The sequence below is a fragment of the Elephas maximus genome, chromosome 13 (assembly GCF_024166365.1).
Source record: "Elephas maximus indicus isolate mEleMax1 chromosome 13, mEleMax1 primary haplotype, whole genome shotgun sequence".
Lineage (NCBI taxonomy): Eukaryota > Metazoa > Chordata > Mammalia > Proboscidea > Elephantidae > Elephas > Elephas maximus.
In genome coordinates, this window is record NC_064831.1 from 25,795,099 (window position 1) to 25,939,277 (window position 144,179).

Genomic DNA, 144,179 nt, shown 5'->3' on the forward strand with positions numbered 1-144,179 from the left:
GTACAAACGAATGAATTCTAGGTGAGAACAGCGGTCTAACTCAAATTGCTAGAATAGACAGTCATAGTCCCTCATTCAATTCCCAAACTTGAGCGAGTTTACAGACCTACAACCCCTTGATTGAAGCGGAGGCCAGGTCCCCCTGAGGAAAGTCTCCAGTACACGGCCAAGAACTTATACTGTAAGTCTTCCCCAAAGGAATCTACAGCCTTTTATGAGAGTGACTGTTCACTGGGGAAAAGGAAATAATCAGACATTTTGGGAATTACTGGATACTGGCTCCAGACATTAATTACAGGAAACTCAAAATGACATTATGGCCCATCAGTCACAGTGGGGGCATATGGAGGTCGGCTTATTAATGGAGTCTTAGCTCATGTCTGTCTCACAGTAGGTCCAGCGGGTCCCGAACACATCCTGTAGTGATTTCCCCAGTTCCAGAATGCATAACAGATAGACTCAGCAACTGGCAGAACACCCACATTGGGTCCCTGACAAATGGAGTAAGGACTATTATGGTAGGAAAAGCCAAGTGGAAGCCATCAGAACTGCCCCTACCTAGAAAAATATTAAACCAAAAGCAATACCACATTCCTGGAGTGATTGCAGAGATTACTGCCACCTTGAAGGACTTGAAGGATGCAGGAGTGGTGATTCCCACAACATCCCAGTCAACTCACCTATTTGATGAAAAGAGGGCTAGTGCATTTTCGGTTGTATGTGTGTTCATTCTACCATTTTAGGTGCGAGTATGCAATTGTCTTTATTCAGAGATTATGTATAGTTTAAGGAGATGTGTACAGGTGCCAAGCTGACAAGGTTGGGGGGACGGGGTAAGACCGTGATGCTTAGGTTGTTTGTCAACTTGGCTGGGCCATGATTCTCAGTGGTTTGGCAGTCGTATGATGTTGGGATCACCTCTATCTTAGTCAACTAGTGCTGCTGTAACAGAAATACCACAAGTGGATGGCTTTAACAAACGGAAGTTTATTCTCTCACAGCTGAGTAGGCTACCAAGTCAAAATTCAGGGTGTCAGCTCCACAGGAAGGCTTTCTCTGTCACCTCTGGATGAAGGTCCTTGTCATGCATTAGTCTTCCTTGGTCTGGGAGCATCTCAGTGCAGGAACCTCAGGTCCAAAGGATGCGCTCTGCTCCCAGCACTGCTTTCTTGGTGGTATGAGGCTCCTATGTCTCTCTGCTCACTTCTCTCTTTTATATCTCAAAAGAGATTGGCTTAAGACATAATCTAATTTTGTAAACCTCATCAATATAACTGCCACTAATCCCTCTTATTACATCGTAGCAACAGGATTTACAATACATAGGAAAATCACACCAGAAGATAAAATGGTAGGCAATCATACAATTATATAAGGGAGCCATGACCCAGCCAAGTTGGCAGATATTTTGGGGGGACACAATTCAATCCACGACAACCTCCATGATGTGGGTAGCTAATCAGCTGAAAGAGAGTTTCCTTGGGTGTGTGGCCCACATCAAATGAACATTCTGGCAAAGCTCGTGGGCTTTTTGATTGCACTGGATCCTGCAGCTGTCTCCTGTTTGTCTGACCTCCAGTTCTCTGTTTGTCTGACCTCCAGTTCTCGGGACTTGAGCTAGCAGCTTTACCTATGGTCTTGCCTGATCTTGGGATTCACTGATCTTTGCAGACTGTGAGCAAGTACCCTGCTCTTTGACCTGCTAACTTTGGGTTTGCTAGCCCCTGTGGCTACATGAATCAAGAGAAGCCTCTATACTGATCCATAGACTTGGGCCGTGTAGCCTCTACAACCGCATGAGCCATTTCCTTGATATAAATCTCTCTATATACATATTTATAAGCTTTACTGGTTTTGCTTCTCTAGAGAACCCAGACTAAGACACCACCCATGTCTTCTAGTGCTTGCATGTTTTCATTTTTTGCACCATGTATATTTCTTTTATTGTGGTAAACATATATGTAACATAACATTTGCCATTACAACATTCTTCATAGGTACAATGCAATGACATTAATTCTGCTCACCATGATGTGTAACAATCACCAGGATCCATTTATACCTTTTTCCATCACTCTTAACAGAAGCTCAGTGTTCTCTGAGCAATAAGTTCCCCTTTCCAGCTTTCTTCTGCCATCCCTGGTAAACACTAATAAATTTAGGTGGGCATATACTTTTGTTTGACCTTTATCTTGCTACTGTACATAAAGAGAAACTCATTTTAAAATATTTTATAAGAATATTCATCCCCCAACCCCCAATTAATGATTCTTCCCAGTGTAGTTTTTATCGAATATCAAATTTCCTTATAAATTTTGGTATACCTCTCATTTTTCTATCCCCCTAGTCTTTGGATTTATTCATGCATCACTACCACACTGCTTTAATGACAGGAAATGCCAGATGGCACCCCAACAAATTAACTGCAACAGTCACACAGAATTCACAGAAACACTGTACCTGCAATAACAGCTTTTAATATAAACAGAAAAGGATATAACAGAGAAAGACATAAATGAAGAAACGCACAGGACAAGGTCCGGGAGGGGTCCAAGTATGAAGTGCACTCACCCTCCTGAAACAGATGTTCACTCTCACCAATCAGCAGTATTCTAACGCGGTACAACTCAGGTTAAATGTCAGGGACGTCAGGAACAGGAGACACCTCAGCATCAACACCGGGATAAATATCAGGATACGTGTTTGGGCATAACTGCTCTGGAGGTGAGCGTCGTCACTTGGGCTCATGGGGTGGTCTGCCACTCTTGGGGTGTGGTCCTCTGCTCTAGGGGCATGGCCCACTGCATGAAACATGCTCCCCTGCTCCAGGCATGGCCCCTGCTCCAACTGCAGCTTTCTGTTCCCGGTGTATGGCCTTCTGCTCTAGGAGCATGGTCCCCAGCTTTTCTTGGACCTGCTTATTGTCTCGGACATTTCTGGCACCATCACAAGCATGGCTTCCATCTCAGCCCAAAGAGTGTCACAACTAAGCTCCACTCCTTCCCTGTTGCTTCCTGGTATAGCTCTCAAAGCACAGCCTTGGGGCAGCTCTGCTCTAGAATAGCTCCCCTTCTCTGACAGCTCTTCTCTACAGCTCAAAATTCAACAATAAGGAAAAAAAAATTATAAAATGGGCAAAAGTTCTGAACAGACATCTCACAAATGAAGGTATATAAACGACAAGCCTATAAAAAGACCCTAAACATCTCATGTCATAAGGGAACTGCAAATTAAAAAAGCACTGAGATACCACTACACACCTATTAGAATGGCTAACATCTAAAACACTGACAACACCAAATGCTGGTGAGGGTGTGGGGCTACAGGCACTCTCAGGCACTGCTGGTGGGAATACTACCAGTTCCTTACAAAGCTACACACAGGCTACCCATATGACCAGCAACCATGCTCTTTGGTACTTATCCAATAATCTGAAAATGTCTGTCCATATCAAAACCTGCATAAATACCGACAACAGCTTTATCCACAGTTCCCAAAGGTTGGATGCAACCAAGGTGCCCTTCAATAGGTGATGGGAAAAACAAACTGTGGTAACATCTATACAACGGAATATTATTCAATAAAAAAGAAATGAGCTATCAAGCCATGGACTGAGAGGAACGAATCTTAAATGCATATTGTGAAGTGAATGAAGACAATCTGGAAAAGACAAAGCTAAAGAGACAATAAAAAGATCAGTCAGTGCCACGTGCTCGGGGGCAAAGGAGGGAACGTCCCCACCGCTGCACACCCCCATGCTGGGCTGCCCTTCTCCACTACAGCTGGGAGTATGAGAAATGCTGGAGTAGATGGATGTCTGAGGCATAGGTTCCTGGGACAGAGGGAGAGGAAGAGGCTATGAGCATCGAAGGTGCCCCTAGGAGGCCCTCCTCCCAGGCGTGCAGCCAATAGAGGGGTCCCCAGCTACACAGGAGTGCGTGTGCAGTCCCTATAGGTAATATTTAAAGTGACACCAATATAAATGTACAAAGCACACGCGTGCACATAAAACACCTGGTCACAAACAGCCCAAGCTAAGTGCAGAATTTACTGCTAGGGAGTTGGGGAGGGAGGAGACGCTCACTTTCTGTTCGACACATTTGTAAGCCATTTGATGAGTTTTTCAAGCAGCATGTGCATTTTGTCATATTTTTAAAATAACGATTCTTTTCGTGCTAGAGGCTGGCTTTTGAAACCAGTATTTTTGATAAAGGAACGTTAATGAGGGCCATTTCCCCAGATGAAAGGTTGGGCTGACTGAGGAGGCATGAGTGATGGGCCTGGACCTGAGTGACCTAGGTGGTGCAAGGACTTTAATGTCTGCAGTGATCCCATGCCTGGGTGTTACCTGGCCCATGTGTGGAGGACAGGGTGGAGGAAATTGCTGGAAAGGATGCAAAGCACAGGTCTGAACTGGAAAGATGGAAACTCACTCACTCAGAGCAGTGGGCTTCCTGGTCAGCAGGAAACTGTGCCAGTGAGACACGGGGTAGGGCAGTGAAGGGTGGGATGTGGATAGAGACTAGGTCAGGGCAGGAAGCCTGTTTGAATTGGGTGGGGCCCATGCAGGGTGGGGCCTGGATGGGAGGCAGGGTCAGTATGGGGCGGGACATAATCTTTCTCCTGTCCCCCAACGGTGCAGCACCTTGTGACTTTCCGAGTCTGCAGGTCCTTAATCCCAACAGAACTTGATTTTCATCCTTCTCATCCATAGGAATCTTTGGTGTCCTGTAGATCAGGAATGATGCCTGCCTATTTTAAGTTAATGTCTCAGACAATTTAGGGTCAAAGACTAACACTGTATGGGCCACATATACTAGAAGCTTAGATATTTTCCTTAAAAGAGGGGAAAAAAGGTTAAAACAAAGGCCTTTTTGAGGGCAGTAGAGACTTGCTCTTGGTGTGGGAGTGAGTTAGGTGTGACTGACATCAGGCACTGGTATTTCAATGCAGGCCCAATAAGAGGTGGCGCTGGGAATCCAGGCAATCCTTAGAGAAACTGCATCACTATGGAACTAGTCTTATTTTCAGGAGAAACTACAGTCCTAGATCAGCACAGTGGTTGTAGAATGGCGTTTTCATGAGTAGGGTCCCCCACAAACGTCTTCCTCGGGCAATAACTGCCCCCCCCCAGGCTGCTTCACAGGCCCCAGTACAGGTGAACAGCCAGCATCCTGAGTGTCCTAGTATTATAGGGTCGCTATGAGTTGGAATCCACTCAAGGGCAACGGGTATACAGGCTAAGAGCACAAATGTGGTGAGATCTCAGGGCTAGCAACTGGCTAGGGGATCCACGGGTATGATTGAGAGGTGTTGTACAGCTGGAGCAATCTATGTTCAGAAAAGACATACTTTATTCATTTTTAAAAACGAGGAAATAGAGGTACTGCAAGCCCAGTAAATTGCTCGTGGTTGCATAGCTAAGTAAAGGGGTGGGCAGGAACTTGACTCATAAAGTCTCCTTCAGGGGAAAAAGCAGGGGTCGCCGAGCAAAAACGGGACTGAGCAGCTGTTGTAATTTAGTTGTGTCCCCCCTAGAACGTGTCAACTTGGATAGGGCACGATTCCCAGTATTGTGTAATTGTCCACCATTTTGTCATCTGAAGTGATTTTCCTGTATATTGTGAACCCCACCTCTATGATGTTAATGAGGCTGGATTAGAGGCACTTATGCCAATGATACAGGACTCAGTCTAGAAGATTAGGTTTTGTCTTAAATCAACCTGTTTTGAGATATAAAAGAAAGAACCCAGCAGAGAGACATGGTGACCTCATACCATCAAGAAACAAGAGACAGAAGAATAGTGCATCCTACAGACCCGGGGTCCCTGCGCTGAGAAGCTCCCTGACCTGGGAAGGTTGATGATTAAGGACCTTCTCTCAGAGCCAACAGAGAGAGAAAGCTTTCCCCTGGAGCTGGCACCCTGAATCTGGACTTCTAGCATCCCAGACTGTGAAAGAATAAATTCCTGTTTGTTAAAGGCATCCAATAGGGGCATTTGTTACAGCAGCACTAGAAAACTAAGTCAGCAGCCATGAGGGAAAAGGAGTCTGAGACTCAATCCCAGCCCACTGTGGACTCTCCTGTGGGGCACCTGTTCCCTTCTCTCTCCATGATCAAAGACAAGAGGACCAGCAGAGGTCAGGGATGCTTTTGTCCAGAATTAAAACAATCAAATCCAAGTATTTAAAAAGCTAAGTCTCTCCAACACTACTTTAAATCACCCACAAAGAAATGAGATCCTATCAGGACCAAGAGGGATTTGATTCTACATCAGCACAATCAGAACCCTGGATTTAAAAGTGAAAACTGCACTCTGGTAGCAGAGAAAAGACTCCCTTTCAAGTGCTTTGGGGTTGTTGCAGTATGCCGTCGAAGTCAGTTCCAACTCACAGTGACCCTATGTACAACAGAACAAAAGACTGCCTGATCCTGGGCCATCCTCACAACTGTTGCTATGCTTGAGCTCATTGTTCTGGCCACTGTGGCAATCCATCTCACCCAGGGTCTTGCTCTATTTCGCTGGTCCTCTACTTTACCAAGCATGATGTCCTCCTCCAGGGACTGATCACTCCTGGTAACACGTCCAAAGTATGTGAGACACAGTCTGCCGTCCTTGCTTCAAAGGAGCATTCTGTTTGTGCTTCTTCCAAGACAGATTTGTTTGTTCTTTTGGCAGTTCATGGTATGTTCAATATCCTTCACCAACACCACAATTCAATTGCGTCAATTCTTTAGTCTTTCTTATTCATTGTCCAGCTTTCACATGAGTATGAGGAGGCTGAAAACACCCTTGGGTGAGGCACACCTTAGTCCTCAGGTGACATCTTTGCTTTTCAACAATTTAAAGAGGTCTTTTGCAGCTGATTTGCCTAAGGCAATGCATCTTTTGATTTTTTTTTGTGTGTGCTTTAAGTGAAAGTTTACAAATCACGTCAGTCTCTCATACAAAAACTTATATACACCTTGCTATATACTCCCCGGTACTCTCCCCTTTAGGAGACAGCACACTCCTCTCCACTCTCTATTTCCACATCCATTCAATCAGCTTCTGTCCACCCCTGCCTTCTCATCTCCCCTCCAGACAGGAGCTGCCCACATAATCTCATGTGTCTACGTCACTCCTCACCAGTATCGTTTTCTATTTTATAGTCCAGTCCAATCCCCATCTGAAGACTTGGCTTTGGGAATGGTTCCTGACTTGTGCTAACAGAAGGTCTAGGGCTCATGAACTCCAGAGTCCTTCTAGTCTCAGTCAGACCATTTTTAAGTCTGGTCTTTTTACGAGAATTTGAGGTCTGCAACCCACTGTTCTCCTGCTCCTTCAGGGATTCTCTGTTGTGTTCCGTGTCATGGCAGATATGGGTTATAGCCAGGCACCATCTAGTTCTTCTGGTCTCAGGCTGCTGTAGTCTCTGGTTTACGTGGCTCTTTCTGTCTCTTAGGCCCATAATTACCTTGTGTCTTTGGTGTTCTCCATTCTCCTTTGATCCAGGTGGGTTGAGACCAATTGATGCATCTTAGATGGCCGCTTCCTAGTGTTTAAGTCCCCTGACACCACTCTCTGAAGTGGGATGCAAAATGTTTTCTTAAAAGATTTTATTATGCCAATTGACCTAGATGTCCCCTGAAACCACAGTTCCCAAAGCCCCGCCTCTACTATGCTGGCATTCAAAGCGTTCGGTTTCTTCAGGAAACTTCTTTGCTTTTGATTTAGTCCAGTTGTGCTAATCTCTCCTGTACTGTGTGATGTCTATCCCTTCACATAAATTAGTTCTTGTCTACTATCTAATTAGTGAATCTCCCTCTCCCTTCCTCCCCCGCCGTAACCATCAAAGAATATTTTCTTCTCTGTTTAAACTATTTCATGAATTCTTATAATAGTCTCATACAATATTGGTCCTTTTGCAAATGACTAATTTCAGTCAGCATAATGCCTTCCAGAGTCCTCCATTTTATGAAATGTTTCATAGATTCATCATAGCTCTTTATCGATATGTAGTATTCCATTGTGTGAACATACCATAGCTTGTTTATCATTGTTGATGGGCACCTTGGTTGCTTCCATCTTTTTGCTATTGAAAACAGTGCTGCAATGAACATGGGTGTGCATGCATCTGTTTTTGTAAAGGCTCTTATTTCTCTAGGATACATTCCAAGGAGGGGGATTGCTGGATCGTACGGTACTTCTATTTATAGCTTTTTAAAAAAAGTACCAAATCGATTTCCAAAGTGGTTCTACCATTTTACATTGCCACCAGCAGTGCAGAAGTGTTCCAGTCTCTTCATAACCTCTCCAACGTTTATTATTTTGTGTTTTTTGGATTAATGCTGGCCTTGTTGGAGTGAGATAGAATCTCATTGTAGTTTTGATTTGCATTTTTTTTAATGGCTTAGGATCCTGAGCACTTCCTAATAAATCTGTTAGCTACCTGAATGTCTTCTTTAGTGAAGTGCCTGTTCATGTTCTTTGCCCATTTTTAATTGGGTTGTCTTTTTGTTGTTTAGTTTTTGCAGTAAGATATGGATTTCAGAGATCAGATGCTGATCGGAAATGTCATACCTAAAAACTTTTTACAAAACTGTAGGTAATCATTTTCCTCTTTTGGTGAAGTCTTTGGATGGGCATAGGTGTTTGAGTTTTAGGAGCTCCCAGTTATCTAATTTCTTTTCTGGTGTGCATACATTTTTAGTAACCTTTTGTATACTGTTTATGCCATGTATTAGGGCTCCTAGTGTTGTCCGTATTTTTTCTCCCATGATCTTCATCATTTTAGATTTTATATTTAAGTCTTTGATCCATTTGAGGTGGTTTCTGTGCATAGTGAGGTATGGGAATTGTTTCATTTTTTTTTTTTGCAGATGGATATCCAGTTACGCCAGCACCATTTGTTAAATAGACTGTTTTCTCCCCATTTAGCAGACTTTGGGCCTCTGTCAAATATCAGTTGCTGATATGTGGATGGATTTATGTCTAGATTCTCAACTCCGTTCCACTGGTCTATGTATCTGTTGTTGTACCAGTACCAGGCTGTTTTGACTACTGTGGCAGTATAATAGGTTCTAATATCAGGTAGAGTGAGGCCTCCCTCTTTGTTCTTCTTTTTCAGTAAGGCTTTACTTATCCAGGGCCTCTTACCTTTCCATATGAAGTTGGTGATTTGTTTCTCCATCTTATTAAAAAATGTCACTGGTATTTTGGATTGGGATTGCATTTTATCTATAGATTGCTTTGGGCAGAACAGATATTTTTACAATGTTGAGTCTTCCAATCTACGAGCAAGGTATGTTTTTCCACTAACATAGGTCTCTTTTGGTTACTTGCAGTAGCATCTTACAGGTTTCTTTGTATAGGTCTTGTACGTTTCTGGTTAGATTTATTCCTATGTATTTTATCTTCTTAGGGGCTACTGCAAATGGTACTGATTTGGTGATTTCCTCTTCAACACTCTCTTTGTTGGCGTAGAGGAATCCGACTCTTATATGTATGTTTATCCCGTATCCTGATACAGCGCTAAACTCTTCTTTAGTTTCAGTAGTTTTATTGAGGATTCTTTTGGTTTTTCTGAGTATAAGATCATGTCATCTGCAAACAGAGATACTTTTACTTCTTTGCCAATTTTGATGCCCTTTATTTATTTCTTTATCTAGTCTAATAGCTCTAGCAAGGACCTCCAGCACAATGTTGATTAAGAGTGGTGATAAAGGGCAACCTTGTCTGGTTCCTGTTCTCAAGGAGAATGCTTTCGGACTCTCTCCATTTAGGTTGATGTTGGCTGTTGGCTTTGTATAAATTCTCTTTATGTTGAGGAATTTTCCTTCTATTCCTATTTTGCTGAGAGTTTTTATCATGAATGGGTGTTGGACCTTGTCAAATGCCTTTTCCCCATCAATTGACAAGATCATGTGGTTCTTGTCTTTTGTTTTATATATGTGATGGACTACATTGTTTTTCTAATGATGAGCCATCCGTTCATACCTGGTATGAAATCCACTTGGTTGTGGTGATTTTTTTGATATATTGTTGAATTCTGCAGGCCAGAATTTTTTTGAGGATTTTTCCATCTAAGTTCATGAGGGATATTGGTTTGTAATTTTCTTTTTTTGTGGAGTCTTTACCTGGTTTTGGTACCAAGGTTACGCTGCCTTCATAGAATGAGTTTGGAAGTATTCCTTCCTTTTCTATGCTCTGAAATACCTTAAGTAGTAGTGGTGTTAACTCTTCTCTGAAAGTTTGGTAGAATTCTCCAGTAAAGCCATCAGGGCCAGGGCTTTTCTTTGTTGGGAGTTTTTTAATTACTTTTTCAATCTATTCTTTTGTTATGGATTCAGTTGTTCTGCCACTGTTTGTGTTAGTTTAGGTAGGTAGTGTGTTTCTAGAAATTTGTCCATTTCCTCCAGGTTTTCAAATTTGTTAGAGTACAACTTTTCATAGCACTCTGTTATGAATCTTTTAATTTTAGTTGGGTCTGTTATAATATCCCCCAACTCATTTCTTATACAGGTTATTTGCTTCGTCTCCTGTTTTTCTTTTGTGAGTCTGGCCAATGGTTTATGGATTTTCTTAATCTTTTCAAATAGCCAAATTTTAGTCTTGTTAACATTTTCAATTGTTTTTCTGTTCTCTATTTAATTCTGCTCTAATTTTATTATTTGCTTTCTTCTATTGCCTGAAGATTTTTTTATTGTTCTCTATTCATTCAAGCTGTAGGGATAATTCTTTGATTTTGGCCCTTTCTTCTTTTTGTATGTGTCCATTTACTGATATAAACTGACCTCTGAGCACTGCTTTCACTGTGTCCCAAAGGTTCTGATAGGAAGTGTTTTCATTCTCAATGGATTTCATGAATTTCTTTATTCCATCCTTAATTTGTTCTATAAGCTAGTCATTTTTGAGCAAAGTGTTGTTCAGTTTCCATGTGTTTGATTTCTTTTCCCTGACTTTTGTTAGTGTCTTCTAGTTTTACAGCTTTACGGTCAGAGAAGATGCTTTGTAATATTTCTATGTTTTGGATTCTGTTAAGGCTTGCTTTATGGCATAACGTGTTCCATTCTAAAAAATGCTCCATGTGCATTGGAAAAGAAAGTATACTTGGATGCTGTTGGGTGGGGTGTTCTGTACATGTCTGTGAGGTCAAGTTGGTTAATTGTGGCATTTAGGTCTTCCGTGTCTTTACTGGGCTTCTTTCTGGATGTTCTGTCCCTCACTGAAAGTGGTGCGCTGACATCTCCTACTATTATTGTGGAGCTATCTCACTTTTCAATGATGGTAGAGTTTGTTTTACGTATCCTGAAGCGCTGTTGTTGGGTGCATAAAAACTTAATAGGGTAATATCCTCCTGGCATGCAGTCTCTTTAACCATTATATAGTGTCCTTCCTTATCCTTTGTGGTAGTTTTAAGTTTGAACACTGTTTTGTCAGAAATTTGTATAGTCACTCCTCCTCTTTTTTGATTGTTGTTTGATATATTTTTTCCATCCTTTGAGTTTTAGTTTGTTTGTGTCTCTAAGTCTAAGATGCATCGCTTGTAGGCAGCATACAGACGCATCGTGTTGTTTTTATCCATTCTGCAACTCTCTGCCTTGTTTTTGGTGCACTTAGTCATTCACATTCAGTGTGATTATAGATACGTATAAGTTTAGTGCTGTAATTTTGATGTGTGTTGTTGACAGTTTCATTTTTTCACTTATTTTTTGTGCTGAGTAGTTTTTCTTCGTAAATGGTGTTTTGCTCTTTTTCATTGTATTTGATTTTGTTTTTCCTGAGTCTTTATGTTTTTCTTATTTTTTACTTTGATGTATAGGATTGTTAAGTCCCCTTTGTGATTACCTTAATATTTACCCCTATTTTTCTAAGTTTAAACCTGACTCGTATCTCCCTGTATCACCTTGATTTCCTCTCCATATGGAAGATCTATGCCTACTTTATTTAGTCCTTCTTTACTGATTTAATGTTGTCATCTTTTACATAATATCACTGATTCCCTTTTGATTATCTTTTTAATCTTGATTTATTTTTGTGATTTCCCTATCTGGGTTGATATGTGGTTCCTCTGTCCTGTGTTCTAGTGTTGAGTTGATACCCAACCTTGATTTTCTAGCCAGAGAATTCCCTTTAGTACTTCTTGTAGTTTTGGTTTGGCTTTTGGAAATTCCCTAAGCTTCTATTTATCTGGAAATGTCTTAATTTCACCTTCAAATTTGAGAAACAGTTTTGCTGGATATATAATTCTTGGCTGGCAATTTTTCTCCTTCAATGCTTTATATATGTCATTCCATTGCCTTCTTGCCTGCATGGTTTCTGCCAAGTAGTCCGAACTTATTGAATTTCCTTTGCAGGCGACTTTTCAATTATCCCTGGCCGCTCTTAAAATTTTCTCTTTATGTTTGGCTTTGGCAAGTTTGATAATAATACATCTTAGTGACCTTCTTTTGGCATCTACCTTGTATGGGTTTTGATGAGAATCTTGGATAGATATCCTTTCATCTTTCACGATGTCAAGGATGTTTTCTGCCAGGAAATCTTCAACAATTCTCTCTGTATTTTCTGTTATCCCTCCTTGTTCTGGTACTCCAATCACTCGTAGGTTATCCTTCTTAATAAGTCCCACATGATTCTCAGGGTTTCTTCATCTTTTTAAATTCTTTTATCAGATTTTTCTTCAAATATATTGTTTCCAAGTGTTTTATCTTCAATCTCCCTGATTCTGCTTTCCAATTCCTCAATTCTGCTCCTCTTTCTATTGTCCAATTTTGTAATTTATTGTTAATCTTCTGAATTTCTGATTGCTGTCTCTCTATGGATTCTTGCAGCTAATTTTTCATTATGTTCTTGAATAATCTTTTTAATGTATTCAACTGTTTTATCTCTTTGTTCTTTGACTTATTCTGTGTTTTGCCTGATCTTGTTTCTGATGTCTTTGAAAAGTTCTGCATATTAACCTTTTGTATTCTACATCTGGTAATTCCAGGAATACATCTTCATCTGGGAGAGTCCCTGATTCTTTGTTTTGGGAGTTTATTGAAGCAATCATGGTCTGCTTCTTTATGTGATTTTATATAGACTGTTGTCTCTGAGCCATCTAAAAGTTAGTGAATTTATTTTGTTTGCTCACTGTGTCCTAGTTTCTTGCTTTGTTTTGCTTTGATATACCCAAATAGGCTACTAGAGTAAGCTAACTTGATTATTGGAGCCTTTGAAGCACTAATGTCCTATGGCCAGATAGCTAGAGCTGTAACCAGGTATATGAGCCTAGGAGTCCATTCACTATTCTTGTATAGATTCAGCTTAGGTGTCCTGATAGTTGGTCACCTAGTGTGTGGTGTAGGCTGTCACCTACTATCTTAGAGAAGCAGTGGTGAGTGGTGTAGGCACAGGTTTCTGGTAGCAGGGGACCACATTCTGAGGAAGGCAGGGGGCTGACAACCTCCCCCCAAGTGTCTGTGAGGAAGGCACGACGCTGTTCTCTACAGCACTCTGGCGGCGGGGGGGGAGCTCTGCAGCCATACCAGAGGTACCAAATGGTTTTACCTGTAAGGACTGGTAGGCACAACTTCTCCATGGAGCCCTTTTGTGGGTGGCTAGGTGGCGTGGTTGGAACCTCCAGTCCTCAGGCCCCTCCTGTGGGTAGGTGAAGGCCTTGATAGGCAGAGCCGTATCAAACTGCTCAAAATCTGCCTCTCCATTGCACAGCTGAAACAGTTACATTCTGGCTTTAAACAGATTCACCCGTGCGATATAATAGCCAGGTCCTATCTGATGCAGTCGAGCTATCTAGATCCATACAGGGGTGAAAGAGAAACTCTGTGGATCACTTGTGCCAGGACTGGTGCCTCTTCTGCTTCTGCTGAATTTCCTGATTAGGGGAGTCGGCAGAATAGTTTTCCCCTGTTTGTTAATCTGTTCCTTCTCCAAGGCCAGGAGAAGGGTTCAGGGAGTGCAGTAGGACCTAACTCAGGCCCAGTGAAAGCAAGTGTTAATGGAGCCAGCTAGGGCAGAGGAAGCATGGATCAGATAGATAGGATAGAGCTCTTAAAAAAGTACAAGCTATTGGATCCAAGCACTAAATTAGACAAAATCACTTATCTTGCATCGAAAGCGCTGTTTTATCTCAGATTCCAGAGGCGTGAGTAGCCTGTGTGCGCTGGCTGGGTCCTCACCAAGATCGCCCCATGCTTGCCTTGTTTCGCTGAAGCTGCTGCATCTTAAACGCCATGGCCTGCCCTGCTACAGACACACCATAGGGTCAGGGGTGCTCCACTTTGCTTGCCTTCTTTTGCTGAAGCAGCCGTGTCCCCAAAAACTACCATCAGCCCCACCGCAGCAGTGCCAAGGAATTAGGGCTGAGGCGTTGCCACAGGCTTTGCAACTCCTTGCTGCTTCTGCATCATCTGTCCCTCCCCTGTCACTCAGTCCAATTTCTTACCTTTGCCTTTGATGCTCAGGATTCCTAGTTTGTCATATATACAATTGACTCACTTGCTTTTTTTCGGGTCTTTGTTGGAAGAGGGATCATAGAAAGCATCAGACTACTCTGCCACCTTGGCCCCGCCTCTTTTGATTTCTGGACTGATGCTTCCATGGCTGTTGATTGTGGATCCAAATAAAATGAAATCCTTGACAACTTCAATCTTGTCTCTGTTTACCATGAAGTTGCTTATTGGTCCAGTTGTGCAGTTTTCTGTTTGCTTTATGTTGAGGTGTAATCTTTACTGAGGCTGTCGTCTTTGATCTTCATTAGTAAGTGCTTCAAGTCCTCTTCACTTTCAGCAAGCAAGATTGTGTCATTTGCATAACACAGATTGTTAATGAATCTTCCTCCAATCTTGATGCCCCATTCTTCTTCAAGTAGTCCACCTTCTCAGATTATTTGCTCAGCACACAGATTGAATAGGTATGGTGAAAGGATACAATCCTGATGCACACCTTTCTTGACTTTAAACCATGCAGTATCCCCTTCTTCTGTTCATATGATTGCCTCTTGATCCATGTACAGATTCCTCATGTGCACAATTAAGTGTTCGGGAATTCCCATTCCACGCAATGTTATCCATAATTTGTCATGATCCACACAGTTCAATGCATTTGCACAGTCAATAAAACACAGGTAAACATCTTTCTGGTAGTCTCTGCTTTGAACCAGCACCCATTTTACACCAGCAATGATACCCCTGGTTCCATACCCTCTTCTAAATCTGGCTTGAATTTCTGGCAGTTCCTGGTAGATGTACTGCTGCAGGCACTTTTGAATGACCTTCAGTAAAACTGTGCTTGCATTTGATATTAATGATAAAAAAAATAATAATGATAGCATTCTATAATTGCTGCATTCGGTTGGATCACCTTTCTTGGGAAGAGGCATAAATACGGATCTCTTCCAGTTGAATGGCCAGGTAGCTGTCTTCCAAATTTCTTGGCACAGATGAGTGAGCTCTTTCAGCACTGCATCTGTTTCTTGAAACACCTCAACTGGTATTCCGTCAAATCCTGGAGCCTTATTTTTCGAAAATGCCTCCAGTGCAGCTCGGACTTCTTCCTCCAGTACCACTGGTTCCTGCTCAGATGGTACCTCCTGAAATGAATGAACATAGACCAGTTCTTTTTGATACAGTGACTGCGTATTCCTTCCATCTTCTTTTGATGCTTCCTGAGTTGTTTAATATTTTCCGTATAGAATCCTTCAATAACGCAATTCAAGGCTTGAATTTTTTCTTCAGTTCTTTCAGCTTGAGAAATGCAGAGTGTGTTCTTCCCTTTTGGTTTTCAATCTCCAAGTCTTTGTTTTCTTGAGCTTCCTTTTGAAATCTCCCGTACAACTCTTTTACTTCATCATTTCTTCCTTTCACTTTAGCTACTGGATGTCCAAGAGCAAGTTTCAGAGTCCCTTCTAGTATCCGTTTTGGTCTTATATTTCTTTCCTATCTTTTTAATGGCCTCTTGCTTTTTTCATGTATGATGTCCTTGATGTCATTCCACAACTCATCTGGTCTTCAGTCATTAGTGTTCAATGCATCAAATCTATTCTTCAGATGGTATCTAAATTCAGGTGGTATATACTCAAGGTTGTACTTTGGCTCTCATGGATTCGTACTAATTTTCTCCAGTTTCAATCTGAACTTGCATATGAGCAATTGATGGTCTGTTTCACAGTCAGCCTCTTGTTTTGTTCTGACTGATGATATTGAGATTTGCATTATCTCTTTCCACAGATGCAGTCGATTTGATTCCTGTGTATTCCATCTCGTGAGGTTCACGTGTATAGTAGCCATTTATGTTGGTGAAAAAGGTATTTGTAATGAAGAAGTCATCGGTCTTGCAAAATTCTACCATGTGATCTCTGGCATCATTTCTACCACCAAAGCCCTATTTTCGAACTACCGATCCTTCTTCATTTCCAACTTTCACGTTCCAATTTCCAGTGATTACCAATGCATCCTGATTACACATTCAATCAATTTCAGACTGCAAAAGCTGGTAAAAATCTTCAATTTCCTTATCTTTGGCCTTAGTGGTTGGTGTGTAAATTTGAATAATATTTGTATTAACTGGTCTTCCTTGTAAGCGTATGGATATTATCCTATCACTGACAGCATTGTACTTTACGATAGACCTTGAAATGTTCTTTTTGACGATGAATGCAACATCATTGTTCTTCAATTTGTCATTTCTGGCACAGGAGACTGTATGATTGTCCAATTCATAATGGTCAATACCAGTCCATTTCAGCTCCCCAATCCCTAAGATATCAATGTTTACGAGCTCCATTTCATTTTGACGACTTCCAATTTTCCTACATTCCAGGTTCCGATTATTCAATGGATATTTGCAGCTGTTTCTTCTCATTTTGAGTCATGCCACATCAGCAAATGAAGGTCCCAAACGCTTGACTCCATCCACATCATTAAGGTCAACTATACTTTGAGGAGGCAGCTCTTCCCCAGTCGTCTTTTGAGTGCCTTCCAACCTGAGGGGCTCATCTTCCGGCACTATATCAAACAATGTTCTGCTGCTATTCATAAGGTTTTCGCTGGCTAAATCTTTTTAGAAGTAGACTGCCACGTCCTTCTTTGTAGTTTGTCTTAGTGTGCAAGCTCAGCTGAAACCTATTCGCCATGGATGACCCTGCTGGTATTTGAATTCTGATGGCCTAGCTTCCGGTATCAAAACAACACGAAAGCCCCAGCTGTTGGACAAACTGAAAGACACATGAGGGACTAATGCCTAGGATATCAGTGTTCATGGGTTCTATTTCATTTTTGATGATTTCCAATTTTTCTAGATTCAGACTTTGTACATTCCAGGTTCCAATTATTAATGGATGCTTGCAGTTGTTTCATCTCATTTTGAGTCATGCCACATCAGCAGATAAAGGTCCCAAAAGCTTGATTCCATCCACGTCATTAAGGTTGACTCCACTTGGAGGAGGCACCTCTTCCCTAGTCATATCTTGAGTGCCTTCCAATCTGAGGGGCTCATCTTCAGCCAGTATATCATACAGTGTCCGGCTGCTGTTTATAAGGTTTTCACCGTCTTATTCTTTTCAGACATACACCACCAGGTCCTTCTTACTAGTCTGTCTTAATCGGGAAGCTCGGCTGAAACCTGTCCAGCATGGGTGACCCTGCTGGCATTTCAATACTGGCAGCATAGTTTCTAGCATCACAGCAACACAGAAGCGCCCACAGTGGAACAAACTGAGAGGCGCATGGGGATTACAGCATTTAGGTATCCAAAAACAAGAATTTAAAATATTTCAATAGCCCCCTCTTTGTGCTCTCTCTATACGCCACCATGAATAAAACACCTTTGTAGAAATAGAAGGACTTAAGAATGGTTACGAGGATCATCAACATCATTTATCGGAGCTGCTGAGAACTGCAGATCTGATGCTATGAAAATTCTCAACCCCTTCTGTCTGCCTGTGCCTCTCAGAGACTTTGCTGTTAACTGCTCACGTGGTTCCAAGTCATGGCGACCCTGTATATAACAGAATGAAAAGTTGTCCGGTCCCATGCCACCTTCACAATCCTTGGCATTTTTGATTCTGGTCGGACGATATTATTTTCTGATCCAGAGGGTTTTTATTGGCTAATTTTCAGAAGCAGATTACCAGGCCTTTCCTCCTAGTCTATCTTAGTCTGGAGGCTCCACTGAAACCTCCACTGGGTGACCCTGTGGGTACTTGAAATACTGGTGGCTTACCTTTCAGCATCATAGCAACATGCAGACCACTAAAGTACAAAAAAGTGATAAACAGGTGGTTACTCACAGAGACAAACCAAAAAGCCAAACCCGCTGAAATCAAGTCAATTCAGACTCAAAGCGACCCTATAAGACAGGGTAGAACTTCCCCACAAAGTTTCCAAGGCTGTAAATCTTTATGAAAGCAGACAGCTACATCTTTCTCCCACTTAGCAGGCTGGTGGGTTCCAATCGCCGACCTTCCATTTAACAGCCAAGCACTTTACCACTGCACCACCAGGGCTCCCCTCACAGAGACTAGGCTCCATGAAATACCTGTCCATAAATAAATGCACCTTCAAGTGCTAGGGACTGTATCCCTGATAATGAAATTAAACACTAGAGCCATATGTTTAAAACCTAAACTTCTTAATCTACCTGCAAAAAGAAAAAACATAGATTTTAAGAGATTTGGTTTATCACAACATGATAAGCAGAACCTAAAAAGGTACCTACTGGATATGTTATTAGGAAGGACCAGCCCCTGGCGAAGGACATCATACTTGGTAAAGTGGAGGGTGAATGAAAAAAAGAACATTGATGAGATGGATTGACAACGATGGGCTCAAATATAGCAATGATAGTGAGGATGGCACCGTGTTTCATTCTGTTGTACACAGGGTTGCTATGAGTTGGAACAGACTCAACAGCACCTAACAACAAGAAGGTACTATTAGGTGAAGTGTCAGGAGATTTACACATGATGGTTGGCCAAAGACTCATGACATTTTGAGGCAGAAGTAAAATGCCCACCAGCTCTCCTAAGCGCCAGTGCACACATGCACATCCATTCCCCAAACTCTGCTTTGGCCTCCTCTGTTCATACACATGCTAGCACCACAGAGCCTCCTGTTTCCAGAGGAAGTGATGAGACTGCACACACATGGATGCAGAGGGAAAGCTGCTTGCTCACTGGAGCAGAACATACAGAAGAGTGTTCACTGATGAAATGGTTCTCATTATTTAATTTTGGGGGGTTGGGGGCATGGGCGGGCAGTACATCCAGAGGGTTAGAGTCAAAGGGCCCAGAAATTCAGAAATGGAATGCCTCTTCTCTTCCCCACAACCTGCTCTGTTCCTGGCTGGTGACAATTAACCCTGGTGACGTAGTGGTTAAATGCTATGGCTGCTGACCAAGAGGTCGGCAGTTCGAATCCACCAGGTGTTCCTTGGAAACTCTAGGGGTCAGTTCTACTCTGTCCTATAGGGTCGCTGTGAGTCAGAATTGACTCGATGGCAGTGGGTTTGGTTTTTTTGGGGGGCCCTACCTCAAGGCTCTACGCCTCACAGGGCACCAAGGGCTGCTCCTACACCGCACGGATGCACACATATTTGGGTTGCAACAATTTTACTTTTATGAGGCTGATTCCAGGGCTGATGCAGAAGTCCAAGATAAACCTGGGACACTGCCAAAAAATAATTCAAAAAAAAAGAAAAAGTACAGGAACCTGCTTAAGGCAGCTTCTAATAAACAAATCTGTGACAATTTGAGCAAGAAACTAAAAAAATACTAATATCCATTAGCCTATTTTTTTTTATGCTGATAGAAACAATTTAGTAAGTAAATACAGTAGGGAGAAAGGAAAGCTATTCCAACGAATATAAAATGAATGCTAGGAACAGAAAATCGCCATTTGGTAAACACCACAGTAATAATAGTTGCAAGTAATAATTATCAAAGGATCTAAAATTCATAGACAAAAAGTAAGACAAAAACAGAATATTTGTACAGTCTCAAAGCATCTCGCTATGCAAAACTTATTAATTACAAATAGTAAAATACTTAACTTTACACTGTGGATGATTGGAAGAAAACATCTTATACACGAAAACAAAACAAAACAAAAACCCTTAATCCAAACACAAGATCAGTACACTTTATTGCATGCCAATTATATCAATAAAAACGTTAAAAAACATGAAACCACATATCCTCAAGGGTATGCACTGAAGCCTTATTTGTAATACCAAAAGATTCTAAGAAGGTAAAATTTAGTGTGGACTGAGAAAGTAAACATCCGATCAGCTGTTCATGTAACTGGAGAAATGATAATAAAGACAGCTGAACAGTTACCATGAAACTGTTCTTTCTTCCAGAGGCACAAAGTAACTTTAATGACCCTTTGAGTTTCTGTTGCTTTCTCAGTCACTGAGAACCTTTGTTCTCTAATCAGAGGCTTTTTTAGAAACTGGCTGTTTGAAATTACAGCACTACGAATGAAATAATTCTTGCTTAAGGCCTCTCTCCACTGTGAATTATCATATGTTTAGTCAGGTATGAGGACCGATGAAAGGCTTTTCCACATGCCTTACATTCATAAGGCCTCTCTCCACTGTGAATTCTCACATGTTTAGTGAGGTGTGAGGAACGACGAAAGGCTTTCCCACATTCCTTACATTTATAAGGTCTTTCTCCACTGTGAATTCTCATATGTTTAGTGAGGTCTGAGGAATGATAAAAGGCTTTGCCACATTCTATACATTCATAAGACCTCTCTCCACTGTGAATTTTCATATGTTTAGTGAGGTATGAGGAACGATGAAAGGTTTTGCCACATTGCTTACATTCATAAGGCCTCTCTCCACTGTGAGTTCTTATATGTGCGGTGAGGTTTGATGGACAACTAAAGGCTTTGCCACATGTCTTACATTCATAAGGCCTCTCTCCACTGTGAGTTCTTACATGTGCTGTGAGGTGTGATGACCACCTAAAGGCTTTCCCACATTCCTTACATTCATAAGGCCTCTCTCCACTGTGAGTTCTTATATGTAGAGTGAGGTTTGATTGCCAACTAAATGCTTTGCCACATGTCTTACATTCGTAAGGCCTTTCTCCAGTGTGAATTCTTATATGTGCAGTGAGGTGTGATGGCCAACTAAAGGCTTTGCCACATTCCTTACATTTATAAGGTCTCTCTCCACTGTGAGTTCTCATATGTGTCTTGAGGGCTGAGAAGTGCCGAAAGGCTTTGCCACATTCCTTACATTCATAAGGCCTCTCTCCACTGTGATTCCTCATATGTGCCATGAGGACTGAGAAGTGACGAAAAGCTTTTCCATATTCCTTACATTCATAGGGTTTCTCTCCAGTAAGAATTCTCACAGGAGTGCTGAGGTGAGAGGGACAACTGCAGGCTTCTCCACATTCCTTATACTGAGAGGCATTGTATCCAGAGCGAGATGTGATAGGATGCTTAAACGATGCATGATCCATCAAGGATTGTCCACACTCAAGGAATTCAGAAGGATATGCTTCCATAGGAGTTCTTTTGAGCACAGAAAGATTTAGAATCCAGCTGAAGGTCTGTCCACACTGATTGTCTTCATTACTTTCACAGAGGTTTTCTACCATATGCCTTCTGTTAAAAATAGGCAGTACGCTGTTGGATATAAATTTGTTACCACTTTGCCATTACCAGACACAGTGAACATGTATGTTTTTGCCCTGAATTGCCTCATGTTTCACAGATTAAATCATCTGGTAGAGATGTTACCATTATTTTCATAATGTGTTTCTAAAATATGGGGATTTCTGATACTTGTACATAAGTGGAATATGTTTCAAATATCCAACATCTAACCCATATTTATGAAAATATTGTACAGTTAAAGTTCTGTGAATACATAATATTAGAGCTGGTTTTATATACATATATAAGATTCCTGGATGACACAAAAAGTCTGTGCTCGCCTAGAACCTAAAGGTTGGTGGTTCAAACCCACCCAGCTGCACTGCCATGAGTTGGAACAGACTTGATGGCAGGAGGGTTGAGACGTGTGTGTGTGTGTGTGTGTGTATTTATGAGTCATGGTGGTGCAGTGGTTAAGTGCTCAGCTGCTAACTGCAAGTTGGGTGGTTAAAACCCACCACGGGAGACAGATGTGACAGTCTGTTTCCATAAAGATTACAGCCTTGGAAACCCTATAGGGCAGTTCTACTCTGTCCTACAGGGTTGCTAGGAGTCAGAATCGACAGCAATTAGTACACACACACACACATATATATATATATATAGTTGTTAGGTGCTGTTGAGTCAATTCCTGCTCATAGTGACCCCCTGTGACAGAGGAGAACTGCCCCACAGGGTTCTCTTGGCTGTAACTATTATAGAAGCAGACTGCAGGTACTTCTCCCACAGAGCCACTGGGTAGGTTCGAACTGCCAATCTTTTGCTTAGCAGTCAAGTGCTAAATCATTTGTGCCACCTTGGCTCCTTATATATATAGTAAATATTTTAATACCATGATGCCTTAAGACTCTCTCCTGAAGCACTGCTGTCTCTCGAGTGAATGACACTCACCTTACATGTGTTTTCTGGTTATCTTGATCTTCAACACCATGCAGTTTGCAGATTTCTCCAACCACAGAGGACCAGGTGTCACTCTTCATGAACTGTACTATCATATTTTCACTGGATTGCTTTGCTCCATCATTTATGTTTTGAGAAACTGACCCAGCGATTTAAGTTGAGGTTCACAATATGAAACAAAAAGGAATGAAATTATTCAGAGGGAAAAGGTACCTGTGAGAAAAGAAAGACTTTGACACACTTTGCTGTTTCAGTACTTTGACAGCGTTTCAAAACCAATTTTTAGGAAATACTTCCATGGAGATGGAGAGTGACAGTGACGTAACTGCGGTGTAATTAGACGAGCAAAGTAAAGAGGCACTGGACATGCACATGGAACATAAGAAGAGGGAAACGGACAGTCTTTCTCCATGAACACAGGTGTGTTACGATTGAGGAAAGTCAGAAAAGGAAGCTCAGCTATATGTGAAGTACATACTCTTCAACCCCAAGGAGAGTTTTTCTAATTGATTTATTCAAATCTCATTCCCTCCACGCAGGCCAAGTCCTTCAAAGGATTCTTGCCTCCTGGTGCCCCGACACAGTGGCCCTGGATGAGTGCGCTCTCACTCTCCTCAGGTCTTCCTCTTGCTACTCTGGGAGAAACATGGGTGCAGCTACCATGGTGCTCATGGAAAAAGGCATATCATGAGGGATGACAGGGCAGAGCACATGGGTGCAGCTGACATGGTGTTCATGGAGAAAGGCATATTATAAGGAAAGATAGGGCAGAGCAATGAGCACTTAGGTCTTCCTCTAGCTTCTCTGAGAAGGCACATGGGTGCAGCTGACGTGGCACTTATGGAGAAAGGCATATCATGAGGGATGACAGGGAAGAGCAATGAACACTTAGGTCTTCCTCTAGCTACTCTGGGAGAACACATGGATGCAGCTGCCATGGTGCTCATGGAGAAGGGCATATCATGAGGGACGGCAGGGCAGAGCACATGGGTGCAGCTGCCATGGCGCTCATGGAGAAAGGCATATCATGTGGGAAGACGGGGAAGAGCAGATGGGTGCAGCTGACATGGTGCTCATGGAGAAAGGCATATCATGTGGGATGACAGGGCAGAGCAATCAACACTTCCCTGACACTGACCCAACACTTTGGTCTTCAGGATCTCTGGAGATGGGTGGGTATGAATTTACTTGTACCAAAATAATTATGCCAAATGTAATTAACACAGTAAGACTGTTTACAGGGTTCCAGGCCACAAATATTCTCTTCTGTGAACCAAAGAAACCCTGAAGTCAACATTCACACTTACGACATTTAAAGGGCTTTAAGACTTTCAACCAAAATTGAAATGAGAATTCAGTTTAATACACAGAGCTTTGTATTTGTGAGGAAGCCAGAATATGCATGCTCCACAGAGCAAATGATCATACTTGTCTTATTTAACATCATATTCCCATTCCTCAGCCCACATACTGGTGTAATATCAATGATATGACATATTTGGTCACTAAAGAATAAATTTAAAGGAAAATGAAGCCATCCATACCTACTGAGGACAGGTTTCTGAAGGTTTCCATCATCACATCTCTATAGAGTTTCCTCTGAGAAAGATCCAGCAATGCCCACTCTTCCTGGGTAAAGTCTACAGCCACATCCTCAACAGCCACTGAGTCCTAAAACATCCCATATATTCTGGTTCAGCAAGGTATCATGTACTACAAAGTGCATGAAACGAATGGTGAGGATGACAGTCCTGGGGAACTGAGATTTCATGGGGATTTGACACAAGGCTCTGTGTTCTACCAAGGCCTACTCTAAGGTTTAGCCATCAGCCGCATCCCTTCACTGTCCACATTCACTCACTTCCTCACTGACTGCATGCTGTCTCAGAGACTTAACAATACTTCCAACACAATAGACTTATCTCTCCAGTTTGACTGTGGCCAATTCCAGTCTCATTCCTCTCTCTCTTTGTGGGCTAGAACAGTCAGAACACATAGCATAAATTAGAGAAAAGCTCTACAATGAAGCCTTATTCCCACCTTCAGATCACCTCTTTCTTCTGGGGGAAAAAAATGTTCGCTTCTTTGCACAGGACCCACCAGAATATTTAACAACACATGAAGCACAGGGTGAAAGCAGGATGAGATATTAACAACTGGGAAACACTGCGGGACTGGCGGTTTTTCCTCTGGCCCCTCACTAGCCACAGGAGGCTCAGTGACCTGCACAAACTGGCAACCCATGTCCCTGAGTTTTTCTTAAAAAACTCCAAGTGAGTAAGAGCTGACAGAACCATCTGCTAAAAAGAGATTGTTTGGGGGAATTATGAATTTTTACATGTCTGTTCCCCCTTAGGCCTGTCAATTTGTCACACTGTTGGGGCTTGAGTGTTGCTGTGATACTGGAAGCTATGTCACTCGTACTTAAATACCAGCAGGGTCACCCATGGCAGATGGGTTTCAGTTGAGCTTCCAGACTAAGACAGACTAGGAAGAAAGATGTGGCATTAAAAAGACAGGAAAGAAAGAAAAGACCAAAATGGATGTCAGAAGAGACTTTGCAACTTGCTCTGGAATGTTGAGTAGCTAAAGCGAAAGGAAAAAATGATGAAGTAAAAGGGTTGAACAGAAGATTCCAAAGGCGGCTCAAGAAAACAAAGTAAAGTATTACAATGACATGTGTCAAGACCTGGAGATGGAAAACCAAAAGGGAAGAACACGCTCTGCATTTATCAAGCTGAAAGAACTGAAGAAAAAATTCAAGCCAATTCAAACAGAATCGGTCAACACTCAACCATTTTAGGAGGCACCATGTGAGGAGCAACCAATGATACTGAAGGAAGAGGTCCAAGCTATGCTGAAGGCATTGGCAAAAAGCAAGGCTCCAGGAATTGACGGAATACTAATTGAGATGTTTCAACAAACAGATGCAGCTCTGGACGTACTCACTCATCTCTGCCAAGAAATTTGGAAGACAGCTATCTGGCCAACTGACTGGAAGAGAACCATATTTATGCCTATTCCCAAGAAAAGTGATTCCACTGAATGTGGAAATTATTGAACAATATTATTAGTATCAAACAAAAGTAAAAGTTTGCTGTAGATCACTCAAAAGCAGCTGTAGCAGTATATCGACACAGAGCTGCCAGAAATTCAAACCAGATCTAGAAGAGGATGTGGAACCGGGGATATCATTGCTCATGTCAGATGGATCCTGGCTGAAAGCAGAGAATACCTGAAAGATGTTTACCTGTTTTATTGACTATACAAAGGCATTCGACTGAGGGGATCATAACAAATTATGGTTAACATTGCAAAGAATGTGAATTCCAGAACACTTAGTTGTGCTCATGAGGAACCTGTACATAGATCAAGAAGCAGCTGTTTGAACAGAACACGGGGATACTGTGTGGTTTAAAGTCAGGAAAAGTGTGTGTCAGGGTTGTATCCTTTCACAATACCTATTCAATCTGTATGCTGAGCAAATAATCTGAGAAGCTGGACTATATGAAGAGGAACAGGGTATCAGGATTGGAAGAAAACTCATTAACAACCTGTGTTATGCAGATGACACACGCTTGCTTGCTGAAAGTGAAGAGGACCTGAAGCACTTGCCGATGAAGATCAAAGACCACAGCCTTCAGTATGGATTACACTTCAACATAAGGAAAACAAAAATCCTCACAACTGGACCAACAAGCCACATCATGATAAATGGGGAAAAGACTGAGGTTGCAAAGGATTTCATTTTACTTGGATCCACAATCAATACCCATGGAAGCAGCAATCAAGAAATCAAAAGACATATTGCACTGGGCAAATCTGCTGCAAAAGACCTTTCTAAAGTGTTGAAAAGCAAAGATGTCACCTTGAGGACTAAGGTGGGCCTGACCCAAACGATGGTGTTTTCAATGGCCTCATATGCATGCGAAAGCTGGACAATGAATAAGGAAGACCGAAGAGGAATTGATGCCTTTGAATTGTGGTGTTGGCGAAGAATATTGAATATGCCATGAACTGCCAAAAGAACGTGCAAATCTGTCTTGGAAGAAGTACAACCAGAATGCTCCTTGGAAGCAAGGAAACTAAGGCTGCATCTCACATACTTTGGATGTGTTGCCAGGAGGGATCAGTCCCTGGAGAAGGACATCATGCTTAGTAAAGTACAGGGTCAGTGGAAAAGAGGAAGACCCTCCATGAGATGGACTGGCACAGTGGCTGCAACAATGGGCTCAAGCATAACAATGATTATGAGGATGGCATAGGACCAGATGGTGTTTTGTTCTGTTGTGTATAGGGCCGCTGTGAGTTGGAACCAACTCGGCTGCACCTAACGACAACAAGGTTTATTTTAAATATTTCATTTATATCCATTAGAACCAAGCAGTTAAGATATATTTTTTAAAAAGGTAACTTATTTTAGTAAGGATAAAAGGTACCAAAAAGGAGCATAATTAATAAGAGATATTAATGAGGAAATTATAAAACATTATTAAGTGACATCCAAATAGACTGACATAAATGAAAAGATAGTGCATGCTCTTAGACAACTGTTTTCCACAAATAGATCGTTATTCCACATGCACTTCCATAAAACTCCAGCCAATACTATTTTTCTGAACATCACAAAAAATTGTTCAAAATTGTGTATGTAATTGCAAATGTCCACCAATAGCCAAGATGTTCTAGGGAATAAGGCATGGGCTTGTCCAGACACATCATATATAAAATTGTATTCATACATATTTATTTTGTGGATGGAGCTGTAATATATTAGATGGCATAGTGTTATTAAAAAAGAAAACACATTGCTGTCAAGTTGATTTAGACTCATAGCAACTCCACATACAAGAGAAAGAAACACTGCCCGGTCCTGTGCCATCCTCATGAATACATAATTGATCAACAGAAAAAAATAATCAGCCCTAGAAAAGACCCACCAATATCTATGGAACATTGATTCATGACACAGCAAGCAATGCAGACAGTGACAGAAAGAATTCACATTTTAATATGTGGGGCAGAATCAACTAATTGGAGTCCCTGGGTTGCAGGAACAATTAAGTGCTCAGCTACTAAGTAAAAGGTTGGAGTCTGAAGGCAGGGTACAGATGCCTTGGAAGAAAGGTCTGGTGATCTACTTTCAAAAAATCAGCCACTGAAAATCCTATGGACTGCTGTTCTACTCTGAAACACATGGAATCAAGCAGAAAGCAAAAGGTTTTTTATCAGCTAATTATCTAACTGGAATAGTCTATTCCTATGTACGGAAACGCTGGTGGTGTAGCAGTTAAGAGCTATGGCTGCTAACAAAAAGGCCTGCAGTTTGAATCCACCAGGTGCTCCTTGGAAACTTTGTGGGTCAGTTCTACTCTGTCCTTTAGGATCACTATGAGTCGGAATCAACTCGATGGCAACACGTTTGGTGTTATTTTTTATTCCTGTGTACTCCATATGTAAATATCAATTCCAGATCAGCTTTAATTATGAGAATGTAAAATTATAATACTTTCAGAAGTTATAAACAAATGACCTTATGACATCTGAATAGAGGAAAAAAATCTTAAATAAGAAGATTAAGATATATGGGAAAAAACTGACAAATACAACCATATTAAACTTCACAACAATTTATCAAAAGGCATCAAAAATGAGTAAGAAGATAAGTTACATACTAGGGGAACAATTTCCAAAGTTTATAAAGAAGAGATATAAATTAACAATGGGAAAATATGCACACCCTTTCAGCAGTGGAGTAGAGTAAGGGACTTGAACAATAAAATCAAAGTAAGATATTGCTTAATACGCTGATTATAAGAGGAAAAATTACTTCATTAGATAAACAGATGGAACAAACAACATACATGCATATATCGTGGGAGGGAAAATTTATAAACTGCATTGGCTCTTGCAGTAAATTTGAACTTGACTATGATCTGGCAGGAAACCCTGGTGGCATAGTGGTTAAGTACTATGGCTGATAACCAAGAGGTAGGCAGTTCCTTGGAAACTCTATGGGGCAGTTCTATACCATCCTATAGGGTCGCTATGAGTCGAAGTCGACTCGACGGCAGTGGGTTTGGTTCTTTTTGTATGATCTGGCACTCAGCAACTTCCCCTCACTAGACAGTGATTGTGCAAGAGCACTTGGAGTTTGGAAAGTGAATGAAGAGAGTAAGAGGAGCAATGTTCACAAGAGCAAGAGTTACACTTGAACCACCTAAATCCTGTAAACTCTACAATGGATAGGTAAATTCTGGCCCAAGCATACAATGGTATCATGTATACATAGCAACATGGGTAGACTAGAGCTAGAGACACCAACATGGATGAAATTCAAAAGCATTCTGAGGAAAAGAAGTCACGGAAGAACTCAGACACAGTTATAATTACATTTACAGAAAGCTCAAAAGAGGCAAAACTAAACAATACAGAGATTATGGATTAAGATTTAGGTGAAGCATTTACGGATACTTTTTAGATGGAACCAAACACCCCATGAGATTGGTTTTCTGTGTTTGAAGAATTAGGACCAAAGTGTTTATGTAGAACATAAACTTTATGGTTCATAAAGTTTATGTTCTACATCCTAGTTTGGTGAGTAGTATTTGGGGTCTTAAAAGCTTGTGGGCAACCATCTAAGATACAACTATTGGTCTCTATTCTTTTGGAGGAAGAGAGAAATAAGGAAACCAAAGGCTCAAAGAAGAAACTAGTCTAAAGGACTAACAGTCTACATGAATCACGATCTCATCTACTCTAATTCCTGAAAACGAGATGAGATAGTGCCTGGCTACCACTACCGACAGTTCTGCTCAGGGCCATAATAGATGGACCCCGATAGAATGGAAGAAAAATGTGGAACAGAATCTCATATTCCTAAACAAAAAACCAACCTAACAAAAAAACAGTCTTACTGGACCAGTTGAGACTGGAGGACTCCCTGAAATTGTTGCCCTGAGACACTCTATAAACCTAGAACCGAATTAGCCCTTGAAGTAACCTTTTAGCTAAATAATGGACTGGCTCACAAAATAAAGAATATCACATGTGAGCACTGTGCTCCATTAAAAAATCATCTCTATGAGCCTAAACATTCAACAATTATTTTAAAATAAAGATAAGGATGTAAGGGGGAAGGGAAACTAGATTGATGGAAAGGGACCAACTGGAACAGGAATGTTGCGAATATTTATAATTGCGAGCAATGTGACTAATGTTACTGAACAATTTGCGTAGAAACTGTTGAATGGGAACCTAAACTGCTGTGTAAGCCTTCACTGAAAAAATAATTAAAAAAAAAAAGATTTGGGTGCCAAACCTATACTAACAGCAATAATAACTATAACTATAACGTTATTGTTAGGTGCCACTGAGTCTGTTCCAACTCATAGTGACCCTGTGTACAATGGAAGGGAACGATTGAGCAAACTGTTGCAGCCACTGTGTCAATCCATCTCATCGAGGGTCTTCCTCTTTTTCAATAACCTTCTACTTTGCCAAGCATGGAAAACCTGGTGGCGTAGTGGTTAAGTGCTACAGCTGCTAACCTAAAGGTTGGCAGTTCAAATCCGCCAGGTGCTCCTTGGAAACTCTATGGGGCAGTTCTACTCTGTCCTATAGGGTCGCTATGAGTCGGAATTGACTCGACGGCAAGGGTTTTTTTTTTTTTTTTTTCATTTTACCAAGCGTGATGTCCTTCTCCAGGGACAGGTCCTCCTGATAGTATGTCCAAAATATGTGAAATGAAGTCTCACCATCCTCACTTACAAGGAGCACTCTGACTGTACTTCTTCCAAGACAGACTTGTTCATTCTTCTGGTAGTCCATGTATATTCAATATTCTTTGCCAACACCGTAATTCAAAGACATCAATTCTTCTTCAGTCTTCCTTATTCATTGTCCAGCTTTCCCATGCATATGAGGTGATGGGAAACATGATTTGGGCCAGGCGCACCTTGGTCCTCAAAGAAACATCTTTGTTTTTAAACATTCTAAACAGGTCTTTTGCAGATTTGCCAACGCAATACATTGTTTGATTTCTTGACTGCTGCTTCCGTCTGATTGTGGACCCAAATAAAATGTAATCCTTGACAACGTCAATCTTTTCTCCATTTATCATAATGTTGCTTATAGGTTTGGTTATTAGGACTTTTGTTTTCTTTATATTGAGGTGTAATCCATACTGAGGACAGTAGTCTTTAAACTTCAACAGTCTTCTACACATTCGGCCAGCAAGGTTATGCCATCTGTATAACGCAGGCTGTTAATGAGCCTTCCACCAATCCTGATGCCCTGTTCTTCTTCATACAGTCCAGGTTCTCAGATTATTTGCTCAGCAAACAGACTGAATAAGTATGATGAAAGGATGCAACCCTGATGCATACCTTTCTTGATTTTAAACCATGCAGTATCCCCTTGCTCTGTTGGAACAACTGCCTCTTTGTCTATGTACAGGTTCCACATGAGCACAATTAAGTGTTCTGGAATTCCCATTCTTCGCAATGTTATCCAAAATTTGTTATGATCCACACAGTTGATTGTCTTTGCACAGTCACGAGAACACAGGAAAACATCTTTCTGGTATTCTCTGCTTTCATCCAAGATCCACGTGACATCAACAATCATATCCCTCATTTCACATCCTCTTCTGAATCCAGCCTGAATTTCTGGAAGTTCCCTGTCAATGTCCTGCTGCAACAGCTTTTGAATGAAAAGCCTTAATAATAATAAGCGTCTCAAATGCAGACAGCAATCATCTCCGTGCAGGAAGTAAGTGAGATCAGGGTGGGACACACTGAGACGTCATAAAAGCTGACAAGCTCTATTATCAGGGACTTAGATTCTTGTTATTTCAATTATACACAAACGGTTTATGCACTCTTTGTTTATGACATGTTCTTTTGTTGTTAGGTGCCCTAGAATCTGTTCTGACTCATAGCAACCCTGTGTACAACAGAACGAAACACTGCCATGTCCTGCGCCATCCTCACAATCGTTGTTATTCAAGGCCACAGGCTTTAGTATGGATTACGCCTCAACATAAAGAAAACAAAAATCCTCACAAAAGCACCAATAAGCAACGTCACAATAAATGGAGTAAAGACTGATGTTATCAAGGATTTCTTTTTTTTGGATCAACAATCAACGCCCATGGAAGCAGCAGTCAGGAAATCAAATAACGTTGCATTTGGCAAACTGCTGCAAAAGACCTCTTTAAAGTGCTAAAAAGCAAGGATGTCCCTTTGAGGACAAAGGTATGCCTGGCCCAAGCCATGATATTTTCATTCGCCTCATAGGCAACCAAAAGATGGAATGAATAAGGGAGACTGAAGAAGAGTTGATGCCTTTGAATTATGGGGCTAGCAAAGAAAACCGAATACACCACGGGCTGCCAAGTCTCTCTTAGAAGAAATACAGCCAGAGTGCTCCTTGGAAGCGAGGATGGCGAGACTTCATCTCACGTACTCTGGACATGGTATCAGGAGGTACCAGTCCCTGGAGAAGGACGTCATGCTTGGTAAGGTAGACGGTCAGCACAGAGGAAGACCCTCAACAAGGTGGATTGACACAGTGGCTGCAACAATGGGTTTAAGCCCATTGTTGTAAGAATGGTGCAGGACTGGGCAGTGTTTCATTCTGTTGCACACAGGGTTGCTGTGAGTCGGAACCGACTCAACAGCACCTAAGAACAACAATACCAGCTCTAGGCAGAGATGGGTGGGAGGACAAAGACAGGGTGGGGAAACATCCCTCTCACACATCTGAAAGTCCCAAGGAAAAACCATCTTTCCAGAAAGGATGGATTGGGAGACCCCACACGTGATCAGCTGGACTTACTATCCTCTGCCTCATTACACTGGCAAATTCATGAGAGAACCAAACCACATACAGGACCCCATAAATAGTTGAGGGCCTTTTGCTACTAACTCTCCTCCATTTTCTACCACATCACACAGTGTGATAGGTGGAGCTCTAGTTTTAGAACTGCACAGAAAAGGATCCAATGCCTGGTAGAAGCCAAGAAAACCGTGCAGGGATGGGACAAGGATGGCTCTGGAGGACCTGGAGCTTGGTCTCCTCAGCCAGAGCTGTTCCATCTTCAGACTCTGGTTAGGTGGTTCTGTCATTCAACACAGAGAACCAAGGCCCAGAACAGGGTTGTTAATACCCAATGATACCAGCCCTAAGAGTCAAATAAGGAAGGTGATGCCAGGCATCCAAGGCTTGAAAACCTACATATGCGTAGAGGAAGGGCCCAGCAGAGAGGAGCAGGGCCTCAGAATGCCTCTTAGGGCTCAGTCCCTTAGCCTCCTCTGCTACCTTTTTACCTCACTGAGGAACCTCAGCCCCGGAGCATATGGTCCCCCCCAAATTGACATCTAGCCTCACCCCTTATAGTAACAATATCCCAGTTCTCTCTAGTACTCACCATTTCCTGGCTCCAGCTTCTGAAAGTCTAAGTGAATGTGCTCTCTGAGCCCAAGAAGCCGCCTCAGGAAGAGGGATGGCAGTAGAAGCAGAGCCACTAGGCATCTGGAGGCAGATGAATGATATCTGGTCCACACAGCCAGTCAGAGCAGTTGAAATCTTTACTTGTGACTGCATAGATCTGAAAGATGGTCACCCTTGGTCCCCCGCTGCCTACACCGGACTATCTCTCCCTGAGGCACACCTGAGACCTGAAATGCAAGGAGACAGTGTTGAACAAGGAGTGACTGGTTCCTGGCCTTCAGCTCTTTTCTGGGCAGGGTTTCCACCAGGCTCAAGGCCATGCTCCATCTGCATTTAGGGCAGATCCTGCTCCAGCCTTCCAGAGCACACATATGCATTCTTCATGCAGCTCCACAGGCCACTTCCTCTGGCAACAAAGTCACAGAGGAAGGGACTTCCTCATTCCTAAGCATGAAAGGCATCCAGGCCTGCCCAGGCTGGAAAATGTGAATCTGGCTTCCTCAGGACGTCAGGGCTCCAAGGCTTAGGTTGAGGGTTCACCACTGTAGAACAACCCACACACTTTTATGTGGTATCAACAGGGGTGAATTCTCAAGGAGAATATATTTATCATATTTGAGTCAATGAACTAATCATGCATCCCTTATTTTTAATTATGCGCAGTTGAAACTCTTCTGTTGTGCTTTTTAAAAAACTTTAATTTCATTTATAGCATGGTAATAGGTGATCAAGGAGCCCTGGTGGTCCACTGGCTAAGCATTTAGCTGCTAACTGAAAGGTCCAGTTCAAACCCACCAGCTGCTCTGCGAGAGAAAGATGTGGCAGTCCGCTCCTGTAAAGATTAAAAAAAAAAAAATTTTTTTTTTTTTGGAAACCCCATTGGGCAGTTCTACTCTGTCCTATAGGGCCGCTATAAGTTGGAATCGACTGGATAGCTGTTCTTAAATATGTGAACAGTATTTTTCCTGCTGTTTTTCCAACAAACATTTCTTTCTTCCCCTTGAGTCTTTTAGGTTGTTTTTTTTTTTCCTTCATTCTCTGGCCATGACACCACCAGTCCCCAAGCTTCCCAGAAATCTGAGAGAATACCTGAACACATTCTCCTCCAACCTTAGGATAATCAATCAACCAATAAATCGGGAAATCATTAAGTTTTCTGTAAGGAGCCGTCTCCCACATCTGTTCCCGTTTCTTTCCTCCCCACTAAGACGGAACAGAGGGGCCCCCAAATCTGCAAACAAACAAGAAATGGGCCAGGGCACAGAAACAATGTCCTTCCCCAGAACAATGGGGCAGGGTATCTAAAAATAGCCCACAAGCTTCTTTAAAGTTACTTTTCAGAAGCAGCTGGAGAAAACCAGGCCCAGGGACATGCGCAGAACATCCACCTGTGACCGCTGTGTGACCCTCCACCGGGGGCAGTGAGTGGCTGCAGCAGCAACCAGGGAATCGAACCCAGGGAGCAAGAAACTGCGCAGGTGCAACACCCCGTAAGTCCTGCTACGAATCCCAGAGACCTCCAGGACAGGAGCCATGTTGGAAAGCTGCTGCTCAGGCACCTTAGTTAACATATCCCCTCCTGTGTCTATGAATAAACATGAATCTTTTCTGCCCAAGAACTTTTAAAAACTCAGGCCTATCTTTTATTCTCTGAGATGGGGATATGAGTTGCTTTAGGCCCTCCTCGTCTCCGCTTGCAAGCCTCTTCAATAAAGTTTTGCTCGTGTGGAAAACTCTATCTGCCTTACCTGCTCATTCTTGACCAGTGAGAGGCAAGAGCCTTATTCTGGTAACACCACCACCCCCCAGCGGACACCTACTTTTATTTCTTGGTGTCACTGTAAATGTTTTCTCTCTCTCTTCTCTCTCATCTGTATGCCAGGGGCTCTTCTTCAGGTACTGTCCTTCCTTTTATTAATTTCTCTAACGACATTCTCTAGTTTAATTCACATCCTATTTCTATAACAGTTATTTTCAGCATAAACTGGGAGCTCATGAGATAGAGGCTCTCAAGTCCCACCAAGATAAAAATCTGCATTTTCACCAGACCCTGGGGTATCCACATCCAAGCACTCGCTGCTGTAGAGCCTGTAACCGAGGGAAGAACATTCCATCACGTATACTCTGTCCCAGCCCACCACCAGCCCGTCCATACCCCCTACTCCTTGGCTGGCTTCAGTGGTCCAGCCAGGCCCTGTCCGCCTCACCAACCTCTGGCCTGTGCTGGGCTTGTCACCAAAAGCAGATGCCTCGCCAGTGCCCCTGCCCCGTGGCTAGAGCATGCTGGCTGGCGTGTGTGGAGAAAGGCCTTGGGGGAGGGTATGCGTGCACCCACAGCCGTGTCCAAAGTACAGTACAAGTTACCAGAGAAACTCATCACAGAGGTGGATGCCCAGACACCAGGAGACAGAGAGCGAGAATCCCTGGAGGGGCCTAGGCCAGGAGAGAGCCATCCCATGAGTGGCACACAGGCCCTGAGGACTGCCTCCTTCCTGCCCTTCTCGGCTTGGTAGTCTGAGGGTGTGTGCTGTCTCGGCCTTCCTGGGAAGACTGGGAGCTACCCCCCACAGCCCAGAGATGGCTGGGGCTAGGTGGAAAGGGGGTGTCAAAGGCCAAGGTGATGGCAGAGGCCGCGAGGTGCCTGAAGGGATCCAGGAAAGAGGGATTAGCCACTTCTCAACCTTGGCTGGAGCCTGGGATTGAAGCCTGCAAAGAGAGGCTGACAGGTGGCAGGTGGTACATGCTGGGAGAAGGGGGGGTGATTAACCTGGGCTCCAGAGTGCCCTTGTCGTGGCCTCCTAGCGGGAGGGGAAGAGACCAGCACCTAGCTCTCACACCCACACTGCAGACTGTGGATCATACCCCACCAGGAGCCTGAAGAAAGGGGGACAGACAAAAGGGATGTGGTGGGGGAAGGCTGTGCTGGAGGACAGGAGGGGGTCATCAGGCAGGAAGGGTGGGCTGGAGATCCTTGGTGCTGCCCTTTTCCCACCCTCAGGGAGCTGTTGAAGGCTGGGAGGCCTGAGGTGGCAATGACAGGATGGAGGGGCAGGTGGTGAGGGTCCATCGCAAACTAATCTGCAAAGGCCAGGCTACTAGAAAAGTGCACAATCTGTTTTAGACCCCTTCCCTCGCATCACCATCAGGCATGTTCACCTTGTGAAGCTCACCACTCCCCACCCCCAAGGCCAGGCTTCAGTCCCAGGGCCCCAAGGCAGGCAGGGTGCAGAGGGAGCTCTGCCTCCAGGCCCCACCTTGGCCAGCCCTCTTTGTCTGAAGCCTGGTTCATTTCTAACTCCTTCCAGAAAAGTGTTGTCTTAAGGAAAATTCCAGAGACACAAAAAGCTGGTGGTAGCTGTGGTAACCACCTCTCATTACCCAATACATGCACAAAAAAGCAAGTATGTCAATGGCATTTACAGAAATGATCCCCAGGCGTACCAAGTGGTGTGGAAAGCAGGCTCAGGGGACATGTTGGGACACGTATGAACAAGTGTAGAGAGCAGGCTCAAGAGATAAAAAGACCTTATAGACTGAACTGAAGAAGACAGTCATATCAGGACAACCAGACAGACTGACAGACACAGTGTGGCTTCTCCTTGACAAAGATGGACAGACCTTGTCAGGGAAAAACCACATAACATCATAGGACTTTATCAACATTAACCAGATGAGCTCAAAGAGCTCCAACGAGTATAAAAGAAGCAACAGAAGGAGACAACGGTGCTCGGAGCCTTCCCAGAGCCACTCGGTCACACGTTGAGAACTAGGAAGCAGCGGGCAGCGGCAGCTTGTCCCGGGCTTACTCATAGACCCTCCTATTACCAGGTTCATGAGCCCACAAGGAACTACGCATGATTCAGAGACCATCACGAATCATGGAGACTGAAGATCATCGTCAACCATCGAACTGTTGCCCTCGCTTGCTGTAAGCTTGTCCTGTCTCCTTAAATTCTCCCCCTTTGGTGATCTGAGATCTGTGTCATCCAGGAAAGCCAAGAATCTGCTAATGTGTGTTTGTGCTTAATGAATTCATGAAATTAATGTAAGACCTGAAAACAAACCATTTAATAAAGACATTGTGGAAAGACACAAATCGTATGGAGTCGTTTGTAAGGCTCTTCCTCATGACAAGTGGCAACCCCCTTAAGTGACATCTGATGGTACTTCAGCACAGCTTTTAAAGAGAAGGAACGACTTTCTGGTATTTGTAAACTTGGAAAAAACAAGATGACTTCAATAGCACCAAAGGATCCCAACTCCTCGTGAATTTCTACTGCTGTCTTGGAGGGGACGTGGAGGAAATTCTGCCAGGCCTGCTCAGCATCCCATGTGGTAGACCCTCTCCTAAGTTCACGCCCAAGTCTGAGGGCAGTGGCTCAGTGTGGGGGTAAGAGACCCTCTGCCTGGCAGGCAGACAGCAGACAGGGCAGGACTCTAGTCTGAGAGGGGGGCAGCCCTCCCATCTCCAAGACCCAGCCAGAGGGAGGGGGAGGTCAGGAGGTGGCTGGGTTCCAGGCCATTCAGGATGCAAAAAAACAAGGAATCAAAGTTAGACTCCACAGGTGACTTCCACCCAAACTATGTCGTTATTGTTGTTTGGTGCCCTTGAGCCCTTCAGAATCATAGCCACTTCATGGAAAACAGTACAGAACACTGCTCAGTCCTGACCAACCTCACAACTGTTGTTATGTTTGAGCCCATTGATGCAGCCACTGTGTCAATCCATCTCACTCAGGGTCTTGTTCTTTTCTGCTGACCCTCTACTTTACCAAGCATGATGCCCTTCTCCAGGGACTGGCCCCTCTTGATAACATGTCCAAAGCATGTAAGAAGTCTTGTCATCCTTACTTTTAAGGAGGACTCTGGCTATACTTCTTCCAAGACAGCTTTGTTTGGTTGTCTGTCACTCCATGGGATATTCTGTATTCTTCACCAACGAAGCCATCAACTCTTCTTCAGCCTTCCTTATTTGTTGTCCAGCTTCCACATGCATATGAGGCAAATGAAAACACCAAGGCTTGGGTCAGATGCACCCTAGTCCCCAAAGTGCTATCTTTGCCTTAAAGAGGTCTTTTGCATCACATATGCCTAATGCAAAGCGTCCTTTGATTTCTTGACTGCTGCTTCCAAGGCTGTTGATTGTGGATCCAAGTAAAATGAAATCCTCGACAACTTCAATCTTTTCTCTGTTTCACATGATGTTGCTTATTGGTCCAGTCTGAGGATTTTTATTTTCTTTACGTTGATGTATAATCCATACTGAAGGCTGTCGTCTTTGACCTTCATCAGTAAGTGCTTCAAGTCCTCTTCACTTTCAGCAAGCAAGGTTGTGTCATCTGCATAAGGCTGGTTGTTAATGAGTCTTCCTCCAATCCTGATGTCCCATTCTTCTTCATACACTCCAGCTTCTTGGATAATTAGCTCAGCATACAGACTGAATAAGTATGGTGAAAGGATATAACCCTGACACACACTTTCCTGAATTTAAGCCACATAGTATCCCTTGTTCTGTTGGAATGACTGCTTATTGGTCTATGTACAGGTTCCTCATGAGCGCAATTAAGTGTTCTAGAATTCCCATTGCACACAATGTTATCCATAATTTGTTAGGATACACAAAGTTAAATGCCTTTGCATACTCAATAAAACACACATAAACATCTTTCTGGTGTTCTCGTCTGGTCTTGGGTCATTAGTGCTCAATGCATCAAATTTATTCTTGAGATTGTCTCTAAATTCAAGTGGGATATATTCAAGTTTGTACTTTGGCTCTCGTGGACTTATTTTAATTTTCTTCAGCTTCAACTTGAACTTGCATATGAGCAACTGATGATCTGTTCTGCAATCGGCTCCTGGCCTTGTTCTGACTGATGATATTGAGCTTTTCCATCGTCTCTTTCCACATATGTAGTCAATTTGATTCCTGTGTATGCCATCTGGTGATGTCCACATGTACAGTCACCATTTATATCTTTGAAAAAAGGTATCTGCAATGAAGAAGTCTTGTAAAATTCTATCATGCCATCTCTGGCATCATTTCTATCACCAAGGCCATATTTTCAAACTACAGATCCTTCTTCTTTGTTTCCAGCTTTTGCATTCCAATCACCAGTAATTATCAATGCATCTTGATTGTATGTTTGATCAATTTCAGGCTGCAGAACTTGGTAAAAATCTTCAATTTCTTTATCTTTGGCCTTAGTGGTTGATTGGTAAAGTTTAATAATAGTGCATTAACTGGTGTTTCTGTAGTTTATCAATATCATCCCGTCACTGACAACGTTGTACTTCAGGAGAGATCTTGAAACGCTCTCTTGACAACGAGTGCGATGCCATTGATCCTCAACTGTCATTCCCGGCACAGTAAAGTGTATAACTGTCCAATTCAAAATAGCCAACACCAGTCCATTTCAGCTCAATAATTCCTAGGATATCGATGTTTATCTATTCCATTTCATTTTTGACATTTTCCAATTTTCCTAGACTCATACTTCGTCCATTCCAGGTTCCTAATATTAATTAGTGTTTGCAGCTGTTTCTTCCCATTTTGAAGACAAACTATAAGACTGACTAAAGCTGAAGATTCTTGCAGCTGGAGGCTGGAGAAATCAGGCAAGGAAATAACACTCTTTTATTGTTGTTGTTGTTTTAAGTTCAAGTCAATGGTCTCAAACATTGGAATGACAGTGAGGGAACACTTACTAACTCTTTGTATAAGGCCAGCAATATGCTAAGACCAAAGCCAGATAAAGACACCACAAGAAAAGAAGACTACAGATCAATATCCCTTATAAATCTAGATGCAAAAATCCTTAACAAACTACTAGTAAACGAGTCCAATGGTATATTAGCAGGATTGTACACCCTGAAGAATGGGATTTATCCCAGAAATGGTTCAATTAAGAAGATTAAACACTATAATACACCGCATTAATGAAACAAAGAAAAATAACCACATGATTATCTCAATCAACAAAGGCATTGGACAAAACCCAAGACCCTTCATGATGAAAACATTCAGTAAACTAGACATAGAAGGGTAATTCCTCAATATGCTAAAAGCCATTTTTTTAAAAAACCAACAGTTAACGTCATACTAAATGGACAAAGACTGAAATCATTCCCCCTAAGAACAGGACAGACGACTATATCCACCTTCACCACTGCTATTCAGTACTGTACTATAAGTTCTGGCCAGAGCAATAAGGTAAGAAAAAAAAATAAAAGGTATCCAAACAGGACAGGGAGAAGTAAAACTATCTCTATTCATAGATGATACAATCCTATATATACCCAAACCAAAACCCATATATAGAAGATACCAAAGAATCCGCTAGAGCTAATAAATGAATTTAGAAAAGCTGTAGGATACAGTTCAATATGCAAAAAATCAGTTGCAGTCCTATAAACCAGCAACGGACATCCTAAAAAGGAAATTAAGAAAACCCTTCCATTTATAATAACATCAAAAAGAAAACACCTAGGTACAAATTTAATCAAGGGGGGGTGAAATACTTGTACACAGAAACTTATGGAAAGAAATTAAAAAAGATCTAAATAAATGGAAGCCACCTCAGAAGAAAGGCCTGGAGATCTCCTTCCAAAAGGCCCAGCTACTGAAAGCCTATAGGGTGCATTTCTACTCTGAAACGCACAGGGGTCACCATGAATCAGAATCAATTCAAAGACAACCTTTTTTTTTTTTGGTTAAAATAAACAGGACAACATCTTGTGTTCATGGATTAGAAGACAATACTGTTAAGATGTCAATAACACCCAAAGTGATATGTCAAAATCCTAACAGCCAGTTTTAGAGAAATGGAAAAGCAAATTCTGAAATTCATATGGAATTGTAAGAGGACACAAATCAATCCAAATCAATGTTAAAAGGAGGAACAAAGCAGAACAATTCACATATCCCTATTAAAAAAATATACTGTAAAGCTACAAAGATCCAAACCATCTGGTTCTGGTACAAGGATAGACATACAGACTAATGGAATAGAATTGAGAGTCCAGAATAAATCCACACATTTATGGTCTATTGATTTTCTGCAAAGGTAAAAAATCCAGTCAATGTGGAAAAAAAAAAAAAAAAACAGTCTCTTCAACAAATGGGGCTGGGAATTCTGGGCCTCCCCATGCAAAAGAATAAAGTTGGACTCATATATCACACCATACATGAAAATTAACTCAGAATACATTAATGACCATATATAAACTAAAACTATAAAACTTATAGGGTAAAAACATACGGGTAGTATTTCAGGACCTAGTTTTTGACAACAAATTCTTACACGTGACATCAAAATCATGAGCAACGGAAGACAAAACAGATAAATTGGACTTCATCAAAATTAAAAACCTTTGTGCATCTAAGGCTTTATCAAGAAAATGAAGATACAACCTACAGATTGGAGAAAATGTGTATCAGATAAGGGCTTAATACCTAGATTATATAAATAATTCCTACAACAAAAAGATGAACAACCAAAAAAAATGGGCAAAGGATCTGAATAGACATCTCTCCAAAGATATACAAATGGTCAATAAGCACGAGATGATGTTCAATGTCATTAGTAATTAGGGAAATGCAAATCAAAACAAAACTGCGATATCACTTCACACCAACTATGATGGCTATTATTAATGAAAGCAATTTAAAATGGTGCTGCCTCTATGGAAAACATTCATGGTTCGGTGGTACAATTCTCACCTTCCATATGGGAGACCTGGCTTTGATTCCCAACCAATACACCTCATACATAGCTACCACGTGTCTGTCAGTGGATGCTTGTGAGGCTGTGATGCTGAAAATGTTTCAGCAGAGTTTTCAGACTAAGACAGACTAGGAAAAATAGCCTGGTGATCTACTTGTAAATATCAGCCAACGAAAATCCTATGAATCACAGTGGTCCATTTCATTCCACAGCACCTGTGATAACCATAAGTCGGGGCCAACTCAAAAGCAGCCGACAACATAACATACAAAGGGAAGCACAGTATGTCTGTTTGGGCATTAGATTAAAGAATGTTAATTAAAAGTGACAATCACACATATTTATATGACATATTCTTATACGAAGTGAATAGTAGTCAACAGTATCACAATTGTTGAGAGTAACAGTGATAACGACCCTAGGTGTGAGTCTTCAGCTTAAATACCAGGATATTATTGTCTCAGCTAAGGACTGTAGGTAAAAGCCACAGCGCTTGAGGAAACAGAAAGATGAAGGGCAGAAGACCAATTCAAAATTTAGTTATAAAGGGAAGGTTAACTGTAGTACCTGTCTCTCTCTCTCTCTCTCTCATCAGCAGCAGAGGAAGGCTTCCGTGAGGTTTTTCTAAGGCACACAATTACAGTCAATGTGCAGAATCCCTCAAAACAAAACAACAATCTCATTGGTCAGGTAGGAATGTTTCTGTGAGTGACAATACACCTGGAAAATGAAACAAGTAAGAATCTTATCAGTTTATCTTCTCGTACAAGAAGAAGTCCAGAGGTTACAGTGCAGGATGTTTGACAGGTGCTCTGTGAAGTAATCAGTGACCTAGGCTCCTTTCTGTCTACTCTACCTCCATTACCACGCACCCACATTCTCATCGTGGCCAGCTGGCTGCTGAATGAGAAAGAGTAAGACTGAAGGATGAGGAAAAAACCCTATTTTTTTTTCCTTCTTAGGCTTTGCATTGTTTACATGGGGACATATGAGACCCAGTGACTCTGTCTTTGTTATGGGCAAGTTCTACGTCAAAGAGCCACCCTCATTATAATGGAAAATGGAGACACTGACTGTTCAGTGTAAAATTCTCTCCTCCTCAAAGTCCTCTTTGAAGACTAAGGTGCACCTGACCCAAGCTTTGGTATCCTCAATCCCCTCATATGCACGTGAAAGCTGGAAAATGAATAAGGAAGACTGAAAAAGAATGGATGCCTCTGAATTATGGTGTTAGCGAAGGATACTGAATATACCATGGACTGCCAGAAAAACAAACAAATCTGTTTTGGAAGAAGTACAGCCAGAATGTTACTTAGAAGCAAGGATGGGGAGGCTTCATCTCACATACTTTGGACATGTTATCAGGAGGGACTAGTCCCTGGAGAAGGACAATGTCATGGATTGAACTATGTCCCTCCCAAAATGTGTGTATTAACTTGGTTAGGCCATGATTCCCAGTATTCTGTTGTTGTCCTCCATTTTGTGATTCTAATTTTATGTTAAAAAGGATTAGGGTGGAGGTCACATCACTGATCCAATGTAAAAGGAGTTTCCCAGAGGGTGGGGCCTGCTCCACCTTTTATCTCTCAAGAGATAAAAGGAAAGGGAAGCTAGCTTAGAGTGGGAACCTCATATCACCAAGAAAGCACTACCAGGGGAGCAGAGCGCATCTTTTGGACCTGAGGTTCCCGTGCTGAGATGCTCCCAGACCAAGGAAAGACTGATGACAAGGACCTTCCTCCAAAGCAGACAGGGAGAGAAAGCCTCCCCCTGCAGATGATGCCCTGAATTTGGACTTTTAGCCTACTAGACTGTGAGAGAATAAATTTCTCTTTGTTAAGGCCATCCACTTGTGGTATTTCTGTTATAGCAGCACTAGATGACTAGGACAGACATCATGCTTCATAAAGTAGAAAAAACTCAAACTCCTTGCCATCGAGTCTTCCAACTCATAGTGACCCTACAGGACAGAGTAAAACTGCCCCATAGGGTTTCCAAGGAGTGGCTGGTGGATTCGAACTGCAGACCTTTTGGATCACAGCCGAGCTCTTAACCACTGTGCCAACAGGGTCCAGCAGAGGGTCAGCAAAAAAGAAGAAGACCCTCAATGAGATGAATTGACCCAGTGGCTGCAACAATGGGCTCAAGCATAACGATTGTGAGGATGGCGCAGGATTGGGCTGTGTTTTGTTCTGCTGTACATGGGGTTGCTACGATGCAGAGTCGACTCAGTGGCACCTAACAACAACAACAACCCATGTGGGAAACCTGGCTTCAGTTCTAGGCCAGTGCACCTCATGTGCAGCCACTACCCGTCTATTCGGTGGTAACTTGTATGTTGCTATGATGCTGATCGAGTTTCAACAGAACTTCCAGACTAACACAAACTAAGGCCTGGTGCTTTACTCCCAAATTTAAAAAATGGTCAAGGGACTTAAATAGATATTTCTCCAAAAAAGATAACAAAATACCCAACAGGTACATGAAAAGATGCTCAATGTCATCTATTCACTAGGGAAATGCAAAATCAAGACTATGTGAGATACCATTTCACACCCACTAAAACCAAAAAACCAAACCCACTGCCATCAAGTTGATTCTGACCCCATACGGTTTCCAAGGCTGTAAATCTTTGTGGAAGTAGACTGCCACATCTTTTTCCTGCAGAGCCATTGGTGGTTTTGAACCGCCAATTTTTCTGTTAGCAGTTGAGCACCTTACCCACTGTGCCAAAAGAATATGTGTTGGTGAGCATGTAGAGAAATTGGAACCCTCACACACTGTGGGTGAGAGTGGAAAATAGTACAAACACTGTGGAAAACAGTTTGGCAGTAAACTTTGAATTAGCATATGCCTCAGACATTCCACTCTTAGGCAGGCAGTTTGAACCCAACCAAATACTTGAAAGCAGGCATTCAAAAAGATACTTATATACCAGTGTTCACTGTCACATTATTCACAACTGCCAAAAGGTAGAAACAACTCAAGTGTCCATCAACAGACGAAAGGATTTAAAAGAAAAAAACCATGAAATATTATTCATTCATAAAAGAGAAATTCTGTTCATGCTTCCACATGGATGAACCTTGAAAACATTATGCTAAGTGAAACCAATGAGACACAACAAGACAAGTATTATTAGCTATAACTTATATGAAATAAGTAGAACAGGCAAAAGCATAGACACCAGAGTTTATTAGTGGCCCCATTACCAGGGACTCAGGGGAGCGGGAGTTTGGAGTTATTGCTTAAGGGGTACTGAGTTTCTGTTTGGAAAGATGAAAAATTTTGGAATTAAATGGTGGGGATGGTTACACAACACTGTTAATGTATTTAATGTCACTGAATTGTACACTTAAAAATGGTGAAAATAGAAAACTTTTAGATATATTTTACCACTTAGGGATCATTTTAAAGGTGCAGACCTCTAAGCATTCTTCTGTGAACTACTAAATCAAAAGCACAGGCGACTAACCAGACACTGGATGTCTGAAATGCTGGCCACAGGTTTTATGCACACTTAAGTTCTAGAATGTCATCAAGGCAGATTATTTGAAGAAAGGGGAGGTAAAAGCCCAGATGTCACATTATAAAGTTCTTCAGCTGTGAATCAACTAAGCCTCAATCATTCACATAAAGAAGGGAACGGAAACTCAGTCAAGAAAGGCAGGGGCCCTCAAGATACTCACAGTGGAAAATGCAAAGACATCCAAGGGCAGGTCCTGACTTCTACTTCTCCTACATGACCCAGGTTGACCAGGTTCCTGTAGTTCTCCAACATTATGCCCCTTTACAAAGTCCTCTGAGCAGGATACAAGCATTTCCCCCACTCCTTCTAGGGGAAATCTACAGACAAATCCTTTTATATCAATGGTAGCTAACATAAAAAACACATTTCTCCAGTGGTCCACAGTGCAGTGTTGATGGTGGTGGGGCAGTTCTTATTTTCACACAACGAGGGGAGGCAAGAGGTATATGCATCAGCTTTGATTGAGGTAAGCGTACAGATGGGTCCGTACAAGGTAATTCTGAGCAAGTTATATATCCCTAATTTTAATTCATGATTAAAGCATAGAGACCAAAGTTTATCAGTTGCTACCAGGGACTCAGGGGGGTGGTGAATGAGGAGTTATTGTTTAAGGGGTACTGAGGATATGAGATTCACTGTAGATTTTACATTTGTGTGGATGATAAAAGAAATATACAAATAAAAAAAAAAACTCAAAAAGTGGTTGTCTTTAAATAAGCAATAAATGTTATGTTCTATCCACCAAGTGACAGATAATTTCTAAGATGAACCAGAGTAACAATTCATTCTATTAAGGATGACAGAGTCAATAAGAGGCCTGAAGAAAGGTTGTGATCACAACAGACAGGATTTGTTCTCACTTGAGTGAGAATAAAACTGTGTCACAGACTAATTTGCCTTGGGTCAAACATCGTAATAAATGGCAGAATGCAGGTGGTTGGGCTCTATAATTGAATCCGAAGAATCAAAAAGTCAAATAAACAACTGGACTAAACCAAAAGCAAAGAAGTTTCCTGAATAAACTGAAGGCTTCAAAGGCCAGCGTAGCAGAGGCAGGGGTACGGGGACCATGGTTTCAGGGGTTTCAGGGGACATCTAAGTCAACTGGCATAATAAAATCTATTAAGAAAACGTTCTGCATCCCACTTTCAAGAGTGGCGTCTGGGTCTTAAACACTTGCAAGCAGCCATCTAAGATGCATCAATTGGTCTCAACCCACCTGGATCAAAGGAGAATGAAGAACACCAAGGACACGAGGTGATTACGAGCCCAAGAGACAGAAAGGGCCACGTGAACCAGAGACTACATCATCCTGAGACCAGAAGAACTAGATGGTACCCGGCTACAACCGATGACTGCCTTGACAGGGAACACAACAGAGAACCCCTGAGGAGCAGAAGAGCAGTGGGATGCAGAAACCAAATTCTCATAAAAAGACCAGACTTAAGGGTCTGACTGAGACTAGAAGCACCCCAGTGGTCACGGCCCGCAGACCTTGTGTTGGCCCAGGACAGGAACCATTCCCGAAGCCAACTCTTCAGACATGGACTGGACTGGACAATGGGTTGGCGAGGGATGCTGGTGAGGAGTGAGCTTCTTGGATCAAGTGGGCGCTTGAGACTATGTTGGCATCTCCTGCCTGGAGGGGAGATGAGAGGGTGGAGGGGGTTAGAAGCTGGCGAAATGGACATGAAAAGAGAGAGTGGAGGTAGAGGTCGGGCTGTCTCATTAGGAGGAGAGTAATTGGGAGTGTGTAGCAAGGTGTATATGGGTTTTTGTGAGAGATACTGACTTGATTTGTAAACTTTCACTTGAAGCACAATAAAAATTATTTAAAAAAAAAGTCAAATAAAATATACACCATTGAAAGGACACTGACAGAGTGTTTCCTAACTGAGAAAACTAGAAACAAGTTAAAAACCAACAACAAAGAATTAGTTAAAAGGTCATTATACATGTGCACACAAAAGCATATACGTAATTGTTGTTAGGCGCCGTAAAGTCAGTTCCAACTCATGGTGACCCTGCGTTACAAGAGAACCAAACACTGCCTGGTCCTGTGCCATGCTCACAATCAATGTTATGCTTGAGCCCACTGCTGCAGTCACTGTGTCAATCCACCTCATTGAGGGTCTTCCTCTTTTTCGCTGACCCTCAACTTTACCATGCATGATGTCCTTCTCCAGGGACTGATCCCTTCCTGACAACATGTCCGAAGTATGTAAGACACAGTCTCGCCATCCTTGCTTCTAAGGAGCATTCTGGTTGTACTTCTTCTTTTGGCAGTCTATAGTATATTCAATATTCTTCGCCACCATGATTCAAAGGCATCAATTCTTCTTCGGTCTTCCTTATTCATTGTTCAGCTTTCACATGCATATGATGCGACTGAAAATATCATGGCTTGGGTCAGGCGTGCCTGAGTCTTCAAGGTGACATCTTTGCTTTTCAACACTTTAAAGAGATCTTTTGCAGCAAATCTGCCCAATGCAATGCGTCTTTTGATTTCTTGATTGCCCCTTCCGCGGGTGTTGACTATGGATCCAAATAAAATGAAATCTTTGACAACTTTGATCTTTTCCCCATTTATCATGATGTGGCTTATTGGTCCAGTTGTGAGGATTTTTATACCAAAGGCTATGGTCTTTGATCTTCATCAGTAAGTGTTTCAAGTCCTCTTCACTTTCAGCAAGCAAGGTTGCGTCATCTGCGTACTGCAGGCTGTTAATGAGTCTTCCTCCAATCCTGATGCCCCATTCTTTTTCACGTAATCCAGCTTCTCAGATCATTTGCTCAACATACAGACCGAATAGGTGTGCTGAAAGGATACAACCCTGACACACACCTTTCCTGACCTTAAAACACACAGTATCTCCTTGTTCTGTCTAAACAACTGCCTCTTGATCTATGTATAGCTTCCTCATGAGCACAATTAAGTGTTCTGGAATGCCCATTCTTTGCAATGTCATCCATAATTTGTTATGATCCTGTCATGGACTGAATTATGTCCCCAAAAATGTGTGTATCAATTTGGCTAGACCATGATTCTGGGTATTCTGTGACTTTCCTATATTGTGTAAATCCTGCCTCTATGATGTTAATGAGGGAGGACAGACAGCAGTTGTGTTAGTGAGGCAGGATTCAGTCTATAAGATTGGATTGGGTTTTGAGGCAATCTCTTGAGATATAAAAGAAGTGAGCAGAGAGACAGGGGACTTCATACCACCAAGAAAGCAGTGCCAGGAGCAGGGCGTGCCCTTTGGATCCAGGGTCCCAGAGCCAGAGAAGCTCCTCGACCATGGGAAGATCGAGGGCAAGGACCTTCCTCCAGAGCTGACAGAGAATGCCTTTCCCTGGAGCCAAAGCCTTGAATTTGGACTTTTAGCCTACTTTACTGTCAGAGAATAAATTTCTCTTTGTTAAAGCCATCCACTCGTGGTATTTCTGTTATAGCAGCACTAGGTGACTAAGACAGATCCACACTGTTGAATACCTTTGCATAGTCAATAAAACACAGGTAAACATCCTTTTAGTATTCTCTGCTTTCAGCCAGGATCCATCTGACATCAGCAATGATATTCTTGGTGCCATGCCCTCTTCTGAATCCAGCCTGAATTTCTGGCAGTCCCCTGTCGATATACTGCTGCAGCCGCTTTTGAATGATCTTCAGCAAAATTTTACTTACGTGTGATATTAATGATATTGTTCAGTAATTTCCACATTTGGTTAGATCACCTTTCTTGGGAATAGGCATAAATATGGATCACTTCCAGTCAGTTGGCCAGATAGCTGCCTTCCAAATCTCTTGGCATAGACGAGTAAGCACTTTCAGTGCTGCATCCATTTGCTGAAACTTCTCAATTGCTATTTCGTCAATTCCGGATATATGTAAGTAGTTACCATTTTTACTATTATTAATATAATATTGTTGTTGTTGCCCTTAGGCACAGTCAATTCTGACTCATGGTGACCCCATGTGACACAGCAGAACTACCCGATAGGTTTCCTAGAATGTAATCTTTACAGAAGCATATCGCCAGGTCTTTCTCCCACAGAGCAGGTAGGTGAGTTAAACCACCAACCTTCCAGTTAGCAGCTGTGGGCTTCACCATTCCACCACCAGGACTCCTTATTAACATGATACTGTGAAAATATTTAAAAAAAATAAAAAGAAAAAAAACCCAAACCCATTGCCATAGAATTGATTCCAACTCATAATGACCCTATAGGACAGGGTAGAACTTCCCCATACGGTTTACATACAGTACCTGGTGGATGTGAACTACCGACCTTTTAGTTAGCAGCTGTAGCTCTTAACCACTACGCCACTAGGATTTCCAAAAAGGCCATGGGAAAAACATGTAAAACTTATTTATGAAATAATAAAATGTCTTTTATAGAAACCTGTGGTGCATGCTGAAAGCATGCTGAGAAGCAGAGAATACCAGAAAGATGTTCACCTGTGTTTAATTGGCTATACAAAGGCATCCAACTGTGTGGATCATAACAAACTATCAGTAACAATGAAGAGAATGGAAATTCCAGAACACTTAATTGTGCTCATTCAGAACCTGTCCTCAGACTATGAAGCAGTCATTAGAATAGAACAAGGGGATACCACATGCTTTGATGTCAGGAAAAGAGTGGCTCTGGATTGGGTCCTTTCACCATACCTATTCAATCTGTATGCTGAGCTAATAATCTGTGAAGCTGGACTATATGAAGAATAAAACCACATCAGGATTGGAGGAAGATTCATTAACAACCTGTGACATGCAGATGGCACAACCCTGCTTGCTGGAAGTGAAGAGGACCTGAAACACTTACTGATGAAGATCAAAGACCACAGCCTTCAGTATGGATTACACCTCAACATAAAGGAAACAAAAATCCTCACAACTAGACCAATAAGCAACATTATGATAAACAGAGAAAATACTGAAATTGAAAAAGATTTCATTTTACTTGGATCACAATCAATGCCCTTGGAAGCAGCGGTCAAGAAATCAAAGGACACGTTATATTGGGAAAATCTGCTGCAAAAGATCTCTTTAAAGTGTTAAAAATCAAAGATGCCACTTTAAGAACTAAGGTGGGTGTGATGGTTAATGTCGTGTGTCAATTTGGCGGGGACATGATTCTCAGCGGTTTGAGTCTGGCAGTTGTATGATGTTACAGTCACCTCCATGATGGGATGTACTGTGAGTGGCCTATCAGTTGAAAAGGAATTCCCTTGGGCACGTGGCCTGCATCACATATAAGTGCACATTCTGGCAAGGCTTGTGGGCTTTTGGTCACTCTGGATCCTGCAGCTGGCTCCTGTTTGTCTGACCTCCAGTTCTTAGGACTTGAGGTAGCAGCATACCTGTGGTCTTGCCTGCCGATCTTGGCATTAGTGGATCTTCACAGCCTGTGAGCAAGAGCCGTGCTCTCCGACCTGCCGGTCTTAGGTTTGCCAGCCCCTGTGGCTACGTGAATCAGGAGAAGCCTCTATACTGACCCATATCTTTGGGAGATTCCTGCCTCTACAACCATGTGAGCCATTTCCTTGACATAAATCTCTCTACGTATATATTTATACACTTTACTGGTCTTGCTTCACTAGAGAATTCAACCTAAATGTGTCTGACCCAAGCCATGGTATTTTCAAGTGCCTCATATGCATGTGAAAGCTGGACAATGAATAACAAAGACAGAAGAAGAATCGATGCCTTTGAATTATGGAGTTGCTGAAAAATATTAAATATACCACGTACCACCCAATGAATGAGCAAATCTGTCTTGGAAGAAGTACAGTCAGAATGCTTATTAGAAGTGAGGATGGTAAGACGTCGTCTCACATACTTTGGTCATGTTATCAGGAGTGGCGAGTCCCTGGAGAACAACATCATGCTTGGTAGAGTAGAGGGTCATCGAAAAAGAGGAAAACCCTCAACAAGATGGATTGACACAGTGGCTGCAACAATAGGCTCAAGAACAAAAATGACTGTGAGGATGGCGCAGGACCCAGCAGTGCTTTGTTGTGCTGTACGCAGGGTCACTACAAGTTGGAACCGCCTGGATGGCACCTAACAACAACAACAACATGGTGCATGCACACCAACAGTATAATTAATCAAAATAAGAGCAGCTGTCTTTGAATGACGGATTTTACGGCTGATCTTCAGTATCATTTTCTGTTGATATTTTTCGGTATTTAGTACAATGGACACATTTAAATTCTACTTCTGTAGTAAGGAATTTGATCTCACCTAAAAAGAGGGCTACGGCAACTGGGTGGCACAAATAGTTAAATGCTGGACTACTAGCCAAAACCTTCGTGGTTTGAATCCACCCAGCTGCGCCTCAGATGACAGGCCTAGCAATCTGCTTCAGAAAGGTCACAACCTTGAAAACCCTATGGAGCAGCTCTACTTCGTACACATTGGGTCACCATGAGTCAGAATGGACTCAATGGTAACTAACAACAACAAAGAGAGTTCTGGCTTTTGTCCTGGCAACTGGGAAGTAAACTCTAAAGCCTTGGAATTTCCAGAGTGACAGACTGCCTTTGTGACTCACAGTGGGCCCCTCTGTCCACACCTGATAGTTTACACTAAAGAGGTGATAGAGTGGAAGCTGGTCACGCCAGAGAGACCCAACACGTGATTAAATTTGGGGCTTGTGTTAACATTAGACCAATATCCACAGGTAAATGGAAGCCCACTGCAGGAGGAAACACACAGAGTTAAAGCTGGTCATGCCAGAAAGACCCACCATGTGATCAGAGTTGGGGCTTCTGTTAACATTTAACCAATATCAACAGGTAAATGGGAGCCCACTGCAGGAGGAATCACACAGAGTGGAAGCTGCTCATACCAGAAAGACCCACCATATGATCAGGGTTGGGGCTTCTGTTAACATTAGACCAAGATCAGCAGGTAAATGGAAGCTCACTGCAGGAGGAATCACACAGAGGGGAAGCTGGTCATGCCAGAAAGACCCACCATGTGATCAGAGTTGGGGCTTGTGTTAACATTAGACCAGTATCAACAGGCAAATGGGAGCACACTACAGGAGGAAACACACAGCTGCCCAGAGGGGGTCAGCTGATGAAACCACCTGTATGGAAATTAGGTGCGGGGGGGGGGTTCTTTGGTTACACACCTGCACTTTAACATTCAGCACCCAAAACGAAAAAATGACTTCGGGGCGCACACTCGAAGGCCACACACTAAGTTCACATGGGTTCCGAAGAAGGGGAGAATCAAAAAGAATGCAGACAGACCTGGGCTCAGGCTTCAATAGGATCCAAGGGGGTAGTACACTTCATTTCCTGAGCTTAGGGGCTACTGGCTAATTTAAAACAAGTGGCAGGGAACTGGAAGGGGGGGCGGGGGTTGGGGTGCAAATTTGGCAAAAGAGGGCATGAGGTCCTCATCTGGGTTCCCAGGTATGACATGGGCTGGGGAAAGGTGGGGGAGCCAGCAAGGGGAGGAATTTTCTCTGGACTGTTATCTGGGATTTTGCACATGGGTGTGAGGTGAGTTGATTAGGTAGGAGAGCAAGCCTGCTCTTCCGAAGTAAGTAAATTTTAAGCAGAGGCTCGAAGAAATGCCGAGGCATTTACAAAATGGAGTTTGGGTTTCTTATGACAGATCTTTGGGTCCCATGATACCACCCTGACTTAGGGGATGGGGAGCCAAGTGGAGGGCTGGAGTTTCAGCCACATGGGCAGTAATTCAACAATCATGCCAAAGTGATGAAGACTCCCCCACCCCAAAAAGAACCTGGACACTGAAGCTCATGTAAGCATCCTGGCCTGGCAATAATCCAAGGGTACTGGCATCACCAATGCCATCGATCACATCCTGAGCACGTGGAAGGTTGGCATTTGCAACCCTCCTACACTCTGACCTATGTGTCACTTCTTTGGTTTATTCTATGTTTTCTCTGTAAAAATGTGATCATGAGTATAATAGCTTCCATTGAGTTCTGAGAGCTTTTCTATACGGAACCCAAGGGTAGTTTTGGTAAACTCCCTAATTTGCAGCTGGTGTCAGAAGTCTTGGACTGATTTTGCAGTCTGGAGAACAGAGCCCATAAATAGAATTTGGCTAACTACAAAACAAAACAAAACAAACCCGTTGCTGCTGAGTTGATTCCAACTCCTAGTGACCCTATAGGAGAGAGCAGACAGGGTTTCCAAGGAGCACCTGGTGGATTCAAGCAGCCAACATTTGGTTAGCAGCCATAGCTCTTAACCACTACACCACTGGGGTTTCCTGGCTAACTACGGTAGTACTTAATTTAAATTTCTTAAAAAAAAAGAATGAATGAGGTGGTGCCAAGATGGCAGAATAACCAGACAATTCCGGTGATCCCTCTTACAACAAAGACTCAGAAAAACAAGTAAAAGACTTAGATTCATGACAATCTAGGAGTTCTGAACATTAAAGGGAAAGTCAGAAAATGGACTGAGCAGCAGGGGGAGGGGAAGATGGTTCAGAGGTGGAGCAGAGTTACCGGACCCGAATCGCCGGGATCCCGCAGGCACCATTCCCGGGAGTGGCTATGGAGGGCTGGTAGTAGTGTTCAGTTGCAGTTTCCTCAGGGAGAAACAGCCAGCGGCAGAGCCTACTCACACCTCTGGAACCAGAGAAGAATAGCGCTGCAGATAAAAGCTAAATACTTGAATATATTGTATTGCACCCCCCGTTCCTAAGCTGGCTTCAGGGGTTGTTGATTTCCCTAGGCCTCAGATAGGTAGTGTTCAGCATCCTGAGCCATTCTCCCAGCCTTGAAGAAGGAAGAAATTTCCAACTGGGGGAAAAGATAATTTGCCAGCTCCACTAATATGGGGAGCTCAGGACAGAAGGGGCTCCTGTCCAGGCATAAATGCTCTGTGGACTTTGGGTACCTTTCCCCGCTGCATGGACCTGAGTGGCACTATTTCAGGAGAACAGACCCCTGGGGGCAGACTACAACTGTTTCAGCTGTGCAGTGGAGAGGTGGGTGTTTGATGTTTGACACGGCTTTGCCCATTAAACAGGGTCCTCACCTACCCACATCAGGGGCCTAAGGACTGGTGGCTCCACTCACATCACCCAACCGACCATGACAGGGGTCCAAGGATAACTGGTACCTCCCAGTCCTTACAACCAAAAGCACTGGGTGCCCATGGTCCATCTGCAGAACCCGCCAACCTGTATCCTCTAGGGAATGGGGATGCACGTTCCTTACAGACACTAGGGGGAAGGTTATCAGCCCCTGCCTTGTTCAGAACGTGACCCCATGCTTCAACCAGATACCGGTACCTACACCAATCACCCCTGCCCCTCTAAGACTGGAGGACAGAGCCTGCACCATACACTTTATGAACAGCTACCAGGACACCTGAGCTGAAGTCATACAAGAAAAGTGTATGGACTCCTAGGCTGATATACCTGATAACAGCTCTAGCCATCTGGTGACAAGGCGTTAGAACTTCAAAGGTGAAAATAATCAAGCTAACTCACTCATGCAACCTATTTGGGCATATCAAAACAAAACAAAGCAAAAAGCTAGGACACTGTAAGCAAACATAAAATAAACTAATACAATAACTTATAGATGGCTTGGAGACAACAGTCAATATCAAATCACATAAAGCAGCAGACCATGATCGCTTCAATAAGCTCTCAAAACAAAGAATCAACGGATCTTCTGGATGAAGGTGCCTTCCTGGAATTACTGGATGCACAATACAAAAAGTTAATATACAGAACTCTTCAAGACATCAGGAACAATATTACAAAGGAGAAAGGCAATACACAGAACACGCCAAGGAACACACAGAATAAGAAGCTGAAGAAATTAAAAGGTTATTCAAAAACAAAATGAAAAATTTAATAAGCTGCAAGAATCCATAGAAAGGGGCATTCAGAAATTCAGAAGATTACAATATTATAAAACTAGACAACTCAATAGAAAGTCAGAGGAGCAGAATTGAGCAAGTGGAAGGTGGACTTGGTGAGATTGAAGATACATTTGAAGAAAAATCAGATAAAAGAATTTTTAAAAATGAAGAAACCTTAAGAATCATGTGGGACTCTATCAAGAGAAACAACCTATGAGTGATTAGAATACCAGAACTGGGAAAGATACCAGAAAATACAGAGAGAATTGTTGAAGACTTGTTGGCAGAAAACTCCCCTGATATTGTGAAAGATGAGATCTATCCAAGATGCTCACTGAACTCCACATAAGGTAGCTCTTAAAAGAATATCACCAGGACATATTAATAATTTTAACAGCAGCTAGGGATAAAACAAAAAGTCACCTATAAAGGACAGTCAATACGAATAAACTCGGACTAGTCGGCAGAAACTATACAAGCAAGAAGGCAATGGGATGACTTATACAAAGCATTGAAAGAAACAACTGCCACCCAGGAATCATATATCCAGCAAAACTGTCTCTCAAATGTGAAGGTGAAATTAGGACATTTTCAGATAAACAGAAGTTTAGGGAATTTGTAAAAACAAAACTAAAACTACAAGAAATACTAAAGGGAGTTCTTTGGTTAGAAAATCAGTAGTATCAGGTAACAACCCAAGACTAGAACACTGGACAGAGCAATCAGATGTCAACACAGACAGGGAAATCACAGAAATAAATCAAGATAAAAAAACTGCTCAAAACAGGTAAATAGCGATGTCATTATATAAATGAAGACCACATTAAAATAAAGAGGAACTAAGAAATGTAGTCATACATCTTTCATATGGAGAGGAAGACAAGGTGATACAAAGAAAAAAAAATTTAGGTTTAAACTTAGAAAAATAGGGGTAAATATTAAGGTAACCAAAAAAAAGGAGACTAAAATCCTATTACCCAAATGAAATACAAGAAAAAAAATAGAGATTCCACAGAAATAAAATCAACAAAGATGAATAAGAGGAGAAGACAATACACAAACTACTCAGCACAAAAAATTAAGTGGGAAACAGAAACTGCCAACAACACACAAAAAAAGACATCAAACTGACAGCACTAAACTCATACCTATCCACAATAACACTGAACGTAAATGGACTAAATGCACCAATAAAGAGACAGAGGGTGGCAGAATGGATTAAAAAACAGGATCTGTCTATATGCTGCCGACAAGAGACACACCTTAGATTTAGAGACACAAACAAACTAAAACACAAAGAATGGGGAAAAAAATGTATCAACCAAACAACAATAAAAAAAAGGGCAGAGTGGCAATGTCAATCTCTGACAATATAGTCTTTAAAATCAAATCCACCACAAACGATAAGGAAGGACACTATATAATGATTAAAGGGGCAATATACCAGGAGAATACAACCATATTAAATATTTATGCACCCATTGACAGGGCTGCAAGGTACATAAAACAAACTCTAACAGCACTGAAAAGTGAGATGGACAGCTCCACAATAATAGTAGACTTCAACACAGCACTTTCATTGAAGGACAGGAGATCCAGAAAAAAAGCGTAATAAAGACATGGAAGATCTAAATGCCACAATCAACCAACTTGACTTCATAGACATACACAGAACACTCCATCCAGTACCAGCCAAGTATACTTTCTTTTCTAGTGCACATGGAACATTCTCTAGAATAGACCACATATGAGGGCATAAAGCAAGCCTTAGCAGAATCCAAAGTACTGAAATATTACAAAGCATCTTCTCTGACCATGAGGTCATAAAACTAGAAATCAACAACAGAAAAATCAGGGAAAAGAAATCAAACTCTTGGAAACTGAACAATACCCTGCTCAAAAACAACTGGGCTAAAGAACACATTAAGGATGGAATAAAGAAATTCTTAGAATCAAAAGAGAATGAAAATACTTCCTATCAGAACCTTTGGGACACACTGAAAGCAGTGCTCAGAGGTGAATTTATATCAATAGATGCATCCATACAAAAATAAGAAAGGGCCCAAATCAAAGAATTATCCCTACAAGTTAAATAAATACAAAGAGAGCAACAAATGAAACTCTCAGACACCAGAAGAAAGCAAATAATATAAATTAGAGCAGAATTAAATGAATTACACAGCAGAAAATCAATTCAAGACCAAAAGCTGGTTCTCTGAAAAAATTTAACGAAATTGATAAACCATTGGCCAAACTGACAAGAGAAAAACAGGAAAGGAAACACATAACTCAAATAAGAAATGAGATGAGCAATACACAACAGACCCAGCTGAAACTAAAAGGATCATATCAGATTACTATGAAAAACTGTACTCTAACAAATTTCAAACCTAGAAGAAATGGATGAATTCCTAGAAAGACACTACCTACCTAAACTAACACAAACAGAGGTAGAACAAATAAATAGACCCATAACAAAAAAAGAGATTGAAAAGGTAATCAAAAAACTCCCAACAAAAAAAAGCCCCAGCCCAGACTACTTCACTGCAGAGCTCTACCAAACTTTCAGAGAAGAGTTAACACCACTACTACTAAAGGTATTTCAGAGCATAGAAAGGGATGGAATGCTCCCAAACTCATTCTATAAAGCCAGCATATCCCTGATACCAAAACCAGGTAAAGACACCACAAAAGAGAAAATTACAGACCTATAACCCTCATGAACTTAGATGCAAAAATCCTCAACAAAATTTTATCCAATAGTATTCAGCAACATATTAAAAAAATAATTCACCATGACCAAGTGGGATTCATACCAGGTATGCAGGGATGGTTCAACATTAGAAAAACAATTAATGTAATCCATCATATAAATAAAAACAAAACACAAGAACATGATCTTATCAATAGATGCATAATAGGTATTTGACAAAGCTCAACACAGATTCATGATAAAATCTCTCAACAAAATAGGAATAGAAGGAAAATTCCTCAACATAATAAAGGGCATTTATACAAGGCCAATAGTCAACATCATCCCAAATGAAGAGAGTCTGAAAGCATCCCCCTTGAGATCAGGAACCAGTTAAGGATGCTTTTTATCACCGCTCTTATTCAAAATTGTGCAGGAGGTCCTAGCCAGAGCAATTAGGCTAGATAAAGAAATAAAAGGCGGACAGATTGATAAGGAAGAAGTATAAGTATCTCTATTTGCAGATGACATGATCTTATACACAGAAAACCCTAAGGAATCCTCAAGAAAACTACTGAAACTAATAGAAGAGTTCAGCAGAGCATCAGGATACAAAATAAACGTACATAAATCAGTTGGATTCCTCTATGCCAACAAAAAGAACATCGAAGAGGATAGCACCAAATCAATACCATTTAAGTAGCCCCCAAGAAGATAAAACACTTAGGAATAAATCTTACCACAGACTCAGAAGACCTTTACATACAAAACTACAAGATACTACTGCAAGAAACCAAAAGAGACCTATGTAAGTGGAAAAACATACCTTGATCGTGGATACAAGGACTTAACATTGTAAAAATGTCTATTCTACCAAAAGCGATCTATAGATACAATGCAATTTCGATCCACATTTCAACTACATTTTTTAATGAGACAGAGAAACAAATCGCAAGCTTCATATGGAAGGGAAAAGGCCCCGGATAAGTAAAAAAAAAAAGAAAAAAAGCATTACTGAAAAAGAAGAAGTAAGTGGAAGGCCTCACTCTACCTGATTTTAGAACCTATTATATCACCACAATAGTCAAAACAGCCTGGTCCTGGTACTACAACAGATACATAGACCAATGGAATAGAATTGAGAATCCAGACATAAATCCACCCACATATGAGCAGCTAATGTTTGACAAAGGCCCAAAATCAGTTAAATGGGGGAAAAGATAGTCTAACAAATGGTGCTGCAAAAAAATGAAGGAAGACCCATACCTCTCACCATGCACAAAAACTAACTCAAAATGGATCAAAGACCTAAATATAAAATCTAAAACGATAAAGATCATGGAAGAACAAATACACACAACACTAGGAGCACTAATAGAGGACATAAACAGTACACAAACGACTACTAACAATGCAGAAGAGAAACTAGATAACTGGGAGCTCCTAAAAATCAAACACCTATGCTCATCCAAAGACTTCACCAAAAGAGCAAAAAGATTACCTACGGACTAGGAAAACGTTTTTAGCTATGACATTTCTGATCAGCGTCTGATCTCTAAAAGCTACATGGTACTGTAAAAACTCAACTACAGAAAGACAAATAACCCAATTAAAAAATGGGCAAAGGATATGAACAGGCACTTCACTAAAGAAGACATTCAGGTTGTTAACAGATATACGATGAAATGCTCACTATCATTACCCATTAGAGAAATGCAAATCAAAACTACATTGAGATTCCATCTCACTCCAATAAGGCTGGCATTAATCCAAAAAACACAAAATAATAAATGTTGGAGAGGTTGTGGAGAGGCTGGAACACTTATATACTGCTGGTGGGAATGCAAAATGGTACAACCACTTTGGAAATCAATTTGATGCTTCCTTAAAAAGCTAAAAATAGAACTACCATACAATTCAGCAATCCCACTCCTTGGAACATATCCTAGAGAAATAAGAGCCTTTACATGAACAGATATATGCACACCCATGTCCACTGCAGCACTGTTTACAGTAGCAAAAAGATGGAAGCAACCAAGGTGCCCATCAATGGATGAATGGATAAATAAATTATGGTATGTTCACACAATGGAATACTACGCATCGATAAAGAACAGTGATGAATCTGTGAAACATTTCATAATATGGAGGAATCTGGAAGGCATTATGCCGAGCTCAATTAATCAGTTTCAAAAGGACAAATACTGTATAAGACCACTATTGTAAGAACTGGAGAAACAGTTTACAGAGAAGAAAATATTCTTTGATGGTTACGGGATGGGGGGAGGGAGTGAGAAAGGGAGAGGGGTATTCACTAATTATACAGTACATAAGAGCTATTTTAGGTGAAGGGAAAGACAGCACACAGTACAGGAGAGGTCAGCACAACTGGACTAAACCAGAAGCAAAGAAGTTTCCTGAACAAACTGAAAGCTTCGAAGGCCAGCATAGCAGGGCTTGGGGTTTGGGGGCCATGGTTTCAGGGGACATCTAAGGCAATGTGGCATAATAAAATCTATTAAGAAAACATTTTGCATCCCACTTTGGTGAGTGGTGCCTGGGGTCTAAAATGCTAGGAAGAGGCCATCTAAGATGCATCAATTGGTCTCAACCCACCTGGGGCCAAAGAGAATGAAGAACACCAAAGACAGAAGGTAACTATGAGCCCAAGAGACAAAAAGGGCCACATAAACCAGGGACTACATCAGTCTGAGACCAGAAGAAGTAGATGGTGCCTGGCTACAATCGATGACTGCCCTGACAGGGAATACAACGGAGAACCCTGAGGGAGCAGGAAGCAGTGGGATCCAGGCCCCAAATTCTTGTAAAGAGACCAGACTTAATGGTCTGACTGAGACTACAAGCAACCCGGCAATCATGGTCCCCAGACCTTCTGTTAGCCAAAGACAGGAACCATTCCCAAAGCCAACTCTTCAGACAGGGACTGGACTGGACAAGAGGATAGCAAATGATACTGGCAAAGAATGAGCTTTTTGGATCAAATAGACACATGAGGCTATGTTGGCATCTCCTGTCTAGAGGGGAGATGAGAGGGCAGAGGGGGTCAGAAGCTGTCCGAATGGACAGGCAAAGAGAGAGTGGAGGGAAGGAGTGTGCTGTCTCATTAGCGGAAGAGCAATTAGGAGTATTTTTTTTAGCAAGGTGTACATAAATTTTTGTATGAGAGACTGACTTGATTTCTAAACTTCCACTTAAAGCACAATAAGAAAAGAAAAAAAAAGAACTCGAGAAATCATTTAAACAGAGAAGAAAATATTCTTTGATGGTTAAGGGAGTAGGGAGGAAGAGAGAGGTGTTTTCACTAGATAGTAGATAAGAACTATTTTCGGTGATGGGAAGGCAATACAGGCGAGGTCAGCACAACTGTACTAAACCAAAGGCAAAGAAGTTTCCTGAATAAACTGAAAGCTTTGAAGGCCAGTGTAGCAGGGGTGGGGGTTTCGGTACCCTGGTTTCAGGAGACATCTAAGTCAATTGGCATAATAAAACCTATTAAGAAAACATTCTGCATCCCACTTTGGAGAGTGGCATCTGGGGTCTTAACAATGCTAGCAAGTGCCCACCTAAGATGCATCAATTGGTCTCAACCCACCTGGAGCAAAGCAGAATGAAGAACACCAAAGACACAAAGTAATTATGAGACAGAAAGGGCCATATAAACTAAAAAAAAAAGAATGAAGTTGCTCCTGGGACATTTGTGTGGATTACAGGGGAAATCAACAGACCGCCCATTACAGCATCCCCACCGCAATGAGAACCTACAGTGAACAAACAGTGCCTTCATTTTCTATTAAGATCACAGCCAAGAAAACCCTATGGAACAGTTGTAGTCTGCAACACATGGGGTGGGCATGAGATGGAATCAACTCGATGGCAACTGGCAACAGATAAAATTAAACATGAAGATAAAACAGTCACATTTAAGAATGCACATAAAAATGTATGTTGGAAATATGAGTAAAAGGAAACATTCAAATTCAAAGAAAAACTGATTAATCATTAAGCTTGAAGAGAAAAATGAAAAACAATTCCCACCGAAATTGCCACATCTGCAATGCAATAAAACATAGTAAGCATATTGAGGATTTAGTATATCTAAATTAGTGAATAAGAAGCCCTAATGGCACAATTAGGAGCCCTGGTGGCACAGTGGTTAAACACTTGGCTGTTAAACTGAAGGCTGACAGTTCAAACCCAAGACCAGGTGACCTGCCCCCATAAAGATTACAACCCATGGGACAGTTCTACTCTGTCATATGGTGTCATCATCAGTCAGAATCGACTGGAGGGCACATAATAACTACAGATCAGTGAATACAAACTGAACTTTTATCACAGGCACTTGGATACAGTGACTGAACATTCATCAAATATGACCATGTAGTGAGTCACAAGGTAAATATCAGCAAATTTCAAATAAGATGATATCTCACTATATTTAACAATTTCAAGGACCGAATATTGTGTTGTCTTCAACTAGAAATAAAACTGTGAAACAATCTCAAAAAAAAGGAAGATTAGGTAGGCCAGGAACCCTGGTGGCATAGTGGTTAAGTGCTACAGCTGCTAACCTAAAGGTCAGCGGTTCAAATCCACCAGGCGCTCCTTGGAAACTCTATGGGGCAGTTCTACTCTGTCCAATAGGGTCTCTGAGTCAGAATCAACTCGACAGCAACAGGTTTGGTTTTGTGGTTTTAGGTAGGCCACAGTACTTGCACAGTGAAATCAAAATGAAAGTAAATAAAAATCAGACAGAGGAGGCAAAACTAAACAAACCAAAAAGCAAGAGATAGTTACGTGCTTAGAATCTGATTACAGGAAAAGTTTTCATAACCTTTGTGACAACTGGTAAATGACCAGTTTAGACTCATTGTCACCATGAAGAATCAAAGTACTCAAAACCAGGGTATGTGGTCAAAGCAGTGATCTTGAAATAAGTGTATCTTCAAAAACATACTATTGAAAACTAAGAAAAAAAACAAAAATAAACCCACTGGCCTGGAGTCGATCCCTTTTCCTGGCAACCCCACATTGTCACAGCCTAGAACTGCTCCAAGGGTTTCTCAGCTATAATCTTTACAGAAGCACAGCCCACTCTTCCACTGGGCCCTGGGTGGATTCAAACTGCCAACTTTTCTTTAGACCAGTGCAAACTGTTTGGGCCATCCAGGGACCTTCAAAAAAAGAGGGAGGGGTGAGTGGGGTTGAAAATAAATAAACCAATTGCTGCAATCTGTAAACCAAGAGAGGGAAAAAGGAAAACTCAACTTCATATTAAAAATTAATATCATAACCAATAAGGTTAAACTGTCCCCCCCTTCCACCACACCCTGGGTCTTTGAGCTCCTGATAAGGCATCCCGTGTAACCGCCCAAGGCCACTGCTCCCACCCCCCACTCAGACCTGTGAAGTTGTCCTTAGATGAATTTCATGCGTCATACCCAAAAAATCCCCAGCCACCATGCTGCATCCCCCACTGTATCCCCACAAATTAGTGAGTTCCTGGAATTGCCGCCTATTCTCAGAAGCTTCATGAATTACACATAACTCCCTAACCAGAACCCTGTAACTGCCTTAGAATCCTCAACCTCAGGGAACTTGACACTTAATCTCCCAGCTCCTTGCTTGACCATGTGACCCTAATACTCTCCAGCACGTTTTTCTTTTTCAAAACGGGCAATTGAGAGCTTGACAGAACTATGCCATGATGAAGCTCTAAGTTCTTCCTCTGCCTGCCTACTCCTTCACACACCTCTGTTAGTCACTTTGTTTTGATCTAATGTTAATAACTTTGTTATTTGTTTGATCTCGTGCAAGTAACTTTGTTTTGTTCTGTGTGACCACCTGTGTCTTAGAATCCCCCAAAGTGAAATCAGGGCCCAGACGTCTGATACATAGATCTTCAGCCTGATGAACAGATGTCTGTCTGGCATGTATCTCCTTAGTCCGATAGAGTCTTTTGTCACTGTCTTGTAACGACTAACTCCTCTGGCCATGCCATCTTAAGGGCTACAAAGACACTTCTAACCCTTGTAAGATTCTATATAAGGTCTAATATAAAACTACTCTTTGGGACTCCATAGAGACAGCCTGTGTTGCTGGCGGGTCCCAGGCGATGTATACATCCCCTGAATAAACTTTCTCACTTTCTCACTTGCGGTGCCTTTCACTGGCTTGACTGGTTGGAGGCACCCCTAAACAGGTAACAACTGGCTTGCAATAAAGTCTACTTTCTCTTCCTCAAAAGCCTCGTGTCTCTCAATTGACCTATCAGGACCCACCCTCACTGGGTTACAGTATTGATAATATTTTGAAAAAATGACAGACTTCAACAATGAAAGCATGAAGCAGATTATTTGGCTGAAAACGACAAAACGAATAAAAATTCCCGACTCGAGTACTGGTTCGTGGGGCGCGGCCAGCACCGCCGTGAGAGCGCAGGCGACTACCCCCGCGGGCCGCTCCAGACAGAGGTGGGGAGAGGTGAGCGAGAAGCCAAGAGGAAGGCGGAGGTGGGGAGGGGTCGGGGCGGGGCCGGCGGGAAGGCGGAGGTGGGGAGGGGTCGGCGAGGGGCCGGCGGGAAGGCGGAGGTGGGGAGGGGTCGGGGCGCGGCCGAGGAGAGGGCGGAGGTGGGGAGGGTTCGGTGCGGGGCCGAGGGGAAGGCGGAGATGGGGAGGGGTCGGCGAGGGTCCAAGTGGAGGGCGGAGGTGGGGAGGGGTCGGCGAGGGGCCGACGGGAAAGCGGAAGTAGAGAGGGGCCCACGAGAAGACAGCGGTGAAAAGCCTGCGAAGAGATGGCAAGGTGGAGAGGAGACCGTGAATGGCCAACGGGAGGCGGCTGGTGGGTTCCCGGGCCGGAGTGGGAAGGCCCGGCGGGCCCGCTCGGAGTCGTCTTACCGGAAAGAGACGCCGATCTGGGACGACAGCGGGGCGGGTGCGGAGACCTGAAGGTCTGCAGATCCGCCGGACCCGGGGGGAGGACGCGAGGCTGGGGAGGACGCGAGGCTGGAGAGGATGCGGAGCGCGGGTTTAAACTAAAAAGGGGACACTCACTCACCCTCATGGGATTGCCGCTCCCTGCGAGCCACTTCCGTATGCACAGGAAAAGGCGCAGCGGGCAGGAGCTGCGCAGGGGCCGGGGCGGGGCTGCGCAGAGGACTGAGCTGTGCAGGCGCAGAGTTGTGCAGGGATGGGGCGGGGGCTGCGCCGGGGACTGAGCTGTGCAGGGGCAGAGTTGTTTGCAGGCATAGGGCGGGGGCTGCGCAGGGGACTGAGCTGTGCAGGGGCAGAGTTGTGCAGGGATAGGGCGGGGGCTGCGCAGGGGACTGAGCTGTACAGGGGTAGAGAGCTGTGCAGGGATAGGGCGGGGGCTGCGCAGGGGACTGAGCTGTGCGCGGGGGCTGCGCAGGGTCCGGTGCGGGGCTGCGCAGGGGACTGAGCTGTGCAGGGGCACAGTTGTGTGCAGGAGTAGGGGTGGGGGCTGCGCAGGGGGGCAGTGCTGTGCAGGGGATCGGGCGGGGCTGTGCAGAGGCGGGGTAGGGTCCTCTGATGGCGGTGGCCTTGGAATGCCTGGGGCTACTGGGCAGAACTTTCCCCACCTCCACTTGGGCTTTCAGCTCTGGCCTTCCAAGAGAACTTGATTCTCCTTCTCTTGAACCATTTCATAGTCTTTTTTTTGGGGGGGGGCTCTGAGGACCAGAGCTACTTGCATTAATGTTCCAAACAATTTAAGATAGGAGACTTGTGTAGGTCACTGTCTTAGTCATCTAGTGCTGCTATAACAGAAATACCACAAATGGATGGCTTCAACAAAGAAATTATTTTCTCACAGTCTAGTAGTGTCTTAGTCATCTGGTACTGCTATAAAAGAAATACCACAAGTGGGTGGCTTTAACAAAGAGAAGTTTATTCTCTCACAGTCTAGTCGGTTAGAAGTCCAAATTCAGGGTGTCAGCTCCAAGGGAAGACGTTCTCTTTCTGTCAGCTGTGGAAGAAGGTCTTTGTTCTCAGTCTTACCCTGGTCAAGGAGCTTCTCAGACACAGGGATCCCTTGTCTAAAGAACGTTCTCTGCTCCTAGTGCTGCTTTCTTGGTGGTATGAGGACCCCCCTCTCTGCTGGCTTCTATTATATCTCAAGAGATTGCCTCAAGACACAATCTAATCCTGTAAATTTGAGTTCCTGCCTCACTAACACAACTGCCGCCCATCCTCCCTCATTAACATCGTAAAGGCAGGATTTACAACATAAGAAAATCACGCAATACTGGGAATCATGGCCCAGCCCAGGTGATACACATGTTTTTGGGGGGACATAATTCAATCCATGACAAGCAAGTTAGAATTCCAAATTGAGGGCATCAACTCCAGGGGAAGACTTTCGCTCTCTCTGTAGGTTCTGGAGGAAGGTCCTTCTCACCAACCATTCTTAGTCTAGGAGCATCTCAGCACGGGAACCTCGGGTCCAAAGGACACACTCTGCTGTTGGTGCTGCTGTCTTGGTGGTATGAGGTTCCCATGTCTCTCTGCTCGCCTCTCTCTTTTATATATCAGAAGCGATTGGCACTACCTAATCTTGTATCTCATCAATATAACTGCCACTAACCCATCTCATTTCATCATAGTGATAGGATTTATAACACACAGAATAATCACATAAACCAGTGGACAATCACACAATACTGGGACTCATGGCCCAGCTAAGTTGACACATATTTTGGGGGGACACAATTCAATCCATGACATGCCACATTTTGGCCCACCACCCCAAAATTCATGTCCTTCACACATGTAAAACACATTCACCCCATCATATCATTGCAGAAATCTTAACTCCAAGTACAAAATACAAAAATCCCTCTTTATCTGTGAAGTCTAGAATACAAGTTATCTGCTTCCAAAGTACAATGGCAGAACAGACACAAGGTAGACATTTCCATTACAAATAGGAGAAACTGAGGTCAAAGAAGGCATAACAGGCACCAAGCAAGTCAACAGAACACATTACATTAGCGCTCAAGGCTTGAAAATAATCTTATTTTCTGAGACCATTTACACAATAGCCCCGCCCTTTCAGACTCTAGGTATTGGCCACACTCTCCGGATTCTGAGTGGAGGCCAATCCGCCCTGGGCTTCAGCTCCACCTTCCAGGCCCACCTGGACAAAAACTCCATTCCCTTGGCTTTAGGTGCACCATTCTCCTAGTCTCTCTGAATGGTGACTCCACCCTTAGAAACATCAAAGGCCATTGCTCCACCCTTTCAAACACCTGAGGTCATGACCATACTTTTTTTTTTTAACTGAATTTTAGAACACACTAGTTTCTCATCAAAAGTACACACGTTGTTGTATGACATTGGCTAACAACCCCACGACATGTCAACACTCTTCCTTCTGAACCTTGGGTTCCCTATTACCAGCTTTTCTGTTCCTTCCTACTTTCCAGGCCCCGCGCCAGGGCTGGCGCAGTCCTTCAGTCTTGTTTTGCTCCATGGGCCTGTTCAATCTTCGGCTGAAGGGCGAACCTCAGGCGTGGCCTCATTACTGAACTGAAAGGGTGTCCGGGGACCATACTCTCAGGGTTTCTCCAGTCTATATCAGGCCAGCAAGTCTGGTCTTTCTTTTTGAGTTAGAATTTTGTTCTACATTTTTCTCCAGCTCTGTCCAGGACCCTCTATTGTGATCCCTGTCAGAGCAGTCAGTGGTGGTAGCCACGCACCATCTCATTGTACTGGACTCAGTCTGGTGGAGGCCGTGGTAGATGCGGTCCATTAGTCCTTTGGACTAATCTTTCCCTTGTGTCTTTAGTTTTTTTCATTTTCCTTGCTCCTGAAGGGGTGAGACCAGTGGAGTGTCCTAGATGGCTGCTCACAGGCTTTTAAGACCCCAGACGCTACTCACCAAAGTAGAATGTAGAACTTTTTTTTTTTTTTATATAAACTGTGTTATGCCAATTGATGTAGATGTTCCCTGAGACCATGGTCCCCACAGCCCTCAGCCCAGTAATTCAATCCCTCAGGGGGTTTGGGTGTGTCTGTAGAGCTACCATGGCCTTGACTTGTACAGGCTGTGCTGGCTTTCCCAGTATTATGCACTGTCTTACCCTTCACCAAAGTTACCGCTTATCTATTAAGGGTTTTTCCATCCCCACCCCTCCCCACCCTCATAACCATCAAAAATTGTTTCTTTTTGTATGTAAACCTTTTCATGAGTTTTTACAGTAGTGGTCTCATACAATATTTGTCTTTTTGTGATTGACTTATTTCACTCAGCATAATGTCCTCCAGATGCATCCATGTTATGTGATGCTTCACAGATTCATCATTGTCTTCAGTGTTGTGTAATACTCCATTGTGTGTATGTACCACAGTTTGTTTATCCATTCACCTGTTGATGGGCATCTAGGTTGTTTCCATCTTTTTACTATTATGAACAATGCTGCAGTGAACATGGGTGTACATATATCTATTTGTGTGATGACTCATTTCTCTAGGATATATTCCTAGGAGTGGGATTGCTGGATCATATGGTATTTCTATTTCTAGCTTTCTAAGGAAGTGCCATGTCATTTTCCAAAATGGTTGTATCATTTTGCATTCCCACCAGCATTGCATAAGAGTTCCAGTCTCCCTGCAGCCTCTCCAACATTTGTTTTCTGTTTTATTGATTAGTGGCAGTAATGCCGGGGGTGAGATGGTATCTCATTGTGGTTTTCATTTTCATTTCTCTGATGGCTAGAGATCATGAGCATTTCCTCATGTGTCTGTTGGCTGCCTGAATGTCTTCTTCGGTGAAGTGTCTGTTCATATCCTTTGCCCATTTTTTAATTGGATTGTCTTTTTGTTGTAGAGGTGTTGGATTTCTTGTGGATTTTAGAGATTAGACCTTTGTCTGATTTATAACAGCCAAAAATTTTTTCCCAGTTTTTAGGTTCTCTTTTTACTTTTTGGTGAAGTCTTTTGATGAGCATAAGTGTTTAATTTTTAGAAGATCCTAGTTCCCCAGCTTATTCTCCAGAGCTTGTGTATTGTTGGTTACCATACCTTCTGAGACTGAGGCAGCTTGGCTTCTTGTGTTGCTTGTCTCTTTAGCTTCTGTTTCCTGGTTGCTTGGCCTCTCACGCCCACATCTGCCCTGCTGGGGCAAGTGTTCCAAAGTTCAGTAGCTCCACTGATAAGTGCCTGGAGGCACCCCACTCAAGCAAGGAAGCCTCCTGCACAGAAGCACTCAACTCTCTAGCTCTGTGAGTCAGCAAACCTACTTCCACGAATAAGAGGCCGGAAGCAACCCACTCTGCCAGGAAGCCTCCAGCACACAGGCACTCACCTCTCGCTCCGTGGGTCAGCTCCAGCACCGTCTTGTGCTGGTCTCCTGGTTTTGCTGCTGCCAGTTCTCTGTTGCTGCCACTTCTCTGCCGCTGCAGGTTCTCTGCTGCACTGGTCCTCTGCCGCTGTTGCTTCTCTATCCACTCACATTTTCAAAATTGCTTCCACATTTTAGGTATCTGTTAGAGCAGCACCCTACTCTCTTGCTACCAAATTCTTAGTTATCTAGAGCTGCTATAAAAGAAATACCACAAATAGATGCCTTCAACAAAGAGAAATTTATTTTCTCACAATGTAGTAGGTTAGAAGTCCAAATTCAGTGCATTAGCTCCAGGGGAAGGCTTTCTTTCTCTGTCGGCTCTGGAGGAATTTCCTTCTCATCAATATTCCTTGGTCTGGGAGCATCTCAGCACAGGAACCTCAGGTCCAAAGGATGCACTCTGCTCCCGGTGCTCCTTTCTTTGTGGTATGAGATTCCCACGTCTCTGCTCACTTTTCTTTTTTATATCTCAAAAGAGATTGGCTTAAGACACTACCTAATCTTGTATACCTCATCAATATAACTGCCGCTAATCCAGCTCATTTCATCATAGTGATAGGATTTTACACCACATGGAAAAATCACATAAAACAGTGGACAATCACACAATACTGGGACTCACGGCCCAGCTAAGTTGACAGATATTTTGGGGGGACACAATTCAATCCATGAAAGTCACACACGTTGGAAGCTGAGATGGTTTCCTCCTACCATGTGTTTTTTGTTTTGTGTGCCCCAGAGTCAATTCCTACTTATAGTGATTGCACAGGACAGTAGAGCTGCCAAATAGAGTTTCCTAGACAATAAACAAAGATGTCACTTTGAGGACTAAAGTGCGCTTGACCCAAGCCATGGAATTTTCAATTGCCTCAAGTGCATGCAAAAGCTGTGCAATGAATAAAGAAAACCAAAGAAGAATTAATGCCTTTGAGTTGTTGGTGTTAGTGAAGAATATTGAGTATACAATGAACTACCAGAAGGACAAACAAACCTATCTTGGAAGAAGTACAACCAGAATGCTCGTTAGAAGCGAGGATGGCAAGACTTCATCTCACGTACTTTGGACGTGTTATCAGGAATGATCAGACCCTGGAGAAGGACATCATGCTTGGTAGAGTAAAGGGTCAGCAAAATAGAGGAAGACCCTTGGCAAGATGGATTGTCACAGTGGCTGCAACAATGGGCTCAAGCATAACAAAGATTGTGAGGATGGTGCAGAACCTGGCAGTGTTTCATTCTGTTGTACATAGGGTTCCTATGAGTTGGAACTGACTTGAGGGCACCTAACAACAACAACAACATGATTGTTCAGGAACCCTGGTGGGGCAGTGATTAAGAGCTCGCTTTTAACCAAAAAGTCGGCAGTTCAAATCCACTATCCACTCCTTGGAAACCCCATGGAGCAGTTCTATTCTGTGTTATAGGGTCACTAAGTTGGAATCAACTGGATGGCATGGGTTTGGTTTTTGGGTATGATTACTCAAGTGTGAGCTGCAGGTCCTGTGTTAACCAAAACATGCTCCTCCATTTCATGGTCAGGTAGTCTATGACTTACAATGGGGTTACCTTTCGATGACTCCATTCTAAGTCAGCTCTGACATAATTTTTTTCCTGTTTTCATTATTATTGCCTCTTATAAATATCTTATAAATTTGATCTTTATTTGTCTGCACCAGTGTCATAACAATGACATTGGAGTCCTAATGGCTGTTGGGCGTGTGTGCAGTTCAATTGTCATATGTCGTTAGAGTTGAACATTGCCCAACTTTCTGTCTGTTAAGACTCCCTGAGAGTCCTGACACCAACACAGGCATCACTGTAGACTAGGCCATAGTCTGTGATATGGCAGTGTTCTGATCAGTAAATCGTAATATTGAGCATCTGTGAGTGAACATTTGAGAATGATAACACCAATAAATTGTGCACTGCAACACTAGTATATATTACTAACAATACGATGTACAAAGAAAAAAAAGGATGGTCATACATGCAGCTTATTGTCACTTGAATACTTTATAAATTGGGAACTACCTGTGTTGAAAACCAAAAAGACTGATCCTAAGGTAACCACTCTCACAACCCATTTTACTAAGGTTCCTCAAGAAGCTGGTGATATTAATTCACAAAACAAGATTTGGGACCATCACCCCAGACAATAGAAGGTCAGGTTTTTCATCATCATATTGGTTTTGGACCTTTCCAAATCCCTCCAAACTAGGGTGAATAGTTTTTTTAGGGTCCTTTAATGTTAAGGGATAACCACCCAACTTGTGAGAGTGCGGCACTAAGAAAGACATTTGTTTTGACTCCATCGATACTCATTCCTCTCATATCTTAATAACTTGTTAAAGATCTTCACCCTGCTAGGATGAATTCCTTTCTCTTCCCTTTCTCTTTCCCCCTTCTTTTGCCCATTCTCTTATGAATCATTCCAATCTCCTGTATTATCATTTGTTTCAGTATTTGGAAGTAGCACTGAGGCTAGTGACTGTAGCTCAGGTTGGACATAACCTAAGCTTGGTGCAGGGTCACAATCTGCCCCAGCACATTCCTTTGTAGGGGCCCTGAAAGTAGGGAGTAGGACCAGTCAGAATTCAAGCTTGGCCCAGGATCAGGGTTTACCTCAATCTTTCTTTTACTTTCATTAAAATTTACCTGTTGGTTAGGGCACTGAGGTTAGAGGCTGTAGCTCAGACCAGCCTGATCCAATCTTGACTGAGCATCGGGGTCAAGATCTTTGGCAAGACTAAACGGAACTTCTCCAGCCTTTTCAAACCCTCCCATGATATAATAAAAATGAAGACTTTGAATCATCCTAACAGTTATTTGAAGAGATCAAGACTGAGAAAACTCTACCTTATCATAGTACACTAATGGAGGAGATTGCTTGATTACCTAGTGGCTCTTGGAAATGTGAAGGAAAAAGTGAAGTGACCCAGGCCAAACCCTTCAGTATCCACTGTGCAATACTGTCACCAGAAGTTTAGTGTGCATAGAGAGTTAAAAGCAGAAAACCTGCTCTTGGATGCTGTTATGACATCAAGATTACAGACACTGTCTTCAGCAAAGAATTCGCCTTTGGCAAAAAGCTGGATACCTTTTGTAGCCGTCACCATTATGTTGCCCCAGAACTATTCCAGGGACAAAAGTACAATGAAACCACAGTGGATATGTGGAGCATGGGAGTAGCATATACACTGGTCAGCGAATGCCTACCTTTCAACAGAACTTGAAGTAGTTGCGGGAGCAGATACTGAATGTAAAATACCATGTTCCTTTCTACATGTTCATGGAGAGTGAAAACCTGCTCAGAAATGTCTCATCCTCAATCCCAGTAAGAGTGGCACTTTAAAGCAAATCATGAAAGGACCATGAATGAATTTGGGCCATAAAGATTATAAACTAGAGAGGCAGGGCCAAAATTGTGGATGCTTCCTGTCATCCCTCTTACAACAAAGACCCGAAAAAATAAGTGAATCAATTATATATGACAGTCTAGGAACCCTAAGCAAAGAATTTCTGGCAGTTCCCTGTCGATCTACTGCCAGAAATTCAAGCTGGATTCAGAAGAGGATGTGGAATGAGAGATATCATTGCCAATGTCAGATGGATCCTGGATGAAAGGAGAGAATAACAGAAAGATGTTTACCTGTGTTTTATTGACTATGCAAAGGCATTTGACTGTGTGGATCATAACAAATTATGGATAACATTGCAAAGAATAGGAATTCCAGAACACTTAATTGTACTCATGAGGAAACTTTACATAGATCAAGAGGCAGTTGTTCGGACAGAACAAGGGGATACTGGTTGGTTTCAAGTCAGGAAAGTTGTGTGTCGGGGTTGTATCCTTTCACCATATTTATTCAATCTGTATGCTGAGCAAATAATCTGAGAAGCTGGACTATATGAAGAATAATGTTGCATCAGGATTGGAAGAAGACTTATTAAAAGCCAGCGTTATGCAGATGACACAACCTTGCTGTTGAAAATGAAGAGGACTTGAAGCGCTTACTAATGAAGATCAAAGACCACAGCCTTCAGTATGGATTGCACCTCAACATAAAACAAAAATCCTCACAACTGGACCAATAACCAACCTCATGATAAGTGGAGAAAAGATTGAAGTTGTCAAGGTTTTCCCTTTACTTGGATCCACAATCAACGCCCATGGAAGCAGCAGTCATGAAATCAAATGACACATTTCATCAGGCAGATCTGCTGCAAAAGATATCTTGAAAGTGTTCAAAAGCAAAGATATCCCTTTATGAACTAAGGTGCACCTGACCCAAGCCATGGTGTTTTCAATCGCCTCATATGCATGTGAAAGCTGGACAATGAATAAAGGAGACAGAGGAAGAATTGATGCCTTTGAATTACAATGTTGGTGAAGAATATTGAATACACCATGGACTGCCAGGAGAACGAACAAATCTGTTTTGGAAAAAATACAGCCAGAATGCTCCTTAGCTGCAAGACTTCATTACACATACTCTGGGCATGTTATCAGGAGGGACTAGCACCTGGAGAAAGACATCATGCTTGGTAAAATAGAGGGTTATCGAAAAATAGGAAGACCCTCAACAAGATGGATTGACAGTGACTGCAACAGTGGGCTCAAGCATAACAATGATCATAAGGGTGGGGCAGGACTGGGCAGTGTTTTGTTCTGTTGTACATAGAGTCGCAATGGGTTGGAATTCACTCAATGGCACCAAACAACATTGCCAATGATGTCTCCATAAGTAAATCCAATGAGTGTGTCTCAGGCTTTTACTTGGAAACAAAGAGTTGAACCGTAACCTACTTCTGGGATGTAACATTTTTCTAGGATTCCCTGATAGCTTATTCCCTTGACTATCTTCAAAATACTCTAGCCACTATTTCTCCATGTCTTCTGCAAATAATTTTTCAAAGAAAATGATTGGAACATATCAAAATATACTCCTAGCACCTCTTTGTTCCTCTTTCTACACACTTTCCTGGCACTCTCACATTTGTTCAGTAGCTTCAAATTCTTCCATTGCTGTCTCTAAATCAAAAGCGACAAAACTCTTATTTACATTTTATTTCTGAGCTATTATCTCTACTTGCAAACTTATATGCACCTGTCTTAGTGAACTAGAAAAGGTGTAACAGAAATAGCATGAGAGGATGGTTTAAAAGCACAAAAATTCATTTTTTTCCCACAGTTTAGGAGGCTGTTAGGTGCCACTGAGTCGGTTCCGACTAATAGCAACCCTATGCACAACAGAACGAAACACTGCCCAATCCTGGGACACCCTTACAATTGTTATTACGCTTGAGCTCATTGTTGCAGCCACTGTGTCAATCCACCTCGTTGAGTGTCTTCCTCTTTTTTGCTGATCCTCTACTTTGCCCAGCATGATGTCCTTCTCCAGGGACTGATCCCTCCTGACAACACGTCCAAAGTATGTAAAGCGCAGTCTCAGCATCCTTGCTTCTAAGGAGCATTCTGATTCTACTTTTTCCAAGACAGGTTTGTCTGTTCTTTTGGCAGTCCATGGTATATTCAATATTCTTCACCAACACCACAATTCAAAGGCCTCAATTCTTCGGTCTTCTTTCTTCGTTGTCCAGTTTTCACACACATATGATGCAATTGAAAACACCATGGCTTGGGTCAGGTGCACCTTAGTCTTCAAGGTGACATCTTTGCTTTTCGACACATTAAAGAGATCCTTTGCAGCAAATATACCCCATGCAATGTTTCTTTTGATTTCTTGACTGTTGCTTCCATGGCTGCTGATTGTGGGTCTAAGTAAAATGAAATCCTTGACAACTTCAATCTTTTCTCCATTTATCATGGTGTTGCTTATTGGTCCAGTTGTGAGGATTTTTGTTTTTTTTTATGTTGAGGTGCAATTCATACTGAGGGCTGTGGTCTTTGATATTTATTAGTAAGTGCTTCAAGTCCTCTTCACTTTCAGCAAGCAAGGGTGTGTCATCTGCATAACACAGGTTGTTAATGAGTTTCCCTCCAATTCTGATGCCCCATTCTTCTTCATATAGTCCAGCTTCTGGTATTATTTGCTCAGCATACAGATTGAATAAGTATGGTGAAGGAATACAACCCTGGTGCACACCTTTCCTGACTTTAAACCAATCGGTATCCCCTTGTTCTGTCCGAACAACTGCCTCTTGATCTATGTAAAGTTTTCTCATGAGCACAATTCAGTGTTCTGGAATTCCCATTCTTCACAATGTTATCCGTAATATGTTATAATCCACACAGTCGAATGCCTTTGCATAGTCAGTAAAACACAGGTAAACATCCTTTTCGTATTCTCTGTTTTCAGCCAGGATCCATCTGACATCAACAATGATATCCCTGGTTCCACGTCCTCTTCTGAAACCGGCCTGAATTTCTGGCAGTTACCTGTTGATATACTGCTAGCCGTTTTTGAATGATCTTCAGCAAAATTTTGCTTGCGTGTGATACTAATAATATTGTTCTACAATTTTCACATTTGGTTGGATCACCTTTCTTGGGAATAGGCATAAATGTGGATCTCTTCCAGTCAGTTGGCCAGGAAGCTGTCTTCCATATTTCTTGGCATAGACGAGTGAGCACCTCAAGCACTGCATCCGTTTGTTGAAACATCTCAATTGATATTCCATCAATTCCTGGAGCCTTGTTTTTCGCCAATGCCTTCAGAGCAGCTTGGACTTCTTCCTTCAGTACCATTGGTTCCTGATCATATGCTACCTCTTGAAATGAATGAACATCGACTAATTCTTTTTGGTACAATAACTCTGTGTATTCATTCCATTTTCTTTTAATGCTTCCTGCGTTGTTTAATATTTTCCCCATAGAATCTTTCACTATTGCAACTCGAAGCTTGAATTTTTTCTTCAGTTCTTGCAGCTTGAGAAACACCAAGTGTGTTCTTCCGTTTTGGCTTTCTATCTCCAGTTCTTTGCACATGTCATTTTAATACTTTGTCTTCTCTAACTGTCCTTTGAAATCTTCATTTAAGTTCTTTTCCTTCATCATTTCTTCCTTTTACTTTAGCTGCTCAGCATTCAAAAGCACGTTTCAGAGTATCCTCTGACATCCATCTTGGTCTTTTCTTTCTTTCCTGTTTTTCAATGACTTCTTGCTTTCTTCATGTATGATGTCCTTGATGTCATTCCACAGCTCACCTGTTCTTCGGTCACTAGTGTTCAATGTGTCAAATCTCTTCTTGAGCTGGTCTCTAAATTCAGGTGGGATAGACTCACAATTGTGTTTTGGGTCTCGTGGACTTGCTCTGATTTTCTTCAGTTTCAACTTGAACTTGCATATGAGCAATTGCACAGTCAGCCCCTGGCCTTGTTATGACTGATGATATTAAGGTTTTCCATAGTCTTTTTCCACAGATATAGTTAATTTGATTCCTGTGTGTTCCATGTGGCGAGGTCCATGTGTATAGTCGCCATTTATGTTTAGGAGGCTAGAAGTCTAAATTAAGAGCACAGGCTCTAATGGAAGACTCTCTGTCTGCCATGGGAGAAAATCCTTGTCTTTTTCAGCTTCCGTTCCTCGGTTCCTTGATCTCCACGTTGCATATTTCCTTCCCTCTTTTGTGGGTGCTTGCTCTCTGTCTCTAATCCGTTCTTTTTATATGTCAAAACGAATTAGGTTTTGGCCACTCCCTACACTGATATGGCCTCATTAACATAACAAAGAAAACACTATTCTCAAATTGGATTACATCTTCAGGTACAGGGGTTAGGATTCCAGCACATACTTTTAGGGGACACAATTCAATCCATTACGGCACCTAAAATGAAGTATATCTCAGGACATTCATTATACCTCCCCCTAGGAAATATAAAAATCACCTTTCCTCTACTATCTAATCTTAGTTATTGGATCCATCAAGCAACCAAAGATTGTTCTTTTTCGTGCTCTGACAGAACCACACAATTAAACATTGCTGTAACAGTTAAGATTGTGTGTCAACTTCGCTGGGCCATGATCCTCAGTGATTTGATAGTCATATGATGGTGTGGTCGTTTCCATGATGAGATTTGATATGTGATAAACTCCATGATGGAATCTGCTGTGAGTAGCCAACTTGTAGAAGAGGAGTTTCCTTGGATGTGTGGCCTGCACTGAATATAAGTGGATATTCTGGCAAGGCTAGCAGGCTTTTGCTCATTCTGGATCTGTTACCAATCACCAATCTGACACAAAGGGTCCTTGCCTTTTCCTGAGTAAGAATACATGAAAAAGACGAGCTTGTCTTCAGCAAGCTTTATTTTGCTTGAGTCAAGCAAAAGGAGTCAGTGTGGGACTAAGCCTCTCCTAAAGGCTGACTCAAAAATGGAAGCAAGGATAGGGCTTATATAGGATCTGTGGAGACAATACAATAATGAATATTTAGTGGGCTTCTTTCAAGGAGCGGGTGCTTCTCAGCATGGTGGTGCACGTTAATTAGGTTGCGCATGCATCTGGAATCCAAGATGGAACTTGCTGCTTTCAAGATAGAGTCTTCTCGGCAGCCCTTGGCATCACTTATTATGGGATATAGCACAAGCGCACCGATCTTTGGCACTACATCGCCATCTTCGGATGGCTGAGGAAGGTTAGTCACACTTTGTTTTTCTGCACATGAAGGAGCCTATAAAGGGGGAAGGGACTAGAAAAACACTAAGAAAGAGATAATAATTCAGGGGTTGTTTCAACCTTATCTCAGGTTGACAGGGTGTGGTTCTTGTTTACCCAACTTCTAGATGGTAATCTTTTAACAGCTCTTTTGTTTTGCCAGCACAGTTAACCCTCTCTTTCTCAGATCCTGCAGCTGGCTCCTGTTCATCTGGTCTCTGGTTCTTGGGACTTCAGCTAGCAGCTTACCTGCCGTCTTGCCTGCTGATCTTTCGGATTTGTCAATCTTCACAGCCTGTGAAGAAGAGCTCTGCTCTCTGACCTGCCAATCTTGGGTTAGCAAGCCCCTGTGGCTACGTGCATCACAAGAATCCTGACCCACGGACTTGGGACATTCCAGCCTCTACAACTGTGTGAGCCATTTTCCTGATATAAATCTCTCTGTCTGTATATATCTTTATATGCTTTACTGGTTTTGCTTCTCTAGAGAACCCAGCCTAAGACGTGGTACCGAGAGTGGCTCTAGGGAAGCAAAATTGTAAGGATGAGTTTTCTAAATTGGTTCTCAACTATAGTTAGTCTTAAAGGTGTTGATGACTCTGCTTCCAGTAGTAAAGAGGGCACTGCTAATCCATGGTGTATGGTGGCAATTCGAATACACAAAATATCACTGCTAATAGATCAGGTATTGGTGAAAGGTGAGGCTCTGGTCAATTGCATGTTTGATACTTTCCTACAATTTTGTCAGAGTGAGAAGTATAAGGAAACTAGTTAGTTGGTCCTACTTTCGTTAGGCAAACTGGTGAAAGAAAGAGATGCACTCAGGAATTCAGAGTCAAAGCTCAAGTGCTGCATAAACGACCTCAAAGTTTCCATTTGTGCTTTGAAGGGAAGCCCTGTTTCTTATAGTAACGGAGCTGATATTGCTGAAAACCAAACTCAGAGTCTTATTGTAAGAGTGGCTAAATTACAATGCCAAATCAAATGCCAACCTCGAGAGGCATCTGAAGTTAAAGTGAGGGTATCAGTTGGGAAGAAATTGGATTCTGAAACTTGGGATGGGGACATATTGGCAGATAATCAGGAAGCTGGAGACACTGAGCCCCTAAATTCTGTTGAATCATTCCCGCCAACGAAACCAGACCTGTGACTCCCATCTGAAGAGATTATGTTTGTCTGCTAAACCACTCTGCCCACTAACATCATTAGCCCCTCCATTCCCAGTTAGGCCAGCTGCTTCTAACAAGCCCTAGTCTGAGTCATTCCCTGGGGTATCACCTGAGGTAGATGTTTGTAAGACAATGCTGAATGTTCTCAAAACTCTTCCTCACTACTAGTTTTGGCTTCTAGACCTATAACTAGACTTAAGTCCCAGTGAGCCCCAAAAGATGAAGTATAAAGTGTGACCCAAGAGTAGATACACTATATTCCAAAAGAATTGCTTGACTTTTCTAATATGTACAAACGGAAACCTGGGGAATATGTGTGGGAATGGCTACTAAGGGTGTGGGATAATGATGCAAGGAACATTAAGATGGATCAGTCTCAGTTTATTGGTATGGGATCACTAAGCACAGACTCCTCATTCAGTGTTTCAGCTCGAGAAGTTAGGAAAGGATCTAATAGTTTGTTTCAGTTGCTGAAGCATGGATTACGTGGTGGCCTACGCTAAATCAAGTTGAAATATCAGACTTGCCTTGGTATACTGTAGAAGAAGGTATCCAAAGCCTTAGGGAAATTGGCATGCTAGAGTGGATTTATTAGGTTAGACCCACAGACCCACTCTTGGAGTGCCCAGAGAACACACTGATTACTACAACAGTGAGGAACAAATTTCTGAAGGGAGCCCCAACATCCTTGAAGACTATTGTGATTGCTATTTTATGTAAATCAGATTTGACAGTGGGAACTGCCCTAACTGAATTAAGACACCTAAGTTTGATGGGGCTGTTTGGACCCCGTGGTAGTAGAGGCCAAGTGACAGCACTCAATGGACAAAGACAAGGTGACTGTGGATACAGTAATGGACATCAGAGTCAAAGCAGTAATCAGAATAGTCTGACTCATATGGACTTATGGTGCTGGCTACTAAGTTATGGTGTCCCTAGGAGTGAAACAGATAAGAAACCTACTAAGTATTTTCCTGATCTGTACAAATAGAGTAAACCCTGGTGGCGTAGTGGTTAAGTGCTACGGCTGCTAACCAAAGGGTCAGCAGTTCAAATCCGCCAGGTGCTCCTTGGATACTCTATGGGGCAGTTCTACTCTGTCCTGTAGGGTCACTATGAGTCGGAATCAACTAGATGGCACTGGGTTTGGTTTGGTTTGGTTTTGGTACAAATAGATGAATTCTAAGTCAAGTGAACAGCAGTCTAACCCGAATTACCAAAATAAAGAGTCATAGTCCCTCAATTAATTCCCAGACTTGAGCAAGTTTACAGACCCACAACCCCTTGACTGAAGCGGAGGCCAATTCCTCTTGAGGAAGGACTCCAATACACTGCCAAAAACTTATCCTGCTAACCATTCTCCCAGCCTTCCCCAAAGGGATGTATGTTCATTGTTGTTGTTGTTGTTAAGTGCCATCCAGTTGATTCTGAGTCATAGCCACCCTGTGTACCATGGAAGGAAACACTGCCTGGTCCTGCATCATGCTCGCAGTCATTCATTGTTATGCTTGAGCCCATTGTTGCAGCCACTGTGTCAGTCCACCTCATTGAGGGTCTTCCATTATCACTGACCCTCTACCAAGCATGATGTCCTTTCCAGGGACTGATCCCTCCTGACAACATGTCCAAAGTATGTGAGACACAGTCTTACCATCCTTGCTTCTAAGGGGCCTTCTAGTTGTACTTCTTCCAAGACAGATTTATTCATTCTTTTGGCAGTCCATGGTATCAATATTCTTCACCAACACCGCAATTCAAAGGCATCAATTCTTCTTGTTCTTCCTTAGTCGTTGTCCATCTTTCGAATGCACATAATGCAACTGAACATATTATGGCTTGGGTCAGGCACACGTTAACTCCTCAAGGTAACATCTTTGCTTTTCAACACTTTAAAGACGTCTCTTGTAGCAATGTCTTTTGAATTCTTGACTGCTGCTTCCATGGTTGTTGACTGTGGACACAAATTAAATCCTTGAAAACTTCAGTCTTTTACCCATTTATCATGATGTGGCTTATTGGTCCAGTTGTGAGGATTTTTGTTTTATGTTGAGTTGTAATCCATACTGAAGGCTGTATTCTTTGATCTTCATTAGTAAGTCTTCAAGTCCTCTTCACTTTCACCAAGCAAGGCAGTGTTGTCTGCATAACAAAGCTAATGAGTCTTCCTCCAATCCTGATGCCCTGTTCTTCATACAGTCCAATTTCTCCTACTATTTTTTCTGCATACAGATTGAATAGGTATGGTGAAAGGATACAACCCTGACGCACACCTTTCCTGACTTTAAACCAATCAGTATCCCCTTGTTCTGTCCGAACAACTGCCTCTTGATCTATGTAAAGGTTTCTCATAAGCACAATTCAGTGTTCTGGAATTCCCATTTTTCACAATGTTATCTATAATTTGTTATGATCCACACAGTTGAGTGCCTTTGCATAGTCAATAAAACACAAGTAAACATCTCTCTGGTATTCTCTGCTTTCAGCCAGCACCCACCTGACATTAGCAATGATATTTCTGGTTCCACATCCTCTTCTAAATCCGGCCTGAATTTCTGGCAGTTCCCTGTCAATATACTGCTGCAGCCACTTCTGAATGATTTTCAGCAAAATTTTGCTTGCATATGATAATGATAACATTTGATAATTTCTGCATTCAGTTGGATCACCTTTCTTGGGAATAGGCATAAATATGGATCTCTTCCAGTTGGTTGGTTAGGTAACTGTCTTCCACATTTCTTGGCATAGGTGAGCGAGCACTTCCAGCACTGCATCTGTTTGTTGAAACATCTCAATTGATATTCCATCAATTCCTGGACCCTTGTTTTTTGCCAATGCCTTCAGGGCAACTTGGACTTCTTCCTTCAGTATCATTGGTTCCTGATCATGCTACCTCTTGAAATGGTTGAATGTCGACTAATTCTTTTTGGTACAATGCCTCTGTGTATTCCTTCCATCTTCTTTTGATGCTTCCTGTGTCGTTTAATATTTTCCCCATAGAATCCTTCACTGTTGCAACTTGAAGCTTGAATTTTTTCTTCAGTTCTTTCAGCTTGAGAAATGCCAAGTGAGTTCTTCCCTTTTGGTTTTCTATCTCCAGCTCTTTGCATATGTCATTATAATACTTTGTCTTCTTGAGCCACCCCTTGAAATCTGCTGTTCAGTTCTTTTACGTCATCATTTCTTCCTTTTGCTTTAGCTGCTCGACATTCGAGAGGAAGTTTCAGAGTCACCTCTGACACCCATCTTGGTCTTTTCTTTCTTTCCTGTCTTTTCAATGACTTCTTCCTTTCTTCATGTATGATGTCCTTGGACAACTCATCTGGTCTTCAGTCATTAGTGTTCAATGCGTCAAATCTCTTCTTGAGCTGGTCTCTAAATTCAGGTGGGATATACTCAAGACCGTATTTTGGCTCTCCTGGACTTGCTCTGATTTTCTTCAGTTTCAGCTTGAACTTGCGTATGAGCAATTGATGGTCTGTTCCACAGCCAGCCCCTGGCCTTGTTATGACTGATGATATTAAGGTTTTCCATGGTCTTTTTCCACAGATGTAGTTGATTTGATTCTTGTGTGTTCCATCTTGCAAAGTCCATGTATATAATCGCCGTTTACATTGGTGAAGAAAGGGTATTTGCAATGAAGAAGTTGTTGGTCTTGCAAAATTCTATCATTTGATCTCTGGCATTGTTTCTATCACCACGACTGTATTTTCCAACTACCGATCCTTCTTCTCTGTTTCCAACTTTTGCATTCCAATCGCCAGTAATTACCAGTGCATTCTGATTGCATGTTCGATCAATTTCAGACTGCATAAGTTGTTAAAAATCTCTGATTTCTTCATCTTTGTCCTTAGTGGTTGGTGTGTAAAGTTGTATAATAGTTGTATTAAGAGGTCTTCATTGTAGGCGTAAGGATATTATCCTATCACTGACAGCATTGTACTTCAGGATAAATCTCGAAATGTTCTTTTTGACGATGAATGTAACACCATTCCTTTTCTTGGCATAGTAGAGTATATGATTGTCTGATTCAGAATGGCCAACATGATATTGATGTTTATGCATTCCATTTCATTTTTGATGATTTCCAATTTTCCTAGAGTCATACTTTGTACAATCCAGGTTCCGATTATTCATGGATATTTGCAGCTGTTTCTTCCCTTTTTGAGTCATGCCACATCAGCAAATGAAGGCCCTGAAAGCTTGACTCCATCCACATCATTAAGGTTGACTCTACTTTGAGGAAGCAGTTCTTCCCCAGTCGTCTTTTGAGTACCTTCCAACCTGGGGGCTCGTCTTCTGGCACTATATCAGACAACGTTCCACTGCTATTCATAAGGTTTTCACTGGGTAATTCTTTTCAGAAGTAGACAGCTGGATCCTTCTTCCTCGTCTGTCTTAGTCTGGAATCTCAGATACCCTCCTGGTATCTGAATATTGGTGGTATAGCTTCCAGCATTATAGCAACATGCAAGCCCCCACAGTACAAACTGACAGACAAGTATCTGTCACAGGGCTGTAGAGGCTAGAATGTCCCAAGTCTGTGGGTCAGGCTAGAGGCTTCTCCTGAATCACATAGCCACCGTGGCTGAGGAACTCAAGATCAGCAAGTCTGACAGCAGGGCTCTGGCTCACAGGCTATGAAGACCAATGAATCCCAAAATAGCAGGCAAGACGGTAGGTAAACTGCTAGCTCAAGTCCCAAGAACCAGAGGTCAGATAAACAACAGCCACCTACACCATCCAGAGCGAGCAAAAGCTGACAAGCCTTGCCAGAAAGTTCATTTATAGTATACAGGCCATACCTCCAAGGAAACTGTTTCAACTGATTGGCTACTCACAGCAGATCCTCTCATGGAGGTTGTCACATTGTATCACATCTCCTCGTAGAAGTGACTGCATCATCATAAAACTGCCAAACTACTGAGAATCATGGCCCAGCCATGTTGACACACAACCTTAATGATCACAGGTAGGGTTAGGTATGATTGGGGGTTCAGTGTGTATGCATCTGTGGTTAAGGCTTAGGGCAAAGTTTCGGGTTAGCTTCAGCGTTTGGAGTTTAAGGTTAGGTTTAGGGCTAGGGTTTGGAATTAGTATTAGGGTTTAGTGTTACAGTTAGTGTTAGCATTCAGGGTTTAGGCTTAGAAGTTAGGATGTTTGGTTTAGGGTTAGGATTAGGATGCTAGGGTTAGGGTTAGAGGATTAGTCTCAGAAAGTTGTGGGTAGAGAATTAGGGTTAGAGAGTTAAGGTTAGGGTTAGAAATGATAGGTTTACATTGTTAGGGTCAGGGTTAAAGGCTTATGGTAAGAGGATTAGGGTTAGTAGATAAGGGTTACAGTAGGATTCAGGTTGGATGGTTTAGGTTTGGGTTAAAGTTTTATAGCAAGGATTCCAGTGTTAGGATTTTGTGGTTATGTTTAAGGTTAGGATTTTTATGGTTAGTGTTGGGATTAGAATTATAGTTAAGAGCTTAGTGTTTATGGGTTAAGGATTAGGGCTAGTGTGTAGGGTTTAGGGTTAGGGTTTAGGTCAGGATGTGACCTAGGTTCAGTGTCATGGACTGGGTTTAGGGTCTAGGGTTATGGCTAGGGATTAAAGTTTAGGGGTCTGAGTTGGTGTGTGGCATTTTTCGTGTATGGTCAGGACCAATTTCTAGGGACTAGGTTGTAGCAGCTGGTGTTTGGGTTAGGGTTAGAGTATTAGTGTTAGAATTTAGATTTAGGGCTTAGGATTAAGATGAGATTTAGTGTTTATGATTTATGGTTAGGATTAGGGTCTAGGATTCTTGGTTGATGGCGAGGTTTAGTACAAGGGTGATGATCCCAGTGCTGTCGAGTCGATTCCGACTCATAGCGACCCTGTAAGACAGAAGGGTGGTGATAATGATGACAAATTAGAGATGTCAGTGATTGGTATTAGATTTAGGGGTTAGATATTATGGTCAGGGTTGGGTAGGGTTTAGTGTTTACCACTTGTGTTTAGGATTAAGATGAAGATGAGGTTAGGGGTTAGGGTGAGGGTTTAGCATGATTGTGATGGTTAGGGTTACAGCTAGGGTCACAGTCAGTGTTTGGTGTTAGTGTCAGTGTTAGTGGTGAAGGTGATGGTGAAGGGTGAATGATTAGGGTGAGTGTTATGGTGGGTTACAGTTAGGGTTAGATGTTTGTATGGTTAGGGTTAGAATAGAGTTAGAGTTAGGCTTAGAGGGTTATAGTTAGGGTTAGATAGTTACCATTAGTATTAGAGGGATGTTGTTGTTAGGTGCCATTGAGTTGGCTCTGACTCATAGCGACCCCATGTACAACAGAATGAAACAATGCCCAGTCCTGCACCATCCTCCCAATCATTGTGCTTGAGCCTATTTGTTGCAGCCACTGTGTCAACCCATTTCTTTGAGTATCTTCCTCTTTTTTGCTGACCTTCTGCCTTAAAAAGAATTATGTCCTTCTCCAGGGACTGATTCCTTCTGATAACATGACCAAAGTATGTGAAACGTAGTCTCACCATCCTTGCTTTTAAGGAGTATTCTGGTTGTACTTCTTCCAAGACAGATTTTTTTCATTCTTTTGGCAGTCCATAGTATATTCAATATTCTTCACCAACACCACAATTCAAAGGCTTCAATTTTTCTTTGGTTTTCCTTATTTAATTTCCAGCTTTTGCATGCATATGAGGTGATTGAAAACACAGAACAGGTTGGACTCACTACTCTCAGACAATCCCTGTAAAACCAAACTATACTTAATTATTGAAACTGAACTGGAAACCTAAGTTTTCCTTATCTCTGGGAGGTCTCATAGGCGGTTCTGTCTCTAGACTTTCTCCTTGATGGCAAAGGTAGAGTCTGTACAGTCACTAGGCACCATGGTGTACCTAGATTAATGCTGAGGGCCAAATGGAAAGATCAATATGGACACCTAAGGGAAACTTACCTTGTTTTTGAGGTAGACCCTGATTATTTATGGGATTTTTTTCAGCTGTGTCCAGAAACTTGGGACACATTGATTAGGTCAATACACAGGTTGACCTCAACGTGCTGAGTAGGGTCTTATTGAGGGTAGTCTTAAAATGAGCTGCATCAGACAAATTAAATGTATTTAGTCCCAGTCCCTGTTGGTGAGAGTAATCAGAGTGATAAATTATATGATAGTCATGGGACTAGAATCTAAAATGGTGTAGAAATGGCAAATGGATATTGCTGAGTCTCCTCCATGGGAACCTCACTTTTTTTTTTTTAATGTCTTTTGTGCCAGGGTATTAAAAGCTTTTGCCCTGAACTGTCTTTTTACTGATGCTTATATGATAAATAGCCTTGGAAGACAGAGTTAGAAATAAAGATAATGTCTCCCTTTGAAGTTAAAGTCTTGCAGGTGTTCTAACAGCCTCTTTTAAAACAGGTGTATGGTAACGTTATTCAGCTATATGCATCCTCTCCCTAATGGCATCAGCTTTGCTCTTCCCTGAAGCATGCTGGGGATGAATTCGGAACAGACTCGGGCTAAGGTACAAGGCTGGGAGTGGTATGACTGGACCAGTGGCCAAGGCCGAGGAATGCCTTAGCAACAAGGAAAACATCTGGGCCTGCATGTGAAGTCCCTGGGAACACTTACTGCCCAAGGACATGGGAGAAAAACGATGAGCCTTGGTCCCAGCTGGAATGGTATATAGGCTTGTGTCCCTTGCTAGGTGGTTGTGGAAAATACTCCAGCTGGCCACCACTGGAGGGCAGCTGCTTGCCCGTGTAAGTAAGTTTCCCTGAACTCACGAATCTGGAAACAGCTACATGTCAGTTCTTCGGATTATCTGCCAGAATGCACAGGAGGGTCTTTCCTTGCTGGAGCTGTCCCCCGACAACAGGCATTTCCCAAGTTCAAGGTTCCTCAGATGGGATGCAAGCCCACTGCGTGTGCAGCATCTGCCTAGGCATTTCTGTCTGGCCCCAATGGATATTGGGGGGTGTCTCAGTTACTTAGTGCTGCTGTATCAGAAATGCCATAAGTGGGTAACTTTAACAAACAAATTTATTTTCTCACAGCTGGAAAGATATAAGTCCAAATTCAGGGCACTGGATGTAGGGGAAGACTTTCTCTCTCTGTCAGCTCTGGGGGGAAGGTCCTTGTCTCTTTTCAGCTTCTGTTCCTTGACTCTTTGGAGATTTCAGTGTGACATCAGTCTTCCCATTTTTCTTTGCTTGTGTCTGTGCGTAATCCTCTCCTTTTATATCTAAAAAGTGATTGGCTTAAACATACCCTACACCGACATGGCCCCATTAACATAACAAGAAAGACCCTATGCCCAAACAGGATTACATCCACATGTATAGGGACAAGATTTCCAACACGTATTTCTAGGTGAGACAATTCAGTCCATATTAGAGGGTCAAGGGAAACTTGTAAGAAGATGTAACTAATGCTGCCTGCTGTGCCACAGGTAATTAAATTCTTTGTCTCTGACCCAAGAATCTCCTGTATTCTATCACATCTCTGAAACCATGGCATCCTAACTCACTGGCCTGCAAGTAGGGCAAAATCTCAGACTCTTTATAGTTCTTGACAGTTACCAAAGGTGTATACGTTACTAAACCCTGGAAGGTGGGTCCTTATCCAGCATGCTCCAACTTGCTAGTTATCTGGACCCTGGTCTTTTAGAAAGTAACTTCGTCAAAATGTGCAGAGCAAGGAGCCAGGAGGAAGTTCCTCAGATCCGACTTCCCGAGCTATGGGGAAGCAGGGCTTATATGATTTGGGATAGTAAGATGGTGGTCGTGCAGGTGTACTAGGGAGGGAAAATTTAGAAGGTGGCCAGGAAACAGGAGGTGATGTAGTTCCACTTGGATCTCTTGCTTCAGAATAGGGTCCCAGTGCTGATTTTCCTTGATTCATTCCACCTGTCGCTGTGTCCCCTGCTCAAGTCAGTTAGTGGTCACAGCTGGCCCTTCTGTGCATGGGTGTGGGCCAAATCTGGCTTGGGCTACTTTAAGGACCAATGGAAAGCTACTGGCATTCGTAGGATCAGGTTACATATATGTTTGTGAAATTGCTCATTAGGGCTGCAATTATGCTAAAAAAGAGTGCTTACCAACTGTTTTTTCAAGTTAGGATAGGTTTAAGTGTGAAGGCTGAGGAATGGTCATGGGAGACCAGAGGTTCTCTAATAAAATGGGAGAAGTATGTAAAGGTTGGGGAGAGATGGAGCCTGACATAGAGTGGGACTTGCAGGGCAGGGCACTTAATATGTTGATGGAGAAGATTCAAGAGCCATCAGGGGCAGAGGACCTGAGAAAAGACTGCGGGAGGAAAAGAATTACCATGAAACTTAATTGAACATTTTCCATAGGATGTACTAGCACCTTTCCCTGTCTTTCACACTTTTAGTATCTTTAATAAAAGCCACATGATGAATAAGACACTTTTAAAAAGTAGACTATTTTGAGGAAACCTGGCAGGGGGTCAGAGTTCTATGTCTGGGTAAATGTAAGGCAAAGGCAGATTTTACAGAAAATTCTGAGGTGAGGGCAGAGAAAATCATGAAAGTATAAATCTGTGGGAATTGGCAAGTATTTCTAAGAAATCACCTAACTTCCAAGATTGTGGAACTGATGGGGTCAATACTAAGATTTCCATCAGGCAAGTACAGACCCAGGTGGTACCTAGGTGGTTACATGTGGAATATATACAGTTATCCCCAGTTTACATGTACGAAATGGGAAGATGAAGGGGAATGGAGGGATAAATTTGGCCCAGGATGGGTTTGAGGAGGGGTCCCTCCATGTTCCACTTCTCTGTGATTCAGACCTGGAACTTAGTCTGGAAGACTGTGTCAGTGTCCGGGTTCCTGATGCAGTCGTTCATGTCATATTCCTCCTGGGGAATCATATGTGCGCTCCTGGCTGAGCTGAAGCTCAACTGTGTGTGAAAATGATTCCATTTTCTATTTCCTGTAGGGACTGAAGATCCCCATTCTGTTTATCAACCACCTACCAAAGAATTTTTACCAATAGTTGTGGAAAAAGAGACATGTGCATAAGTAAGGAAATCCTAGACCCGGCCCACCACATGGACTGACCCTGGCCTGTTCTTCTTTCCACTTTACTACGTCAAGTATGTTGGCGCGGAGACACATCTGAGGTGTGGACCCCCAGAAGATATTAGAACATCATCCTTCTAGAGAAGCAGTTTGAGCATAGCCGAGCAGAGCAGGAGTCAGGACCAAGGCTTCTGCCCAAAGCCAAAGATTTATCTGTATGGTAGAGGACTCAGTGGTATTATCTAAAACAGTGCTTCCTGGGGCCTGGAGGAGAGTATTAAGAGAGTGCTAGATTTCTGTGTTCATCAGTCACATCCCCACATCAGGGTCTCTGAGCCAAGCCTCTGTAATAAGGCTGATCTGAAGATCAGCGTGGAGCTCTGGAAGCCTTTGGTCACATGTGAAAGACAAAGCTCTGGCCTGAGGGAGGTTCTTCTCTGGTGGAGCATCATGCCCTGTGGGTCTAAGGCGCTGTGTCCTTCCTCAGCAGAGGGCTACTGACTGAAATATCAGTGAAGGTTCACATACAGAAACCCTTTGTGTTTGGTTCTCCCAAAACGAAAATATGGAATATTTTTATTCATTGTGAAAATAAGTAACACGGAAGGTACCTCCATTGCTTTATTACAGAAAGAGTATTCATGATGGTTAAAAACAGCTATTTTCCTAGTCTTTTCTTTTAGCATCAATGCACACCGCCCCCTGGTGGATGGACAGCACAGGAACTGGGAGATTGTCCCAGTTTCTGACCCTCTTGCTATGACCGTCCCTCTGAGGACTCTTCTCTAGGACGGATGGGCTCCAGGAGCTGCTATGCACAGAGACCGTGGACCTGGAACCTCACAGAAAGGAGAGATTGAGGGTAAACCTTAGACAGCTAAGGGTTGAACAGGTGACCCTTTCATTTCAGTGCTCCCAACAGTTCTCAGAGCTTCCATGTTCCTGGATCTGTTACATAATAAGTTGCAAATTGCTTCCCACTTAGGCATTTGCCATTACCTTTACTGACGACGTTTCCTGCCTATAATTGTTTCCTAAGTCTGTACAGTAAAATCCATTGGCCCTTACCTCTATTAATTTTCTCCAGGTTTATATCATATTTAGAGACGTTTATTTTCTGCAACAATGGGCTCAGGCATAACAACAACTGTGCAGACAGGTGCAGGACCAGGGCAGTGTTTCCTACTGTTGTACATAGGGTTGCTATGAGTCAGCACCGATTCGATGGCAATTAGTGACAACTTTTCTGAACTTACAAAGGAATCCATCCATGTCTTATAGTGCTTGCATGTTTCCATTTTTTTAATCATGTATATTTCTTTTATTGTGGTAAATATACATGTAATGTAACATTTGCCATTTCAACACTCTTCACAGGTACGATGCAGTCAATCGAGTGTGTTCCTCATGACGTCTAACAATCACCAGGACCATTTCTACATTTTTCCATCACCCGTAACAGCAGCTCAGTATCCTCCAAGCACTGAGTTCCCCTTTCCACCTCTCTTCTCTCTTCCCTGGTAATCACTAATAAATTTAGGCCTGCATATACTTTTATGTGACTTTTATCTTGCTATTATACATAAAGAAATACTCATCAAAAATATAAGAATATTCATCCCTCAACCCCCAGTTATTGATTTTTCCCAGTGTAGTTTTTATTGAGCATTGTTTCTTATACACTGGTGTGTCTCTCACTGCTCTTCCCCCCAGGATTTTAATCTATTCACAAGTCACTACAACACCCCTGTAAGGACAGCGGATGTCAGACGGTGCCAAGATGAATTCACTGCAACAGCCACAGAGAATTCAGAGACACTGCACCTGCAATAACAGCTTTTAATATCAACAGAAGATGAAGTAACACAGGAAGACATAACTGCAGAAGTGCATAGGGCGCGGTCCGGGAAAGTCCCACCGCCAAACGCACTCACTCTCGTGAAAAGACATGCTCAGTCTTCCCAATAAGCACTATTCTCAGCAGATACGAGTCAGGTTAAATGGAAGGGATATCGGGAACAGGACACAAGTCAGGATGAAGGTGAGGGATGTCGGGAACAGGACACAAGTCAGGATGAAGGTCAGGGATATTGGGAACAGGACACAACTCAGGATAAACGTCAACAATATCCGGAACAGGACACAACTCAGGATAAACGTCAACAATATCCGGAACAGGACACAACTCAGGATACACGTCAGGGATATCGGGAACAGGACACAACTCGGGACAAATGTCAGAGATATCGGAACAGGACACAACTCAGGCTAAACATCAGGGATATCGGGAAGAGGATACAAATCAGGATAAGCTTCAGGCATATCTGAACAGAACTCAAATCAGGATAAAACTCAGGGATATCGGGAACAGGAAATAAGATAAAAGTCAGGGATATCAAAACAGGACTCAAATCGGTAAACGTCAGGGATATAGGGAACAGGACACAAGTCAGGGTAAACGTCAGGGATATTGGGAATAGGGCACAACTCAGGATAAACGTCAGGGATATCGGGAACAGGACACAATGCAGGATAAAAGTCAACGATATCGGGAACAGGACACAACTCAGGATAAACGTCGGGGATATCGGAAAGAGGACACAAATCAGGATAAGCTTCAAGCATATCTGAACAGAACTAAAATCAGGATAAACGTCACGGATTTCAGGAACAGGAAACAACTCAGGATAAACGTCAGGGATATCGGGAACAGGACAAAAGTCAGGATAAACGTCAGGGATATCAGGACAGGACACGACTCAGGATAAGCGTCAGGGATATCGGAAACAGGACAAAAATCAGGATAAACATCAGGGATATCGGAAACAAGACACAACTTGGGACGAATGTCAGAGATGGAGAACAGGACACAACTCAGGATAAACATCAGGGATGTCAGGAACAGGACACAAGTCAGGATAAAAGTCAGGGATATCGGGAACAGAACACAACACAGTATAAAGTCAGGGGTATCAGAAACAGGACACAAGCCAGGATAAACGTCAGGGATATAGGGAACAGGACACAAGTCAGGATAAAAGGCAGGGATATCGGGAACAGGACACAACTAAGGATAACCGTCAGGGATATCGGGAACAGGACACCACTCAGGATAAACGTCAGGGATATCAGGAACAGGACACAAGTCAGGAAAAACGTCAGGGATATCGGGAACACGACACAAATCAGGATACACAACACGGATATAGGGAACAAGACACAGCTCAGGATAAGCGTCAAAGATATCGGGACTAGGACACAACTCAGGATAAACGTCAGGGATATCGGGAACAGAACAGAACTCAGGATAAATGTAAGGGATATCAGAAACAGGAGACAACTCAGGATAAACGTCAGGGATAGCGAGAGCACCACACAACTCAGTATAAACGCACGGGATATCGGGAACAGGACACAACTCGGGGTAAATGTCAGAGATATCAGGAACGGGACACAATTCAGGATAAAAGATAGGGACATCGGGATGAGAACACAAATCAGGATAAGCGTCAGGCACATCGGAACAGGACTCAAATCAGGGTAAATGTCAGGGATATCGGGAACAGGACACAAGTCAGGATAAACGTCAGGGATATCGGGAACAGGACACAAATCAGGATAAACGTCAGGGATATCGGGAACAGAACACAATTCAAGATAAACATCAGGGATATCAGCAACAGGACACAATTCAGGATAAACGTCAGGGATATTCGGAATAGAACAAAACTCAGGATAAACGCCAGGGATATCGGGAATAGGACACAACTCGGGATAAACGTCAGAGGTATCAGGAACAGGAAGCAACTCATGATAAAAGTCAGGGATGTCGGGAACAGGACACACGTCAGGAAAAACGTCAGGGATACCGGGAACAGGACAGAACTCAGGAAAAACGTCAGGGATATCGAGACCAGGACAAACCTCCCTATAAATGTCATGGATATCCGCAACAGGACTCAAGTCAGGATAAACGTCAGAGATATAGGGAACAGGACACAATTCAGGATAAACCTCAAGGATATCGGGAACAGGACACAACTCAGGATAAACCTCAAGGATAGGGAGAACACGACACAACTCAGTATAAACGCAAGGGGTATTGGGAAGTGGACACAACTCAGGATAAACGTCAACGATATCGGGAACAGGACACAATTCCGGATAAACGACAGGGTTATCGGGAAGAGGACACAAATCAGGATAAGCGTCAGGCATATCGGAACAGGACTCAAATCAGGGTAAACGTCAGGGATATCGGGAACAGCACACAACTCAAGATAAACCTCAGAGATATCAAGAACAGGACACAACTCAGGGTAAACGTCAGGGATATCGGCAACAGGATACAAGTCAGGAAAAACCTAAGGGATATCGGGAACAAGGCACAAGTCAGGATAAACGTCAAGGATATCGGGAACAGGAAACAACTCAGGAAAAACGATAGGGATATCGGCAACAAAACACACCTCAGGATAAAAGTCAGGGATATCGGGAACAGGACACAACTCAGGATAAAAGTCAGGGATAGCGAGAACATGACACAACTCAGTATAAACGCAAGGGATATTGGGAACAGGACACAACTCAGGATAAACGTCACCGATATCGGGAAGAGGACACAACTCGGGAAAAATATCTGAGATATCGGGAAGAGAACACAACTCAGGATAATCGTCAGGCATATGGGGAAGAGTACACAAATCAGGATAAGCGTCAGGCATATCTGAACAGGACTCAAATCAGGATAAAGGTCAGTGAGTCGGGAACACGACACAACTCAAGATAAATGTCAGATATATCAGGAACAGGACACACCTCATGGTAAATGTCAGGGATATCGGGAACAGGACAGAACTCAGGATAAACGTAAGGGATATCAGAAACAGGAGACAACTCAGGATAAAAGTCAGGGATAGCGAGAGCACCACACAACTCAGTATAAACGCAAGGGATATCGGGAACAGGACACAACTCGGGATAAATGTCAGAGATATCAGGAACAGGACACAATTCAGGATAAACGACAGGGACATAGGGATGAGAACACAAATCAGGATAAGCGTCAGGCATATCAGAACAGACCACAAATCAGGATAAAGGTCAGGGATATCGGCAACAGGACACAAGTCAGGAAAAGCCTCAGAGATATCAGGAACAAGGCACAAGTCAGGATAAACGACAGGGATATCGTTAACAGGACACAACTCAGGATAAACGTCAGGGATGTCAGGAAGAAGACACAAGTCAGGATAAACGTCAGGGATATCGGGAACACGACCTATCTCAGGATAAACGTCAGGGGTAGCGAGAAAAGGACAGAACTCAGGATAAACGCGAGGCATATCGAGAACAGGGTACACCTCAGGATAAACGTCAGAGATATCGGGAAGAGGACACATGTCACGATAAACGTCAGGGATATCAGAACAGGACTCAACTCAAAAAAACGTCAGGAATTTGGAACCAGGAAACAATTCAGGATAAAAGTCAGGGATATCAGAAACAGAAGATAACTCAGTAAAAATAAAAGTCAGGGATATCGGGAACAGGACACAACTCAAGATAAACGTCAGGGATATCGGGAACAAGGCACAAGTCAGGATAAACGTCAGGGATATCGGGAACAACACAACTCAGGATAAAAGTCAGGGATGTCGGGAACAGGACAGAAGTCAGGATAAACATCAGGGATCTGGAACAGGACACAACTCAGGATAAACGTCAGAAATATCGGGAACAGGGCTCAATTCAGGATAAACGACAGGGATATCGGGAAGAGGACACAAATCAAGATAATGGTCAGGCATATCGGAACACGACTCAAATCAGGAAAAACATAAGAGATATCTTGAACAGGACACAACTCAAGATAAACTTCAGAGATTTCAAGAACAGGACACAACTCAGGGTAAACGTCAGGGATATCGGCAACAGGACACAAGTCGGGAAAAACCTCAGGGATATCGGGAACAAGGCACAAATCAGGATAAACGTCAGGGATATCGGAAACAAGGCACAAGTCAGGATAAAGGTCAGGGATATCGGGAACAGGACAAAACTCAGGAAAGACAACAGGGATATCGGGAACAAAACACAACTCAGGATAAAGTCAGGGATGTCGGGAACAGGACAGAAGTCAGGATAAACATCAGGGATATCGGGAACAGGATACAACTCAGGATAAACGTCAGGGATATTGGGAACAAGACACAACTCAGTATAAACGTCAGGGATATCGGGAAGAGGACACAAATCAGGAAAGCATCATGAATATCGGAACAGGGCTCAAATCAGGGTAAACGTCAGGGATATCGGGAACAGGACACAACTCAAGATAAACTTCCGAGATATCAAGAACAGGACCCAACTCAGGGTAAATGTCAGGTATATCGGGAACAGGACACAAGTCAAGATAAACATCAGGGATATCGGGAAAATGACACAACTCAGGATAAACGTCAGGGATTTTGGGAACAGAACACAACTCAGGATAAGCTTCAGGGATATCGGGAACAGGACATAACTTAGGGTACACAACACAGATATATGGAACAGGACACAATTCAGGATAGACGTCAGGGATATCGGGAACAGGACACAACTCACTTTAAACGTCAGGGATATCAGAAATAGAACACAACTCAGTACAAATAAAAGTCAGGGATATCGGGAACAGGACACAGCTCAGGATAAACGTCAGACATATCAGGAACAGGACACAACTCAGGATAAACGTCAAGGAAAGCGAGAACACAACACAATCAGTAAAAACGCAAGGGATATCGGGAACAGGACACAACTCAGGATAAACGTCAGGGATAACGGGAACAGGACAAATCCGGATAAGCATCAGGCATATCAGAGCAGCACTCAAATCAGGATAAATATGAGGGATATCGGGAACATGACACAACTCAAGATAAACGTCAGATATATCAGGAACAGGACACAACTCAGGGCAAACATCAGGTATATCCGGAACAGGACACATCTCAGGAGAAACGTCAGATATATCAGGAACAGAGAACAACTCAGTAAAAATAAGTCAGGGATATCGGGAACTGGGCACAATTCAGGATAAACGACAGGGATATCGGGAAGAGGACACAAATCAGGATAAGCGTCAGGCATATTGGAACAGGACTCAAATCAGTATAAATGTCAGGGATATGGGGAACAGGACACAACTCAAGATAAACCTCAGAGATATCAAGAACAGGACATAACTTAGGGTAAACGCGAGGCATATCGAGAACAGGATACACCTGAGGATAAACGTCAGGGATATCGGGAAGAGGACACATGTCACGATAAAGGTCAGGGATATCGGAAACAGGACACAACTCGGGATGAAGTCAGGGATATAAGAACAGGACTCAATTCAAGGAAAACGTCAGGGATTCGAGAACAGAACACAACTCAGGGTAAACGTCAGGGACATCGGCATCAGGACAAAAGTCAGGAAAAACCTCAGGGATATCGGGAACAAGGCCCAAGTCAGGATAAACGTCAGGGATATCGGAAACAGGACTCAACTCAAGAAAAACGCCAGGGATTCGGGAACAGGACACAACTCAGTATAAACGTCAGGGATATCAGAAATAGAACACAACTCAGTACAAATAAAAGTCAGGGATATCGGGAACACGACACAGCTCAGGATAAACGTCAGACATATCAGGAACAGGACACAACTCAGGATAAACGTCAAGGAAAGCGAGAACACGACACAATCAGTATAAACGCAAGGGATATCGGGAACAGGACACAACTGAGGATAAACGTCAGGGATAACGGGAACGGGACACAAATCAGGATAAGCATCAGGCATATCTGAACAGCACTCAAATCAGGATAAATATCAGGGATATCGGGAACACGACACAACTCAAGATAAACGTCAGATATATCAGGAACAGGACACAACTCAGCATAAAAGTCAGGGTTATCGGGAACAGGACATAACTCAGGATAAACGTCAGGGATGTCGGGAATAGGACATAACTCAGGATAAATATGATGGATATCGGGAACAGGACACTAGTCCGGAAAAACGTCAGGGATATTGGGAAGAGGACACAACTCAGGATAAACGTCACGGATATCAGGACCAGGACAGAAAACAGGAAAATCGTCAGGGATATTGGGACAAGGACACAACTCAGGAAAACCATCAGGGATAGCAAGAACAAGACACAACTCAGTATAAACGTATGGAATATCGGGAACAGGAAACAACTCAGGATAAACTTCAGGGATATCGGGAACACGACACAACTCAAACGTCAGAGATATCAGGAACAGGACACAACTGAGGGTAAAAGTCAGGGATATTGGGAACAGGGCACGACTCAGAATAAACGTCAAGGATATCGGGAATAGGACACAAGTCAAGATAAACGTCAGGGATATCAAGAACAGGACACAACTCAGGGTAAACGACAGGGATATCGGCAACAGGACACAAGTCAGGAAAAACGTCAAGGATATCGGGAACAAGGCACAAGTCAGGACAAATGTCAGGGATATCGGGAACAGGACACAACTCAGGAAAAACGGCAGGGATATCGGGAACAGGATACAACTCAGGATTAACGTCAGGGATGTCGGGAACAGGACAAAACTCAGGAAAAATATCAGGGATATCGGGAACAGGACACAACTCAGGATAAACGTCAAGGATATGGGGAATAGTTCACAAGTGAAGATAAACGTCAGGGATATCGGAAACAAGACACAACTCAAAAAAAAGTCAGGGATTCGGGAACAGGACACAACTCAGTATAAACGTCAGGGATATCAGGAACAGAAAACAACTCAGTACAAATAAAAGTCAGGGATATTGGGAACAGGACACAACTCAGGATAAACGAAAGGCATATCGGGAAGAGGACACAAATCAGGATAAGCGTCAGGCATATCGGAACAGGACTCAAACCAGGATAAACGTCAGGGTATCGGGAACAGGACACAACTCAAGATAAACCTCAGAGATATAAAGAACAAAACACAACTCAGGGTAAACGACAGGGTTATTGGCAACAGGACACAAGTCAGGAAAAACCTGAGGGATATCAGGAACAAGGCACAAGTCAGGATAAACGTCAGGTATATCGGGAACAGGACACAACTCAGGATAAACGTCAGAGATGTCGGGAACAGGACACAAGTCAAGATAAGCGTCAGAGATATCAGGAGCAGGACACAACTCAGGATAAACGTCAGGGATAGCGAGAATAGGACACAACTCACGATAAACGCGAGGCATATCGGGAACAGAACACAACTCAGGATAAATGTCAAGGATATCGGGAACAGGACACAACTCTGGATACACGTCAGGGATATCAGAATAGGACTGAACTCAAGAAAAACGTCGGGGATTCGGGAACAGGACACAACTCAGGGTAAACATCCGGGATAACAGGCAAAGAAAACAACTTAGTACAAGTAAAACTCAGGGATATCAGGAACAGGACACAACTCAGGAAAACGTCAGAGATATCGGGAACAGGACACAATTCAGGACAAATGTCAGGGATATCGGGAACAGGACCCAATTCAGGATAAACTTCAGGGATATCGGGAACAGGACAAACCTCAGGGTGAACCTCAGGGATGTTGGGAACACGACACAACTCAGGATAAACGTCAGGCATATCAGAACAGGACTTAACTCAGGATAAATGTTAGGGATATCGGGAACTGGATATAAACCAGGATAAATGTCAGGAATATCCGGAACAGGACACAACTCAGGATAAAGCTCAGGGATATCAGGAACAAGACTCAACTCAGGATAATCGTCAAGGATATCGGGAAGAGGACACAAGTCACGATGAAAATCAGGGATATCAGAAATAGGACACAACTTGGGATAAACTTCAGGGATATCAGAACAAGACTCAACTCAAGAAAAACATCAGGGATTCGGGAACAGACACAACTCTGGATAAACGTCAGGGATATCAGGAAGAGAACACAACTCAGTACAAAGACAACTCAGGGATATCGGAAACAGGACACAATTCAGGATAAACGACAAGGATATCGGAGGACACAAATCAGGATAAGTGTCAGGCATATTAGAAAAGGACTCAAATCAGGATAACGTCAGGGATATCGGGAACAGGACACAACTCAAGATAAACCTCAGAGATATCGAAAACAGGACACAGATCAGGGTAAAGGTCAGGGATATTGGCAACAGGACACAAATCAGGAAAAACCTCAGGGATATCGGGAACAAGGCACAAGTCAGGATAAACGTCAGGGATATCGGGAACAGGACACAACTCAGGAAAAACGCCAGGGATATCGGGAACAGGACACAACTCAGGATAAATGTCAGGGATATCGGGAACAGGACACAACTCAGGATAAACATCAGGGATATAGGGAATAGGACCTAAGAAAGGATAAACGTCAGGGATATCGGAAACAGGACACAACCCAGCATAAACGTCAGGGATATCGGGAAGAGGACACAACTCACGATAACATCAGGATTATCTATCGAAAAGGACGCAACTGAGGATAAACGTCAGGGATATCGGAAACAGGACACAACTCAGGATAAATGTCAGGAATATCGGGATCAGGACAAAACTCAGGAAAAACCTCAGGAGTATGGAGAACAGGACACAACTCAGTATAAATGTCAGGGATATCGGAAAAGGACTCAACTCAGAATAAACGTCACGGATATCGGCAACAGAACACAACTCAGGATAAATGTCAAGGATATCAGGAAAAGGACACAACTCAGGATAAATGTCAGGGATAGCGGGAACAGGATAGAACTCCGGATAAACGTCTGGGATAGCGAGAAGAGGACATAACTCAGGATAAACATCAGGGATATCTGGAACAGGACGAACCTCAGGATAAATATCAGGGTATCGGGAACAGGACACAACTCAGGATACACGTTAGGGATATCGGGAAAATGATACAGCTCAGGATAAACGTCAGGGATATCGGGAACAGGACATTGCTCAGGATAAACGCCAGGGATATCAGGAACAGGACACAACTAAGGGTAAACCTCAGGGATATCGAAAGGGCTCAACTCAAGATAAATGTCAGGGATATGGGGAACAGGACACAACTCAGGATAATCCTCAGGAATATGGGGAACGGGACACAACTCAGTGTACCTTTCAGGGATATCGCTCACAGGACAAAACTCAGGATAAACATCAGAGGTATCGGGAACAGGACACAACTCAGGATAAACGTTAGGGATATCCAAAAGGACACAACTGAGGATAAACGTCAGGGATATCGGGAACAGGACACAACTCAGGATAAACATCAGGGATATCAGCAACACGACACAACTCAGGAAATCGTCAGGGATATTGGGAACGGGACAGAACTCAAGATGAACGTCAGGGATAGCAGAACAGGAATGAACTCAGGGTAAAAGTCAGTGATATCGGGAACAGGACACAACTGAGGATAAACATCAGGGATTTCGAAAACGACGCAACTGAGGATAAACGTCAGGAATATCGGGAGCAGTACACAACTTAGGATAAACCTCAGGGATATCGGGAACAGGACACAACTCAGGATAAACATCAGGGATATCGAAAAGGAGGCAACTGAGGATAAATGTCAGGAATATCGGGAACAGGAGACAACTCAGGATAAAAGTCAGGGATATCGGGAACAGGACACAACTCAGGATAAACATCAGGGATATTGGGACAGGACACAACTCAGGGTAATCATCAGGGATATCGCGAACAGGAGATAACTCAGGAAAACGTCAGGGGTATTGGGAACGGGACACAACTCAAGATGAACGTCAGGGATGTTAGAACAGGACTCAACTCAGGATAAACGTCAGTGATATCGGGAACAGGACACAACTCAGGATAAACGTTAGGGATATCCGAAAGGACACAACTGAGGATGAACGTCAGGAATATCGGTAATAGGACACAACTCAGGATAAACGTCAGGGATATCGGGAACAGGACACAGCTCAAGATAAACACCAGGGATATCAGGAACAGAACACAGCTCAGAATAAACGTCAGTGATTTCGGGAACAGGACACAGCTCAGGATAAACGTCAGGGATATCGGGAACTGGACACAACTGAGGATAAACGTCAGGGATATCGAAAAGGAGGCAACTGAGGATAAACATCAGGAATATCGGTAATAGGACACAACTGAGGATAAACGTCCGGGATATCAGGAACAGGACACAACTGAGGATAAACGTCAGTGATTTCGGGAACAGGACACAGCTCAGGATAAACGTCAGGGATATCGAAAAGAACGCAACTGAGTATAAACGACAGGAATATCGGGAACAGGACACAACTCAGGATAAACGTCAGATATATCGAAAAGGACGCAACTGAGGATAAACGTCAGGGATACCGGGAAGAGGACACAACTCAGGATAAATATCAGGGATATCGGGAACAGGGCACAACTCGGGAAAACGTCAGGGGTATTGGGAAAGAGACAAAACTCAAGATGAACGTCAGGGATAGCAGAACAGGACTCAACTCAGGATAAACGTCAGTGATATCGGGAACAGGACACAACTCAGTATAAACGTCAGGGATATCGAAAAGGACGCAACTGGGAATAAACTTCAGTAATATCGGTAATAGGACACAACTCAGGATAAACGTCAGGGATATCGGGAACAGGACACAGCTCAAGATAAACTCCAGGGGTATCGGGAACAGAACAGAGCTCAGAATAAACCTCAGTGATTTCGGGAACACGGCACAGCTCAGGATAAACGTCAGGGATATCAGAATAGGACTCAACTCAGGATAAACTTCAGGGATATGGGGAACAGGACAGAAGTCAGAATAAATTTCAGGGATATTCAGAACAGGACACATTTCAGGATAAACGTGAGGGACATAGGGATGAGGACATCACTCAGGCTAAACGTCAGGAATGGCAAGAAAAGGACATAACTCAGGATAAACATCAGGGATATCGAAAAGGCCGCAATGGAGGATAAACGTCATGAATATCGGGAACAGGACACAACTCAGGATACACGTCAGGGATATCGGGAACAGGACACAACTCGGGATAAACATCAGGGATATGGAAGAGGACGCAACTGCGAATAAACGTCAGGAATATCGGTAATAGGACACAACTCAGGATAAACGTCAGGGATATCGGGAACAGGACACAGCTCAAGATAAACGCCAGGGGTATTGGGAACAGAACACAGCTCAGAATAAACGTCAGTGATTTCGGGAACAGGACACAGCTCAGGATAACCGTCAGGGATATCGGGAACAGGGCAATCCTCAGGACAAATGTCAGGGATATCAGTAACAGGACACAACTCAGCATAAACGTCAGGGATATCGGAAAGAGGACACAACTCAGGATAAACATCAGGGATATCGGGAACAGGACACACCTCAGGACAAATGTCAGGGATATCAGTAAAGGGCATAACTCAGCATAAACATCAGGGATATCGGGAAGAGGACACAACTCAGGATAATCTTCAGGGATATCAGGAACAGAATAGAAGTCAGAATAAATTTCAGGGATATTCAGAACAGGACACATGTCAGCATAAACGTGAGGGATATCGGGATCAGGACAAAACTCAGGCTAAACGTCAGGGATGGTGAGAAAAGGACATAACTCTGGATAAACGTCAAGGATATCCGCAACAGGACACAACTCAGGAAAACATCAGGGATATTGGGAACGGGACAGAACTCAAGATGAACGTCAGGGATAGCAGAACAGGACTCAACTCAGGGTAAACGTCAGTGATATCGGGAACAGGACACAAGTCAGGATAAACGTCAGGGATATCGGGAAAAGGGCAAACCTCAGGACAAATGTAAGGGATATCATTAACAGGACACAACTCAGCATAAACGTCAGGGATATCGGGAACAGGACACAATTCAGGATACACATCAGGGATATCGGGAACAGGACACAACTCACGATAAACGTCAGGGATATCAGAATAGGACTCAACTCAGCATAAACTTCAGGGATATCGGGAACAGGACAGAAGTCAGAATAAATTTCAGAGATATTCAGAACAGGACACATTTCAGGATAAACATGAGGGACATAGGGATGAAGACATAACTCAGGCTAAATGTCATGGATGGCAAGAAAAGGACATAACTCTGGATAAACGTCAGGGATATCGAAAAGGCTGCAACGGAGGATAAACGTTATGAATATCAGGAACAGGACACAACTCAGGATAAACGTCAGGGATATCGGGAACAGGACACAGCTCAAGATAAACACCAGGGGTATCAGGAACAGAACACAGCTCAGAATAAACGTCAGCGATTTCAGGAACAGGCCACAGCTGAGGATAAACATCAGGGATATCGGGAACAGGAGACAACTCAGGATAAAGGTCAGGGATATTGGGAACAGGACACATCTCAGGACAAATGTCAGGGATATCAGTAACAGGACACAAATCAGCATAAACGTCAGGGATAGTGGGAACAGGACAGAACTCAGCATAAACGTCGGAAATATCGGGAACAGGACAACTCAGGATAAACATAAGGGATATCGTGAACAGGACACAGCTGGGGATAAACTTCAGGGATATCGGGAACAGGAATCAGGATAAAGGTCAGGGACATCAAGGACAGGACACAACTCGGGATATGTCAGGGATACCGGGAACAGGACAAAACTCACAATAAACATCAGGGATAATCGGGAACAGGACACAACTCACGATAATCGACAGGGATATCAGAACTAGACCCAACTTAGGATAAACATCAGGGATACCTGGAACTGGACACAACTCAGGATAAACGTCATGGATTTCGGGAACAGGACACAACTCAGGATAAACGTCAGGGATATCGGGATCACGACACAGCTGAGGCTAAACGTCAGGGATATCGATAACAAAACACACCTCAGATTAACGTCAGGGACATTGGGAACGGGACAAAACTCAAGATAAACATCAGGGAGAACAGAACGGGACTCAACTTAGGATAAACTTCAGAGATATCGGGAACAGGACACTACTCAGGATAAACCTCACGAATATCGGGAAGAGGACACAACTCAGGATAAACGTCAGGGATATCAGAATAGGACTCAACTCAGGATAAACGTCAGGGATATCGGGAACAGGACACAAATCAGGATAAACGTCAGGGATATCGTGAAAAAGACAGAACTCAGCAAAAACGTCAGGGATAGCGGGAACAAGAAGAACTCTGGATAAACGTCAGGGATAGGGAGAAGAGGACATAACTCAGGATAAACGTCAGGAATATCGAGTACAGGACACAACTCAGGATAAACGTCAGGGATATCGCGAACAGGACACAGCTGAGGATAAACGTCAGGTATATGGGGAACAGGACACAACGTAGGATACACATCAGGGATATTGGGAAGAGGACACAGGATAAAGGTCAGGGACATCAAGGACAGGGCACAACTCAGGATATGTCAGGGATACCGGGAACGGGACACAATTCACGATAAACATCAGGAATATCGGGAACAGGACACAACTCACGGTAATCAACAGGGATATCAGAACAGGACCCAACTTAGGATAAACGTCAGGGATATCTGGAACTGGACACAACTCAGGATAAAAGTCAGGGATATCGGGATCACGACACAGCTGAGGATAAACGTCAGGGATATCAGTAATAAGACACAAATCAGGATAAACGTCAGGGATATCGGGAACAGGACAGAACTCAGGATAAACGTCAGGGATGTCGGGAACAGGACACAACTCAGGATAAAAGTTACGGATATCAGGAAAATGATACAGCTCAGTATAAACGTCAGGGATATCGGGAACAGGACACAACTAAGCATAAACGTCAGGGATATCGGGACCAGGACACAACTCAAGATAATCGACAGAGATATCAGAAAAAAACCCAACTCAGGATAAACATTGGGGATATCGGAAATAGAGCACAACTCAGGATAAACGTCAGGGATATCTGGAACTGGACACAACTCAGGATATACGGCATGGATTTCGGGAACAGGACATAACTCAGGACAAACATCAGGGATATCGGGAACAGGACACAAATCAGGATGAATGTCAGGGATATCGAAAAGGACGCAACTGAGGATAAACGTCAGGAATATCGGGAACAGGACACAATTCAGGATAAACGTCAGGGATATGAGGAAAAGGACACAACTCCAGATAAACATCAGGGATATCGGGAACAGGACAGAACTCAGGGTAAACGTCAGGGATATTGGGAACGGGGCACAACTCACGATAATGGTCACCAATATCTGAAAAGGACAGAAGTCAGGATAAACGGCAGTGATATCGGGAACAGGACACAACTGAGGATAAAAGTTACGGATATCGGGAAAATGATACACCTCAGTATAAACGTCAGGGATATTGGGAACAGGAAACAGCTCAGGATAAACGTCAGGGATATCGGTAACAGGACACAACTCAGCATAAACGTCAGGAATATCGGGACCAGGACACAACTCAGGATAAAAGTCACGGATATCGGGAAAATCATACAGCTCAGGATAAACGTCAGGGATATTGGGAACGGGACACAAATCACTATAAACGTCAGGGATATCAGAACAAGACTCACCTCAGGATAAACGTCGGTGATATCGGGAACAAGACACAACTCAGGATAAACCTCACGGATATTGGGAAGAGGACATAACTCTGGATAAACGTCAGGAATGGCAAGAAAAGTGCATAAATCTGGATAAACGTCAGGGATATCGGGAACAGGACACAAATCAGGATCAACGTCAGGGATATCAGGAACACGACACAACTTAGGTTAGACATCAGGGATATCGGGAACAGGACTCAGAATAAAGTTCAGGGATATCAAGGGCACGACACAACTCAGGATACGTCAGGGATAACGGGAACAGGACACAACTCACAATAATCGACAAGTATATCAGAACAGGATGCAACTCAGGGTAAACGTCAGGGATATCGGGAACAGGGCACAACTCAGGATAAACGTCAGGGATATCTGGAAATGGACACAACTCAGGATAAATGTCAGGGATATCGGCAACAGGACACAACTCAGGATAAACGTCCGGGGTATCGAAAAGGAAGGAACTTAGGATAAACATCAGGAATATTGGGAACAGGACACAACTCAGGATAAACGTCAGGGATATCAGGAACAGGACATAACTCAGGATAAACGTTAAGGATTTTGGGAAAATGATACAGCTCAGGATAAACGTCAGGGATATCGAGAACACGACACAGCTCTGGATAAACGTCAGTGGTATGGAAAAGGACGCAACTGAGAATAAACATCGAGGATATAATGGAACAGGACTCAACTCAGGATAAAAGTCAATGATATCGGGAAGAGGACACAACTCAGGATAAACGTCAGGGATTAGAATAGGACTCAACCTAGAATAAACTTCAGGGATATCGGGAACAGGACAGAAGTCAGAATAAATTTCAGGGATATTCGGAATAGGACACATGTCAGGATAAACGTGAGGGATATCGGGATCAGGACATAACTCAGGCTAAATGTCACGGATGGCAAGAAAAGGACATAACTCTGAATAAACGTCAGGGATAGCGGGAACAGGACAGAACTCTGGATAAATGCCAGGGATAGCGAGAAGAGGACATAACTCAGGATAAATGTCAGGAATATCGAGTACAGGTCACAACTGAGGAAAAACGTCAGGGATATCATGAACAAGACACAGCTGAGGATAAACGTCAGGGATATCGGGAACAGGACACAACTTAGGATAAACATCAGGATATCTGGAACAGGACACAACTTAGGATAAACATCAGGATATCGGGAAGAGGACACAGGATAAAGGTCAGCGATATCAAGGAGAGGACACAACTCAGGATACGTCAGGGATACTGGGAACAGGACACAAATCACGATAAACGTCAGGGATTTGGGGAACAGGACACAACTCAGGACAAATATCAGAGATAGCAGTAACAGGACATAACTCAGGATAAACGTCAGGGATATCTGGAACAGGACACAACTCAGGATAAACTTCAGGGATAGCGGGAACAGGACAGAACTCTGGATAAACGTCAGGGATAGCGAGAAGAGGACATAACTCAGCATAAACGTCGGGAATATCGGGAACAGGACACAACTCAGGATAAATGTCAGGGATATCGTGAACAGGACACAGCTGAGGATAAACATCGGGGATACCGGGAACAGGAACCAGGATAAAGGTCAGGGACACCAAGGACAGGACACAACTCAGGACATGTCAGGGATACCGGGAACAGGACACAATTCACGATAAACATCAGTGATATTGGGAACAGGACACAACTCACGATAATCAACAGGGGTATCAGAACAGGACCCAACTTAGGATAAACGTCAGGGATATCTGCAACTGGACACAACTCAGGATAAACGTCAGGGATATCGGGATCACGACACAGCTGAGGACAAACGTCAGGGATATCGGTAATAAGACACAAATCAGGATAAACGTCAGGGATATCGGGAACAGGACAGAACTCAGGATAAACGTCAGGGATGTCGGGAACAGGACACAACTCAGGATAAAAGTTACGGATATCAGGAAAATGATACAGCTCAGTATAAACGTCAGGGATATCGGGAACAGGACACAACTCAGGATAAACGGCATGGATTTCGGGAACAGGACATAACTCAGGACAAACGTCAGGGATATCAGGAACAGGACACAAATCAGGATAAACGTCAGGTATATCGAAAAGTACGCAACTGAGGATAAACGTCAGGAATATCGGGAACAGGACACAACTCAGGATAAACCTCACGAATATCGTGAAGAGGACACAACTCAGGATAAACGTCAGGAATGGCAAGAAAAGGACCTAAATCTTGATAAAATTCATGGATATCGGAAAGAGGACACAACTCAGGATAAGCGTCAGGGATATCAAAAAGGAAGCAACTTAGGATAAACGTCAGGAATATTGGGAACAGGACACAACTCAGGAGAAACGTTAAGGATATCGGGAAAATGACACAGCTCAGGATAAACGTCAGGGATATTGAGAACAGGAGACAACTCAGGTAAACGTCAGGGGTATGGAAAAGGACGCAACTGAGAATAAACGTCGTGGATATAATGGAACAGGACACAACTAAGGGTAAACGTCACGAATATCGTAAGAGGATACAATTCAGGATAAATCTCAGGGATATCGGGAACAGGACACAACTCAGGATAAACGTAAGGGATATCGAAAAGCACTCAAGTCAGAATAAACGTCAGGGATATCGGCAACAGGACACAACTCAGGGTAAACGTCAGGAATATAAGGAACAGGACACAACTCAGGATAAACGTCAGGGATATCATGAACAGGACACAGCTGAGCATAAACATCAGGGATATGGGGAACAGGAATCAGGATAAAGGTCAGGGACATCAAGGACAGGACACAACTCAGGATATGTCAGGGATACCCGGAACAGGACACAACTCACGATAATAGACAGGGCTATCAGACCACGACCCAAATTAGGATAAACGTCAGGGATATCTGGACCTGGACACAACTCAGGATAAAAGTCATGGATTTCGGGAACAGAACACAACTCAGGATAAACGTCAGGGATATCGGAAACAGGACACAACTCAGGATAAACGTCAGGGATATCGGGAACAGGACACAACTCAGGATAAAAGTTACGGATATGTGAAAATGATACAGCTCAGGATAAACGTCAGGGTAATCGGGAACAGGACACAGCTCAGAATAAACGTCAGGGATATCGGTAACAGGACACAACTCAGCATAAACGTCAGGGATATCGGAATGAGGACACAACTCAGGATAAACATCAGGGGTACCGAAAAGGATGCAACTGAGGATAAACTTCAGGGATATCGGGAACAGGACACACCTCAGGTTAAACATCAGGAATATCTGGAACAGGACACAACTCAGGACAAATGTCAGGGATATCGGGAACAGGACACAACTCAGGATAAACATCAGGGATATTGGGAACGGGACACAGGATAAAGGTCAGGGATATCAAGGAAAGGACACAACTCAGGATAAACCTCACGGATATCAGGAAGAGGACACAACTCAGGATAAACGTCTGGGATATCAGAAGAGGACTCAACTCAGGAAAATCTTCAGGGATATCTGGAACAGGACACAAGTCAGAATAAATTTCAAGGATATTCGGAATAGGATATATGTCAGGATAAACGTGAGGGATATTGGGATCAGGACATAACTCAGGCTAAATGTCAGGGATGGCAAAAAAGGACATAACTCTCGATAAACGTCAGGGATAGCGGGAACCGGACAGAACTCTGGATAAACGTCAGGGATAGCGAGAAGAGGACATAACTCAGGATAAACATCAGGGATATCGGGAACAGGACACAGGATAAAGGTCAGGGATATCAAGGAAAGGACACAACTCAGCATACTTCAGGGATACGGGGAACAACACAGATCACGGTAAACGTCAGGGATATCGGGAACGGTACACAACTCAGGATAAATGTCAGGGATATCCGGAACAGGAAACACCTCAAGATGAACATTAAGGATATCGGGAAAATGATACAGCTCAGGAAAAACGTCAGGGATATCGGGAACAGGACTCAGGATAAAGGTCAGGGATATCAAGGACAGGACACAACTCAGGATACATCAGGGATATCGGGAAAAGGACACAACTCACGATAATCGACAAGGATATAAGAACAGGACAAAACTCAGGGTAAACGTCAGGGTATCGGGAACAGGGCACAACTCAGGATAAACGTCAGGGATATCTGGAACTGGACACAACTCAGGATAAACGTCATGGATTTCGGGAAGAGGACACAGCTGAGGATAAACGTCAGGGATATCCGTAACAGGACACAACTCAGGATAAAAGTCAGGGATACCGTGAAGAGGACACAGCTAAGGATAAACGTCAGAGATATCAGGAACAGGACACAACTTAGGATAAACATCAGGGATATCGGAAGAGGACACAGGATAAAGGTCAGGGATATCAAGGACAAGACACAACTCACGATACGTCAGGGATATCGGGAACAGGACACAACTCAGGAAAACGTCAGAGATAGCGATAACAGGACATAACTCAGGATAAACGTCAGGGATATCGGGAAAAGGACAGAACTCCGCATAAACGTCAGGGATAGCGGGAACAAGACAGAACTCTGGATAAACGTCAGGGATAGCGACAAGAGCACACAACTCAGGATAAGCGTTGGGAATATCGGGAACAGGACACAACTCAGGAAAAAGGTCAGTGATATCGTGAACAGGACACAACTTAGGATAAACGTCAGGGATATCGAGAACACGACACAACTTAGGTTAAATATCAGGGTTATCGGGAACAGGATTCAGGATAAAGGTCAGGGATACCAAGGACAGGACACAACTCACGATACGTCAGGGATACCAGGAACAGGACACCACTCAGGATAAACGTCAGAGATATCGTGAACAGGACACAACTCAGGATAAACGTTAGGGATATCAGAAACAGGACACAACTCAGGAATAACGTCAGGGATACCGAAAAGGAGGCAACTTAGGATAAACGTCAGGAATATCGGGAACAGGACACAACTCAGGATGAACGTTAAGGATATCGGGAAAATGATACAGCTCAGGATAAACATCAGGGATATCGGGAACAGGACACAGCTCAAGATAAACGTCAGGATATCAAGGACAAGACACAACTCACGATACGTCAGGGATATCGGGAACAGGACACAACTGAGAATAAACGTCGGGGATATATTGGAACAGGACACAACTCAGGGTAAACGTCATGAATATCGGTAAGAGGACACAATTCAGGATAAATATCAGGGATATCGGGAACAAGACACAACTCAGGGAAAACGTCAGGAATATCAGGAACGGGACACAATTCAGGATAAATGTCAGGGTAATCGGGAACAGGACACAACTCAAAATAAACCTCAGGAATATGGAGAACAGGACACAACTCAGGATAAACGTCAGGGATATCGGAAACGGGAAACAATTCAGGATAAACGTCAGGGATATCAGGAATGGGACACAATTCAGGATAAACTTCAGGGATATCGGGATCGGGACACAACTCACGATAAACGTCTGGGATATCAGAACAGGACTCAACTCAGGATAAATCTCAGGAATATGGAGAAGAGGACACAACTCAGGAGAAACCTAAGGGATATCAGAATAGGACTCAAATCAGGATAAACTTCAGGCATATCGGGAACAGGACACAAGTCAGAATAAAGTTCAGGGTGATCTGGAACAGGACACAAGTCAGGATAAACGTGAAGGATATCGGGATCAGGACACATCTCAGGCTAAACGTCAGGGATAGCGAGAAAAGGACATAACTCTGGATAAACGTCAGGGATATTGGGAACACGACACAACATAGGATAAACATCAGGAATATCTGGAACAGGACACAGGATAAAGGTCAGGGATATCAAGGACAGGACAGAACTCAGGATACGTCAGGGATACCAGGAACAGGACACAACTCACAATAAACGTCAGGGATGTCGGGAACCGGGCACAACTCAGGATAAACGTCACAGATAGTGAGAACAGGACATAACTCAGCATAAGCATCAGGGATATCGGGAAAACGGCACAGCTCAAGATAAAGGTCAGGGGTATCGGGAACGGGACACAACTCAGAATAAACATCAGTGATATCGGGAACTGGACACAACTCAGGATAAAGGTCAGGCATATCGGGAACAGGACACACCTCAGGACAAATGTCAGGGATATCAGTAACATGACAAAACTCACATAAATATCACGGATATCGGGAAGTGGACAGAACTCAGTATAAACGTCAGGGGTACCGAAAAGGGCGCAACTGAGCATTAACGTCAGGGATATCGGGAACAGGACACACCTCAGGGTAAACGTTAGCAATATTTGGAACATGACACACCTCAGGACAAACGTCAGGGATATTGGGAACAGGACACAACTCACGAAAAACGTCAGGAATATCCAAAAGGACTCAGGTTAGGATAAACGTCAGGGATATAGGGAACAAGACACAACTCAGGGTAAACGTCAGGAATATCAGGAACAGGACACAATTCAGGATAAATGTCAGGGTAATCGGGAACAGAACACAACTCAAGATAAACCTCAGGAATATGGGGAACAGTACACAACTCAGGATAAACGTTTCGGATATCGGAAACGGGAAACAACTCAGGATAAACGTCAGGGATCTCAGGAACGACACATAACTCAGGATAAACGTCAGGGATATCGGGAAGGGGACACACCTCTGCACAAATGTCAGGGATAGCAGTAACACGACACAACTCAGCATAAATGTCACGGATATCGGGAAGTGGACACAACTCAGTATAGATGTCAGGGGTACTGAAAAGGATGCAACTGAGGATAAACGTCAGGGATATCGGGAACAGGACACACCTCAGGGTAAACGCCAGGAATATCTGGAACAGGACACACCTCAGGAAAAATGTCAGGGATATTGGGAACAGGACACAACTCAGGATAAATATCAGGGATATCGGGAACAGGACACAGCTCAGGATAAACGTCAGGGATATCGTGAACAGGACACATCTCAGGGTAAACATCAGGGATATCGGGAACAGGACTCAGGATAAAGGTCAGGGATATCAAGGACAGGACACGACTCAGAATACGTCAGGGATACCGGGAACAGGACACAACTCACAATAAACGTCAGGGATATCGGGAACAGGACACACCTCAGGATAAAGGTCAGGGATATCGGGAACAGGACACACCTCAGGGTAAACGTTAGCAATATTTGGAACATGACACACCTCAGGACAAATGTCAGGGATATTGGGAACAGAACACAACTCATGAAAAACGTCAGGAATATCGAAAAGGACTCAGGTTAGGATAAACGTCAGGGTTATCGGGAACAGGACACAACTCAGGATAAATATCAGGGATATTGGGAACGGGACACAACTCACGATAAACGTCACGGATATCAGAACAGGACTCAAGTCAGGATAAACGGCACTGATATCGGGAACAGGACACAACTCCGGATAAACCTCACCGATATCGGGAAAAGGACACAACTCAGGATAAACGTCAGGAATGGCAAGAAAAGGACATAAATCTGGATAAACGTCCGGGATATCGGGAACAGGACACAAATCAGGACAAACGTCAGGGATATCGGGAAAAGCACAGAACTCTGCAAAAACGTCAGGGATAGCGGGAACAAGACAGACCTCTGGATAAACGTCAGGGATAGCGAGAAGAGGACATAACTCAGGATAAACGTCGGGAATATCTGGAACAGGACACAACTCAGGATAAACGTCAGGGATATCGGAAACAGGACACAACTCAGGAAAAAGGTCAGGATTATCGGGAACAGGACACACCTCAGGACAAATGTCAGGGATATCAGTAACACGACACAACTCAGGATAAATATCACGGATATCGGGAAGTGGACAGAACTCAGTATAAACGTCAGGGGTACCGAAAAGGACGCAACTGAGCATAAACGTCAAGGATATCGGGAACAGGACACAACTCAGGATAAATGTCAGGGATATCGAAAAGGACGCAACTTAGGATAAACGTCAGGGATATCGGGAACAGGACACAGCTCAAGATAAACGTCAGGGGTATGGAAAAGGACGCAACTGAGAATAAACGTCGGGGATGTATTGGAACAGGACACAACTCAGGGTAAACGTCATGAATATCGGTAAGAGGACACAATTCAGGATAAATATCAGGGATATCGGGAACAGGACACAACTCAGGGAAAACGTCAGGAACATCAGGAACAGGACACAATTCAGGATAAATGTCAGGGTAATCGGGAACAGGACACAACTCAAGATAAACCTCAGGAATATGGGGAACAGGACACAACTCAGGATAAACGTCACAGATAGCGAGAACAGGACATAACTCAGCATAAACGTCAGGGATATCGGGAAAACGGCACAGCTCAAGATAAACGTCAGGGGTATCGGGAACGGGACACAACTCAGAATAAACATCAGTGATATCGGGAACAGGACACAGCTCAGGATAAACGTCAGGGATCTCGGGAACAGGACACACCTCAGGAAAATGTCAGGGATATCAGTAACACGACACAACTCAGCATAAATGTCACGGATATCAGGAAGTGGACACAACTCAGTATAAATGTCAGGGGTACCGAAAAGGACGCAACTGAGGAGAAACGTCAGGGATATCGGGAACAGGACACAACTCAGGATAAATATCAGGGATATTGGGAACGGGACACAACTCACGATAAACGTCATGGATATCGGAACAGGACTCAAGTCAGGATAAACGGCACTGATATCGCAAACAGGTCACCACTCTGGATAAATCTCACGGATATCGGGAAGAGGACACAACTCAGGATAAACGTCAGGAATGGCAAGAAAAGGACATAAATCTGGATAAACGTCCGGGATATCGGGAACAGGACACAAATCAGGACAAACGTCAGGGATATAGGGAAAAGGACAGAACTCTGCAAAAACGTCAGGGATAGCGGGAACAAGACAGACCTCTGGATAAACGTCAGGGATAGCGAGAAGAGGACATAACTCAGGATAAACGTCGGGAATATCTGGAACAGGACACAACTCAGGATAAACGTCAGGGATATCGGGAACAGGACACAGCTGAGGATAAACCTCAGAGATATCTGGAACGGCACAACTCAGGATAAACGTCAGGGATATCTGGAACTGGACACAACTCAGAATAAACGTCATGGATTTCGGGAACAGGACACAACTCAGGATAAACGTTCAGGATATCGGGAAAATGATACTGCTCAGGATAAATTTCAGGTATATCCGGAACAGGACACAGCTCAGGATGAATGTCAGGGATATCAGTAACATGACACAACTCAGCATAAATGTCATGGATATCGGGAAGTGGACACAACTCCGCATAAAAGTCAGGGGTACCGAAAAGGACGCAACTGAGGATAAACGTCAGGGATATCGGGAACAGGACACACCTAAGGGTAAACGTCAGCAATATTTGGAACAGGACACACCTCAGGACAAATGTCAGGGATATCGGGAACAGGACACAACTCACGATAAACGTCAGGGATATCGAAAAGGACTCAGGTTAGGATAAACGTCAGGGATATCGGGAACAGGACAGAAGTTAGAATAAATTTTAGGGATATTCGGAACAGGACACATGTCAGGATAAACGTGAGGGATATCGGGATCAGGACATAACTCAGGCTAAACATCAGGGATGGCAAGAAAAGGACATAAATCTGGATAAACATCAGAGATAGCGGCAACAGGATAGAACTCTGGATAAACATCACGGATAGCAAGAAAGGGACATAACTCAGGGTAAACGTCAGGAATATTGAGTACAGGACACAACTCAGGATAAACATCACGGATATCGTGAACAGGACACAGCTGAGGATAAACATCAGGGATATCGGGAACACGACACAACTTAGGATAAACATCAGGGATATCGGGAAGAGGACACCGGATAAAGGTCAGGGATATCAAGGACAGGACACAACTCAGGATACGTCAGGGATACCGGGAACAGGACACAACTCACGATAAACATCAGGGATATCGGGAACAGGACACAACTCACGATAATAGACAGGGATATCAGAACAGGACCCAACTTAGGATAAATGTCAGGGATATCTGGAACTGGACACAACTCTGGATAAACGTCATGCATTTCGGGAATAGAACACAACTCAGGATAAACGTCAGGGATATCGGACACAGGACACAGCTCAGGATAAACGTCAGGGGTATCGGGAACAGGACACAACTCATGATAAACATCAGGGATATCGGGAACGGGACAAAACTCAAGATAAACGTCAGGGACATCAGAACGGGACTCAACTCAGGATAAACGTCAGTGATATCGGGAACAGGACAGAAGTCAGAATATATTTCAGGGATATCGGACTAGGACACATGTCAGGATAAACGTTAGGGATATCGGAATCAGGACATAACTCAGGCTAAACGTCAGGGATGGCAAGAAAAGGACATAACCCTGGTTAAACGTCAGGGATAGCGGGAACAGGACAAAACTCTGGATAAACGTCAGGGATAGCGGGAACAGGACAGAACTCAGGATAAACGTCAGGGATATTGGGAACGGGACACAACTCAAGATAAACCTCAGGGATATCAGAACTGGACTCAACTCAGGATAAACGTCAGTGATATCAGGGACATTATACAACTCAGGATAAACCTCACGGATATCGGGAAGAGGTCACAACTCAGGATAAACGTCAGGGATGTCAGAATAGGACTCAACTCAGGATAAACTTCAGGGATATCTGGAACACGACACAGTCAGAATAAATCTCAGGTATATTCGGAACAGGACACGTCAGGATAAACGTGAGGGATATCGGGATCAGGATATAACTCAGGCTAAACGCCAGGGAAGGCAAGAAAAGGACATAAATCTGGACAAACGTCAGAGATATCGTGAACAGGGCACTGAGGAGAAACGTCAGGGATATCGGGAACACGACACAACGTAGGATAAACATCAGGGATATCGGGAACAGGACTCAGGATAAAGGTCAGGGATATCAAGGACAGGACACAACTCAGGATACGTCAGGGATACCGGGAATGGGACACAACTCACGATAATCGATAAGGATATCAGAATAGGACCCAACTCAGGATAAATGTCAGGGATATCTGGAACTGGACACAATTCAGGATAAACGTCATGGATTTCGGGAACAGGACACAGCTGAGGATAAACGTCAGGGATATCGGGAACAGGACACAGCTCATGATAAGTGTCAGGGATATCAGTAACAGGACACAACTCAGGATAAACGTCAGGGGTATCGTGAACAGGACACAACTCATGATAAACATCAGGGATATCGGGAACGGGACAAAACTCAAGATAAACGTCAGGGATATCAGAACGGGACTCAACTCAGAGTAAACGTCAGTGATATCGGGAACAGGACACTACTCAGGATAAACCTCACGAATATCGGGAAGAGGACCCAGCTCAGGATAAACGTCAGGGATATCAGAATAGGACTCAACTCAGGATAAGCTTCAGGGATATCGGGAACAGGACGGAAGTCAGAATAAATTTCAGGGATATTCGGAGTAGGACACATGTCAGGATAAACGTTAGGGATACCGGGATCAGGACACAGCTGAGGATAAACGTCAGGGATATCAGTAACAGGACACAACTCAGGATAAACATCAGGGATATCGGAAAATGATACAGCTCAGGAAAAACGTCAGGGATATCGGGAACAGGACATACCTCAGGTTAAACGTCAGGGGTATCGAAAAGGACGCAACTGAGAATAAACGACAGGGATTTCGGGAACAGGACACAACTCAGGGTAAACGTTAGGAATATCAGGAACAGGACACAATTCAGGATAAACGTCAGGGTAATCGGGAACAGGACACAACTCAGGCTAAACCTCAGAAATATGGGGAACAGGACACAACTCAGGACAAACGTCAGGGATATCAGGAACAGGACACAACTCACGGTAAATGTCCGGGATATCAGAACAGGACTCAACTCAGGATAAACCTCAGGAATATCGAGAAGAGGACACACTCAGGAAAAACCTCAGGGATATCAGAATACGACTATAATCAGGATAAAACTTCAGTTATATCGGGAAAAGGACACAAGTCGAATAAATTTCAGGGATATCTGGAATAGGACACAAGTCAGGATAAACGTCAGGGATATCAGTAACAGGACACAACTCAGCATAAATGTCAGGGATATCGGGACCAGGACACAACTCAGGATAAATGTCAGGGATATCGGGAAAAGGACACAGGATAAAGGTCAGCGATATCAAGGAAAGGGCACAACTCAGGATACATCAGGGTTACCGGGAACAGGACACAAATCACGATAAACGTCAGGGATATCGGAAGAGGACACAACTCAAGATAATCGACAGAGATATCAGAACAAGACCCAAGTCAGGATAAACGTTAGGGATATCGGGAACAGGGCACAACTGAGGATAAACGTCAGGGAAAATCAGTAACAGGACACAACTCAGGATAAACATCAGGGATATCGAAAAGGACGCAACTGAGGATAAAAGTCAGGGATATCGGGAACAGGACACAACTCAGGATAAAAGTGAGGGATATCCTAAACGGGACACAACTCAGGATAAAAGTCAGGGATATCGGGAAGGGGACATAACTCACAATAAACGTCACGGATATCAGAACAGGACTGAACTCAGGATAAACGTCAGTGATATCAGGAACAGTACACAACTCTGGATAAACCTCAGGAATATCGAGAAGAGGGCACAACTCAGGAGAAACCTCAGGGATATCAGAATAGGACTCAATTCAGGATAAACTTCATGGATATCGGGAACAGGACACAAGTCAGAATAAAGTTCAAGGATATCTGGAACAGGACAAGAGTCAGGATAAACGTGAGGGATATCGGGATCAGGACACAACTCAGGATAAATGGCAGGGATAGCAGGAACTGGACAGAACTCCGCATAAATGATAGGGACAGCGAGAAGAGGACACAACTCAGGATAAACGTGAGGGATATCGGGAACAGGACTTAACTCAGCGTAAACATCAGGGATATCGGGACAGGACACAACTCAGGATAAACGTCAGGGATATTGGGAATGGGACACAACTCAAGATGAACGACAGGGATATCAGAACAGGACTCAACTCAGGATAAACGTCAGTGATATCGGGAACAGGACACAACTCAGGATAAACGTCAGGGATATCGAAAAGGACGCAACTGAGGATAAACGTCAGGAATATCGGGAACAAGACACAACTCAGGATAAACGTCAGGGATATCGAAAAGGCGCAACTGAGGATAAACGTCAGGAATATGGGGAACAAAACACAACTCAGAATAAACGTCAGGGATATCAGGAATGGGACCAACTCAGGATAAAGGTCAGGGATATTGGGAACGGGACACAGCTTAAGATGAATGTCACGGATATCAGAACAGGATTCAACTCAGCATAAACGTCAGTGATATCGGGAACAGGACACAACTCAGGATAAACATCAGGGATATCGGGACCTGGACACAACACAGGAAAACATCAGGCATATTGGGAACGGGACACAACTCAAGATAAACCTCAGGGATTTCAGAACAGGACTCAACTCAGGATAAACGTCAGTGATATCAGGGACATTATACAACTCAGGATAAACCTCACGGATATCGGGAAGAGGACACAACTCGGGATAAACATCAGGGATATCAGAACAGGACTCAACTCAGGATAAACGTCAGGAATATCGGTAATAGGACACAACTCAGGATAAACCTCAGGGATATCGGGAACAGGACCACCTCAGGATAAACGTCAGGGATATTGGGAATGGGACACAGCTCAAGATGAACGTCAGGGATATCAGAACAGAATTCAACTCAGCATAAAGATCAGTGATATCGGGAACTGGACACAACTCAGGAAAACATCAGGGATATTGGGAACGGGACACAACTCAAGATAAACCTCAGGGAATTCAGAACAGAACTCAACTCAGGATAAACGTCAGTGATATCAGGGACATTATACAACTCAGGATAAACCTCACGGATATCGGGAAGAGGACACAACTCAGGATAAACGTCAGGGATTTCCGAATAGGACTCAACTCAGGATAAACTTCAGGGATATCGGGAACAGGACACAAGTCAGAATAAATTTCAGGTATATTCGGAACAGGACACATGTCAGGATAAACGTGAGGGATATCGGGAACAGGACACAGCTCAGGATAAACGTCAGGGATATCGAAAAGGACGCAACTGAGGATAAACGTCATTAATATCGGAAACAGGACACAACTCAGAATAAAAGTCAGGGATATCAGAATAGGACTCAACTCAGGATAAACTTCAGGGATATATGGAACAGGACACAAGTCAGAATAAATTTCAGGTATATTCGGAACAGGACACATGTCAGGATAAACATGAGGGATATCGGGATCAGGACATAACTCAGGCTAAACGTCAGGGATGGCAAGAAAAAGACATAAATCTGGATAAACGTCAGAGATCTCGTGAACAGGGCACTGAGGAGAAATGTCAGGGATATCGGGAACACGACACAACGTAGGATAAACATCAGGGATATTGGGAACAGGACTCAAGATAAAGATCAGGGATATCAAGGACAGGACACAACTCAGGATACGTTAGGAATACCGGGAATAAGACACAACTCATGATAATCGATAAGGATATCAGAACAGGACCCAATTCAGGATAAACGTCAGGGATATCTGGAACTGGACACAATTCAGGATAAACGTCATGGATTTCGGGAACAGGACACAGCTCAGGATAAACATCAGGGATATCGGGAACAGGACACAGCTGAGGATAAATGTCAGGGATATCAGTAACAGGACACAACTCAGGATAAACGTCAGGGATATCGGAAAATGATACAGCTCAGGATAAACGTCAGGGATAGAGGGAATAGGACACAACTCAGGATAAACGTCAGGAGTATTGAAAAGGACGCAACTGAGAATAAACGACAGGGATATCGGGAACAGGACACAACTCACGGTAAACGTTAGGAATATCGGGAACAGGACACAATTCAGGATAAATGTCAGGGTAATCGGGAACAGGACACAACTCAGGAGAAACGTCTGGGATATCAGAACAGGACTCAACTCAGGAAAAACCTCAGGAATATCGAGAAGAGAACACACTCAGGAAAAACCTCAGGGGTATCAGAATAGGACTGAAATCAGGATAAACTTCAGGGATATAGGGATCAGGACACAAGTCAGAATAAATTTCAGGGATATCTGGAACAGGACACAAGTCAGGATAAACGTGAAGAATATCGGAATCAGGACACAACTCAGGCTAAACGTCAGGGATAGCGAGAAAAGGACCTAACTCTGGATAAACGTCAGGGATATCGGAAACACGACACAACGTAGGATAAACATCAGGATATCTGGAACAGGACACAACTCAGTAGAAATGTCAGGGATATCGGGAACAGGACAGAACTCACGATAAATGTCAGGGATATCGAAAAAGACTCAGCTTAGGAGAAACATCAGGGACATCGTGAACATGATACAGCGGAGGATAAACGTCATGGTTTTCGGGAACAGGACACAACTCGGGACAAACGTCAGAGATAGCTGTAACAGGACACAACTGAGGATAAACGTCAGGGATATCGGAAATAGGACACAACTCAGGATAAACGTCAGGGATATCGAAAAGGACGCAACTGAGGATAAACGTCAGGAATATCTGGAACAGGACACAACTCAGGATAAACTTCAGGGATATCGGGAACAGGACAGAAGTCAGAATAAATTTCAGGGATATTCGGAATAGGACACATGTCAGGATAAACGTTAGGGATATTGGGATCAGGACATAACTCAGGCTAAATGTCAGGGATGGCAAGAAAAGGACAGAACTCTGGATAAACGCCACGGATAGAGAGAAGAGGACATAACTCAGGATAAACGTCAGGGCTATCTTGAACAGGACACAGCTGAAGATAAACGTCAGGGATATCGGGAAGAGGACACAGGATAAAGGTCAGGGATATCAAGGACAGGACACAACTCAGGATATGTCAGGGATACCGGGAACAGGACACAAATCATGATAAACGTCAGGAATTTCGGGAACAGGACACAACTCAGGGCAAACGTCAGGGATATCGGGAACAGGACACAACTCAGGGTAAATGTCAGGGATATCCGGAACAGGACACAACTCAGGATAAACGTCAGGGATATCGAAAAGGACGCAACTGAGGATAAACGTCATTAATATCGGGAACAGGACACAACTCAGAATAAAAGTCAGGGATATCAGAATAGGACTCAACTCAGGATAAACTTCAGGGATATCTGGAACAGGACACAAGTCAGAATAAATTTCAGGTATATTCGGAACAGGACACATGTCAGAATAAACGTGAGGGATATCGGGATCAGGACATAACTCAGGCTAATCGTCAGGGATGGCAAGAAAAGGACATAAATCTGGGTAAACATCAGAGATATCGTGAACAGGGCACTGAGGAGAAACGTCAGGGATATCGGGAACAGGACTCAGGATAAACCTCACGGATATCGGGAAGAGGACACAACTCAGGATAAACTTCAGGGATAGCAAGAAAAGGACATAAATCTGGATAAACGTCAGGGATATAGGGAACAGGACACAGGATAAAAGTCAGGGATAGCGAGTACAGTATACAACTCAGGATAAACGTCAGGGATTTCGGGAACAGGACACAACTCAGGATAAACGTCAGCGATATCGGGAACAGGACACAACTCAGGATAAACCTCAGGAATATCGGGAACAGGACACAACTCAGGATAAACTTTAGGGATACCGGGAACAGGATACAACTCAAGATAAACATCAGGGATATCAGAACAGGACTCAGCTCAGGATAAATGTCAGGGATAGGGAGAATAGGACATAACTCAGGATAAACATCAGGGATATCAGGAACAGCACACAACTCAGGATAAACGTCAGGGCTGGGGAACAGGACACAACTCAGGATAAACGTCAGGGATATAGGGAACAGGACACAGGATAAAAGTCAGGGATAGCGAGTACAGGATATAACTCAGGATATTTAAAGTGAGGTTTAGGGTTAGGATCAGGTTAGGGTCAGGGTGTGGTTCAGGGTCAGATATTAGGCTTAGGGTTAGGGTTATGGTTAGAGCAGGGTTAGGGTTGGGGTTAGTTGTTAAAGATTAATGTTTAGGGATAGGTGTTTGTGCTTGGAGTTAGGGTTCGCTTTAGGGTTAAGGTTAGGGATTAGGATTTCGAGTTAGGGATTCGCGGTTAGGGTTAGGGTGTTAGAAATAGGGTTCGGGTGTTAGAATTAGGGTTCGGGGTTTGGGTTTAGGATTACAGTGATTTTAGCGTTAGGTTTAGAGTTAGGTTTTGGGATTAGGGTTAGAGGTTAGGGTTTAGCGGTTAGGGTTAGGGTTATGGTGAGGGTGTTAGAGTTAGGTTTCACGGTTAACGTTTATGGTTAGGCTGAGGGTTGGCGTTAGCTTTAGGGCTTAAGTAGCGCGATATTTAGGGCTTGGTTTACGGTTTGGGTTAGGTTTGGGGTTATGGTTTAGGTTTTAGGGTTTAGAGGTTTAAGGATATTGTTAGGGTTAGTGTTAGGGTTAGCATTAGCATAAGTGTTAGGGTTAGTCTTGGGGTTAGGTTTAGGGGTTACGGTTTAGGGTTTAGGGTTAGGATTAGGGTTTGGGATTGGTTTGGGTTTAGGGTTGGGGTTGATGTTGGGCATGGGGTTGAGGTTGGGATTGGGGTTAGAATCACATTTGGGACTAGGGTCTTCATAGGGTTAGGGTTGGGGTTGGGGTTGTGTTTGGTGAGGGTGAGGGTGGTATTGGAGGTGTGGGTGGGGCGGGCTTGGGGATGGAGTTGGGTTGGTTTTGGTGTTTGGGTTTGGGTAAAGTTAGGGTTAGGTTTAGGGTTTAGGGTTTACAGTTTAGTGTTGGGGCTGGATTTGGAAGTTGCGGGTTAAGGATTTGGGGTTAGGGGTAAGTGGTTATGGGTTAGGGTCAGGATTTGGATTAGTTTAGGCTTAGGGTTAGGTTTCGGGTTTGGGTTAGGGTTGTAGTTGGGGTAGGGGTTGGGTATGGGGTTGGGGTTGGGGTGAGGTTGAGGTTGAGGGTGAGGGTGATGGTGAGGGTCGATGTGAAGGTGAGGGCGAGTGTGAGTGTGGGTTTGGGTTGGTGGTGGGCGTGGGCGTGGAGTTTGGGTTTGGTGTTGGATTTAGGGCTAGGGTTAAGGTTTAGGGTTAGCTTTAGGGTTAGGGTTTAGTGTTTACAATTTAGGGTTGGGGTTGGAGTTGGTGGTTGGGGGTTGTGGGTTGGGGGTTAAGGATTTCAGGTTAGGATTTTGAGGTTAGGGTTAAGGTTACGATTTGGGTTGTTGTTAGTGTTAGGGATAGTTTTAGTGTTAGGTTATAAGGTTAGGGTTAGGGATGGGTTTGGGGTTGGGATTGGGGTTGGGGTTGGATTGGAGGTGGTCGTTGCTAGTGTTACTGTTGCGTTTTGGGTTAGTGCAGGGGTTGGGGTTGGAGTTGGATTGGGGGTGGTATTAGTTGTTAGTGTTACTGTTGCATTATGGGTTAGTGCAGGGGTTGGGGATGGGGTTGGGGTGAGGGTGAGGGTAGTGTGGGGGTCGATGTGAGGGTGGAGGTGGTGGTTTGGTTGGGGGTGGGCATGGGGTTGGTTTTTGGGTTTGGGTTCAGTGTTGGGGTTAGGGTTAGAGTTTAGCATTTATGGTTTAGGGTCAGGCTCAGGGTTAGGGTAAGTGTTCAGGTTTTACAGTTTAGGGTTGGGGTTGGAGATTGCGGGTTGTAGGTTGGGGTTGAGGGTTAGGGGTTAAGGATTATGGTTTAGGGGTTAGGGTTAGGGTTAGCATTAGGGTTTGTGTAAGGGTTAGGGTTGTGTTTGGGGTTTGTTTTAGGGTTAGGGTTAGGGCTTGGTGTTAGGGTTTTTGGTTCAGTGTTTAGGGTTTGGGTTCAGGTTGCAGTTGGGGGTTGGGAGTTAGGGTTTATCATTTTTGGTTTTGGGATTCTGTCGGTGTCGGGGTCAGTGTCAGGGTTTAGGGTCCGAGTTAGGTTGAGGATTTGGGGTAGGTGTAGGGCTATGTTTAGGGTTGGGTTTATTGGTAGGGCTAGTGCTAGGGCTTGGGTAGGGATTGGGGTTTGGATTGGGTTGAGGTGTTAGGGTTAGGGTTTAGGGCTAATGTTCGGGTTAGGGCTAGGCCTGGGGCTGGAGCTATGGCTAGGGCAATGGCTAAGGATAGGAATTAGTGTGATTGGAGTTTGGGTTGGCGTTGGGGTTAGTGGTTATTGTTCGGGTTAGGCTTAGGGTTAGGCTAGTGGTTTAGAGTTTAGGATTATGTGTTGTTTTAGGGTTTAGGATAAGGGTTTAGGGTTTACAGTTAGAGATAGGGTTAGAGTGTTATGGTTAGAGGGTAGGGCTAGAGGGTTAGGGTTAGAGCTTTAGAGTTTGGAGATTAATATTAGTGCGTTAGGGATAGTGTTAGGGTTAGGGTCAGTGTCAGGGTCAGGGTTAGTGTTAAGGGTTAGGGTTAGCTGTTGAGGTTGGGGTTGTGGGGGTTGGAGTTGGGGTTGGTGTTTGGTTAGGGGTTGGTGGTAGGGTTAAGGGGTTAGAGTTAGGGTTTAGGGTTAGGGTTAGGGGTCAGGGTTAGACATTGGGGTTGGGGTTGTTGGGGTTGGGGTTAGTTGTTAGGGGTTAGGCTTAGGGTTAGGTTTAGGTTTACGGTTAGGATCAGGTCAGGGTCAGGGTCTAGTTCAGGGTCAGAGGTTAGAGTTAGCGTCAGGGTTAGTGTTACGGTTACGGTTGGGTTATGGTTGGGGTTAGTGGTTAAGGAGTAATGTTTAGGGGTTCAGGACCCATGGTTAGGTTTAGCAGTAGCCGTAGGGTTAAGCTTAGGTATTAGGGGTTACAGTTAGGGGATCGGGGTTAGGGTTATGGTTAGGGTGTTAGAGTTAGGGTTCAGGGTTAATGTTTAGGGTTAGGGTGAGTGTTAGGGTTAGGTTTAGGGTTTAGGGTTAGTGTTAGGTTTAGGGGTTAGGGTTAGTGGTTAGGGTTTACAGTTTGGGGTTCGGGTTTAGGGGTTAGGGTTAGGATAGGGTTAGGGATACAGTTAGAGTTTAGGGTTTAGCGTTTAGGGGTTTAGGGATAAGGTTAGTGTTAGTGTTAGGTTTAGCATTAACTTTAGGGTTACGGTTAGCATTTAGGAGTCAGGGCTAGGGGGTTGGGTTTCCGAGTTAGGTTTGGAGTTAGGTTTAGGTTTAGGCTTGAGGTTGGGGTTTTGACAGGCTTGGGATTGGGGTTGGGGTAGGGGTTTGGAATATTCTTAGGGTTCTTGGTTGGGTTTGGGGAAGGGGTTGAGGTTGGTGTTCTGGTTAGTTTTAGGGTTGGGGTTGAGGTCGGGGTAGGGTTTGGGTTTGGGTTGGGGTTTGGGGGAGGATGACGGTGATGGTGATTATGGGGGTGGGTGTGGGGCGGGGGTGGGGCTGGGGTTTTGGTTTGGTGTTGGGGTTGGGGTTGGGGTTCAGGTTAGGGTTAGGGTTAAGTTAGGCTTAGGGTTTAGGGGGTAGAGTTATGTTAGACTTTAGTATTCACGGTTTAGAATTTAGGGTTTAGGTTTGGGGCTGTGGGTTTTGGGTTGGGGGTTGAGGGTTAGGGGTTAGGTGTTAGTGTAGGCTTTAGGGTTAGGATTAGGGTTAGGATTAGAGTTAAAGTTTAGGTTTAGGGTTAGTATGGTTAGGGTTAAGGTTTTGGTTGTGGTTGGGTTTGGCTTTAGGGTTAGGGGTAAAGGTTAGGGTGTACAGTTTATGTTTTAGGGTTTGGATTTGGGTTGGGTTTGGGGTTGGGAGGTAGGCTAGGGTTAGGGTTTATCATTTAAGGTTTAGGGTTTCTGTTGGAGTCAGAGTTTAGGGTCCAAGCTAGGGTTAGGATTTGGGATAGGTATAGGGCTATGTTTAGGGTTGAGTTTATTGCTAGGGTTAGGGCTAGGGCTAGGGCTTGTGTAGGGATTGGGGTTGGGGTTGGGTGCAGGTTTTAGGGTTAGGGGTTAGGGCTAAGTCTAGGGCTGGGGCAATGGCTAGGGCGATGGCTAAGGCTAGGAATTAGTGTGGTTGGAGTTTTGGTTGGCATTGGGGTAGTGTTATGCTTAGGGATAGGCTTAGGGTTACGGTTAGGTTATTGGTTTAGGGTTTAGGATTACGTGTTGGGTTAGGGTTTAGGGTAAGGGTTTAGGGTTTACAGTTAGAGATAGGGTTAGAGTGTTATGGTTAGAGGGCAGGGTTAGAGAGTTAGGGCTAGAGGGTTAGGGTTAGAGTTTTAGAGTTAAAACCCAGAGTTAGAGGGTTAATATTAGTGGGTTAGGGATAGAGTTAGGGTTAGGGTCAGAGTCAGGGTCAGGGTTAGTGTTAAGGATTATGGTTATCGGTTGGGGTTGGGGTGTTTGGGGTTGGAGCTGCAGTTGGTGTTTGGGTTAGGGGTTGGGGTTAGGGTTAAGGGGCTAGAGTTGGGGTTAGGTTTAAGGGTTTAGGGTTTGGGGTTGGGGTTAGGGTTAGGGTTTGGTGTAGGTTAGGTTTAGGGTTAGGGGTTGGATTTGGGTTGTTGTTGGGTTTGGGATTGGGGTTAGAGTTACGGGTTAGCTGTTAGAGGTTAGGCTTAGGGTTAGGGTTTGTGTTAGTTTTAGGGTTAGGATCAGGTCAGAGTCAGGTTCTGGTTCAGGGCCAGAGGTTAGGGTTAGCATCAGGGTTAAGTTTATGGTTAGGGTAGGGCTAGGTTTGGGGTTAGCGGTTAAGAATTAATGTGTAGGGTTAGGGGTCCGTGGTTAGAGTTAGGCTTAGCCTTAGGGTTAAGTTTAGGGATTAGAGGTTAGAGTTAGGGGTTCTGGTTTAGGGTTAGGGATTAGAGTTAGGGTCCAGGATTAGCGTTTAGGGTTAGGGTAAGGGTTAGGGTTAGGTTTAGGGGTTTGGGTTAGGGTTAGTGTTCGGGATAGGTTTGGCCTTAGGGTTGGGGTTGATGTTGCACTTGGGGTTGGGGTTGGGATTGGGGTTTGTGTTAGGGTTGGGGTTGGGGTTGGGTTAGGGTTAGGGTTTAGGGTTTAGAGTTAGGGTTAGGGTTTGGGTTGGGGTTGTGGTTGGGATAGAGGTTGGGGATGGGGTTGTTGTTGGGGTTGGAGTTAGCGGTTAGCAGTTAGGGGATTGGGTTAGGTTTAGGGTTAGGATCAATTTAGGGTCATGGTCTTGTTTATGGTCAGAGTTTAGGGTTAGCGTTAGTGTTAGGGTTATGGTTTGAGTAGGTTTAGGGTTGGGGTTAGTGTTTAAAGATTAATTTTTAGGGGTTAGTAGCCCGTAGTTAATGTCAGGGTTAGCCTTATGCTTAAGCTTAGGGATTAGGGTTAGAGTTAGGTGTTCGGGGTTAGGGTTAGGGTGTTAGAGTTTTGGCTCAGGGTTACGGTTTAGGGTTAGGGTTTCTTTTAGGGTTTAGGGTTAGTGTTGGGGTTAGGGGTTGGTGTTATGGTTAGGGTTAGGTGTTAGAGTTAGGTTTTATGATTAGCGTTTGGGGTGAGGGTGAGGGTTGGGGTTAGGTTTAGGGTTTGGGTTAGTGTGATGTTTACTGTTTTGCTTAGGGTTAGGGTTAGTTTTGGGGTTAGGCTTCAGGGTTTAGTGGTTAGGGATAGGGTTAGGGTTAGTGTTAGGGTTAGCATTAGCTTAAGGGTTAGGGTTTAGTATTTAGTATTTAGACATAGGATTAGGGTTCGGGATAGGTTTGGGGTTAGCGTTGGGGTTGATATTGGGCTCGAGATGTGGTTGGGATTGGGGTTAGTGTTAGGGTTGGGGTTGGGGTCGGGGTAGGGTTAGGTTTTAGGTTGGGGTTGGGGTTGGTGTTTGGGGATGGTGAGGGTGATGATGAGGGTTGGGTTGGAGCGAGATTGGGGGTTGGTGTTAGGGTTGGTGTCGGGGATAGGCCTAGGGTTAGGGTTAAGCTAGGGTTAGGTTTAGGGTTAAGGTTTAGTGTTTAAAGTTAGCGTTAGGGTTTAGTGTTTACGGTTTAGAGTTGAGGTTGGGTTTGGAGGTTGGTTGTTGTGTGTTGGGGCTTGAGGATTTGGGGTTAGTGGTTAGGGGTTAGGGTGGGGGTTAGCGTTAGGATTTGGATTAGTTTAGGGTTGTGTTAGGTTTAGGGCTAGAGTTTAGGTTGGGGTTGTGGTTGGGGTAGGGGTTGGGGATGGGGTTTGGGGTTGGGGCTAGTGTTATGTTCATGGTTCAGGTTTGGGTAGTGGCTGGGGATGGGGTTGGGACTGGGGTTAGTGTAATGTTTGGGGTTGGGGTTGGGTAGGGGTTGGGGTGAGGGTGAGGATGAGGGTCCATGTGAATGTTAGGGTAAGTGTGAGGGTGAGTCTGGGCAGATGGTGCACGTGGGGTTTGGGTTTGGGTTTGGTGTTGGAGTTAGGGTTTGGGTTAGGGTGAGTGTTTAGGGTTTAGGGTTAGTCTTAGGCTTAGGGTTAGGGTTTAGGTTTTACAGTTTAGGGTTTACGGTTGGAGTTGGGGTTGGGGGTTGGTGGTTTTAGGCTGAGGTTGAGGGTTAGGGGTTAAGAGTTAGGGTTTAGGGGTTAGGGTTGGGATTAGGGCTACCATTAGGATTAGGGTTTAGGGTTAGTGTAAGGGCTAGGGTTAGGGTTATGGTTGGGGTTGGGGTTGGGATTGGTTTTAGGGTTAGGGTTAGGGTTTACAGTTTAGGGTTTAGGGTTTGGGTTCAGGTTGCCTTTGGGGGTTGGAATTAGGGGTTCGGAGTTAAGGTTAGGGTTTATTGTTTAAGGTTTAGGGTTTCTGTGTTGTTGGGGTTTAGGTCCGAGTTAAGGTTAGGATTTGGGGTATTTGTGGGGCTATTTTTAGGGTGGGATTTATTTCTAGGGCTAGGGCAAGGATTAGGGTTAGGGTTGGGTTCAGGTTTTAGGGTTAGGGGTTAGGGCGAATGTTCGGGTTAAGGCTAGGTCTAGGGCTGGGGCTATGGTTAGGGCGATGGCTAAGGCTAGGAATCTGTGTGGTTGGAGTTTGTGTTGGCTTTGAGGTTAGTGGTTACAGTTAGGGGTAGGCTTAGTTTTAGGTTAGTGGTTTATGGTTTAGGATTAGGTGTTGCGTTAGGGTTTAGGGTTAGTGTTAGGGTTTAGGGTAAGGGTTTACGGTTAGAGATAGGGTTAGAGTGTTATGGTTAGAGGGTAGGGTAAGAGAGTTAGGGCTAGAGGGTTAGGGTTAGAGTTTTAAAATTAGAGTATTAATATTAGTAGGTTAGGGATATCGTTAGCGTTTGGGTCAGCGTCAGGGTCAGGGTTAGTGTTAAGGGTTAGCGTTATCAGTTGGGGTTGGTGTTGTTGGGGTTGGAGTTGGGGTTGGTGTTTGGTTTAGGGGTTGGGGTTAGGGTTAAGAGGTTAGAGTTAGGGTTAAGGGTTTAGTGTTTAGGGTTGGGGTTAGGGTTATGGCTAAGGTGTTAGAGTTATGGTTTAGGGTTAGCGTTCAGTGTTAGGGTGAGGGTTAAGGTTAGGTTTAGGGTTTAGGGTCAGGGTTAGGTTTAGGGGTTAGGGTTAGTGGTTAGGGTTTAGGGTTTGGGATTTGGTGTTAGGGGTTAGGGTTAGGATAGGGTTAGGCATAGTGTTAGTGTTAGGTTAGGGATAGGGTTAGGTGTTAGCGTTAGGGGTTGGGGTTTGTGTGGTCGTTGGGCTGGGGTTGGGGTTTTGGTTAGGGATTAGCAGCTAGGGGGTAGAGTTATGGTTATGGTAGGATCAGGGTCAGGGTCACTGGTTAGGGTTGGGGTGGGGTTAGGATTTGGGTTAGTGGTTTGGGATTAGTGGTCAGGGGTTAGTGGTTGGCGTTAGGGTTAGCATTAGGGTTAGAGGTTAGAGTTAGGTGTTCAGGGTTGTGGGTAGGGTTTTCGATAGGGTGTTAGGGTTAGGGTTTAGTAACGATTATGTTTAGGGTGAGTGTTAGGGTTAGGCCTAGGGTTTAGTGTTAGGGTTAGGGTTAGGGTTTCGGTTAAGATTAGGGTTAAGGTTTAGTGGTAGGGTTAGGTTTTGGGTTAGGGTTTAGGGGTTTAGGGGCAGGGTTAGCGTTAGGGGTTAGGGTTTAGGGGTTAGGGCTGGAGTTAAGTTGGGGTTGGTTTTGGTGTTGGGGTTATAAAAAAAACTTTTTTGCAGGGTTAATTTTGGGTTAGTGTTAGGGTTTAGGGTTAGGGTTATGGTTAGGTTTATGGTTTAGGGTTGGGCTCGGGCTTGGTGGTTAGGGGTTAGGGATTAAGGATTATGGTTGGGGTAGTGGTTGGGCTTGTGGGTCGTGGGTTGGAGGTTGGGGGTTAATGGTTAGTAGTTAGGGGTTAGAGGTTATGGTTGTGGTTCAGGTTGTGTTAGGCTTAGGGTTAGGGTTAGTGTTAGAGTAAGAGAGTTAGGGTTAGGGTGAGAGTTATGCTTAGGGTTAGGTTACATTAGAGGGTTATGTTTAGGGTTAGAACTTCGGGGTTAGGATTTAGGGTTAGGGTTAGGGATAGGTTTAGTGTTAGTGTTAGAGGGTTAGAGTTAGAATATTATGGTTATAGGGTTAGGATTAGAGGGTTATGGTTTGATAGGGTTAGAGGGTTAGGGTTTGGGTTAGTGTTAGGGTTAGGGGTTAGGGTTAAGGTTAGGGTTAGGGTTTGGGTTAGGGTTTAGGATTAGGGTTAGGTTCAGCGTTTGGGTTAGGATTAGTGTTAGGGTTAGCGTTAATGGACAGGGATAGAGTTAGTGTTAGGGTTAGAGTTTTTGTTTTAGGGTTGGGGTGAAGATTAGGGCTAGGACTTAGGGGTTAGGGTTAGGGATGGGTTAGTATTAGGGTTAGGGTTGAGGGTTGAGGGTTAGGGCTAGATTTACATTTTAGTGTTTACGGGTTAGGGTTCGGCTTGGGTTTGGAGGTTGTGGGCTGTGGCTTGGGGTTGACGATTTGGTGTTAAGTGTTAGTCGTTAGTTGTTAGAGTTAGCATTTGGATTAGTGTATGGTTAGTGATCAGGTTAATGGTTATGGTTAGGATTAAGGATAGGGTTAAGGTTAGGGTTATGGTTTGGGGTTAGGGTTAGGGTTTTGGTTATGGTTGAGGTTGTGGTTGTTGGGGTTGGGTTTGGGGTTTGGATTAGGGTTTAGGGTTAGAGTTAAGGGGTTAGCGTTATGGATAGGATTTATTGTTTAGGGCTTGGGGTTAGGGGTTAGGGTTAGGTTAGGTTTAGGGTTTGTTTTAGGGTTAGGTGTTAGGTTTAGGGGTTTGGGTTGGTGTTGCTGTTGAAGTTGGGGTTACAGGTTTAGGGTTAGGTTTAGGGTTTGTGTTAGGATCAGGTCAGGGTCAAGGTCTGGTTCAGGGTCAAGAGTTAGGGTTAGCATTAGGGTTAAGGTTGGGGTTAGTGTTTAAGGATTAATGTTTAGGGGCAAGGAGTTAGTGGTTTGTTTTTGTCTTCGGTTTAGGGTTTAGGATTAGTGTTTGTTTTAGGATTTTGATTAGGGTTAGGTTTAGGGTTTAGGGTTAGCATTAGTTTTATGGGTTAGGATTCGGGGTTTAGAGTTTAGGGTTTGTGGTTTGGGGTTAGGGGTTGGGGTTAGGGTTAAGATAGGGTTAAGAATAGGGAAATGGTTAGGGTAGGGATAGGGTTTACGGTTAGGGTTAGGGTTTGGGCTTGGGGTTGGTGTTAGTGTTAGGGCTTAGGGTTAGTGGTTAGCGGTTAGGGGTTAGGGGTTAGGGTTAGTGTAGGATCAGGGTCAGCTCACTGGTTAGGGTTAGGGCTAGGGTAAGGTTAGTGTTCGTGTTAGTGGTTAGGGATTAGGGGTTAATGGTTTGTTTTAGGCTTAGTGGTAGGTTTAGAGTTAAGGTTTAGGGGTTAGAATTAGGGGTTTGGGGTTGGGGTTAGGGCTTTTTTAGGGTTTTAGAGTTAGGGTTTAGGGTTAGTGTTTAGGGTTAGGGTTAGGATTAGGTTTAGGGTTTAGTGTTAGTGTTAGGATTTCGGTTTGGGTTAGGGTTAGGTTTAGGGTTTAGGGTTAGTGTTAGGATTAGGTTTTGTGTTAGGGCTAGTGTTGTGGTTCGGTTTAGGGTTCGAGTTTAGGTTTTAGGGTTTAGGGGTTTAGGGATAGTGTTATTGTTATGTTTAGCATTAACGTTAGGGTTAGGGTTAGTGTTTAGGCATCAGGGCTAGGAGTTCGGGTTTATGAGTTAGGGTTGGAGTTAGGTTTAGGTTTAGGTTTAGGGTTTGGGGTTGGGGTCAGTGATAGGCTTGGGGTTGGGGTTGGGGTCGGAATATTGTTAGGGTTTTGGATGGGGTTTGGGGAAGTGGTTGGGGTGAGGGTGAGGTTGACAGAGAGGGTCATGTTGGGAAAAGGGTGAGAATGAGGGTTAGGGTTAGGGTCAGGGTTTAGGGTTAGTGTTAAGGTAAGGATTTCATTTAGGGTTAGAGTTAGCATTCGGTTTTGGCTTCAGAGTTAGTGTTAGGGTTAGGGTTAGGCTTAGTGTTAAGTTTAGGTTTGGGCTTAGGCTTTAGGTTTTAGAGTTTAGGGGTTTAGGGATAGGGTTAAGGTTAGTGTTAGGTTAGCATTAGCTAAGGATTAGGGTTTAGGGGCAAGGGTTAGGCGTGAGGGTTTAGGGGTTAATGTTAGGGTTTGGGTTTGGGTTAGGGTTGTGGTTGTTGATGGGCTTGGTGTTGGGGTTAGTGTTAGGTTTGGGGCTGGGGGTCAGGATTGGTTTGGGTTGGGGTTGGGGTTTGGGGGAGAGTGAGGGTGATGTTTTTGGTGGTTGTGGGTGTGGGGTTGGGGGTTACTTTTGGGGGTTTTGTTGGGGTCGGTGTTGGGGTTCAGGTTAGGGTTAGGGTTAGGTTTAATTTAGGGAAAGGGTTTCGGGGTTAGGGTTAGTGTTAGAGTTCAGGTTTGTTGTTCACGGTTTAGAGTTTAGGATTTAGGTTTGTGGTTTGGTTTGGAGGTTGGAGTTTGTGGGTTGGGGCTCAGGGTTTGGTTTTAGGGGTTAGGTTTTACGGTTGAGGTTATGGTTAGGATTAGGATTAGTGTCAGGTTTAGCATTAAGGTTTAGGTTTAGGGTTAGTGTTATGTTGTGGCTGGGGTTGGTGTTGGTTTAGGGTTAGGGTTAAAGGTTAGGGTGTACGATTTTTGTTTTAGAGTTTGGGTTCGGGTTGGGTTTGGGGATGTGAGGTAGGGGTTAGGGGTTAGGGTTAGGGTTTCTGTTGGTGTCGGTGATGGTGTCGGGTTTAGGGTCTGAGTTAGGGTGAGGATTTGGGGTAGGTGTAGGGCTATGTTTTGGGTTGGGTTTATTGCTAGGGCTAGGGTTAGGGTTTTCGGTAAGGATTGGGGTTGGGGTTGGGTTGAGGTGTTAGGGTTTGGGGTTAGGGCTAATGTTCGGGTTAGGGCTAGGTCTAGGACTGGGGCTATGGCTAGGGCAATGGCTAAGGCTAGGAATTAGTCTGGCTGGAGTTTGGGTTGTCGTTGGGGTTAGTGATTACGTTTAGGGATAGGCTTAGTTTTAGGTTAGTGGTTTAGGATTTAGAATTAGGTGTTCGGTTAGGGTAAGTGTTTAGGGTTTACAGTTAGAGATAGGGTTAGAGTGTTATTGGGAGAGGAAAGTGTTAGAGAGTTAGGGCTAGAGGGTTAGGGTTAGAATTTTAGAGTTAGAGGATTAATATTAGTGGGTTGGGGTAGAGTTAGGTTTAGAGTTTCTGTCAGCGTCAGGGTCAGGATTTGTGTTAAGGGTTAGGGTTAGCAGTTGGGGCTGGGGTGGTCGAGGTTGGAGATGGGGTTGGTGTTTGGGTTAGGGGTTGGGTTTAGGGTTAAGGGGTTAGAGTTAGGGTTAAGGCTAAGGGTTTAGAGTTAGGGGTTAGGAGTTAGGGTTAGGGTTAGTGGTAGGTTACGGTTAGGGTTAGGGTTAAGGGTTATGGTTGGGGGTTGGGTTTGGGGCTGGGGTTAGGGGTTGGCTATTAGGTGTTAGAGGTTAGGCTTAGGGTTAGGATCAGGTTAAGGTCAGATTCTGGTTCACAGTTAGAGGTTAGGGTTAGCGTTAAGGTTAGGGTTATGGTTAGGGTAGGTTTCTGGTTGGGGTTAGTGGTTAAAAATTAATGTTAAGGGTTGGGGTCCGTGGTTAGTGCTAGGGTTAGCCTTAGGGTTAAGTTTAGGGATTAGGGGATAGAGTTCGGGGTTTGGGGTTAGGGTTAGGGTGTTAGAGTTAGGGTTCAGGGTTACCCTTTAGGGTTACGGTGAGGGTTAGGTTTAGGTTTAGGGTTTAGTGTTAGTTTTAGTGTTAGGATTTTGGTTAGGGTTAGGTTTAGGATTTAGGGTTAGTGTTAGGATTTGCTTTTGGGGTAGGGTTAGGCTTATGGTTAGGTTTAGTGTTAGAGTTTAGGGTTTAGGGCTTTAGGTATAGTGTTAGGGTTTGTGTTAGGTTTAGCATTAACGTTAGGGTTAGGGTTAGCGTTTCGGCGTCAGGGCTAGGGTTTCGGGTTTACGAGTTATGGTTGGAGTTAATCTTAGATTTAGGGTTGGCGTTAGTGATAGGCTTGGGGTAGGGGTTGGGGTTGGAATACTGTTAGGGTTTTGGGTTGTGTTTGAGGAAGGGGTTGGGGTGATGGTGAGGTTGAGAGTGAGGTTGGTGTTCGGAAAGGGGGTGAGAATGATGGTTAGGGTTAGGGGTTATTGTTAGGGTTATGGTTAGGGTTTCGGGCTTAGGGTTAGGGTTAGGTTTAGAGTTAGTGTTAGGGTAAGAGGATTAGGGTTAGAGTTTTGGGTTTTGGGGTTATGGTTCGTGTTAGGGGTAGGTTTAGTGTTAGTGCCAGAGGGTTAGGGTTTGAATTTTATGGCTACAGGGTTAGGATTAGAGGGTTAGGGTTTGGGTTAGGGTTAGGGGTTAGGGTTAAGGTTAGGATTTGGGTTAGGGTTTATGGTTTGGGTTAGGGTTAGGGTTTAGGTTAGGGTTAGGGTTTAGGAATAGGATTAGGTTCAAGTTTTGGGTTAGGATTAGTGTTATGGTTGGTTTTAGGGTTAGGGTTAGGGTTAATGGTTAGGGGTAGGGATAGGGATCAGGTTAGGCGTAGGGGAAGAGTTAAGGGGTTGGGGTTAGGGCTTGGGGTTAGGTTAGGGCTTGGAGTTAGAGGTTAGCAGTTAGGAGATTGTGGTTAGGGTAAGGTTAGGTTTAGGGTTTGTGTTGGGATCATGTCAGGGTCAGTGCCTGGTTCAGGGTCAGGGGTTAGGGTTAGCATTAGGGTTAGTGTTATCATTAGGGTAGGGTTAAGGTTGGTGTTAGCATTTAAGGATTACATTTTAGGGTTAGGTGTTAGTTGTTAGTGTTAGGGTTAGCCTTATTGTTAGGGTTAGGGGCTAGAGTTAGGGATGCGGCGTTAGGGTTAGTGTTCGGGTGTTAGAGTTAGGGTTAGGGTTAGCATTTAGGGTTAGGGTGAGGTTTACGGTTTAGGGTTAGTGTTAGGATTAGGATTTCGGTTAGGTTTAGAGTTAGATTTAGGGCTTAGTGTTATGGTTAGGTTTAGGTTTTGGTTCATCATCTGGATTAGGTTTAGGTTTACGGTTTATGGCTTAGGGGTTAGGGATAGTGTTAGGGTTAGCGTTAGCGTAATGGTTAGGGTTAGGTTCAGGGTTTAGGGTTAGTGTTAGGGTAAGGATTTCATTTAGGGTTAGGATTAGCATTCGGTTTAGTCTTCAGAGTCAGTGTTAGGGTTAGGGTTAGTGTTAAGTTTAGGTTTGAGTTTAGGCTTTAAGGTTAAGGTTTAGGGGCTCAGGGATAGTTTTAGGGTTAGTGTTAGCATTAGCTAAGGGTTAGGTTTAGGTTTAGGGTTTGGGGTTAGTGTTAGGGGTGAGGGCTTAGGGGTTAATGTCAGGGCTTGGGTTTTTGTTGGGCTTGGTGTTGGTGTTAGGGTTGGGGTTAGTGTTAGGGTTGGTTTTCGGGTCAGGTTCAATTTGGGTTGGGGTTGGGGTTTGGGGGAGGGTGAGGGTGATGGTGTTGGTGGGGGTGTGTGTGTGGTTGGGGTTAGTTTGGGGGGTTTTGTTGGGGTTGGAGTTGGGGTTCAGGTTAGGGTTAGGGTTAGGTTTAAGGTAGGGCAAGTGTTTCAGGATTAGGGTTAGTGTTATTGTTAAGGTTTATTTTTCACGGTTTAGAGTTTAGGATTTAGGTTTGGTGTTGGGGGTTGAGGGTTTAGTGTTAGGGTTTAGGTGTTAGTGTTGAGGTTAGGGTTAAGATTAGGAGTAGTGTTAGGTTAGGGTTAAGGTTTAGGGTTAGAGTTAGTGTTACAGTTAGGTTTAGAGTTGTGATTGGGGTTGGGGTTAGTTTTAGGGTTGGGGTAAGGGTTAGGGTGTACGATTTTTGTTTTAGGGTTTGGGTTGGGTTTGGGAATGGGAGGTAGGGGTTAGGGGTTAGGGTTAGGGTTTATCCTTTAAGATTTAGGGTTTCTGTTGGTTCAGTGTCAGTGTCGGGTTTAGGGTCTGAGTTAGGGTTAGGATTTGGGTTAGGTGTAGGGCTATGTTTAGGGTTGCGTTTATTGCTAGGGCTAGGGCTAGGTCTTGGGTAGGTATTGGGGTTGGTGTTGGGTTGAGGTGTTAGAGTTAGGGGTTATGCTAATGTTCGGGTTAGGGCTAGGTCTAGGGCTGGGGCTATGGCCAGGGCGATGGCTAAGGCTAGAAATTAGTTTGGCTGGAGTTTGGGGTGTCGTTGGGGTTAGTGATTACGTTTAGGGATAGGCTTAGTTTTAGGTTAGTGGTTTAGGATTTAGAATTAGGTGTTGGGTTAGGGTTTAGGGTTTACGGTTAAGGATAGGGTAAGAGTGTTATGATTAGAGGGTATGGTTAGCGAGTTAAAGCTAGAGGTTAGGGTTTGAGTTTTAGAGTTAGAGGATTAATATTAGTGGGTTAGGGATAGAGTTAGTTTTAGAATTTGAGTCAGCATCAGGGTCAGGATTAGTGTTAAGGGTTAGGGTTAGAGGTTGTGGCTGGGGTGGTTTGGGTTGGAGTTGGGGTTGGTGTTTGGGTTAGGGGTTGGGTTTCGGGTTAAGGGTCTAGAGTTAGGGTTAGGGCTTAGGGTTTAGGGTTAGGGTTACGGTTTGGGGTTGGTATTGTTGTTGGGTTTGGGGTTAGGTGTTGGCTGGTAGGTGTTAGATGTTAGGCTTAGAGTTCGAGTTAGGATCAGGTTGGGGTCAGATTCCGGTTCACAGTCAGAGGTTAGGGTTAGCCTTAAGGTTAGTGGTATGGTTAGGGTAGGTTTAGGGTTGGGGTTAGTGGTTAAAAATTAATGTTTAAGGGTTAGTGGTGCTTGGTTAGTGTTAGGGTTAGCCTTAGGGTTAAGGTTCGGGATTAGGGGTTAGAGTTCGGGGTTTCGGGTTAGGGTTAGGTTGTTAGAGTTAGGGTTCAGGGTTAGCGTTTAGGGTTATGGTGAGGGTTAGGGTTAGGTTTAGTTTTAGGATTTTGGTTAGGGTTAAGTTTTAGGGTTAGTGTTAGGATTCGGCTTGGGGGTAGGGTTAGGCTTATGGTTAGGTTTAAGGTTAGGGTTTAGGGGTTTAGGGATTTGGTTAGGGTTAGTGTTAGGTTTAGCATTAACGTTAAGGTTAGGGTTAGCGTTTAGGCGTCAGGGCTAGGGGCTTGGGTTACGTGTTACGGTTGGAGTTAATCTTAGGTTTAGGGTTGAGGTTAATGATAGGCTTGGGGCAGGGGTTGGGGTTTGGAATATTGTTCGGGTTTTGGGCTGTGTTTGAGGAAGCGGTTGTGGTTGGGGCTGGGGTTCGGGTTCGGGTGAGGTTGTGAGGTTGGTGTTGGAAAAGGTGGTGAGAATGATGGTTAGGTTTAGGGTTAGAGTTAGTGTTAGGGTTGTGGTTATGGTTTAGGGCTTAGGGTTAGGGTTAGAGTTAGTGTTAGGCTAAGAGGGTTAGGGTTAGGGTGAGAGTTATGCTTATGTTTAGGTTAGGTTACAGGGTTAGGGTTAGAGTTTCGGGTTTTTGGGTTAAGGTTAGGGTTAGGGGTAGGTTTGTATTAGTGTCAGAGGGTTAGGATTAGAATTTTATGTTTATAGGGTTAGGATTAGAGAGTTATGGTTTGTTACTTAGGTTCATAGGGTTAGGGTTTAGGTTAGCGTTAGGGTTAAAGTTAGGGTTAGGGTTAGGGTTTTGTGTTAGGGTGTTAGGTTAGAGTTATGGTTAGTGTTATCGGTTAGTGTTAGTGGTTAGGGTTGGGGTTGTTCGGATTGGCGTTGGGTTTGGGGTTTGGGTTACGGTTTAGGGTTAGGTTAGGCTTAGGGTTTGGGTTAGGGTTAGGTGTTAGGGTTAGGGTTTTGGGCTGGTGTTGTTGGTGTTGGGGTTGGGGTTACGGTTAGGGTTAGGGATTGGGGTTAGGGGTTAGCAGCTAGGGGTTTGGGTTGAGGGTTACGGTTAGGGTTAGGTTTAGGGTTTGTGTTAGGATCACTTCAGCGTCAGGGTCTCGTTCAGTTTCAAGGGTTAGGGTTAGAATTAGGGTTAGGGTTATTATTAGGGTAGGGTTAAAGTTGGGATTAGTGTTTAAGGATTAACGTTTAGGGTTAAGGGGTTAGTGGTTAGTGTTAGAGTTAGCCTTACTGTTAGGGTTACAGGTTAGTGTTAGGGATTCGGGGTTAGGGTTAGGGTTCGGTTGTTAGTGTGAGGGTTAGGTTTAGCGTTTAGGGTTAGTGTTAGGTTTAGGGTTTAGGGTGAGTGTTAGGTTTAGGATTTTTGTTAGGGCTAGGGTTCGGTTTAGGGTTTAGTTTTCTTGTTAGGGTTAGGGTTTGTTTTAGCATCAGGATTAGGTTTAAGGTTTACGGTTTAGGGGTTAAGCACAGGGTTAGGGTTAGTGTTAGGGTTAGCTTTAGCATAACGGTTAGGGTTAGGTTTAGGGTTTAGGGTTAGTGTTAGGGTTAGGATTTTTGTTAGGGCTAGGGTTAGGGTTAGGGTTTTTTTTTTGTTAGCTTTAGGGTTTGTTTTAGCATCAGGATTACGTTTAAGGTTTACGGTTTAGGGGTTAAGCATAGGGTTAGCATTAGTGTTAGGGTTAGCTTTAGCATAAGGGTTAGGGCTAGGTTTAGGGTTTAGGGTTAATGTTAGGGTTAGGATTTCATTTAGGGTTAGGGTTAACATTGATTTCGGCTTCAGGGTTAGTGTTAGGGTCAGGATTTGGGTTAGAGTTAGGGTTAGTGTTATGTTTAGGTTTGGGTTTAGGCTTTAGGGGTTTAGGGATAGTTCTATGGTTAGTGTTATTGTTAGCATTAGTCTAAGGGTTAGGTTTAGGTTTAGGGTTTAGGGTTATGGTTGAGGGTTTAGGGGTTAGTGCTTGGGTTAGGGTTGAGGTTGTTGTTGGTCTTGGTGTTGGGTTTTGTTTTAGGGTTGGGGTTGGGGTCAGGTTAAGGTTAGTTGGGTTGGCGTTGAGGATTGGGGTAGGGTGAGGGTGATGCTGTTGGTGGGGATGGGGTTAGGGCTGGGAGTCGTTTTGGGGATTTGTGTTGGGGTTGGTGTTGGGGTTCAGGTTAGGGTTAGGTTTAAGTTAGGGCTAGGTTTAGGAGTTAGGGTTAGTGTTAGGGTTAGGGTTTAGTGTTCACGGTTTAGAGTTTAGGGTTTAGCTTCGGGGTTGGGGTTGGAGGTTGGGGTTTATAGGTTGGGGGTTGAGGGTTTGGGGTTAACGTTTAGGTACTAGGGTTAGGGTTAGGGTTTGGATTAAGGTTAGTGTGAAGGTTACAGTTAACTTTTAGAGTTAGGGTTAGTATTATGGATAGGGTTAGTGTTTTGTTGGGGTTGGTGTTTGGGGAGGGTGAGGGTGATGGTGAAGGTGGGGGTGGGGCGGGGTTAGGGATGGGGTTGTGGTTGGTGTTGGGGTTAGGTTTAAATTAGGGTTAGGTTTAGGGTTAGGGTTTGGCTTTAGGGTTAGGTTAGCGTTTAGTCTTTACGGTTTAGGGTTGGGGCTGAATTTGGTCATTGAGGGTTGTGGGTTTGGGGTTTAGGATTGTGGTTAGGGGTTAGTGGTTAGGGGTTAGTGGTTAGGGTTTAGGGTTGGGGTTAGGGTTAGGATTCGGATTAGTTTAGGTTTAGGGCTAGGTTTAGGATTTGGGTTAGGGTTTTGGCTCGGGTACAGTTTGGTGATGGGGTTGGGGTTGGGGTTAGTGTTAGGTTTGGGGTTGGGATTTGGGTAGGTGTTGGGGTAAGGGTGAGGCTGAGGGATATGGTGAGGGTCGCGGTGAGGGTGAGGGTGAGTGTGAGGGTGGGTTTGGGTTGGTGGTGGCCGTGGGCATGGTATTTGGGTTTCACTTTGGTGTTGGAGTTAGGTTTAGGTTTAATGTTTAGGGTTAGGCTTAGGGTTGGGGTTTGGGTTAGGGTTAGGGTTTAGTCTTCACGGTTGGTGTTGAGGTTGGAGGTTGGGGGTTGTGGGTTGGTGGTTTAGGATTTCAGGTTAGGGTTTCACGGTTAGGGTTGGGGTTAGGTTTATGATTTGGGTTAGTGTCAGGGTTAGTTTTAGCATTAGGGTTTAGGTTAGGGTTAGGGATTGGGCTGGAGCTGGGGTTTGGGTTGGATTGGGGTGAGGTTGGGGGTGGGTTTGGGGTTGGTGTTAGTTTTATGGTTGCGTTTGGGATAGGGTAGGGGTTGGGGTTGGGGTGAGGGTGAGGGTGGGGTGGGGGTCGATGTGAGGGTGGTGGTTTGGTTGAGGGTGGGCATGGGGTTGGGGGTTTAGTTTGCATTTGGGGTTGAGGTTAGGGTTAGTGTTCAGGGTTAGGGTTAGAGTTTAGGTTTTATGGTTCAGGGTTTAGGATTGGGGTTGGAGGTTGGAGTTTGTAGATTGGGGTTGAGCATTAGGGGTTATTGGCTATGGTTTAGGGGTCAGGGTTAGCATTAGGGTTAGGGTTAGTGTTAGGGCTTAGAGTTATGGTTAGGGTTGGGGTTAGGGTTTGGGTTGAGGTGGGGGTTGAGGTTGGTTTTAGGGTTAGGGTTAGGGCTTGGGGTTAGGGTTTTTGGTTTAGGGTTTAGAGTTTGGTTCAGGTTTCAGTCGGGTGTTGGAAATTAAAAGTTGGGGTTAGAGTTAGTGTTAGGGTTTATCATTTTTGGTTTCAGGATTCTGTCAGTGTCAGGGTTTAGGGTACGAGTTAGGGTTAGGATCTGGGGTAGGTTTAGGGCTATGTTTAGTGTTGGGTTTATTGCTAGGGCTAGGGCTTGGTTAAGGATGGGGGTTGGCGTTGGGTTGAGGTGTTAGGGTTTGGGGTTAGGGCTAATGTTCGGGTTAGGGCTAGGTCTAGGGCTGGGGCTATGGCTAGGGCAATGGCTAAGGCTAGGAATTAGTCTGGCTGGAGTTTGTGTTTGCGTTGGGGTTAGTGGTTGTGTTTAGGGATAGGCTTAGGGTTAGGTTAGTGGTTTAGGGTTTCGGATTATGTGTTGGTTTAGGGTTTAGGGTAAGGGTTTAGGACTTTAGGTTAGAGATAGGGTTAGAATGTTTTGGTTAGAAGTAGGGTTAGAGAGTTAGGGCTATAGGGCTAGGGTTAGAGTTTTAGAGTTAGAGGATTAATATTAGTGCATTAGGGATAGAGTTAGGTTAGGGTTAGGGTCAGTGTCAGTGTCAGGGTTAGTGTTAAGGGTTAGGGTTAGCAGTTTGGGATATTGGGGTTGGAGTTGAGGTTGTTGTTTGGGTTGGGGTTGGGTTTAGGGTTAAGGGGTTAGAGTTAGGAACAGGGTTGAGGGTTTAGGGTTTGGGGTTAGGGGTTAGGGTTAGGGATAAGTGTAGGTTAGGGTTAGGGTTGGGGTTGGGGTTGTTGGGGTTGGGTTACTGTTAGGGTTATGGTTAGGATCAAGTTAGGGTCAGGGTCTGGTTCTCGGTCAGATGTTAGTGTTAGCATTAGGGTTTTGTTTCGAGTGGGGTTAGGGTTGGGGTTAGTAGTTAAAGATTAATGTTTAGGAGTTGGTGTGGGTGGTTAGAGCTAGGGTTAGCCTTAGGGTTAAGTTTAGGGATTAGGGGTTAGAGTTAGGGGTTCAGGGTTAGGGTTAAGGTTAGGGTGTTAGAATTAGGGTCCAGGGTTAGCATTTAGTGTTAGGGTGAGGATTAGGATTAGGTTTCGGGTTAATGTTAGGTTTCGTTATTAGGGTTAGGGGTTAGGGTTAGGATTATAGCTCGGGATAGGTTTGGGCTTAGGGTTGGGATTGATGTTGCGCTTGGGGTTTGGGTTGGGATTGGGGTTAGTTCTAGGCTTGGTGTTGGGGTGGGGTTAGGGTTAGGGTTTGGTTTGGGGTTGGGGTTGGTGTTTGGGTAGGGTGAGGGTTGATGGTGAGGGTGTGGTGGGGCAGGGTTGGGGATGGGGTTGGGGTTTATGTTGGGGTTACTATTAGGGTTAGGTTTAGGGTTTAGCATTGGGTTAGGGTTTAGTTTTTACAGTTTAGGGTTGGGGTTGGGTTTGGAGGTTGGGGGTTGTGGGTTGGGGGGTTGAGGATTTGGGGTTAGGGGTTAGGGTTGGGGTTAAGTTTCGGGTTTTGATTAGTTTAGGGTTAGGGTTAGGGTTGTGGTTGGGGTAGGGTTTGGGGAGGGGTTTGGGGGTGGGGTTAGAGTTAGGTTTGGAGTTGGGGTGGGTAGGTGCTGGGGTGAGTGTTCTGGTGAGGGCTGATGTGAGCGTGAGGGTGATTGTGAGGGTGGGTTTGGGTTGATGGTGGACGTGAGCGTGGGGTTTTGGTTTGGGTTTTGTGTTGGAGTTAGGTTTAGGGTTAAGGTTTATGGTTTAGGGTTAGGCTTAGGGTTGGGGCTTAGTGTTTACGGTTTAGGGTTGGGGTTGGGGTTGGAGATTGGGGTTTAATGTTTAGGATTAGGCTTAGGGTTGGGGTTTGGTTTAGGGTTAGGGTTTAATGTTCACAGTTGGTGTTGGGTTGGAGGTTGGGGGTTGTGGGTTGGTGGTTGAGGATTTCGGGTTAGGATTTTGAGGTTAGTGTTGGGGTTATGGTTACGATTCGCGTTAGTGTTAGGGTTAGTGTTAGGGATGGGGTTGTGGTTGGGGTTTGGGTTTGGGTTGGATTCGGGGTGGGCTTGGGAGTGGGGTTGGGGTGGGTGCTAGTGTTATGGTTGCGTTTGGGGTTCTGGTAGGGGTTGGGGTTGGGGTGAGGGCGAGGGTGAGGGTGGGGTGGGGGTCGATGTGAGGGTGGTGGTTTGGTTGGTGGTGGGCATGGGGGTGGGGGTTGGATTTGGATTTGGGTTGGGGTTAGGGTTATTATTTAGGGTTAGGCTCAGGGTTAGGGTTTAGGTTTTATGGTTTAGGGTTTAAGGTTGGGGTTGGGGGTTGTAGGTTGGGTTTGAGGGTTAGGGGTTAAGGATTATGGCTTAGGGGTTACGGTTGGGGTTAGGGTTAGCATTAAGTTTAGGGTTAGTGCTAGGGCTTAGTTTTACGGTTAGTGTTAGTGTTAAGGTTAGGGTGGGGAC

At 43.7% G+C, this 144,179-nt stretch overlaps 1 protein-coding gene, 1 long non-coding RNA gene and 1 pseudogene across 16 annotated transcripts; 1 reads left to right on the forward strand and 2 right to left on the reverse strand.

The window, feature by feature from the left end:
• LOC126057245 (mitochondrial import inner membrane translocase subunit Tim21-like) overlaps positions 1-1,573 on the reverse strand; it is a 12,270-nt pseudogene extending 10,697 nt beyond the window's left edge.
• An 18,524-nt stretch (positions 1,574-20,097) lies between these two features.
• On the reverse strand, positions 20,098-64,989 carry LOC126057241 (zinc finger protein 699-like). Of its 15 annotated transcripts, none has more exons than XM_049852713.1 (7): positions 64,746-64,820; positions 62,844-63,023; positions 42,298-42,450; positions 32,985-33,234; positions 24,097-24,223; positions 22,544-22,691; positions 20,098-21,622 (listed from the first exon to the last, which is right to left on the reverse strand). In XM_049852713.1, the coding sequence occupies exons 4-7, from the start codon at positions 32,985-32,987 to the stop codon at positions 20,476-20,478; spliced, it is 1,425 nt and encodes a 474-aa protein (XP_049708670.1). In that variant the 5' UTR covers positions 32,988-33,234; positions 42,298-42,450; positions 62,844-63,023; positions 64,746-64,820; the 3' UTR covers positions 20,098-20,475. The 15 variants fall into 15 exon arrangements, with proteins under 15 accessions (XP_049708670.1, XP_049708667.1, XP_049708671.1 ...); XM_049852710.1 differs by having other exon boundaries at positions 45,420-63,023; XM_049852714.1 differs by lacking the exons at positions 62,844-63,023; positions 64,746-64,820 and adding an exon at positions 64,906-64,986.
• Positions 64,990-68,191: 3,202 nt separating this feature from the next.
• LOC126057246 (uncharacterized) lies at positions 68,192-90,561 on the forward strand. The gene is made up of 4 exons (XR_007512456.1): positions 68,192-77,804; positions 78,012-78,237; positions 88,938-89,882; positions 90,398-90,561. It is a non-coding gene; the product is annotated as an uncharacterized LOC126057246 (long non-coding RNA).
• The last annotated feature ends 53,618 nt before the right edge of the window (positions 90,562-144,179 follow it).

Bases quoted from the DNA above. Each gene is read 5' to 3' on its own strand.
- LOC126057241 (XM_049852717.1), bottom strand. The intron at 22,692-24,096 runs GTATGGATGGCT...TCGCTGGGTCAG, and splicing joins CAGAAACCTGTCCTCAGTAG to TTTCTCAAAACATAAATGAT. The intron at 21,623-22,543 runs GTGAGTGTCATT...TATATCCAACAG, and splicing joins AACCAGAAAACACATGTAAG to CGTACTGCCTATTTTTAACA.